General features: G+C 37.6%; 15 protein-coding genes and 2 pseudogenes across 19 annotated transcripts; 7 read left to right on the top strand and 10 right to left on the bottom strand.

The window, feature by feature from the left end:
- Positions 1-7,722: 7,722 nt before the first annotated feature.
- LOC103959668 lies at positions 7,723-11,394 on the bottom strand. The gene is made up of 2 exons (XM_048578827.1): positions 10,055-11,394; positions 7,723-9,262 (listed from the first exon to the last, which is right to left on the bottom strand). Exons 1-2 carry the CDS (start codon positions 10,763-10,765, stop codon positions 7,922-7,924), a joined length of 2,052 nt encoding a protein of 683 aa, XP_048434784.1. The 5' UTR covers positions 10,766-11,394; the 3' UTR covers positions 7,723-7,921.
- A 3,253-nt stretch (positions 11,395-14,647) lies between these two features.
- On the top strand, positions 14,648-17,005 carry LOC103960930 (prohibitin-3, mitochondrial). Of its 2 annotated transcripts, none has more exons than XM_009373430.3 (2): positions 14,648-15,554; positions 16,768-17,005. In XM_009373430.3, the coding sequence occupies exon 1, from the start codon at positions 14,715-14,717 to the stop codon at positions 15,549-15,551; it is 837 nt and encodes a 278-aa protein (XP_009371705.1). In that variant the 5' UTR covers positions 14,648-14,714; the 3' UTR covers positions 15,552-15,554; positions 16,768-17,005. The 2 variants fall into 2 exon arrangements, with proteins under 2 accessions (XP_009371705.1, XP_009371702.1); XM_009373427.3 differs by having other exon boundaries at positions 16,775-17,005.
- A 449-nt stretch (positions 17,006-17,454) lies between these two features.
- On the bottom strand, positions 17,455-20,116 carry LOC103960932 (annotated as a pseudogene).
- A 138-nt stretch (positions 20,117-20,254) lies between these two features.
- On the bottom strand, positions 20,255-22,605 carry LOC103960931 (trihelix transcription factor GT-4). The gene is made up of 5 exons (XM_009373431.3): positions 21,923-22,605; positions 21,722-21,760; positions 21,477-21,611; positions 20,718-20,945; positions 20,255-20,605 (listed from the first exon to the last, which is right to left on the bottom strand). Exons 1-5 carry the CDS (start codon positions 22,557-22,559, stop codon positions 20,394-20,396), a joined length of 1,251 nt encoding a protein of 416 aa, XP_009371706.1. The 5' UTR covers positions 22,560-22,605; the 3' UTR covers positions 20,255-20,393.
- A 595-nt stretch (positions 22,606-23,200) lies between these two features.
- LOC103959671 (cytosolic Fe-S cluster assembly factor NBP35) lies at positions 23,201-25,596 on the bottom strand. Its single transcript, XM_009372025.3, has 3 exons — positions 25,438-25,596; positions 25,240-25,341; positions 23,201-24,286 (listed from the first exon to the last, which is right to left on the bottom strand). Exons 1-3 carry the CDS (start codon positions 25,472-25,474, stop codon positions 23,355-23,357), a joined length of 1,071 nt encoding a protein of 356 aa, XP_009370300.2. The 5' UTR covers positions 25,475-25,596; the 3' UTR covers positions 23,201-23,354.
- A 1,899-nt stretch (positions 25,597-27,495) lies between these two features.
- On the bottom strand, positions 27,496-30,515 carry LOC103960934 (annotated as a pseudogene).
- Positions 30,516-35,522: 5,007 nt separating this feature from the next.
- LOC103960937 (F-box protein SKIP14) lies at positions 35,523-39,013 on the bottom strand. The gene is made up of 2 exons (XM_009373435.3): positions 37,562-39,013; positions 35,523-36,934 (listed from the first exon to the last, which is right to left on the bottom strand). The coding sequence occupies exons 1-2, from the start codon at positions 38,501-38,503 to the stop codon at positions 36,380-36,382; spliced, it is 1,497 nt and encodes a 498-aa protein (XP_009371710.2). The 5' UTR covers positions 38,504-39,013; the 3' UTR covers positions 35,523-36,379.
- A 3,130-nt stretch (positions 39,014-42,143) lies between these two features.
- On the bottom strand, positions 42,144-43,052 carry LOC103960935 (glucose-6-phosphate 1-dehydrogenase, cytoplasmic isoform-like). Its single transcript, XM_009373432.3, has 3 exons — positions 42,892-43,052; positions 42,724-42,769; positions 42,144-42,616 (listed from the first exon to the last, which is right to left on the bottom strand). The coding sequence occupies exons 1-3, from the start codon at positions 43,020-43,022 to the stop codon at positions 42,449-42,451; spliced, it is 345 nt and encodes a 114-aa protein (XP_009371707.2). The 5' UTR covers positions 43,023-43,052; the 3' UTR covers positions 42,144-42,448.
- A 5,380-nt stretch (positions 43,053-48,432) lies between these two features.
- Positions 48,433-53,198, bottom strand: LOC103960936 (glucose-6-phosphate 1-dehydrogenase 6, cytoplasmic). Its single transcript, XM_048578828.1, has 16 exons — positions 53,019-53,198; positions 52,365-52,563; positions 52,076-52,161; positions 51,845-51,911; positions 51,567-51,753; positions 51,236-51,393; positions 51,071-51,139; positions 50,865-50,923; positions 50,634-50,670; positions 50,448-50,519; positions 50,143-50,290; positions 49,883-49,978; positions 49,576-49,646; positions 49,185-49,300; positions 49,016-49,061; positions 48,433-48,908 (listed from the first exon to the last, which is right to left on the bottom strand). Exons 2-16 carry the CDS (start codon positions 52,533-52,535, stop codon positions 48,741-48,743), a joined length of 1,551 nt encoding a protein of 516 aa, XP_048434785.1. The 5' UTR covers positions 52,536-52,563; positions 53,019-53,198; the 3' UTR covers positions 48,433-48,740.
- A 1,758-nt stretch (positions 53,199-54,956) lies between these two features.
- LOC103960939 (DNA repair protein RAD5A) lies at positions 54,957-61,033 on the top strand. Its single transcript, XM_009373437.3, has 20 exons — positions 54,957-55,798; positions 55,891-56,024; positions 56,177-56,312; positions 56,440-56,493; positions 56,566-56,712; positions 56,795-56,946; positions 57,017-57,101; positions 57,199-57,468; positions 57,587-57,733; positions 57,858-58,013; positions 58,281-58,348; positions 58,436-58,558; positions 58,647-58,746; positions 58,843-58,955; positions 59,179-59,457; positions 59,599-59,799; positions 59,965-60,058; positions 60,176-60,247; positions 60,385-60,483; positions 60,602-61,033. Exons 1-20 carry the CDS (start codon positions 54,974-54,976, stop codon positions 60,722-60,724), a joined length of 3,378 nt encoding a protein of 1,125 aa, XP_009371712.2. The 5' UTR covers positions 54,957-54,973; the 3' UTR covers positions 60,725-61,033.
- LOC103960938 (plant UBX domain-containing protein 1-like) lies at positions 60,986-63,429 on the bottom strand. 2 transcript variants are annotated; one of them, XM_018650828.2, is made up of 7 exons: positions 63,245-63,429; positions 62,452-62,533; positions 62,263-62,331; positions 61,982-62,049; positions 61,669-61,798; positions 61,489-61,593; positions 60,986-61,400 (listed from the first exon to the last, which is right to left on the bottom strand). In XM_018650828.2, exons 1-7 carry the CDS (start codon positions 63,326-63,328, stop codon positions 61,198-61,200), a joined length of 741 nt encoding a protein of 246 aa, XP_018506344.2. In that variant the 5' UTR covers positions 63,329-63,429; the 3' UTR covers positions 60,986-61,197. The 2 variants fall into 2 exon arrangements, with proteins under 2 accessions (XP_018506344.2, XP_009371711.2); XM_009373436.3 differs by having other exon boundaries at positions 62,434-62,533; positions 63,245-63,427.
- Positions 63,430-66,230: 2,801 nt separating this feature from the next.
- On the top strand, positions 66,231-71,980 carry LOC103960940 (AUGMIN subunit 6). The gene is made up of 13 exons (XM_009373439.3): positions 66,231-66,546; positions 66,715-66,771; positions 66,872-66,966; positions 67,384-67,534; positions 67,914-68,039; positions 68,166-68,322; positions 68,486-68,546; positions 68,622-68,904; positions 68,993-69,118; positions 69,649-69,810; positions 69,921-70,167; positions 70,313-70,783; positions 71,329-71,980. The coding sequence occupies exons 1-13, from the start codon at positions 66,331-66,333 to the stop codon at positions 71,367-71,369; spliced, it is 2,193 nt and encodes a 730-aa protein (XP_009371714.2). The 5' UTR covers positions 66,231-66,330; the 3' UTR covers positions 71,370-71,980.
- A 2,043-nt stretch (positions 71,981-74,023) lies between these two features.
- Positions 74,024-77,348, top strand: LOC103959678 (serine/threonine protein phosphatase 2A 57 kDa regulatory subunit B' theta isoform). The gene is made up of 3 exons (XM_048578829.1): positions 74,024-74,219; positions 74,743-76,221; positions 76,872-77,348. The coding sequence occupies exons 2-3, from the start codon at positions 75,037-75,039 to the stop codon at positions 77,229-77,231; spliced, it is 1,545 nt and encodes a 514-aa protein (XP_048434786.1). The 5' UTR covers positions 74,024-74,219; positions 74,743-75,036; the 3' UTR covers positions 77,232-77,348.
- Positions 77,349-80,397: 3,049 nt separating this feature from the next.
- Positions 80,398-83,072, top strand: LOC103960943 (probable carboxylesterase 11). The gene is made up of 2 exons (XM_009373444.3): positions 80,398-81,301; positions 82,137-83,072. The coding sequence occupies exons 1-2, from the start codon at positions 80,406-80,408 to the stop codon at positions 82,672-82,674; spliced, it is 1,434 nt and encodes a 477-aa protein (XP_009371719.1). The 5' UTR covers positions 80,398-80,405; the 3' UTR covers positions 82,675-83,072.
- Positions 83,073-84,018: 946 nt separating this feature from the next.
- On the top strand, positions 84,019-91,181 carry LOC103960942. Of its 3 annotated transcripts, none has more exons than XM_009373443.3 (19): positions 84,019-84,179; positions 84,347-84,712; positions 84,860-85,108; positions 85,601-85,791; positions 85,877-86,048; positions 86,285-86,422; positions 86,498-86,687; positions 86,859-87,001; positions 87,406-87,582; positions 87,666-87,776; positions 88,087-88,206; positions 88,317-88,473; positions 88,659-88,822; positions 88,989-89,075; positions 89,163-89,491; positions 89,627-89,693; positions 89,791-89,930; positions 90,076-90,349; positions 90,471-91,181. In XM_009373443.3, the coding sequence occupies exons 2-19, from the start codon at positions 84,416-84,418 to the stop codon at positions 90,801-90,803; spliced, it is 3,339 nt and encodes a 1,112-aa protein (XP_009371718.2). In that variant the 5' UTR covers positions 84,019-84,179; positions 84,347-84,415; the 3' UTR covers positions 90,804-91,181. The 3 variants fall into 3 exon arrangements, with proteins under 3 accessions (XP_009371718.2, XP_018506346.2, XP_048434787.1); XM_018650830.2 differs by having other exon boundaries at positions 90,100-90,349; XM_048578830.1 differs by lacking the exons at positions 84,019-84,179; positions 84,347-84,712; positions 84,860-85,108 and adding an exon at positions 85,208-85,232.
- Positions 91,182-93,230: 2,049 nt separating this feature from the next.
- Positions 93,231-95,406, bottom strand: LOC103960996 (E3 ubiquitin-protein ligase ORTHRUS 1-like). The gene is made up of 6 exons (XM_018650831.2): positions 94,945-95,406; positions 94,653-94,738; positions 94,389-94,543; positions 94,223-94,272; positions 93,990-94,064; positions 93,231-93,885 (listed from the first exon to the last, which is right to left on the bottom strand). The coding sequence occupies exons 1-6, from the start codon at positions 95,217-95,219 to the stop codon at positions 93,354-93,356; spliced, it is 1,173 nt and encodes a 390-aa protein (XP_018506347.2). The 5' UTR covers positions 95,220-95,406; the 3' UTR covers positions 93,231-93,353.
- A 4,368-nt stretch (positions 95,407-99,774) lies between these two features.
- LOC103960944 (myb-related protein 315) lies at positions 99,775-101,564 on the top strand. Its single transcript, XM_009373445.2, has 3 exons — positions 99,775-100,434; positions 100,549-100,678; positions 100,829-101,564. The coding sequence occupies exons 1-3, from the start codon at positions 100,302-100,304 to the stop codon at positions 101,421-101,423; spliced, it is 858 nt and encodes a 285-aa protein (XP_009371720.2). The 5' UTR covers positions 99,775-100,301; the 3' UTR covers positions 101,424-101,564.
- Positions 101,565-107,201: the final 5,637 nt, after the last annotated feature.

The raw sequence follows: 107,201 nt of genomic DNA on the forward strand, positions 1-107,201 counted from the left end.
CATATGACTATAACACAAGAACCACTTTGACATTTAACCTTTTTTTTAAATGTTACCATAGACAACGAAATATGTATATAACTTTAAGGATGTCAAGGGGTTCAAACCAATTTTGTGTTTTAAACCACAAAGTCTATTTCGCTCTATCATAATTATCATGGAAAATGACAATGAGATAGATTTATTAAAAAACAAGAAGAGTACAATTTGTCAAGGAAACATAAAGCCTAACCTTGACCGTAATATATAGCAACCATAACAAACAAAGTCTTCAATAACCAATACAAGATAAAAATAATGCCAACAAAAGATAACCTATCAAAAGTAATAGTGTGGAAGCTCTACATAATCACGATGATAATAAAGGAAAATGAAATCATGAGGAGAATCCCACTAAATAAGACTAATAAGTGTAACTTCTTTTTTCGTCATCGATAAAATTATCCTCGTACCATCGAAGTTTTATAAATAAATAAAAAATATTAGGGTTAGGAGCAAAAGTTGACATTGCCAGCAAACCACATGCATGCATTGATATCCCTAGCTAGATTCACATAGCAGACAACTTAAGCAATTTGGAGCGCTACTAGCGGTGAGCTTGCCAAGTTGTGTCGCTGCCCATAATATTGATTTGACTTATCTGTCTGTCGGCTTCTTGGCCATTTGATTCTTCATATGAAGACTTTTATTTTCTTTTCTGTATCTGTTTAAATTCCATCTTTATTATTCTCTAAATTATAGTTTATATTATATCAATTATTAATTGGCCTTTTACATATTATGGTCTCATTAATTTATAATTCGAGACCACGACATGGCCTGCCCTTAATACGAAATTGGAATGATAGAGTTGTTTTGCCTAAATTCCCTTCATTGCTTGAGAGTGATACGATTATATACTCTTCTTTTGTCCACAAAAAACTCATGTCAATAGTTAATTAGATTTGAGAGTTGAGACATTGTACTATGATGACGTGCATTTACAACTGATACACAAATCAAGATACAAAGTATTTTATTAATGTGACTTAGTTCGGTTGATTAACATAATGTATCCGTCTTTAATTTGAACCCAATTTTTTTGAGAAACATGTTTATATATACTTACATTATAGAGACTCACACCTGATGGCCACACGAAATATGATAATGTACATTTATAATTAATAAGCAAATCAAGATCCAGAGCATTTGACAAATGCAAGTTAAATCAGTTGGCTGGAGTAGTTTACTTGTTTCTTACCGAGATTCAAATTACTAAATTGTAAGAGTTGTGTAAAATTTTGTATTAGCAAATACAAAGATATAAAGTAGTTCTTAGAAAAATAAAATAAAATAAAATAAAAAAGAGTCAACTACGTAATTGGTCCCTAAACTTTTATGATAGTTTTGATTTCGTCCCAGAATTAAAAAAGCAGTTTAATTTTCATCCTTCAATTTAAAAAAAAAAAAAAATGTAGAGACTTGGTCTTTCCATAATGGGGATGAATTTTCTGTTATTTTACATGTTTGGATACGAGTGATCCCTAAATAACAGATGCAGGTTAGCAGCATGGAGTTCAAATTTTTTACACCAATTTTGTGTGTGACCTTTCTATTTAATGGACTCTTTATCATGTAGTGGGTTTCTGTGTATGTATAAAAGGTTTTGCTACTAGAAAAAGGCATAATGGTAATTTGTGGTGATTGTTAGGGCATTGGGTAAGGAGACGGCAGGGCGGTGCTGGAACAATCATATCGTGATTGAAGAAATAAAATCAATACAAACATTCATGAATGAATCGAGTAGAAGTGGATAATGCCAAATGTAGATTCGCTCGAGTATCTGCAAAACGTGCTTAGAAAGTTAAAAAGTGTGAGACCGATCTATACGTTTCAGATGACATGTGCATGGAGATTCGATGAGTGTCCCAGACATAGGGAGAGGATCCGATCCGATCTATTTGGTGGAGATTCTAGTAATTCTCGTATTCTAACCATTCGTAATAAATCGGTCAATTTTCGTTAAATGTTATTTGTGTTTGCTTTTAAATTAAAAAAAAGTCAAATAATTTCTAACCGTACAATGCACAATGAATAGCTAAGATGTGAGGATTGTTAAGATCTCGACAAAATGAATCCAGATGAAGTCCAATCCCCCAAATATAAAGATTTTATTATAACATGCGATAGAATAATGAATGGTTGAATATGTGGTACATGATCTAATATATAAGGATCCAGCCAACAAAAATCTTCAATCCCCCAAATCAAGAGAATGACTTATCTACACTTTTGATAAATCATCCTAACATTTCCGACCAATACAGCGATATCACGTGTTTTAACTTTTCATCGGACTTACCTACTTTGCATTTACTCCACGACTCATAATAACATCCCAGACTAATAATGTGATATCTTACATAACATCATTTAATTCGTCCATTATCGCAGTGGGATATTAATGGTGTAGAAAAAATCTTTCTCCATAACCATATATAGTGCTTTAGCTATTCACCTGGCATACCTACACTGCTTTTACTTTCAAGACTCATAATAACATCCCAGACCAATAATGTGATATTTTACATATCATCGTTTTATTCGTCTGTTATTGTAGTGGGATATTAAAGGTGTAGAAAATATCTCTCTCCATAACGATATAAAGTGGCATTACATAGTGTCTACTTTTTGTTAGTCATCATTGATCAACCACATTTTAATTTGCTAGGTTTCAACTTTCAAACACAGATTACACCGCACTTATATCTATTTTATCCTTAAGCTACCCAAATTTGATTTCTCAAGTGACACAATGATAATATTGACCTTAAAATTTTGCTCCTCCTTTTCGATATAATTTGACTTCTTCAGGAGAATCTAACTGTGTATTTATTTTCTTTATAAGATGAACCGGAAATGATATTGTCATAAGCAACAATTATTTCTAAAGTATTACACGTATAATATATAGTTTTTTTTTTTTTTTTTTGGTAAATTACATGTATACGATTGGGGAGAATCATATGTTAATGTAAGACATTATACACTTTATTTTACGTTTTCAAAAATTTATTTTAAACATATCGTAATTTTAGCTCATTGACGTGTATTCCTCTGATATGTTCACGAACCTATATATATGTGCTTACTGCTTGCTATGAAAACACCATTTTCTTTAAGCATTTTAGTTTATAATAAAAGAATTGTAAAGAATTCGACGGTGGCTCACTCATTCAATTTTTATAAAATAATAAGCAATATGGTCAATGATTCAGTGGGTTTTACAGTTCCTAAGGTTGCGTTCATGAATCTTGCTTTCCTGGTTCTTCCTCCCACTCCCAAGTTGTGGGCGTGGTGGGACTTACACTCTTGATTTTTTTTTTTTTTTGGGTCAGGAACAATCTTTGCAAGTCAAGCTAGTTGGCTGCTAGGAAAGGAACCAGATCCCCTCCTGAGCTTAGTAGGCTGAGCCTTCTGTGCAAATCACACGAGCCGTTGAAATTTGATTCAAATGCTGCAATTATTATATCTTTTTAGAGGGCCCTCTATTTCTAGCTATTAGATCAAATTTCAACGGTCTGAATGATTTACTCAGGAGGCTCAGCCTCCTAAACTCAGGAATTTTTACATCGGATGCTGACATCCCATGACTGGAAGTGCATTTTGAGGAAGAGCAAAAACCATGAAACGTATACATACTGAAGTCGATATTTCGTACGTAGTCCACTTAGTGTACCAAAACAATGATAATCGAAGCTACATCGGGTTTTATTCAACTCTATCCAAAAAAATTATAGGAAATCTGTATAAATCTAATGAACATTAAGATCAACCGACGAATGATACTTGTATGTATAATTGTACATGGCTGTCAAAGACTCAAAGGGCAGGAAGCAGCAGGTACAAATTAATTCTTCCAAGTTGGAGTTATCTGCAACTAGCAGTAGCAACTGCTAGGGAAAACTGTGTGTCCATGTATACTTAATGTCCTTATATAAGTAGGAAATCGTCAATGGCGACTTGAAGTTATGGAAGCTTGTGCTTGCTGGATTCAAACCCAATGACTAGACTCCAACTAAGCAATATCCATAATTAAATTTGACTTGGCAAAATTTGTATTTTTGGATGCCTAAATTACCCCTAGTAACACTTACTTTGAGTCTCTCACTTATTATCTACATTTGTTTTACATTATTTCATTCAATTAAATGTCTTCAAATACCTTATGGGGATTTGGAAAAAAATTTAAATGTCATGATTCCTATTCATTTAATAACAAAAATTTACATGATACCAATGTTCCTTGTATAGTTGTTTTCACATGATGCTAACAGGTAAATTAGTATATCCTACAAATAAAAAAAAAGTTATTTTATTCAAAATTATCAATATTTTAAATATAACATAGTTCAATTATTTTGCACAACATATATATATAATAACAATATAAGTACCTAGTAAATTATGTAATGATACATACAAAATAATTTACTTAAAAAATAAATAAATATTTTTTAATCAAAATTAATTAAATACCAATATTTTGCAAAAAAAAAATAGATATATAAAACAATTTACCTACAAATAAAAGAATGTCGATTGATTGCACACTCTATATAATAATATCAAAATATGGCTAGTATATATGTAATATCACATGAAAAATAATTTACCTACAAAATAAATGTTTTTAGCCAATTGATTCAAAATTAATTTATTACATATTATTTTACATAAAAATATAGATAAATTATTTGTACGCATATATATATACATATATATAATTTTAATAAAGAGTGCCTAATACATACATGCAAAATAAGTTACCTACAATGATTGTCAAAATAATAAAAAAAATGAAGTTTTAACGAACAGCCCACGGTACTGTTCACTTTAACGAAAAACCACATTTTTACACTAAAAAGTCAATCCTGGTACTATTCATTTTACCCTTTATTTTGTCCTTATCATTAAAACTCAAAGATTTCAAGCCATTTTCATTAGTTTTCCTATAAAATAAATTAAACATATGATGGTAAGAGAAGTATAAAGTAGATAATTTTATAACGGTAATACTACGAAGACTAAATTTATAGATTAAATTTTGAAAACTAAAGGACATAGAAGTTGATGATTGATTTATTACTTAAACGTTGATAAACGTGCTTATTCTTATTAGTGCCACATCATTTAGTTTGCAAATTTAGTCTCCCTAGCATTACCCATATTATAATAATAAGGCACTTATGGTGTGTTTACCAAACCGGAATGGAGGTAGAAGAAAGGGAATTGACTTCCTCTCCAAGTGATTCCGGCGTTTACCAAATTTTGGGAATGAAAAAATTAGTGGGCTCCACCCAAAATCAGTAATCGGATTCCTAATATCCCCAAAATCCAAATACTGACTTGAAGGTGGTAATTAAATTCCGGAAGAAAGCCAGCATCTGTAATCAAACTTTTCTACCAAAATTGCCCTACCCCTCCCATTTGCCTCCCACGATTCAACCACCCAAAGCACACACCCATCCCATGCACCCTTAACCAACACAGACCACCACACCACCTCCCAGACTACCAAGACCTATCACCCACTGGCGAAGCTACAGAGGGACAAGGAGGGGCGGTAGCCCCTCAGCTCGTCTGAAATTGCCATTGAAAGTTCGGATTCCGCCCCTCAAATCTTTCGAACTGCAGGAAACTGGGTATGCTGCTGCGTTTATAGAAGGTTTGATGCTTAGATGGAGAGAATGAGAAATAGTTAAAGATATAGAGAGACAGAGAAAGAGCTAGAGAGAGCAAGACAGTGTTGAACGGACGGGGAGAACGAAGTGAAAGGGATTGAAAAAAATAGAAAAAAAATATGATGATGGTATCAGCCAACCAATATATTCCAATATTTTCCAACGGGAATGGTTATATATATATATGTGTGTGTGTGTGTGTGTGTGTGTGTGAAATTGTATTAAAAACTTATGAATTTTTGTCACATCCTCGCCCGAGTCCTCATCACATTTCGGGCTCGATCCCATCATAACACGATATTGTCTGCTTTGGATCTTGACCAGACCCTCACAATTTTGTTTTTGGGAACTCACACGAGAACTTCCCAGCGGGTCACCCATCATGGGATTGCTCTCGCGCGAACTCGCTTAACTTCGGAGTTCCAATGGAACTCGAAGCCAGTGAGCTCCCAAAAGGCCTCGTGCTAGGTAGAGATGAGAATATACATATAAGGCTTACATGATCCATTCAACTGGACGATGTGGGATGTTACAGTTTTTCTATTATTTAGATTAAGGGTATTTTAGTAATCATATTAATTTTCATTCCGATTCAGGTGAACTGATAAACAACTTATATGAATTTCGTTTCATTTTTACTCTGCTTCCAGAACATTTAAGTAAACAACTTTAACAGGAATCCGATTCTAATTCCTCCTCAATCCAATTCCTCTATTTTGATTACAGTTACATAAACACGCCATTATTTTCCACAATTATGGTGGATAATTAAATTCATTAACATAATTAGAATGTTGTGGCACAATTGTAAATAATTTGAAAATAATAGGTATTTATTTGTTTACATTGCAATCTAATTCAAATTTAAATTTTATTTGAATGTTTAAAATGAGATGAATTTTTATCAAACAAATAAGTATTGCATGGACTTATACCTAAAGAATCCGAATAAATATCCCACTAAATCACGTTGTCTGGTGTGACTTATTAGGCATTGGGCTGATACGGATTGAGTGGCTCTGAGTGTAGGTTGACTAGTTTGTGTATCTGCTGTTTTTTATTCATGTATTTTGTGGCTTGTGGACTTGGAAAATCATTTTTCCTTCTTCGTCTGGCCAAGTGTCCGTGCTTTGTTCGTATAACTTTTTGTCTGGATCAGAGACTGGGCTGTCTGCATGAAAGAAATAAAGGAAAGAAACCTAGTAGGAATAGGAGTAGGACCAGAGGTTGACAAGGCCGTACGCAGTACCAGAAGTCAGAGCAAGAAAACCAAAGGGAGCTTCTATTCGGCCCCGTCTGCCACACAATAATATCCTTCTTATTGAAGGACTCCTACTTGGTGGACCGGAACCAAATATTCATCTTAAATTTCATTAATATGTTGGGTGTTGAAAGATAAAAATGAGTGACTGAAATTTTCAAATAAATCGATAGTGGTTACAAATCTAAGCGGCCTTTACTACTGCATTGGGCTGGTTTCTTAATAATGACATTGACAAGCTAATGATCTGTTACAAAATTTACTTCTCGAAAACATGAGTAAATGAGATCAACTCGAAAGAGCAGACCAGCAGTGTCCAGCTTGTGAGAAACCATTGACACATTCCATGTTGAATTCAGTTGTTTCAACAGTTTCGTAATAAATCGTACATCTTTTGAATTTATGAAATCATATACCATTGCTTATTGATCTTTCTTCCTCTCGTTCAAGGAGTGCATAAGAACCTATAATTATGCCAGTATCCTCATTAGGTATAGGAGGTGAATGAGGAACATAATCTGATGTTCCCATGATTAGAGTACCACACTATTATTTTTTTCCGATAAAGGCGATATTGGGACTGAGAGAATCGAATTAGGGATCTTTGATGTGCGTAGTGGATGGACGTTTCTAACCAAGTAAGCTACAAACTCTTGCACAATATAACATTATTATTTTTTATACAATCGTTAACTGCAGCAAGATGTTTATCACAGATGACTTGAAACCTATTGAATTGATGCAAAACAATTTTTTAACTAGTTTTTTTCTTTCTTTCATTTATTCAAGTTAAAACAACAAAGCATGCTAGAAAGTAAAAGAAAGTAAAAGTCAAAAAAAAAAAAAAAAGAAACAGATACAAGCTATTGAACTTAGGGATCTTCTTCTATGTTAGTGAGTTTGCAAGGACCAAACTCTTCACATAAAAGTCAAATCAAGCAACTGAAATAACAGGAGGTTGCTTGAAACGTTGCCTGTGAACTGGGGTTTTCACAGACAATCCTGATGCACCAAAACAGAAATAATGGCTCCTCAACCTTCTACGAACCGAGCCTTGTTTTGCCAAATTCGGTGTTTCGTCATCAGCTACTTCATTCGACCAAGATGGTCCTGCAATGTCGGTTTCCATGCAAACGCTTTTCTGTTTATCCAGAGAAGTAGGCGAAGAAATTGAAGATGATTTTGAAAATGAACTAGACCGAGAACGACCTGGCACAGTTATGTGCGGAATTGCCTGCATTACGCCGTGCCTTATGCCGCAAGCAAACCTCTTTTTCGCTGATGGACTTGACTGGTTGCTCCTCACGGAAAGTGTTCGTTTGTTGCTGGGAACTGATGAGACTGAGGGCTTTGAAAATCTCTGTCGAAGTGGGGTTGGAGCTGCATCATCTGGGCTTTTGTTGCATATCTTGATAGAATCTACCGATCCCAAATCAACCGATTTCTTGAACCTTTCGTGCTTTTTCGCTTTCATTTGTGGCCAGCCTATGACACGTTTTAGTTGTGCTGCTGCATTATTTACAGAACCAGGTTTTTTACTAGAGAATGAGCTGCCGTTATTCTCAGCGGTTGGATCATACGGACTGATAAGTTCGGGTGCAGGCGAATTGGCTCCTATGCTACGGCGATCAGCAGTAGCATCTGATACATTTTCAATGCCAGTATACAAGAAGATTTCCGTGTCAGAGATTCTAAATGATGTTCCGGGACTACCTCCATCGCCTTGCATCTTCAAGCGCGAAGCAATCACTTTTCTTGCATTGTAATCCTCACAACCAAATATTCCCCCAGCTGAAAGCAGCTGCCTGATTAGTATATCAGATGATGCTGAACGAGGCCATTGTCTAAGGTAATCAAGCGCTGTCATGCCATCCATGTCGCGCGTATTCACATCAATTGATTGTGCAATCATCAGAAGTTGGACTAGATCGGAATGCACATCCCCAATGATTGCCGTGTGAAGGGCAGTCCGTCCTTCATTGTTTTTCGCATTGATGATGTGTTCGATATTGAAAGCTTTCTCGCTCACCAGTTGCTTCAGAAGCTGAATTTGTCTGTCCAGTCTTCGGAAGGCAGGACTTTGGAAGCCGGATATAGCCTTGTGGAGAAACGTTTCTCCAGAGTTGTTTCGTGCAATAATGGATGACGGGGATGCAGATATAAGCGCTTCGGCTGCGGCAAGTTGGCCCCTTGAAGCTGCAACATGCAATGCTGTGTTGCCCTGGCGGTCAGTGGAGTTTATGATATCAAAGGATGCCACAAGGTACTTCACTACCTGCATGAAAGAAAAGATTAGTTGATTCAGGGAAATAGGGGAGGTGATAAACATTGAAAACAAAGAAAAAGTAAGGTAAGTCTAATTAACTTATAAAAAGGAAAATTAACAAGGAAAAATCTAAAAAATGTGGAATTACAAATGGATTTCCTTTTTTTTTAAGTAAATCCATAACAAGAGTGTATTAAACTGTGGAACAATGATATGAATCAGTCATCTAGCATTAGTCTGGCTACGGAGCAGACTTTCAGACTAGTTGATAGGATAATGATTTTGTGTTGATATCATTGCCGCCAACAAAATGTACCAATATGTTACCATGCATTTTTGACAATATCGATGCAGATCCGTTATAAAGGAATTTATGCATCTAACAAACATGTAACAAGAATGCCTTAAGAATTTAGGTTAAGAATTTTATAAAGTTGTTTTTCCTATAAGCAAAATGGTTATCAAAACATAGACCAATGCACATCCGTTCTGCACAGCGAATTTATGCATCCAACATCTATGGTAACAAGAATGCTTTGAGAATTTTTTTTTTTTAGTTGTCTCATTAAAACAACCAAAAATGAAATGATTATTATACTGACCTTGATCATCTTTTCTTTACCCTAAATTTTTATTATTCTGTGTCATCATCCTCACCAACGATTGTTACCAGGAACCACTTGACTAATTAAGCTGACACGTGCTTGTAAAAGTGCAGGAAAAGAAAGCAAATTTGGAAAGGAAAAAAAAATTGAATCTTTGCAAAAGCACTTTTAAGAAAAGTGGGAAGCAGCTTCTCACCTCTACCCTTCCTTTCCCAGCCGCTGCATGGAGCACAGTTGATCCTTGAATATCCCTATAAGCCAAAACATCCTCACAATCCGAAAGAAGGTCCTTCAAAATACTCAAATTTCCGCCTCTCGCCGCTGCATGAACCGCTCTGTTAACCATTTCCCGTTTATAAACACTTGGAATCTCCCCAATGTGCTCCTCCAGCTCTCCGCGGCTCCCCGTCATAAACCTCGGCGAAACCGCAAAGTCAAAAAGCAGCCTGAAAACCTCAACATTCTTGCTCCTAGCAGCAGCATAGAAAATATCAGTCACCCCATATTCTCCTTCCCCGAAAACAAGCAGAGGGTTTCTCTCGAGAAGTTCTTGGACAAAACCAAGCTCCCCGGCGGAGGCGGCGGTGTACATAAGCCAACCGCCGTATCCAGCCCTTATGAGAGAGTTTGTTTTTTCTTTCTTGGACTCGCATTCGTGGAAGAGCTTCCGCGCAACGCGCGAACGACACCTGGCTACATCATCATACTGTGCTTCGTCGTCCCACACTGTCTCGAGGCGGCGGATGCGGCGGAGAGATGTGAGCTTGATGAGGTGGTTGCCGTCTATGCGGAGGAGCTCTCGAACCAAGTCGTAGTGGCCGTTAGCGGCTGCGTAGTCGATCGGAGACGCGTACCACCATTGGTCTCCGGTGCTCTCCCACCGCAGAGGAAAATATGTGGGAGGCATTTTCTAGTTTTGGGAAGATAATAGAAACTACAGAGCAACAATATTATCTAGAAAAACTTTGATTTGTTGGCAGAAGTAATGCAACTAACAACAAAAAAATGAGTGAGAGTTCAGGAAACCAAGAAGAGGAAGATGAAGAAAAGGAGGATTTAAAGCAGTTGATCAACTACCAGCTAGAACAGAAGAAGCACATCAACTAATAGCACGGAGAAATTAAATAAGGATGAATAACTTTTTTAAGGGCAGATGGGAAGTCTAGAGGGATGAGAGAAATAATTAATAATATCAAGTAGGAGATAAGGGATGGGAAACAACAATCATGGCTTACACATATGGAATTATGGGAGACAGAAAAAGGAAGAGTCCCTTTCTTGGATGAATTAAAGTTGTAGAGAAAAATAATGTAACAGGTGATTAATATATGAGAAATATGCACATTTTTTTTTTTTTACCAAAAAAAATATATGAGAAATATGCACATAGTTTTTTAACTGAAAATAAAAATTTTGAGGTGAAATGAGATTACTTTTGTACTGAGAAAGTTGGAGATAATGATGTGTGATGTATAGAAAGAGATTAAATTTACTGATATTGGTTGAAGTAATGATAGAGGTGAGGACCAGTGGGTTGAAAGGTTTTTACTCAGCACCGAGCAGGAAGATGGTCGGAATGATCATAAAAAAGCTGAACAATACAGAACGCAGTGTGCTTTTAGAATTGGAGCTTTTGAGAGAGTTTATGACACAACAAGGATGCTCATGGTCCTTCATTTATGATTTATATTTTTGTTTTGACCATTTGACAACTTTTCAGTTTTCGTAAAAAGGATTACCAACAAGTTTGTTTTAGGGTTTTAAAACGAGAACAAAAAAAAACTAAAAAATAATGACGAAATAATTGTCAGACAAGTCTTTAATTTTGATTAATTAGCTAATTAATTAAGCAAACTTTATTAAGCCAGCAGCGGTGAGAGTGGTGACACTTTACCTGACTAATCCACCTTCTTGTCCCAGTCAACTACACAATCAAAGATGAGACTGATTAGGCCAACTTATCTCCCATCACCAATGCTTTATCAACATTCAACATAATAATATATGATGAAGCTGAAAGTGAAAGATGCATGGAGATCTCACGAATAATAGTCGAATATTATTATTAAATGACAAGATAATTAATCAGGGAACGAAAATATCAAAATATATTTAGGAACTAATCAACTTGAAAAAGAAATTGAATTTTCCAGAAATTTACTATTGGGATGGACGGGGTGTGGCTGGCTACTCATTCACAAATCCAACGTCTAGAATAAGTGCTGACCATAAAATGGTTCACCTTTTTCAGCCGTCCATAAAGTTCGGTGGAATGCCAATGTTGCAGATTACTTGCAATATTAAGACCATTAAACCAGCCAACCATGCATGATATATGCAGGTTTTGTTAACCGATTTAATTCGAGAGTTTGCAGACGTTAGATAGTCACGTTAGTTATAATATGTGTGTCTTTATTATGCACTCAAATTCGAATTTTTTTCGCTTTCGTACTGAGAGTCAAGTAGAGTAGAATTATTGTTTGCACACAAAAAGGAAAATCATGCGAGTTTGATGAACTCTGTGTGTGTGTATATATATATATATCAGCAGAAAGGGATGCGTATATAATAATATATGCGCACATCATACATGCTTAATTACCACGTGAGTTTCTTGAAGTTTACTCACATATCATCGTAATTACTACTAAAGCACGCGGACATGCTAAAAATAGATGTTGTAGATCCTTAGTTGTGATTGTTCATCATTCCAAGAGATGCTAAAGTATATCACAAGTAAGATTGGCTGAGCTCTGTTGACTGTTTGCTTGAAGAGAAACTAATACAACATGAATGTCGCTAGTCGTTACAATCATATTTCAAGTTAATCAAACATTATTATATATTATTATTATTTTGCATAATAATATATCATTAACTTGAGATACATTACAATAAATGTTGCAAGAAAGTTCTTCTTGTTAAGTTGGCTATGTAGAACCCCCAAGTACTGCGCACTGAGTCTTACTGGAACACACAACACATCTCTAGCTAAAAGAAAAGCAGATTAAGATGGCACGGCCATGTGGGAGGGAAGGCAACTTTTTAACTTTTGGAGGAGTTCAACATTCAAAAAGTATATATCATAGATAGGGGGTGGGTAAAGGTAACGAGTTTACTCACCTTTTAACAACAACAATGCATGTTTGCATGTGACATGTCATATCAGTTCCCTTTCAACTTTTTTCATCATCTCTCCAGGCTTCGTTCTTGGCTTTGATACTTTCTGTGCTTTGTTCTGCATCCAATCCACTCCACCAGTAGTCTTTTTCTTTGCTTCAAAATAAGAGCCATGAAATCCTAAATCTTCACATGGGATATATTGCAGAAAGAAAAGCCTATGATAATTGGATGGTCTCCATTTTAACACAACAGCGACCTAATGGTCAGCAGCTGCAAGCAGCTCGCCCCAATAATACTGTAGTAGTGGCAGTCTCTAACTCTTCTTAAGGCACTGTCGCGCTCACTATCGATATCACTATCACTAACGTAGATTCATATGCTCTAGCTAGAAAGCGTACAAACTCATAGAGGACCACCATAAGCATATACATGTATACTTAAACATAAGCATAGACATGTATACATACATACACACACACACACACACACACACACACGCATACTATTTCATTTTTCAAGCAATATCCAAGTTTTGCTTATGATCGCACCTATTTTGAGTTTGATAAGTGAAATCCCATTTATAGTCTATAGAGTACTTGAAAAAAAAAATTGAGATTTCATCACAAAATTAATTGTCAACATGGGAAAGAATCGAACTTCTTATAAAGACTTGCAAGATTGAGTAAACTTCCAATGTTTGACGTTTCTTTACATACCTTCACGACAACAAATGTTCCATCCAAGTTGACCTAAGAACAAAGGGAAAAAAAAAAGAAGGAAAAAGCATGAACACATTTGTAAAGAAAAATAATTTTCACACGCACTCCGATATCATGAAGAGATTTTTTAACGTGTTCGGAACACGGAGAAGCACCACATATTATTATACAATTGAAGGAATTTCCTTTCTTGAATCACTAAGTATGAGATTGTAAGATCGAATGTCGCCCACCCCACCATTGTTAAGATGGGTGGTAAGACCTAATTAAGGACGACGGCAGTAGGACATGAGATGAGATGGTGCTTTGCTTTCCACCACCACCACCTGGTCCACCACCAACAATTATGATCTATAAACTATAAAATTAACAATCTTCTCAAAAGTATATGGACCCTGCAATGATTCAATCAAATATCCTTTATATTAAAGTGTATATCTTCTGCAAATCTGCATATTAACATGTAATTAACTCAAGGATAACATAAGCATTTCATTCTACCTTCATATATCGTTTCATTTCATTTTAAGAAGTGATTTTTCTTTGATTTATTCAATTTGAAGTTAAAAAAAATAATGCAAAAAAGAGAAAGATGTGTGCAAAAGTCACTTCTCGTCTCTAAAGACTGTGAACCAACAATGGATACCCTTGCATATATCCAATATTCTTAAATTGAACTCCATTAAATTAAGTTTTTCCTTTTCCTGTGTATAGGAAGCTATTATCGACATTCCCATGCAAAAAGTGCAGAGAATTTTGAAGGGCTAAGCAGATAAAAGATAATCTCTTTTCATAGGCCCAATAATATTAAGAAAGTTGGGCCCAAAATGAATCTACTGATGAGTTGATGGATTTAGGCCCGTTATCCAAACAACAATAAAAGCCCAGGCCCATTTCGTAGTTTTCCTCTCGCCCAAGTAGTTAGGGTTTTATGACAAAAATCAGATAAACCCTACACCCCTCACTCCGCAAAAACCCATTTCCTTTCTCTCGAATCTTCTCATCGTCACCAGGATGGGAAGCAACCAAGCTGCCGTATCCTTCCTCACCAACCTCGCGCGCGCCGCCATCGGCCTCGGCGCCGGCGCCACAATCCTCAACTCCGCGCTCTACACTGTCGACGGCGGCCAGCGCGCCGTCCTGTTCGACCGTTTCCGCGGAGTCATCGACGACACCATCGGCGAAGGCACCCACTTCCTGATCCCATGGCTCCAGAAGCCCTACATCTTCGACATCCGCACCCGGCCCCACACCTTCTCCTCCGTCTCCGGCACTAAGGATCTCCAGATGGTCAATCTCACCCTCCGTGTCCTCTCGCGCCCCGAGGTCGCTCGCCTCCCTCAAATCTTCAAAACCTTAGGGCTCGAATACGACGAGAAGGTCCTCCCCTCCATCGGCAACGAGGTTCTGAAGGCCGTGGTGGCGCAATTCAACGCCGATCAGCTTCTCACCGAGCGTCCCCACGTGTCGGCGCTGGTGCGCGAGAGCTTGATTCGCCGCGCCAGGGATTTCAACATTGTTCTGGATGACGTGGCGATCACGCACTTGTCGTACGGGCTGGAGTTCTCGCGCGCCGTGGAGGCAAAGCAGGTGGCTCAGCAAGAAGCGGAGCGTTCCAAATTTGTGGTGGCCAAGACTGAGCAGGAGAGGCGGGCTGCGATTATCCGGGCACAGGGTGAGAGCGAGGCTGCGAAGCTCATCTCTGATGCGACTGCGTCGGCGGGTATGGGACTGATCGAGCTCAGGAGGATCGAGGCATCCAGAGAGGTTGCTAACACGCTTGCCAGGTCGCCCAATGTGTCTTACCTGCCTGGTGGGAAGAACATACTCTTCGGTCTCAACCCTCGTTGATTGGTAATTTTTCGTTTCGCTTCTTCTTTTGTGTTTGAATTGCTTCCTGTTTTACTGTTACATTGATTTGGTAATTCATTCTGCATCTGTATGGGATCGTCTGTAATCAATGTATATTTTCGAAAGCACAAGTAAACCATTTTAGAATTGAGACAGTGCCGTGTATGAGTAGTGATTAAACCGAATGACTATTCGAAAAGAGTAGTGCTCACTAGCATTCTAAGAGTTTAGGTTTTCGGCACCAAGACAGGTAATTCATCAAGTTTTCTAGGTTATATGCTCAAGGGACTCAGGTTTATCATTTTGCTAAGTCTGGGCAGTCCCTGGGGTTTGAATGATCGGGTTATGGTTCTTCTTGAATGATAGCATGTTAGCCACAGAGGGGGAAGCTGCACTGTTGTATGCTTCTTACCATAATCTACACAAGATGCATGATAGTTTTGTGCTCTGTTATACCGCATTTCACCGGCAACCGTCCACTAAAAGTAGCATGCCAACTCAGTTGAACTTTGACCGTCTACATTCATTTTATTGTGGTTCTCTTACATTTTTCCATCAGAACCTTCTTGATTACTGTAGACCAATGTGGGGCAACTCGAAGATCAATTTTACTTAAAATTGTCTTAAATCTAGGCATGGATGATCTTAACCTTGATGTACACATGATTGCAATTAGATGCGTTGTCCTCTATAGTTATTCGTTTGCACTGAGGTTATATATATATGATATACTTAGTTTCTTTTCTCTACTTCATACCTAGCAGTGCAGTGCACGGTAGATGTGATAGATTATATAATGTGATGAATTGCTTGCTACTACAGATCTTTTTATCGACAGATATACATTGTATTAATCGTGAATTCCTTCATGTGACGGTAGTTGAGCTCCACATTGCCAATGTATGTTTAGGTGTATCTTGTGAACCTAAGTTTAAGATAGAATGAGGAGAATTTAGTGAAATTTTTTTAAGCTACAGATCTTGATTATATATATTGAGGATATTGGAAAGCTAACATTACTTTTAATATACAACAGAACTAAACATGTGTGTGTACTCTTTTAACTTGGGTTTTGAACAAAAGTCCGAAAATTCAATTATTTGGTTTTATCCTACATACACGAGAAATATGAATGAGGTTTATTTTATGTTTCTTTCCACCTCTTATGTACCATGATACATTAGTCGTCGTAGATTGTGAACTTTTTCTGGTGCAATTTGTAGGGTTCCAATTGTGGCATAACAAGAAGACCGGATCGTGAATACAGCGAACTTCTGAGTGGTTTGTTTCTACAGTATTTTTTGTTTTTACTTGGGAAGACGTACTATCTGGAACTTCTTCAGAATGAAAATCGGTGTTTAGGAACGTTCCATGGATGTTGCGTTGATAATGCAGTTCTGACTGAATTCGCTATGCGATAGTAGTCGAATATAAATGGAGCACTTTTGTTAATATGTTGATGGATCATGTGTTTACTGAATTTTGCACCTATTTCAACGGTTTTTTCTTGTATGGCTTCGCATGTTGCTGTTGCATATTCTTGTGCCTATGCTTGGCAATGTTTGGGGCGTGACACATCGGAAGCGAGATGAAAGACCGTTGAGGTTCATTGTGCCTTTGCTTGTTGGATGTTACTCGATCTTCAAGTGACTCAATCTTGAGTTGAAAGCCTTTTGATTTTGTGTCTCTTTCACTTCCAATCTTCTGCTTTGGAAAATGCTCGAAGACTTACAAATGCTTTAGTTAGAAGATGTGGCATTGCGGAGGGTCAGGGCAAAAGAGGTAGAGGAAGACATAAATATTGCGTAAAATTGGATACAGTGGCATTCTAAGATTCATACAGTTGATCTTATTTAGTTAGATAAGGCTTCTTCTTGTTGTTATCGTGGTCGGTTAATCACAATCAAGAAAATCTTCGTAAAGAGATGCTATTAATTGTTTTGTTTTGAATAACCAACCCCAAAACTAAAGCTAAAGCTTCTTAACACTCTTGGAACCAGTCCCCTGCAAAACTTGATCACCCTCGAAGATGATCGATTATTCCGAAAAACAAGCTTAAGCTGCCCTGCCTCGTAATTAATCCCGAGAAATGGTCTGAGTCGTCTATTTAACCGAGGCAATGTGACGGATCAAGTCAATTACTCGCGAGCTGCAACAAAGCCATTCCGCATTTTTCAGTACAGATCAACACAAGATGACATTTTAGAGCGCAAATAACAGCTTCTCTTCGGAATTCTTAATTCATAACGAAGTAGATTGTGAGGAAATTACCTGTAACCCCACTCGTTGTCATACCAAGACACAAGCTTCACAAAGTTGTCGTTCAAAGCAATTCCAGCCTTGGCATCGAAAATGCTCGACCTGTTCCATAATTTCCAAATACATATCATCAACCCACAAAACACAGAGCAGCAACTGAGAACGAAACTGTCGAAAATTCTCACCGGTGATCGCCGACAAAGTCCGTCGACACCACATCTTCGTCGGTGTATCCGAGGATTCCCTTCATGCTGCCCTCTGATTCTTTCCTACAATTTAATCACATATAACATTAGACTTTCGAGGAAAACACAACGGCGCCCAGAAATATAGCATCAGTTCAAAGTCGTAGCGAAGAGGAGAATGCTTGTGAGGCTTACTTGATGGCATTTTTGATCTCGTCGTAAGTGGCCTTCTTCTCGAGTCTTACCGTGAGATCAACCACCGAAACATCCACCGTGGGAAAGCGGAATGCCATTCCCGTCAACTTCCCGTTCAATGCGGGCAGCACTTTCCCCACGGCCTACACAAAAATCAAACACCGCAACGAATGCAAAGCATGGTTTAAGCAGAAAAATCTGTCAAACTATCATACAATGTATCATCGTCCAATCAATACCTTGGCAGCTCCAGTACTGCTGGGAATGATGTTGGTAGCAGCAGCTCTGCCACCTCTCCAGTCTTTCATCGAGGGTCCGTCAACAGTCTTTTGAGTGGCTGCATTCCGTTCGCTGCTGACTGGTCATAAGACCCTCCACAATACCAAACTTGTCATGAATAACCTGTTAATTGAATCAACATGAGAAACGCTTATGCTAGAAGTGCTTTTATTAGCAACACGTTAAAGTTATTAGAAGTCTAACTGCTTCTTGAAGAAGCATATAGCAGACGCTTCTTCAATCAACCCTCGTATGACCCAAAACCACTCCTGGCTTGTTTCTATCGAAAGTAATCAGAAGCGCTATTGGTTGTCATAAAACGCCTTTCACCCTTTCAAAATCATTCCCAAAAGTGTCCCTAAGAAATTGAGACTAGGTACCTTTGCCAATGGGGCAAGACGGTAGTGCAACTGGCATTGGAGACAATGTCAAGATCTGGCTTGTACTCCTTCTCATTGACACCCACAACAAACACTGGGGCGTCCTTACTTGGGGCAGAAATGATAACCTTCTTTGCACCACCCTTTAAATGCAGAGAGGCTTTTTCCTTATCGGTGAAAACTCCGGTGGACTCGACCACATATTCCGCTCCGGCCTCCCCCCACGGGATCTGTTCAGGGTCCCTAGTCACAATATGCAACCCCAATCATTGGAAATTTCGCTCTACTAACTAAGCTAGCTTAATTAGCACTAATTGATGATTAATTAAAAGTAAATCATACCTAGAAGCAAAGACTTTGACTGGCTCATATCATCCTTAACCTTAAGCTCGTGGTGCTTCCATTGCCCGTGAACAGTGTCGTACTTAAACATGTAGCTCTGCATCCATGGATTTTTCGAATTATTTCGTTGGTGTTTCACTCAAATTTTACGTTTAAACAAAACACGTCATGAAATTACAATTAACGTGCTCATAATCTCATCTTATCGCTGTGCTTTCATGTACAAACACATACATTAGTGTTGGTGTAAAATGCAGGATACATCATTATACGTACCATGTATTCGATGTTGATGAAAGGATCGTTGACAGCGACAAGCTCAATGTCGTCTCTCTGCAGAGCAACCCTGGCCACCAAGCGGCCAATCCTTCCGAATCCTTCATCACATAGAAAACAAACAACAACAATAATTTCTTCGTTTAGGATTCATTATCATAGAGATCGACGGAAAAACAAAGTGCCGGTTGTCGGCTATATAACGCCTTCCCTCTCCTTTTCCCGGGCTTGGAACCGGCAACTTAAGGTAAACTTACAGAGACGGAGTTCTACAATATATAGAAAGCAATGCAAAATTAAATACAGCAACATACCATTGATGCCAATCTTGATCTTGAACATGATGATGAGCAATTTGTTTTGGTTAAAACGTAAAGAGAGTGAGAGTGGAAGGACATGTAATTTTGACAAGGGAGTGAGAGTATGAGAGCTACTTATAGGCTTCAATTCTCAAATGCTATTTGTCCACGTCGGAAATTTGTGCTGACATGGATGTCATTGACCGTTGAGGTGGCGGCGTCGCCGTTCTTTTCAGGAAAGATGAACGGAGTTGAATTGGTAAAAACGAAAAATAGAACTAGTAAATGTTGGGTTGTTTTCTTAAGCAGTTCCGTTACAGAAGAGTACTGACTGCAGTAACCACTTGAAGACGGAAGCAGTTACGATGAGGCTGCGTAACGCAGTCTCTCCCTTCCTGAAGCAGATTAAAAACTCGTGTTTCGGAGTTTTGGAGACGGGAAAGAAGCGGGTTTCCTTGACACGAATCACCGGCAGGCAATCGAAGAAGTACTTAACTGGTACAAAGGATTCATTCAGGTGACATAACAGGGCTACACACAACTGGAACATTCCTTTGAATGTACAGATTACATCTTTACAATGTTAACAAAACTACGAGCCGAACGAAAAGCTAAATACAAAACTTTTCAGTCCACCAGAAGTCGCACCCCCTGGTACATTGCACCAGAATGAAGATCATCTAAAGTATCAACGCGTCTGTAACCACTTAACTCTCTCAAACCCATCAAGCCTCGGCGTGCAAGAAAATCACGAAAATCATCCTCAGTGTACAACGTTATTTCTTCAGTTCGAACTATGCGGTCAGAGTCATCGTAGAGGCAAAGTTTAATTGTAATTCCTGCCACAAGAAACATAAGGCGACTTACTAATTACCATGGATCCCGGAAACCAAATTTAAGTTCCATAAGATTAAAAAAAAAAAAACATGTATGCTTATGATTCTAGGATACCTTCGTCAAGGTGGAGAGTGTAATTTCCCAAAGGCATATCCCTATCAAGACTTCGAACAACCTGATCTTCATCCTCCAACCAAAATGCCCGCTTAGTTCTTATTCTGAACGCAGACTTGATCGCCTCCTTAATTGCTTCACCGGTCCCATCAATTCCAATCCTTCTGGTGTATTCCCCCAATTTAACAGTTATAATCCTTCCACAGTAAGAAGAGTGGTCCTCCCCTCCTGCAATTTAAACATTGCATAAAATTTACAAATATACCCATCAGTTAGCTCATGTTCAGTCTCGCTTAATCCACAGATATTTCTGAGCCTCAACGAAGGAGATTTGCAATACTTTGACAGGCGAGGTAAACCTTACAGGGGAAGTGCCGTGAAAGTGCTTGACAGTGAGACAGAGAGAGAAAGAACTCAAACAATGAGATGAAAAGCAGAATGAACACGATAAGCAAATCCATACTCATAAAACTGAAGCTCGTTTTGCTGTTGGTATTTCCCAACTAAAATCAGAATACATCCTATGCTAGAAGGATCCTAAATCAATGCAATGTAGCATGATTGTGAGGTCGTAAAAATCGCATTTCTTGACGAAGGCTGTTTAATATAGACGAAAGGTGGTGGCTTTGCATTACAGGTCTCGAAAACAGGTTCCTCACAGCCGATCTAAGTACTGTTCCCAACATGCATTACCAATATTCTTTCAAATTCGAAGGGAAAATTTTGGCAACCCAATTGTATCGTCGAAAGAAAGCTCACCATTTTCAGGACCCTCCCTCCAGTTCCAAGGAGGAACCCCATTGACTGCAACCGCATCCGCGGCAGTAATAGCAAGCGGGTCACCACCGTCGTGATCCAGCTGCCTCTCCAAATTGAGCGCCGATCGGTCATTAGCTACAAACAAACAGATATCAACAAGCATTCTTTTCACAAATCACATTCAAATTGCAAAACTGCAAACTGCAAAACACACATGCAAAGCAAAAGGAGTGTAATGTTGTTACCTTCCATAGGCCCAAATGGAATAGTTGAATCCTCAAGACCTGTAATTTTTTTTCCAAATTCAAATAGAAATAATCAAATTTACAAAAATGGGTAGGCATAATTCTCAAAGTTATTAGCAGAGAAGTAAAATTAACAACAATTCGAAAGGGACGAATTGGGAATTTCGGATTTTATCAGTCCCAGCTCACGAAATGTCTCACCTTTATCAGAAAATCGAACGAAAGAATCTAACTTGGGAGGAGTGGCAACGGCGGCAGCGGCAGCAGAAACAGAATTGTGGTTGCTGTTGGCAGTGGCGGAGTTGGAATTGGTGGTGCGATCTCTGAGCAAGTCCTGGAGGTCCTCGTAATAAGACATCTTAGCAGAACGAGCACCGACTTTAACTTGGTGGCGAGCCTTCTTGAACTCCTTGAGCAAGTTCCGCCACTTGTCCGTACACATGGTGGGCGATCGGTCGAAGCCCTTTTCCCTCATCCGCGCCGAGATCTGGTCCCACAGGTGCCTGTTGGACTTTGACGTGTTGAAAAGCCCGTCTACCTCTCTCCTAAACCCTATCAGGCTCCGGGTCTCCTCCTGGACCCACGTCTCCGCCCGTTTCTTCGGCCCGGCGGCACCGCCTGGACCGCCTCCTGCTCTGCTGCTCACAGCCGCACACAATTCCTGCTCCTCCCCCTCGCCACCGCTGCTCTGCTGCTGCTCTCGTTCGTTTTGGTTTTGGTGGTGAGGTGGCGCTCTCCCATTCACCGCCGCCACCTCCATCATCATCTCTGTCTCCGTTTCTTCAAGTCCTCCTCCCTTGTATAAGTCAACGGCGCGGGGCTTCTCCGAGTGGTACATGTCGGATTGCTACTGGCTGGGGTTTGAGGGTGTAGGGGAGTGGATTGGCATGCGGGTGTAGCGGATAATACGGAGCGGAGGAGGAAGATGGGACAAAGGACAAAGAGGAGGGAATCGGATGCGGGAAGGCGCGGTCGTGTGAGCGAGCTTAGGAGACGAGCTATATTTAATATGGAGATGATCTCAGCCGTTGGATTTTTTTTTATATCTTATCCAAAGTGCTTGCCGCATTGCGCCTTTGTCTTGAAGTGAACCCTTTTTTTTTTTTTTTTTTTTAATCACGGCGTAATTGGAGTTGGATCAATATGAACTTGCTCGAACTCTATTCGGGTAACTCAATTAAATCCGTATTATTCTATACGATTCCGATGGTTGAAATACGTTATCAAGTCAACTTTAGCATAGAAAGATTGAACTCACTTTGGTTGGGTTGGGTTCATATTTTTCTAACTTGACAAAACCCTAACCCAAACCAAAATTCCCCCACCCGCCAGGTTGCACCCGTACCCTCCAATTATATCACAAGTCAATCATGTAATGTTATGCGTTTTTAGCTTTCTTGAATGACAGTACATAGCTTGCTCAAAATACGAATCAAAATTTCCTCCTATCTGCCAACCTTAATGTCCATATACACTCGATAATATGTAAACTATACGCGTTTTAATCAGAAAATTATATTTCATGTCACATTGTATATGATTCATTAAAAGCAAAACTACAAATCATCAAAATGTTGGGGAAAAACAAGAACAAAATCTCGACCTATGAAGATACTTGGTGTAGCCGATTCACCTATGCATCGTTGTCGACCAACATTGCAGTTATTCCCTGATTTTTCATCATTTTATCAACGATTTTCTTCAGTGCAGGTGCACTCACCCCACATTTCTGATCAACAAAACAAGATCTACCTTCTTCGGCCGCCTTACAAAGCTGCGGGTCCAACGGTACCTTCCCCAGAAAGGGTACCCCCATTTCCCCGCACATTCTTTCAGCTCCACCGCGACTGCTATCAAACACTTCAGTAAAAGCTACTATGTTTGAAAATTCTGGCGATATCTCTTTCAGCTGCTCCCTAGCCCATTCTGTGACGTCGACTTGCTCACCAGTCTCTGTCATCCTCAAAAATTTGAAATCCATCAATGGCTGGGACAAACCACTCATGTTTTCAACAACCCCAAGGACATGAACTCCAACTTTCTTGCAGAAACTTACTTCTTTCCGAACATCAATCATGGAGACCTGTTGTGGAGTGGTGACTATGATTGCACCATCTATTGAGCCAGCATCAAGGTATTGGACAATTGAAATATGCTCGTCCGAGGTTCCAGGAGGAGCATCCACTATCAGGAAATCAAGCTCGCCCCAATAAACATCCTTCAAGAATTGCTTGATGAGCGCATTTTTGCGCGGCCCCCTCCAAATAACAGCGTCATCAGGATCCGGAAGCATAAACCCAATTGACATGACCCCGAGGTTTTGCTCAACATAGACAGGAGACCAGCCAAGGTTGCTCTGGTGGATTTCTTGGCCTTCTAGGCCGAGCATCTTTGGGATGCTCGGGCCACAAATATCGATATCAAGAAGTCCCACCTGGAAGTCCATAGCTGCTAGTGCAAATGCAAGTTGGGCAGAGAATGTGCTCTTGCCAACTCCACCTTTTCCTGATAAAACCAGTATCTTATGCTTTACAGTGGCCATCCTTTCAGCAATTGCAACCACGTCTGTACCAAAATAATATACAAATCATCAAGACAATAAAGCACATCATTCTTGATTCATAAAAGATACAATCTTGTAAAGAGGAAAACGAACTCACAGAGTCACACAAACGATGAAAATCAAAGACGGGTTAGTGATACAGTATACACAGGCATCCATTGGATGCCTTGCAATGATTACCTAATAAAACTTTGAAATAAAGGTCGCAAGCCAGCTACTGAAAAATTAAACGTAAAGGTTCATCGTTTGATCAAACATTGAGTTCTAACATATAATTCACTTAACACACATCTGCTCGAATATTTGCGCAAAAAAATTCACAATAACAAGGGAAGACTAATTACCACAGCTTGGAAAACCAGGGTTTCGAAAGAAATCTTATAGTGTGTATATTTTGTATATTACACCCTCTGCCCAACAACGCCGCCACCAAAGATATAATAAGGTATAAGCCAAATAACTACTTAAGTCAGTTTGGGGGCAGAACATTAAGAAGTAATTTCGGTACAAAAAAATTCTTCTAATCCATAGCTCAAAAGAATTGCCAGACATCAAGTCTACAAATATATTTTAGAACATAAATAGCTCGAAACATAGAGATCAAGCGCAACAAACAACAACAAAGTTTTATCCCACTACGTGGGGTTGGTTGTATGAATCCTAGAACATCACTGCGCTCGATTTTGTGCCAAGTCTTTCATTAGCTCCAAGGACTACATGTCTAAACTATTGTATTATTCAGGCTAAATTATTCATGATCATGATAAAAAATTTCATGAAATTAACATAAACCATCCGCTTTGGCTTGTTCTTCAAAATTATACTCATAGTTAAAACAAAAACAAAGAATTTACAGTAATCGCAGGCTGAAATTAACTTAAAAAACAGTTGAAAGCTGCAGATAAAGGAAGAACAAAAAGCACAGAGCTTTAGGAGCAAGAGAGAGAAAGGAAACCTGGGTCGGGGCCCTTGGGTGCAGTAGCACAAATCTGCTGGTTCGGGCATCCTTCGCAGGCGTCGGATTTTCCAGCCGATTCGGACTGCGGACCCGGGCAATCTAAAACCAGTAGTATCCCACAAAAATTAAACCATAAGAATCACGACGAACAAAAAATTAATGAAAAGCTCCGGAGAATTAAGAAAAAGGGCTTACGTTCGTTGGCGTCTTCGGGAATTTCACCGTTCTCCATGGCTGACGATTTTCCGACGGACTTGGGTTTTGCTTTGTTCACGTAAGTGCAGTCTTGAGGGAGAAGAGAGAAATGACAGAGTTCAACCGGGTTTAGGTCAAGTAAAATATCAATTTTTTTTTTTTTAACAAATGATATTATCTACACGCTTAACCTAACAACAGTAAGGTCATCTCTAACCGAAGGGTCTAGAGGGCCGAAAATAGTCCGAAAATCGTCTCCAACCAAGGGCGAGGCCAATGGACGGTGGAATGTGAGAGGGGCCAACAGAATCGGAGAGGGCTGGAGGGCAGAAAAAATGGAAATCCAGTCAGTAACTGACATGATTGATTTGAATTTTTTTTTTTTACAGTTTTATTATTATTTTTTATTTACGAAAATTTTCCTGTAATTTCTATTTTTCATTTTTTTTAATTCTATTTTTTTCCTATAACTTTTATTTTACAAAATTTGTAGTTTTTAACAACATTTAACAAATTATTAAAAACATTTCTAGTTTTGCATATTTGTTAAAAAAACATTTAACAACATGAAACTTAAACATATTTAAGTTGTAGTTTTTAAATAATAAATTATGTTTGACTCTATGACCCTCGATTGGAAACGGTTTTTTGTGATAGGGCTAAAACGAGCCCTCTGGCCCTTGGCCCTCGGTTGTAGATGGAGGCAAATATGGCCCTGTACAATTCATTAAAATATTAATATCTTGGATGGCCAGAAGGCTAAAACGATCCTTCTGGCCAGCCATCGGTTGGAGATGGCCTAAGATAGCAATAATATGGTTCAAATTCACCTTTGGCGAAAATTGAACTTAAAACCTCTCATTACAAGTGAAAAAAAAAATATTACTTGACCGTAGTACTAAATGTCAGCAAAACATCAATTTCAATTGCCGAACACGGAGTCGGTTTAGGAAAAAAACGAACCCTAACCCACAGTTGTTCTAGAATATTCTTAATGTATCAGTAACATAATCACGTCACGTATAATTTCATTTAAATTATAACCTATTTATTTTTTATTAATAATTTGAAGAAATGAGACACGTCAACATGTTCCATGTGAACGCTTACATCAAGTGAAAAGTGCAAAAATGTTTCCACTTTTGTTCCCGAATTGTAGAAATTCATGTCAAACACCGACCCCATCGTGATATTCAAACTAACGACACAACATAGAAAAGTTAAAACACATAATATCAAATCATTGGTCGTAATGTCACGTGCCAAAATTACAAGTTGTAGTTTTAAAAATAATATTAATAATCGGGACAGTCTATCATTTCGGAGGTCATAAAGATTCATAGAGGCATTTGAGCCTCCCTTACCATCGTGTGATTTATCAGCACCAGGAGTTGAACCCAAAACGTGTCCTATGAAATACAGGGTTATGCAGTAACAGATCTAGTAATGGAAATTTAGTAACAGAAATCAAGCACTTGAAAATGTGCATAGCAGCAATTCTCAAGAGGATGAAATGAGAAGAAATCACATTAGCAACATAGAAATAAGATAAACACTGCATCTAATATTATCTTCCCAAAGAGGAAGAGAAAAACAGCAAATCTGTAGCTTTCAACTGAATTAGTACTGCACATTCCACCAACCATGGCACAAACATCCTTCGAAATCATCCAACTGTAACATCCTACCGGCAGCGGTGGTGGCACGGGCAGTAGTATTTCACAACTCCGTCCAGCTCTGCCATGACTTTCTGCTTGTCCCTGTACGGCTGCTGCTCTTCGTCTGCACCCATAAAACTTCTCAACTTTGACTATGGTATCTGCTTCGACTAACAATTGACAGCTACTAACACCCGGTGCTTCAACTTTCCGACATCTTTTCTTCATCACCCTTTGGTAAGTCTCCAGGACAGGAACCAAACATAGAATGAGCTAAAACATGTTCAAAATAAACTTCTTGATCTCTTATGTGTCCCCTCCTGTTTCTTTTCCAATCAACCATTCTTGTGTAACCTCCTCTCCTCCTCACAGTTCTAATCTTCACTCTCTTTTGTTCCCCTTTTTTCTTTTTTTTTTTTTTAATTTTCAATTTCGTTTCCCGGGAGATTATCTCTAGCTTCACAAGCTGCAGCTTCCTCATGGTAATACAAATCCTTACTGCCCCAACCAAGCATGCACTAAACAACTTCTGCCCACTTTTGAACACCCGAACCTTGTACATTCGAATCCACAACCAACAGCAAATGAATATTTGATGTCTTTCTCTTAGCCAAAAAGCCAAAATTGATACCTGTTCTCCTGACAGAATATGGCGCACTTGGGAGCGCCCTTTTCTCCATGCTTCTCTTAACAGTTAAGTAGACTCTCCAAACAATGCAAGCAAAGCAAGTCTAGACAAAATGTCTCCTCATAATCAGAGTCTTTAAGGCAGCACCCGCAACTAATACAGCGAGCTATGCAGAGCGTGCAAGCCCTACATGTCCGATCAGCAGGTTGTTTCCCTTGGCAACTCTTTGCAGGGCAATCATAAACTAAACTATGTCTCTGGCACCTGGGGCATGCTTCGATGTTGATGGGACAATCATCATCACAAGAGCCATACAACAACCCACCTTTAAAAAACTGAGGTTTCGGGGCTCTAAGCTGAATGTGGTTATCTGCACCAAGCAAGAATTTCTACTCTTCGAACTGCTTGTCAGTTATACCAGAGAGACCAGCAATTCTTAATTGCTTTATTCCAGGGTGTCCTTATGTTTAACAAGATGCACTCAACACTGATTTTAAGTCATCCGGGAACACTTAACTGCACAGGCAAAAAAGTGTATGTATACAAGTTTAATGCATTTGAAAGAACATAAACTACATAAAAATAAGGCATAACACACTCCTGTAAATTTCACACATTTAAAATGATAAATACAAGATGCAAAATATCGGTAAACAGCAGTACCAGGTTTACAAAATAAAAATTAGCTAAATGATCAAAAAACAAAAACTACAACAAAACACTAATCATGTTCAGCATCAAGAGCTCGTAAATTGTCAAATCTATTGATATTCGTATAACATCCAACTATTAAGACCCCAAAAAACCATTACAGAGATGATCTAGTCTTCAACCTACTTGCTATAAACGACAGAAGAGTTCAATTTCAACAGTGTTGTAGGCTACAATCACATCATAAAGTTATATAGCCCTTATGTCTGATAACTTAAGGTGAACGAGAAGTTATAGTAAGAGACACACAAGGAACGTTTTCACAGAAATCAAATAGGGAATGCAACTTCAGAACAGTTTATTCCAAGGGAAAGCAGCATAAAAGCATCTTTTTTAAAATGTCACAGAACAATAGAGAGGTATCCTGTTATACAAAATCATAATCAGAAACACAAGCAGGAATGTCGAAAATACAAAAGTTCAAATACTCACCTTTGTCAACCTCGGGTTGCTGTCAAACACACCCTGCAGCCCACTGTCAGTGATCCTTACGCAATGCACTAGACCCAAGGTTTGAAGTGTGCCTTGAGCCCTGCTAGTTAATTTTACTAGAACATAATCGAAGATGCGCTCATTCAACGGCCAATCGATGATAATATTCCTCCATAGAAGAGGGTCACTTCTAACTGCATTACGAAAAGACTTGCAAACCCTTTCAACTGAAAGAAGGTCCTTAACACCAAGAAAAACGCAGTGCATAAAACATAGCATCATGCGGAACACTCGCCTCAATAGTCAATATCAGGACCCATGATGCTACAACCCTGTATTTCCTTAGTTCCAACCTGCAGCTGCTTAACTCCATCAAAAACATCTAAGTCCCCCACATAGCTAAAACTCAGAAACTCCTCCACATTGTCATCCAATACAAAACCTCCATCACTGATCCCGAACCCATCAAAGCTATCATATGGGATTGATACTCCATCAAATTTCAGGTCACAAACTTCCGGCTGATACCACACAGCGCTATTCCAAACCCAATTCAGACTGGTAAACAATCCGCCATCAACCACCTTTGCCTATCCTTCATCCCACCCAGAACTACAAGATTCATCATCCGGTTCAAAACCTTGAAACCAACCAGCGATCGCCGTAAACGTAGACCTAATCTCCATTCCAAAGGGATCGACGGGCAATCGATCCACAATATCATCAGCAGAACGGTCACAAAAGCCACCCAATTCACTCTTACAATGGATATTCTTCAAATCCAAATTGGAACTCCAAGAACTTGACGGATCATCACAAATACCATCCAAATCCTTTTCCTTGAATTGATCCATCACATACCCATCAGGGTACTTAACAGAAGAACACAAACTATGCTCCGATGACATATACGCCGGCAAGATTGAGCCACGAGAGAGATTCAAAGCCATTCCTCGCAGCTAAGAGATAGAATATATACAGAAATTCATTCCAAGAAACCTGGTTCTCCTAACACAAGGCAAAAATTCCATAGATAGAAGGCAAAAAAAAAAAAAAAAACAGAAAGGAATCAAAAAGCATCTGAATTTCTGGATTATATGAAAAACCCAACTTCCTAATAGGCCGATTCTCAAACAAAAAGCAAAAAGTTCACAAATTTTATACGATTTAGGAGTACCAAACAAGCTGAATTCAGAGAAACCCTAGTGGAAATTGGGAATTAGGAATTCAGAGAAGCAAAATCCTAATGTGGGTAGTAGATAAAAGAAAAGATTGAAACGGGTACGGAGATTAAAAGGAGAAAGATTGAAATTTACCGAATCTGATGCGGAAGAGGAAAAGCAGTCTGACCCAGCGATGCAAGCAACCGACCGACCAATCACCCAACTCAAAGAGGAAAGAGGTAGAGAGGGAAAGTTAGAGAGAGAGGACGAAAACCAAAGAAGAGGAGGAGGAGGAGGAGGAGGAGGAGGAGGAGAGGGAGGGAGGTAACTAGGTAAGAGAAATTGGAAGGTGAGGGGCAGAGAGGGAGATAACAACAGAACGTGCGTGACAGAGAGTAAAAGCGGGGAAGGTTGGGAAAAAGACGCGCGGAGGGGGAGAGAGCGAGACAGTGGCGGCCGACAGGTCTACCACCTGGAATCGTGATTTGTTTTGGACCAATGTATCAAAATATATCATCATTATTTGAACATGACAGCTTGAAAAAAGTGTAACATGCGTAGTACAATTAAAAGTTAAAAGTAATTTTTATTTATACATTTTTGTTCATCTTATCATCCGTAAGTACATCCATATCTAACGCTCTTCTTCTATATTTGAAACTACTCCTACTTTTGGTCATGCACAAGTATAAATAAGATTAAAAAATAACGAGTACAAATAATATCTCAAATCTAAACCGTGGTAGAAGTTACTTAAGAAAGCTCATCATTTTGTTCGTTGGGTTCTGTTGCGAAACGTCGGATGATCATATTCAAATAGTCTTTCAATTTGCCAAATGTATGAATAATTGATGCAACTGCATCTTCATACAACGTTTTAAGGTATTCGCATACGTACTCAGCCACAACCTTCACAAACCAAACAACCCAAAAGAATCCGGCGACTAGCCCTAAACTTGGCACAAGGATCACCACTTCTAAAATCAATGAAAGAGTTCCAAGGTGGAGGCTAATCTTATTGATGAATGATTCTGCCAAATCCGAATTATGGCGAGCTTGCACGTGGAGTATTCTAGAGCAAATTAGTGATCCAATATAAGCAATTAGAGCAATGATTACGGACACCATAGCCGGGTAGTTTGTGTTGAACAGAGACTCATTTCTGGCTCTCTGCTTCAGTTGGAGGAAACCGCCTAGCATGTTGATGAGGGAACATATATATTTATGCACCTTTGTAGAACGTTCTTCACTTGTGCTGTTATATATATAGTTAATGAGAAAATTAAATGGAATTGCATTAATGAATCATCTACAATACATTTTGTAATCTCAACTAATAAGAAAATGCTAGGGAGACCATATTTTTGTATCACATTTGTGTACTAATATGACGTGGCAAGTGATGTGTACATACCACGTCAGTTAATGAATTTATCTCATTGGATGTTGGTTGTACACATCACATGCGAATATATCTGTAAATTAATCAAGTCAATATATGATCTGAAATCAACTAATTGAGAACGTATGATAGATCCATAAATTAATCAAGTTATATCATCTAAAATCAACTAATTAATAACGTATGATATATTATAAATTAATCAAGCCAATGTATCATCTGAAATCAACTAATTAAGTAGGTAAGTTGTAACAGGGTACCTAGCAGGCTGTTATTTTCTTTAATGTTTATTAATAACGAATATATCTAGTCATTCGACGCTCTTAATTTGTCAAAAAACTGCCTAGAGTTATCAAGAGCTGAGTTGTATAGATTAATTGCTAATTAATCAGTTCTTTTTTGTCTTCCCATCATTTTCCCCACGTAAAAGGCCAAAAAAAAAGGAAGTATACACTTACCCTTCCAGTTCCGAATGTGGAGGGACGCTAACAGGAAGCTCTGCGACACGATCCATGTACGAATATATGAAACTTCTGTACAAAGGAGCACAAAAACAAAATTCAAATCAAAGACACGTCACACATTCACAGACACACACACACAACACACACACAGACGCAAGGGCTCTGTTTTCTCTTTTTGAAAGACGAGCTCTGTATATATAGGGATATAGAAAGTAGGACCACTTCTTCGAAACAGCATTATTCTTCTTTTAAAAACAATATTTAAAAAGGCAACGACTGGAGTGGGAGAGTGGCAAAAGGATTCCTTAACCTCCTTTCTCATTCAAAAATGTGCATAGATTTGCACGGTGTGAATTATAGGAATCAAACTTTAGGTAGATAAAAAGTGCTTCATTAATAGTGCCGCACGACAAGAATTTGATACAAGCGCTTTATTATTTCGTTGATTGATCACCTTATTAATCATGTCTTGGATTAAAACATATGATAATTCGATGTGTCTCTATTTTAACACGATAGTGAATCTTTTTAAACGCGTGTGTGTGTTGAGCTGCATGCAGCAGCTCGCCCCAATAATATTGATTTCACTATCACAAACTCAAAATATTGATTCATGAGGACCACCAAAAAATCAATAAAGCATTGCAAACTCATGAGGAGCACCAAAATATCGATTCAAAATATTGATTCATTAAAATCAGTGCTCTGTCTAGAAAGCGTTGTGAACTCGTGAGGACCATCAAACCAGCGATGTCCAAGTTCTACTTATGAACGCACCTTTTTTGAGTTTGACAGGTGAAATCTAAACAATCTTATGTGCCGTTGCAAGGTTAAAGCATATGATAATTCGATGGTCTCTATTTCGACACAACAGTGAATCTTTTTAAATGCGTGTGTGTGTTGAGCTGCATGTAACAGCTCACCCAATTATTGCAGCGCTCACTATCACCTTATTAACCATGTATGGGGCTATAAAAACAAAGGTTAAAGCATATGATAATTCGATGGTCTCCATTTTGACACAACAACAAATCTTTTTAAATGCGTGTGAGTGTTGATAATTCGATGGTCTCCATTTTGACACAACAGCGAATCTTTTTAAATGCGTGTGTGTGTTGATAATTCGATTTATGGTCTCCATTTTGACACAACAACGAATCTTTTTAAATGCGTGTGTGTTGAGCTGCATGCAGCAGCTCGCCCAATTATCGCAGCGCTCACTATCACCTTATTAATCATGTCTTGGGCTATAATCACAAAGGTTAAAGCATATGATAATTCGATGGTCTCCATTTTGACACAACAACAAATCTTTTTAAATACGTGTGTGTGTTGAGTTGCATGCAGCAGCTCGCCCAATTATTGCAGTGCTCACTATCACCTTATTAATCATGTCTTGGGCTATTACTTTTGTGATTATAACATCCCACACCCACATAAGAATGTTTAAGTAGAAAGCGTACAAACTCAGAGGGGACCACCAAATAATTTCACACCTATTTTGAGTTTGACAAGGTAATTGGATCCTCTCCTGAGCAAGAGATCACGATCCTCCTGACTCACTAACACGGGCCATTGGATTTTGATCTAACGGCTACAAACAGGAGGCCCATCTAAAAGTTACAATAATTGTAGCCGTTGGATCAAAATCCAACGGCCCATGTTACTGGGTCAAGAGGATCCTCATCTCCTGCTCAGGAGAGGATCCAATTCCTTTGACAAGTACCAAATCCAAGTTCTACTTATGATCGCACCTATTTTTAGTTTGACAAGTGAAATCTACATTTATAGTCTATAAAGTGCTTGAAAAAATAAAAAAATTGAAGTTTCATCATAAAACTAATTGTCAACATAGGAAAGAATCAAACTTCTTATAAGGACTTGCAAGATTGAGCAAACTTCCAATGTGTGACGTTTCTTTACATACCTTCACGACAACAAATGTCCCTCCAAGTTGACCTAAGAACAAAGGAAAAAGCATGAACACATTTGTAATTTCGCATGCACTCCGATATCATAGAGAGATTTTTTAACGTGCTCGGAACACGGCAGAGCATCACATATTATTATACAATTGGAGGAAATTTTTTTTTTAAAGTATTCCAACAATATTGACACGTGATATTCCACCTCAGTGCTCCGTTCCCACTAAAAATTCTTTCAATATCATAGGCTTTCTAATTAATAAAACACTGTTATTTTTATGTTGATTTTTCTTTAATTTATTAAATTTAAATGTCATAAATAAACAAAAAGAAAAGAGAAAAAGTGTGGACCCTGCAATGATTCAATATCCTTTATATTAAAGTGTATATCTTCTGCAAATACATAAGCATTTCATGCTACCTTCATATGTCACTTCCATTCAGAAAGGAACCGAATTACAATATCTTAATTTTTTTCTTCTTAAGAAAAGCCATGGTCATGCATCTACACAAACAGCAAAAATTAGGAAAAACAACTTAATTAATTAGGGTTTTAATTGATGACAAACAACTTACATAGAACACTGAGATTTTCTTACCTTTGAATCACTGTGATAGGAGTTTCACTTCTTTCTCTCATCCACAAGTCAGTCTTTTTTTTTTTCATTCTGAGAAGTGATTTTCCTTTTATTTATTCAATTTCAAATTAAAAAAATGCAAAAAAGAAGAAAAGATGTGTGCGAAAATCATTTATCGTCTTTGCGAAGACTGTGAACCAACAACGAATGCCCTTGCATATATCCAATATTCTTAAATCGAACTCGGTTAAATTAGGTTTTTCCTTTCCATGTGTATAGGCAGCTATTATCGGCACTCCCATACAAAAAGTGCAGGAAATTTTGGAGTGCTAAGCAGATAAAAGACAATCTCCAATAATATTAAGAATGTTGGGCCCCAAATAAATCTATTGATGAGTTGATGGGTTTAGGCCCGTTATCCAAACAACAATAAAAGCCCAGGCCCATTTCGTAGTTTTCCTCTCGCCCAAGTAGTTAGGGTTTTATGACAAAAATCACATAAACCCTACACCCCTCATTTCCCTTCTCTCGAATCTTCTCATCGTCACCAGGATGGGAAGCAACCAAGCTAAAGCCAGTAGTATCCCACAAAAATTAAACCATAAGAATCACGACGAACAAAAAATTAATGAAAAGCTCCGGAGAATTAATGAAAGGTTCATTTAAATTATAACATATATTTGTTTTTTATTAATAATTCGGAGAAATGAGACACATCAACCTGTTCCATGCGAAAGTTTACATCAAGCAGAAAGTGCAAAAATTTCTCCATTTTTGTTCCCGAATTGTAGAAATTCATGTCAAACACCGACCCCATTGTGACATTCGAACTAAAAACACAATGTCAAGTGAAAAGTTAAAACACATATTTTCCAAAAAAAAAAAAAAAAACAAAAAAAAGTTAAAACACATAACCTTAAGTATTGATCGTAATGTCACATGCCAAAATTACAGGTCGTAGTTTTAAAAATAATAATAATAATCAATTGGAGACTTTGTCATGACAGTCCATCCTTCCAAATGTCAGAAAGATTTACAAAAGCGTTTGAACCTTCCCTGTCCATTGTGTAATTTATTAGCGCTAAGAGTTGAACCCAAAACGTATCGTGTGAAATACAGAAGTATGCAATAACAGATCTAGTAATGGAAATTTAGCAACAGAAATCAAGCACTTGAAAATGTGCATAGCAGCAATTCTCAAAAGGATAAAATGAGAAGAAATCACATTAGCAACATAGAAATAAGATCAACACTGCGTCTGTATTATCTTCCCAAAGAGGAAGAGAAAAAAGTACTTCTGTAGCTTTCAACTGAATTAGTACTGCGCATTCCACCAACCGTGGCACAAACATCCTTCGCAATCATCCAACTGTAGCATCCTACCGGCAGAGGTGGTGGCACGGGTAGTAGCATTTCATAACTCCGTCCAGCTCTGCCGTGACTTTCTGCTTCTCCCTGTACGGCTGCTGCTCTTCATCTTCACCCATAAAACTTAACACCAACTTTGACTATGGTATCTGCTTCGACTAACAATCGACAGCTACTAACACCCGCTGCTTCAACTTTCCGACATCTTTTCTTCATCGCCCTTGGGTAAGTCTCCAGGACAGGAACCAAACACAGAACGAGCTAAAACACGTTCAAAATAAACTTCTGGATCTTTTATATGTTATCTCCTGTTTCTTTATCAATCAACCTTTCGTGTGTAACCTCCTCTCCTCCTCACAGTTTAATCTTCACTCTCTTCTTTTTCTTTCCCTTTTCTTTCTCTTTTTTTCTAATTTTTTTTTTTTTTGAAATTTCAATTTCGTTTCCCAGGAGATTATCTCTAGCTTTACAAGCTGCAGCTTCCTCATGGTAATACAAATCCTTACTGCCCCAACAAAGCATGCACTAAACAGCTTCTGCCCACTTTTGAACACCCGAACCTCGTAGATTCGGATCCACAACCAACAGCAAATGAATACCTGATGTCTTTCTCTTAGCCAAAAAGGCAAAATTGATACCTGTTCTCCTGACAGAATATGGCGCACTTGGGAGCGCCCTTTTCTCCATGCTTCTCTTGACAGTTAAGTAGACTCTCCAAACAATGCAAGCAAAGCAAGTCTAGACAAAATGTCTCCTCATAATCGCAGTCTTTAAGGCAGCACCCGCAACTAATACAGCGAGCTATGCAGAGCGTGCAAGCCCTACATGTCTGATCAGCAGGTTGTTTCCCTTGGCAACTCCTTGCTGGGCAATCATAAACTAAACTAAGTCTCTGGCACCTGGGGCATGCTTCGATGTCGATGGGACAATCATCATCACAAGAGCCATACAACAACCCACCTTTAAAAAACCGAGGTTTCGGGGCTCTAAGCTGAATGTGGTTATCTGCACCAAGCAAGAATTTCAACTCTTCGAACTGCTTGTCAGTTATACCAGAGAGACCAGCAATTCTTAACTGCTTTATTCCAGGGTTGCCTGCAGACTTCAAGGTCCTTATGTTTAACAAGATGCACTCAACACTGATTTTAAGACATCCGGGAACACTTAACTGCACAGGCAAAAAAGTGTATGTATATAAGTTTAATGCATTTGAAAGAACATAAACTACATAAAAATAGGCATAACACACTCCTCTAAATTTCACACATTTAAAATGATAAATACAAGATGCAAAATATCGGTAAACAGCAGTACCAGGTTCACAAAATAAAAATTAGCCGGAATTTCAGCTAAATGATCAAAAAACAAAAACTACAACAAAACACTAATCATGTTCAGCATCAAGAGCTGCGTAAATTGTCAAATCTATTGATATTCATATAACATCCAACTATTAAGACCCTAAAAAACCATTACAGGGATGATATAGTCTTCAACCTACTTGCTATAAACGAATAAGAGTTCAATTTCAACAGGGTTGTAAGCTACAATCACTTCATAAAGTTCAATTTCAATAACTTACAGCAAACGAGAAGTTATAGTAAGAGACACACAACAAATGTTTTCACAGAAATCAAATAGGGAATGTAACTTCAGAACAGTTTATTCTAAGGGAAAGCAACATAAAAGCATTTTTTTTAAATGTCACAGAACAATAGAGAGGTATCCTGTTATACAATATCATAATCAGAAACACAAGCAGGAATGTCGAAAATACAAAAGTTCAAATACTCACCTTTGTCAACCTCGGGTTGCTGTCAAACACACCCTGCAGCCCACTGTCAGTGATCCTTACGCAATGCACTAGACCCAAGGTTTGAAGTGTGCCTTGAGCCCTGGTAGTTAATTTTACTAGAACATCATCGGTGATGCGCTCATTCAATGGCCAATCGATGATAATACTCCTCCATAGAAGAGGGTCACTTCTAACTGCATTACGAAAAGACTTGCAAACCCTTTCAACCGAAAGAAGGTCCTTAACACCAAGAAAACGCAGTGCATAAAACATAGCATCATGCGGAGCACTCGCCTCACTATCAGGACACATGATGCTACAACCCTGTATTTCCTTAGTTCCAACCTGCAGTTGCTTAGCTCCATCAAAAACATCTAAGTCCCCCATATAGCTAAAACTCAGAAACTCCTCCACATTGTCATCCAATACAAAACCTGCATCACTGATCCCGAACCCATCAAAGCTATCATATGGGATTGATACTCCATCAAATTTCAGGTCACAAACTTCCGGCTGATACCACACAGCGCTATTCCAAACCCAATTCAGACCGGTAAACAATCCGCCATCAACCACCTTTGCCTTTGCTTCATCCCACCCAGAAATACAAGATTCATCATCCGGTTCAAAACCTTGCAACCAACCAGCGATCGCCGTAAACGTAGACCTAATCTCCATTCCAAAGGGATCGACAGGCAATTGATCCACAATATCATCAGCAGAACGGTCACAAAAGCCACCCAATTCACTCTTACAATGGGTATTCTTCAAATCCAAATTGGAACTCCAAGAACTTGACGGATCATCGCAAATACCATCCAAATCCTTTTCCTTGAATTGATCCATCACATACCCATCAGGGTACTTAACAGAAGAACACAAACTATGCTCCGAGGACGGATAAGCCGGCAAGATTGAGCCACGAGAGAGATTCAAAACCATCCTTTGCAGCTAAGAGATAGAATATATACAGAAATTTATACCAAGAAACCTGGTTCTTCTTTAACACGAGGCAAAAATTTCATAGATAGGAGGCCAAAAAAAAACAGAAAGGAAGCAAAAAGCACCTGAATTTCTGGATTATGTGAAAAACCCAACTTCCTAATAGGCCGATTCTCAAACAAAAAGCAAAAATTTCACAAATTTTATACGACTTAGGAGCACCAATCAAGCTGAATTCAGAGAAACCCTAGTGGAAATTGGGAATTAGGAATTCAGAGAAGCAAAATCCTAATGTGGGTAGTAGATAAAAGAAAAGATTGAAACGGATACGGAGACTAGGAAAAAGATTGAAATTTACCGAATCTGATGCGGAAGAGGAAAAACAGTCTGACCCAGCGATGCAAGCAACCGACCCACCAATCACCCAACTCAATGAGGAAAGAGGTAGAGAGAAAAAGTTAGAGAGAGAGAGAGAGAGAGAGAGAGAAGGAAAACCAAAGAGGAGGAGGAGAAGGAGAGGGAGAGAGGTAACAGAATTTGGAAGGTGAGGGTCAGAGAGGGAGATAACAACAGAGCGTGCGTGCCAAAATTAGGGGAGCGGTGAAGGTTGGGAAAAAGACGCGTGGAGGGAGAGAGAGAGTGGCGGGTGACAAGACTACCACCTGGAATCCTTTGACCTTCACCAACGCCAAGAACGATAAAATTTTCATTGTGATCGGAATATGAACGGTACATCACATGTTTTTATATAAGTAATGAAAATTTTTATTTTTTAAGTTATTAACTTTTTAACACATATATCACATCATTTGTATAATGACACATAATATACTATCTCGTGTTCCGATCATATTGAAAAATCTCTCGCCAAGCGACCTTCCCTCTCTTTTAGCCAAAAATGGTCAAAATTGACATAACATTTTACTCTCATTTTTGAGATTCGAAATCGTTAAAAATGTTTTTTAAGTTTGTCCATCATTTATTATTTTCATAAAAAATTTACTTAAATAAAAACTAATATGACAAAATATTCTCAATTTCATAAACAATAGCGAGGCCCCAAAGAGATTTGTAGATGCCGAAATGAAGAATGGTATCTTATAAAGGAAAATTAACAAAAAATTCAAAAAAACTTTAGTTTTAATGAAAAATGACAAATAAAGGTTTAGTAAATAGTGCCAGAAAAAAGGTAAAAATGTGATTTTTCGTTAAAAGTGAACAGTACCGGAAGTATTTCGTTAAAACTCCCTTCTTATAATCCATATCAAAAATTTTGAAAACAAGATACAAATCTAAATTTAAATCTAAAGGTATTTAAATTTAAATAAGGAAGTTTTAACGAAAAGCACACGGTACTGTTCACTTTAACGAAAAATCACATTTTTACACTAAAAAGTCAATCATGGTACTATTCACTTTACCATTTATTTTGTCCTTAATTATTAAAACTCAAAGTTTTCAAACACTTTTCATTAGTTTTCTTTTTAAATAAAGTAACATAGGGAGAAAAAAAAAGTAGAAAAGAATAAAAAAAAATTTACAACCGGTACTTTGATAGCGATTCTATTCATTTATGGTTGCTCGAATGCTAGCGACTACTTAGCAAATAAGTCGCTATATTTATATCAACTATTTCTACAAAAAGTCGCTAAATTTATAGCGACTAATTTTCAGATAAGTCGCTACAAATATAGCGACTTATTTCCCACAAAGTCGCTAGCTTTATAGCGACTTATTTTCATATCAGTCGCTAGAAATATAGCAACCAATTTCCCACTAAGTCGCTCGCACTATAGCGACTCTATTATAATTCATATTTATGTTAATTTTTCAGTTTTTTTTTTTATATTTTTATATTTGTTAATTTTTCTTTTATTTCTCTTACCATAATAACAAACTATCATAATTATTTGACCAAAAAACTATCATATTCATGTTTTTCAAAATATGTTTTTTCTGTACAAAATCTATTATAATTCATATTAAAACACTTGAAAATCAACGATTTAAAATCTAAATTTAAAGCTATTATTTTATTTTTCAAGTTTAAAAATCAATAAAAATGATTCTGAGACCTAATAAATGGTAGGATCACGTCCAAAGGCCTTGCAAGATCTTAACTCCAACGCAAAATATTTCCTAAAGCTAAAAAACACAAAAACTGTGAGTTACCCACAATTTTCTAATCGATTTTCAGAACTTTTACAATAAGCTAAAGTTGGAGTCATTCTACTCGCACCACATGTTTTCTAAAATTAATTTAGGAAATTTCCAATATTTTGAACACCTACAAATCTCTTTGGGGGCTCCACTATTAGCTTTCATTATTTTTTTTTTCTATTTTCAACTTTAAAAATTAATGAAAAATATCTTTGGGACCTAATAAAGGAAAAATTACATCCAAAGGTCTTGCAAAATTTTCGTTAATTCTCACACAAGATATTTCCTAAAACTAAAAATTTCAATTTTTCCCAAAAACTGTGAGTTACCCATGTTTTCCAATCGATTTTAATAACTTTTACAAGATTCATTATAAGCCAAAATTTGAGTCCATTTAGACGCACCACGTGTTTTATAAAATTAATTTAGGACATCCCAAAGATTTTTCAACACCTACAAATCTCTTTGATGGCCTTGCTATTAGTTTATACTATTTTTCTAACTCAGAGTAACAACGAAAATTTTTCCTAGCATGACCAAAATGATTGATGGTGCATAAACTCAGAGACTACTTCTATCAATTTAAAATTTAAATGACCAAAGTAAGGAGTTATACCGACAAGGGGCCCTCTACCACAGTGGTGGAGAGGAGTTTGCCCTTACATTATGGCGGGGGGTTCGAACCATGTCGGCTCCCTAATCTAACATCTAATTTAACAAATCTATCGTTTCATGAGAAAAAAAGTAAGGAGTTATATTAATCTCAAAATCCGTGTTGGCCCCTTTTTAACATGGATTGAGGGTTTCAAATTCCTTATTACAACCTTTTAGGGGTTTTATTAAATTCTATGAAATTTTTTGTTGGTATATTTGAACGTGCCTTTAAAATGATTAAAATTATTTTAATATAATAAAATACAAAGCAAAGCGTTTATGACGACATTTTGACCAAATTTTTTTTTTTTGACTTTCTGGAGAGGTCTATGAGCAAAATGCAACTCTTACTATCTATTTGTACTATCATTTGCACCACATCACTAATAGAGATGAGACCCAAATGCGTTGGCGGACCCTACCTCTATTAGGGAGATGGTACAAATAGATGGTAAACGTAGCGTTACTCAACTATGAGTGTTTTCAACGGAGTACAATTTTCTCTCATCTTATTCCTATCCTGTTCCCTCTCCTCCTCTCACACTTTGCTTTTTATCTTATTATCTCTATAAAAAATCAATATAAAATGTTAATGTAACTTAATCGTGACCATTCAAGTATGAGATGAGAGAGAAAAATAGATTAGAAAGGGAGATAATCCTCCACCGTTTTCAACAAGTGTTTTTGAAAAATGTACTTTCAAATGTTTCACGATGTGCTTGTAATAAAAGCATTTTTAAGTAGAAGTGATTTCTAAAGAAACATTCTCAAACGAGCTCAAATTTTCTTTCTGTTATTAAGGAAACCGTAACAAAGAAAAATATTAGGACCAGCAATCAACTCTTTTATTTATCTATGCATCCGAGATTCTGCATTCGAGTTTAGAGTTTCTCCCCTCCCAACATTTGTTCATGTTTTAATAGGAACAAAACACTCTTCAACAAGTCCATTTCGTGTGACCCCTATCGACACACCCTCGTAAAAACGCCGGCGTTTAGGTCTTTTGAAGACACATATCATACTGCACTCTTATTCTGGTTGCATAGCTTAGAAAAGCTGACAATGTAAAAACAACAGTTTTCCGGCACACTGCAGAAGGGCACGCCTGGGCTGGTTAGAAAGACGAGCATTCTACAAGGTAGGAGGGATCCATATGTAGCCATGTGTTTGTACGTAACCAACTTTTTCCAGCAGTGCATCTGCTTCTGCAGAACCCCGACTGCCTGGTTGGTATGGAAGCGGCTTTACTTCACCATTGTCAATCCTGTGCAGAAGAGGGGTGAAGATTTCCCACGCCGCCTGATCATTTATTGACACAATGAATCAGTCAGTTGAGAAAATGGCAGCATGCCAAGAAAATAAGTGTAAGATGTTGTAATCGGAAAAGAAAAAGTGTATGATATTACCTTCAACTCGTCTCTTCGCACAAAATGTTGTTGATCGCCTCTTATTCTGTCAAAACAAATACCAATTGTCATGATTGTTATCTTATGGCATTGTCCTTCAAGTTGAGAGGAAGAATTAGACGTTCATAAGCATAAAAGATTCTGAAAATAGAAAGGTGGGTGCCTTACGTGTCAAGAATTAGACGTTCATAAGCCTCCGGGATAGTTACCCCTTGATAACGTTGCCCGTATGACAAGTCTAATTCACTTTGGACAGTTGACATCTCAAGTCCAGGCTGCTTCACCTGCATAACAGACATTGAGCTGGTAAGTGAACATGCTCAACACGACGGACTCTCCTAGCGCTTCTCTGCTTAATGAATGTGACACATAAAGTGTGGGTTCCTATTTACTTGGAGAGAGGTAACAGAATTTGGAAGGTGAGGGTCAGAGAGGGAGATAACAACAGAGCGTGCGTGCCAAAATTAGGGGAGCGGGGAAGGTTGGGAAAAAGACGCGTGGAGGGAGAGAGAGAGAGTGGCGGGTGACAAGACTACCACCTGGAATCCTTTGACCTTCACCAACGCCAAGAACGATAAAATTTTTATTGTGATCGGAATATGAATGGTATATCACATATTTTTATATAAGTAATGAAAATTTTTATTTTTTAAGTTATTAACTTTTTAAGACACATATCACATTATTTGTATAATGACACATGATATACTATCTCGTGTTCCGATCATATTGAAAAATCTCTCGCCAAGCGACCTTCCCTCTCTTTTAGCCAAAAATGGTCAAAATTGACATAACATTTTACTCTCATTTTTGAGATTCGAAATCCTTAAAAATGTTTTTTAAATTTGTCCATCATCTATCATTTTCATCAAAAATTTACCTAAATAAGAACTAATATGACAAAATATTCTCAATTTCATAAACAATAGCGAGGCCTGACACACCCCGAACGAGATCAGGGCGTGCTGGCCGTCACGTGGAAGTGACGTAGCCATGTGCACAGTGCGGAAGCTAATAAAGTAGTAACGTAAAAGTACGAATAAATAAAAACTAGCATACATCAGGTAGAAGTAATAAGTGCTAGCGAAGTGAGGCACAAGTTCAGAGCAGAAAGCCTAAAGCAGTCCAAACTAAAATGACGCTACAACAGTACACCCGAAGGTGGCCCTACGCTGGTGATCGTTTGTCAGAAATGCCGGGAAAGCCCTCTGGGAAACCACCAAACCAACTGAACAGCTAGAACCTGGAGGGGCGCAAATCAAAAGCGTGAGTGGGCAAAAACAAAGCTTTTCGAAAACCATTTCAAAGACAAGATTCTAACCCCTCGCCGTAAAACCTGTATACTTCCCAGAAAATAAACATATGTATATAAATATAGATATGCCAATCATGCTTAAGAATATGCCATGTCAGAACCTCAGAATGAAATGCAAGTGCTCAGGTATAAATCATATCAATAACATATAATCTGGCAGCCGGAGTCACCTAACGTGACCTGTACGGCTGCATCTAGAGCTCAGATCTCAATCACAATAACTGAACCTGTCCACAAGTCGGAACCACCTATAGTGGTCTGTACGACAGGCCTGGGTGTAATACGTATAAACGCTCTAGTGCTACGATCACGTGAAGGCTGTGTGAATAATCGCGGGTCACCTACGAGTCGGAACCACCTAAGGTGGTCTGTACGACAGGACTGTGCACCTAACTTGGATCCAAGCTGAGCGTGTGGTGCGGGAGGTGAACAACACGTGAAGGACTGTGCCCTACTCTGGGTGGGAGCACTAACACCGGGGGTGCAGGTTATGAGCTCTCTAAGCATCTCGAATCACTACTGAATATAAACGTGAATAACACTTACCTGGCACTTATCTGTGCGTCCACAGCACCAAATATGCATATGTATAAAAATATATACGCCCAATAATGCAACTAATGATGGATAATTGACGATAATATAATGCATGGCATATAACTAATAAACATTTAAATCGATTTCTGGGAAAATATAAGTATATAGGTATATACGGAAAACCAAAAGCCCACTCACTAGTAAGTGGAAGGGTCGTAACCCCCCTGCCTCGAGTGACCACGCTCGTCCTCGGGATATGTCTCACCTATATGCGAAAAAACTATAAAAACGTTAATTTTAAAGTACATAACCAAACTTTAGAAATAACTTCTCATACATTGCCAAATGGGGTGTATGAATACACCAACGTGATCTACTCAACCTCACGAACATCCCCAAATTTTTAAAATAATTTTTCACCGCCGCACGCGCCCCCACGCGCCGGCCACGCACAAGCACGTGCCTGGCACGCTGACGGCGTCAACTGACGCCGTAGGGAATATTTCGTCAGTTTTGACAGATTCCGTCAATGGCGTCAGGAATATTCCGTCAGACTTGACGGAATATTCCGTCTTCTTCCCCGGCGAGCCTCCGGCGCCGGAAAATCGCGAAAACTTTAAACTTCGATATCTCCTTCGTTTTTCATCCAATTTTCATAATTTTGGTACCAAAATGAAGCCTAGGACTAGAGGAACACATTCATACAACTTTCAAGGGTTAAAAACCACGAAATCTCACCTGCAAAATCGATCCAACTCCGGCCAACTTCGAAACCAACGATCCCGACGTCCAATTCCTTCAAACGAACTACTCCGAGCCTCCTTGGGACCTCACCAAGCTATCTACAAGCTTAAAATTTCCTAAAACGTGAGAAATCACGTGTGTATGAATAGTACCTCAAATCGGACATTGTTGAATCGACGTGAAAACGATGGAGTTCTTACCTGGAAATGGTATGGTTGGACTCGTACGAGCCTCACAAGCTCGAATATGTGCTTTGTTCCTTCGATCTATGGGTGTTTTGATGGTTTTGGGTGTGTGTCCGTACGTATATGGTGAATGGGAAGGGAAATGGGCTCGGGACAGAGACAGGGAAAGGGACAGAAAGGTGTACAGGTGTGGGAGTGTGTGTGTGGTTCCAAACATGCCAACACAACACAAAAACAACCAATAAACGTAATGAAATCAAACTAGGGGCAAAATAGTCTTTTCACGCGTACGTTTTTGATATTTTGGGGACGGGTTGTCACAAGGCCCCAAAGAGATTTGTAGATGCCGAAATGAAGAATGGTATCTTATAAAGGAAAATTAACAAAAAATTCAAAAAAACGTTAGTTTTAATGAAAAATGACAAATAAAAGTTTAGTAAATAGTGCCAGAAAAAAGGTAAAAATGTGATTTTTCGTTAAAAGTAAACAGTACCGGAAGCATTTCGTTAAAACTCCCTTCTTATAATCCATATCAAAAAATTTGAAAACAAGATACAAATCTAAATTTAAATCTAAAGGTATTTAAATTTAAATAAGGGAGTTTTAACGAAAAACACACGGTATTGTTCACTTTAACGAAAAACCACATTTTTACACTAAAAAGTCAGTTATGGTACTATTCACTTTAACATTTATTTTGTCCTTAATTATTAAAATTCAAAATTTTCAAACCCTTTTCATTAGTTTTCTTTTAAATAAAGTAACATAGGGAGAAAAAAAAAATCAATGAAAAAAAAAAAAAAGTAGAAAAGAATAAAAAAAAATATATACGACCGGTACTTTGATAGCGATTCTCTTCATTCATGGTTGCTAGAATTCTAGCGACTAATCGGCAAATAAGTCGCTATATTTAGATCAACTACTTGTGAAAAAAGTCGCTAGAAAAATAGCGACTAATTTCCCAGTAATTCGCTATGTTTATAGCGACTAATTTTCATATAAGTCGCTAGAAATATAGCAACTAATTTCCTATCAAGTCGCTAGCTTTATAGCGACTCTATTATAATTCATATTTATGTTAATTTTTCAGTTTTTTTTATATTTTTATATTTGTTAATTTTTCTTTTATTTCTCTTACCATAATAACAAACTATCATAATCATTTGACCAAAAAACTATCATATTCATGTTTTTCAAAATATGTTTTTTCTGTAGAAAATCTATTATAATTCATATTTAAACACTTGAAATCAACGATTTAAAATCTAAATTTAAAGCTATTCTTTTATTTTTCAAGTTTAAAAATCAATAAAAATGATTCTGAGACCTAATAAATGGTAGGATCACGTCCAAAGGCCTTGCAAGATCTTAACTCCAACGCAAAATATTCCTAAAGCTAAAAAACACAAAAACTGTGAGTTACCCACAATTTTCTAATCGATTTTCAGAACTTTTACAATAAGCTAAAGTTGGAGTCATTCTACTCGCACCACATGTTTTCTAAAATTAATTTAGGAAATTTCCAATATTTTGAACACCTACAAATCTCTTTGGGGGCTCCACTATTAGCTTTCATTATTTTTTTTCTATTTTCAACTTTAAAAATTAATGAAAAATATCTTTGGGACCTAATAAAGGAAAAATTACATCCAAAGGTCTTGCAAAATTTTCGTTAATTCTCACACAAGATATTTCCTAAAACTAAAAATTTCAATTTTTCCCAAAAACTGTGAGTTACCCATGTTTTCCAATCGATTTTAATAACTTTTACAAGATTCATTATAAGCCAAAATTTGAGTCCATTTAGACGCACCACGTGTTTTATAAAATTAATTTAGGACATCCCAAAGATTTTTCAACACCTACAAATCTCTTTGATGGCCTTGCTATTAGTTTATACTATTTTTCTAACTCAGAGTAACAATGAAAAATTTTCCTAGCATGACCAAAATGATTGATGGTGCATAAACTCAGTGACTACTTCTATCGATTTAAAATTTGAATGACCAAAGTAAGGAGTTATACCAACAAGGGGCCATCTACCACAATGGTGGAGAGGAGTTTGCCCTTACATTATGGCGGGGGTTCGAACCATGTCGGCTCCCTAATCTAACATCTAATTTAACAAATCTATCGTTTCATGAGAAAAAAAGTAAGGAAATATATTAATCTCAAAATCCGTTTTGGCCCCATAAGAAAAAAAGTAAGGAGTTATATTAATCTCAAAATCCGTGTTGGCCCCTTTTTAACATGGATTGAGGGTTTCAAATTCCTTGTTACAACCTTTTAGGGGTTTTATTAAATTCTATGAAATTTTTTGTTGGTATATTTGAACGTGCCTTTAATATGATTAAAATTATTTTAATATAATAAAATACAAAGCGTTTATGACGACATATTGACCAAAAAAAAAATTGACTTTATGGAGAGGTATATGAGCAAAATGCAACTCTTACTATCTATTTGTACTATCATTTGTACCACAGCACTAATAGACATGAGACTCACATGAGTTGGCGGACCCTACCTCTATTAGGGAGATGGTGCAAATAGATGGTAAACGTAGCGTTACTCAACTATGAGTGTTTTCAACGGAGTACAATTTTCTCTCATCTTATTCCTATCCCGTTCCCTCTCCTCCTCTCAGACTTTGCTTTTTATCTTATTATCTCTATAAAAAATCAATATAAGATGTTGATGTAACTTAATCGTGACCATTCAAGTATGAGATGAGAGAAAGAAATAGATTAGAAAGGGAGATAATCCTCCACCGTTTTCAACAAGTGTTTTTGAAAAATGTACTTTCAAATGTTTCACGATGTGCTTGTAATAAAAGCATTTTTAAGTAGAAGTGATTTCTAAAGAAACATTCTCAAACGAGCTCAAATTTTCTCTCTGTTATTAAGGAAACCGTAACAAAGAAAAATATTTGGACCAGCAATCAACTCTTTTATTTATCTATGCATCCGAGATTCTGCATTCGGGTTTAGAGTTTCTCCCCTCCCAACATTTGTTCATGTTTCAATAGGAACAAAACACTCTTCAACAAGTCCATTTCGTGTGACCCCTATCGACACACCCTCGTAAAAACGCCGGCGTTTAGGTTTTTTGAATACACATATCATACTGCACTCTTATTCTGGTTGCATAGCTTAGAAAAGCTGACAATGTAAAAACAACAGTTTTCCGGCACACTGCAGAAGGGCACGCCTGGGCTGGTTAGAAAGACGAGCATTCTACAAGGTAGGAGGGATCCATATGTAGCCATGTGTTTGTACGTAACCAACTTTTTCCAGCAGTGCATCTGCTTCTGCAGGACCCCGACTGCCTGGTTGGTATGGAAGCGGCTTTACCTCACCATTGTCAATCCTGTGCAGAAGAGGGGTGAAGATTTCCCACGCCGCCTGATCATTTATTGACACAATGAATCAGTCAATTGGGAAAATGGCAGCATGCCAAGAAAATAAGTGTAAGATGTTGTAACCGGAAAAGAAAAAGTGTATGATATTACCTTCAACTCGTCTCTTCGCACAAAATGTTGTTGATCGCCTCTTATTCTGTCAAAACAAATACCAATTGTCATGATTGATTATCTTATGGCGTTGTCCTTCAAGTTGAGAGGAAGAATTAGACGTTCATAAGCATAAAAGATTCTGAAAATAGAAAGGTAGGTGCCTTACGTGTCAAGAATTAGACGTTCATAAGCCTCCGGGATAGTTACCCCTTGATAACGTTGCCCGTATGACAAGTCTAATTCACTTTGGACAGTTGACATCTCAAGTCCAGGCTGCTTCACCTGCATAACAGACATTGAGCTGGTAAATGAACATGCTCAATGCGACGGACTCTCCTAGCGCTTCTCTGCTTAATGAATGTGACACAAAAAGCGTGGGTTCCTATTTACTTGGATTGAGGACCTTACAAAGTATTCTAACCATTTGCTAAAGTGAATTGGTAATTTGACAAGAAACTAAAGTACTATATGAAAGCTTTGCCAGATGATAATGCAAATGAAATCTGAAGATATCAGCTCAAACATACTGTCATTGGACTTGACAGTGAACACATTACCGTAAGTTTCATGTACATGGCCTCTGAAGGCTGCAAGCGTATTACAAACTCATTCCTCCCTTGCTTCTTACCTAAAAAAGAATGAGATAACGGTGAACAAAATATGGAATATAAAAACAACCAACAAGAAGATAGCAAATTAAAACACATTGAGACAATGAGCCAACGTGCTTATCAACTATCATTATCTTTTAGAGGAATGATTCATAGCAGGAAACCCTTCAGAATTAGCAATAACATGATATACAATTCATGGAGCAATATGTTGAAATTAAGCCCTTCAGAATTATAAAGGTCCGTGACTTACATTTGAATATGTCACCAGGAACATCCTTAAATTGAACTCTTATTTCTGCCTTTCTTGAATTCAATGCTTTCCCGGCCTTTAGTATAAAAGGAACACCTGAAGGAAATCACATTGATGGTAAGTTCAGTGCATAATATAAATTCATATAAAAAGCAAACCATTATATTTTAGTTGAACCTCCAAGACAATAGTACTTCCCAAATGCGAGGTGCAAAAATTAGTTCAAATAAAATGTAAATGAATTGTGAAAGTTACCGTACCTTCCCATCTTTCATTGTGGATTCGCAGAATCACGGTTGAAAAGGTTGGAGTGTTTGAGTGGTCAGGAACAGTTGGATCGTCTGTGTAGCCATCATATTGTCCAAGAACAACTTCATCATCCTTAATTGGCATCACTGATTGAAGAACCTAAATTTACATCCATTATTCATCAACTGATACAAAAAGGCATTCTGGAACTAAGAGAACATATAATGAAAGAACATTCCTTTGGGGATCAAATTGGTTTTTTCCTTTGGATAACTATAGAGACTGTATCATCATAATGAATCGGGGATGCACGCACCTTTACTTTCTCATCCCGTATGTGCTCAGGTTTTAGGGAAATAGGTTTTTCCATGGCAACCAAGCATAGAACCTGCAAAATAACGTGATTGAATAAATCAGGTGAAAGTTTTAATGCCTTTATCCCGGTATGAAGGTTCACCGGGAGGGAAGGTAAGAAGAAAATTCTGATGCATAAAGGTCTCACCTGCAAGAGATGATTTTGAATAATATCGCGGATAATTCTGCCCAAAAAAGAAAATTGATTAATCAATGCATCCAATTATATTCCCAGATACAAATAGCAACATATGATCTCAAAACAATGTAGTTAATAAAATAATTCCCTACAGACAGCAGTGAATATGGATCCTATTAACAAAAAATACAAAGTACTAGTTAAAGAACAAATTGGGGCAATAGAACTGGGGAAGCATACCCATATTCATCAAAGTATCCACCTCGACCTTCAGTTCCAAAATCCTCCCTAAACACAATCTGCCAAATAAACATAATTAAAAGAGAAAAGACGGGGATGAAATTTACTGCATGTTAAACGTCTTGGAGTACCATGTGTACTGTATATTGTCAATGTCATACTGACATTCAATCATCAGTACTGACAACTGAGGCAAGGATTCTCACCTGTACATTCTCAATGTTGTCTCGGTTCCAAAGGGGCAAAAAGAATCGATTTGCAAAACGAAGTACTAACTGCAAATTTACATACAAATAAAAATATAAGCATATTTCATTAATATTAATAACCAGAAACGTCTAAGCAATTATATGCAGACATTATAATATTACCAGATTCTGCACCAACTCCTTCCCCAAATAGTGATCGATACGGTAAATTTGTGATTCCTCGAACAACTCCCCGATCTGGTTACTGAGTTGTTCTGCAGAGTCCAAATCCTTGCCAAAAGGCTTCTCAACAACAATACGAGTCCATCCACCAAGATCAGCTGATATGATCATAATCAGACAATTGTAAATATTAATATCGACCTGTCATTTAACTTCACTCTGGAACCATTTAATGCCAACATGTATGACTGCTTAGAAAGAATAGCTAATTGAAATTATCCGGGTTGATATAGCGTTGGTGAAAAACTAAATAGTATTGGGAAAAGCTTACATCTATTCATGCAATAATGCCTGATCATCCTGCAGACAGAGGGGTATACTGATGGAGGAAGTGCAAGATAAAAGAGCCTGCGGGATGATCCTTCCACACTATTCTTTGAGATTTCATTATCTGAAATTTCCTTATCAAGCAGGCGAAATCCTTCCTCACCATCGTAAGAACCACTTACGTATTTGATCTACAAAAGAAAATTATTATGCAATTCAATATCTTTACAGAATGATATTATATGAATGGAGCTGTACAAAAATGTTGCTTAAGGCACTGACCAGTTGCAAAAAATTGGTTACATCCTCCACATCCTTGGGCGAAGCTCCTTTGTCACTGACAAGATACCTGCAGAGCAGTCCAGAAAAGATGAGGAAAAGAATTGAACCTAGCATTAGTTTAAGTGAGCTAAACGAAATGTACAGTTATGAATTGTTGTAGGAAACTTAACCATTTCCACTCGTACGAATGAAAATGGAATTGCGAAAAAGATCAAAGAAAAGAAAGCTCACCCATGTATGCGGTTTCTTAGCTCATCATCAGAAATCTTAGTCCTTGCATATCCAAAAATGTGAACTTCTTCTGGTAGCAGAAATCCCTAGACAACAACACACCCAATAGTAACGTCACACTCGCATTGCATTGTTCCACAGCATACTCTACCGACTTTTTTTCCATCAAATTTTAAGTGCAAGTACACTTGGATACAGTAACCAGAAAGAGTATTGGAAGTGTTGCGATTCACATAAGTTCACGATGGATCATATTTAAGCATGCAACTACAAAAAACATAATATATACCTGCCGATAAAGGTTGAAGAGTGCCGGAAAAGTCTTCTTCTTGGCAAGATCACCAGAAGCGCCAAGCACGATAATCGAGAGAGACCCATTTTCAAGCACATTATCAATGTCTCTAACGGGTTCAACTCGGAAGCTGTCTCTTTTCTCAATGTGCCATGATCCCGATCCCATTTCTCAAGCTGTATAAGCAGCTCAAAAGTTATTTCTCAAAAACTAAAATAAAAAAAGCTTAAATCTTTTAGTTCGATTGGATCAATGGCAGCTTGAAGCATAAGTCAATGAGGCAAATCACTGTTCCGGAATCAAAACGAGATTCGCATATATTCGCAATAATACAGCATTTGAATATTAAGCACATTCCACTGGAGCGACTAATCTCCACTAACTGCGATTAACTGTAATTAATTAAGAAAAATTATCCATTTTTTCGGCCCCCAAAATATTAATTTAAAAAACTATATCTAAAAATTCACATTTCAAACAACGAGCTTGTAAGAACCGAATTGCATGCTAGAAAATGAAGCTGAAAAATCAAAAACAAAATATTAAAATTTGAAGGGAAAAAAATTTGATCTGAGCTATCGGAAAGCGATCAAATTTACTTAAGCGCTTACAAATTCAGCAAATTAAGTAAGAAAATAAGAGATTACGAACCTGGTTATTGAGCAAAGGCGGATCGAATTCGCAGAAATTGAGATTTTGAGATGCAGTGAGAGAGAGAGAGAGAGGGAGAGAGCGAGAGCGAGAGAGTGGGAACACTGGGAAGTAGGAGGGAGTCAGAAGTGGGTGTTGAATAGCAAGTGGAAAGTGACGGAGGAGGAGGTTGGTGGTTGGTAGCGTTTCGTTTTTAAATGATTTCTTTCTTCTGCTTCTCTCTTTCTCTGTTTAGTAACTTTAATGAAAAGTTTTCGTTACTATTTATTTTAACGAAAAATTAAATTTTTACATTAAAAAGTTAATTTTAATATTATTCACTTTATCTTATATTTTATCTTTATTGTTAAAACTCAAAGTTTTTAAGTCTTTTTTATTAGTTTTCTATTTTTATTTCATTCTACGTCACCTCACTTTCTATATTCGGAATGAGGATCATATCCACCGTATATCGTGCAATTTTTTGTTAGGTATTGTTTGTGTGTAATTGTAAATATTTTTTTTTTTAATTAAGTTCTGACGGTACAATTGATGATGAACAAATAAGATGTAAGAATCTTTATAATCCTCACGAATTGGATCCGAATGGGAGCCAAATCCCTATCTCTGCATGTTTCTATTTTTGTCGTTGTGCCTTAATAAATTATGGGGCGGTAAGTAACACACAGATGTTTAGGCAAATATAAATGAGAAATTGCGAGGATGTTTAAAAAAAGTCAAGAAATTGTTATTTTTGTTAACATCTGAAAAATAAGGATTGATAAGAAAGGAAATGAAATGCAAACTTTACTTTATATCAGCAAGATATAAGAAAATCAATAATTTCGACAATATTTATCGATTTCGCTACAAAAATTTGCCATTCCTCGTTGCAGATTTTGAATTGAACATCTTTTGATAAATTTTGCTCTAATTTTGACTACATTTGGATGAGCTGAGTTGATCTGCCCACCTAATTGCAAATTTTCATCAAAAGCAACCGATATCAATTTATCTATTATTATTTCTATAAATTTACATATAGATATTTTATGTGACATCCCACATCGCCCAAGGGTGATCCTTAAGTGGGCCTGGGAAGTGGTCCCCTCCGGGCCGGGATGTGACATTTGGTATCAGAGCCTAACCCTGGTCGTGGTGTGCCGACGAGGACGTTGGGCCCCTAAGGAGGGTGGATTGTGACATCCCACATCGCCCAGGGGTGATCCTTAAATGTATATTCCCATCCCTACCTAATACGAGGCCTTTTGGGAGCTTACTGGCTTCGGGTTCCGTAGGAACTCCGAAGTTAAGCGAGTAGCGCGCGAGAGCACTCCCAGGATGGGTGACCCATCGGGAAGTTCTCGTGTGAGTTCCCAGAAACAAAATCGTGATGGCGTGGTCGGGGCCCAAAGCGGACAATATCGTGATATGGTGGTGGAATGGGCCCGGGAAGTGATCTCGCCCGGGCCGGGATGTGACATTTTAAGCACTGATTATGATAGAAGAAACAGATGAGTTACTCAATACATTAGGATTATTAGTGATGAAAAATAAAACAAATCGAATAAGTGAGATTAAAATTTGAGACCTTGAAGTATTTGTATTGTACCTTTGTATCTCCTTACAAAGAATACTATTTTTCAGTTTCTCAAAACGATTGTTACATCGATCATGCATATTATAGCACATAAATTAATAATCTTCTTATTAAAAAAAATGATATAACTTAAACTTTGTAAAATAGTGACGATGATTTTTTTTAATCGTATGATAAAACAATGATTCGAATTATCCAATTACATATGAAGAACTCTAGAGGCAAAAAAGGGCATGAATCATAAGAAAGTGTCAAGTGACTGATTAAGTACCCGTTTGAAAATATTTTTAAAATGATTAAAAGCGTTAAATATAAGAAATGATGGACAGATGACGTGTTACGTGCGTATCAAAGAAGCCTCCGTCCCACAATTCATATGTTTACCGCCCCCGCCATTTCTCCACTCTTCTCCACACTGTCACTCGCGCCTTTTTCTTTCAGACACAATTGCTCAAACCAAATCTCCGCTATCTTTCGCCAGGGCCGCGCATCTTATCCCCGCCGTTTCTCTGAATTCCGACCTATCTCCGCCTCTAATTTCGCCACCAGCGCCGCCTGGGGTCGTCACTCTCCGTCGAACTTCCAATTTTGCACGCGTGGAATTAGGGTTAGGGTTTTTGAATTTTTTTCGAAATTCTCCGCGATGGGGAAAAACAAGGTTACGGACGAACTGCTGTCCACCGTCCGATCAATCGTCGACTCGGGATACTCCGACATGGACATTATCAGAGCCCTCCACATGGCCAACAACGACGTCACCGCCGCAATCAACATAATCTTTGACACGCCCAGTTTCAAATTGAAGGAAAGACCACCGGCTTCTCGGAAGAATCCCCAAATTTTGAGCTCCGAGGTCGTAAATTTGAAGCAAAATGGGGGTCAGAAAAGTAATTGCACTTTGGGTACCGAAGGAAATGGGAGTAGTTGCCCCAGTAATTCAGGGGACGACGTGGTTGAAGAAGTCGCGGTTGCACGGAGCGAGAGCTCGGCTGGGAGCGAGTGGTGGTTTGTGGGCAGCAGTGAAGTTTCGGGGTTATCAACGTGTAAAGGTAGGAGGCTTAGCCCTGGAGACGAAGTGGAATTTACTTTTCCAACAAAGAGCAGTTCAACATCTCCATCACCCGGCAAGGTTTTTGGGAGGGGACGGCAGGCAGCTGCTTGTTCGGAGATTGTGAGGTTTTCAACGAAAGATTCAGGAGAGGTATTCCTTTTTGAGAATTAGAAATGTGGTTTAATTGGTTGGTTATTTGGATTTTGAATTATTGTGTTTGGATCAATGGTTTTTTTTGGTAGATTGGTAGAATTCCGAAGGAATGGGCTCGGTGTTTATTGCCACTTGTGAGGGATAAGAAGGTTAGAATTGAGGGGCATTGCAAATCTGCTCCTGATGTGTTGAGCATTATGGACACCATTCTTTTGTCAATAAGGTATACTCTTCGGGAAGACCAATACTTTCGATAATTTGTTAATGACAGTTCTGAAGTATAGTTTGCATGATTTTGTATTGATTAAGTAATGCATATGGTTGATAAATTTGTTTCTTGGTTCTTGTTTTTTGTTTTTTAATGGGGCGGTTCAGTGTGTATATCAATAGTTCAATGTTCCTTAAGCAAAACAAGACCTCACTTAAGGCAGCCAATAATTCCACTGACGAAACAGTGGTTCACCCTCTTCCAACATTGTTCCGGTTGCTAGGACTGACTCCTTTCAAGAAGGTGATCAATTTTTGTAAATGACATATGGACACTTTTTTATGGAAGTTAAGTATTTGGCCTTGCTTTCAACTTGTTTCTTTTGGTTCAGAGGTGGTGATGTTGTTGTTCCTTTATTTGTTTTTAATAGGCAGAATTTACTCCGAGTGACTTGTACACGAGAAAGCGCCCTTTGGACCCAAAGGTATTGAAATGGTAATGCTTTTTCCTCCAATTACTTTCTCGGGATTTCAGTGGGTAATTTTTGCCTGAACAGGATAGCTTTGGACTTTGTGCCCCAGTATTACGTGCCAATAAGCCTAAAATCCCTGGTCAAAATGGAGATGAAGTTGAAAATGAGGAGTCTATTTCAGATGCTGATCTTGAAAACATTGTTGGTATTGGTGACAGCTCTGAGCTAGAGGTATTAGACGCTGATCTTGTACATATATGGAGCTTGCTCCTGCATGTACCTGAAAATTCACCAAGGAAGTATTTTATTTCAGGAAATGGATCCCCCAGGTACACTTCAGTGTGAACTTCGGCCGTACCAAAAGCAGGCTCTTCATTGGATGATCCAACTGGAAAAGGGACACTGCATGGATGAGGGAGCAATGACTCTTCACCCTTGTTGGGAGGCATATCGTCTTGCAGACAAGTACGCTGGTTTGTTAATCTTGTATTATCCTACTTTATGATTTGATATTCATAGGGCCCTTTGCATATAGGAGGGACCGTGTTATCTATTTGAATGCATTTTCTGGTGATGCAACAACAGAATTTCCAAGCACACTTCAAATGGCCAGAGGAGGAGTAAGTCTTAAGTTGGCTCCACCCTTGATTATATACATTTTTTTCAAACATTTTTATCAAGTTTGTTGATTGTGTTGCCTTTACTATGCATTTGAAGATTCTGGCTGATGCTATGGGCTTGGGGAAGACCATTATGACGATATCGCTCCTTCTTACTCATTCAGGACATGGATTATCAGTTAGTTACCCTACAAGCCAGTCTTCCAGTGAAGATATTGAAGTCCCCGACATTGCAGACCACTCATCAGACCTACCAAAGAAGGTCCCAAAATTTTCAGGATTTGATAAGTTGTTGAAGCAAAAAAACACGGTTGAGGATGGTGGTTGTTTGATTATATGTCCTATGACTCTTCTAGGCCAGTGGAAGGTAGATATTGTCATTTTGAAGAACATTTTTGTAGTTCTACTTACTTGCACGAATACCAGTGCACAGTGATAAATCTTCTATATTCAAGAGTTATCTAAATATTTGTCTGTATTGTCAGGCAGAGATCGAAACTCATGCTAAACCTGGGTCTCTATCGGTATATGTTCATTATGGACAAAGTAGACCGAAGGATGCAAAATTTTTAGTTCAAAGTGATGTCGTAATCACTACATATGGAGTGTTAGCCTCTGAATATTCTGCTGAGGTATCCAAACAACTCCTACCTGTATATCATGCAGATTTTTGAGTATCGCACATCTCAACAGAAAATGAATTTCTGCATCTTTTCTTTTCTTTTTAACTTTACCCCACTTTCTCCTTCCATCTAGAATCCAAAGGAAAATGGGGGACTTTACTCGGTTAGTTGGTTTAGAGTGGTTCTTGATGAGGCGCATACCATAAAATCCTCAAAAAGCCAAATTTCCATTGCTGCTGCTGCTTTAGTTGCTGGTCGGCGATGGTGTCTTACTGGCACACCCATACAGGTAAAGTACTTTTGCAGAAATTTGTTTAAAGAGGAGGCCATAAATATTTTATGTTTCTAACTTTAAGCAAAGGGAGAATCTCTCCAAACATTCCCAATATTCTTGTTTGGAGGTCATTTAGTTCCTTGATAGACTTGTAAAACCCTGATCCTTGAATCCATTTTATCTGTATTGGGATGAATGTTTTATTCTTATAAGATTTGGAGAATTTATTAATTTTAAGAGGTTAATTTTGTGTTATATATCCTGACATTTTTTTCCCCATAGAACAACCTGGAGGACGTTTACAGTCTTCTCCGGTTTTTGAGGGTAGAACCTTGGGGAAACTGGGCATGGTATGTTCTACTTTACGGTCTTGTCCGGTCTTTTTTTTCACCTTTCACAGTAATATGTTTCTGAGTTTACTCTCTTTTTTAATTCAGGTGGAATAAACTCATACAAAAACCTTTTGAGGAGGGTGATGAGAGAGGATTAAAGTTGGTTCAGTCTATCTTAAAGCCAATCATGTTAAGGAGAACAAAGTTTAGCACAGACCGTGAAGGCAGGTGAGTTACTAGCTCAGGACGCATCATTCTTTTCAGTTTTTTTCTTTTCCTTTCTATTTTGGCTCTTAAGGTTTACTGTTTGTTCCAGGCCAATTTTAGTTCTTCCTCCAGCTGATATTCAGGTGATTTACTGTGAACTCACAGAAGCTGAAAAAGACTTCTACGAGGCCCTCTTTAAAAGATCAAAGGTATATATTCTGATTTACCTGATTGCATTTTGTGTATTGTATTGGTTTGTTGTATCTTTGGTGCATTATAATTAATAATTCTCTCTTTATTTTCAGGTGAAGTTTGATCAATTTGTTGAGCAAGGACGGGTTCTTCATAATTATGCATCCATATTGGAGTTGCTTTTACGCCTTCGCCAGTGTTGTGATCATCCATTTCTTGTGATGAGGTGTGTGTTTTTAACCCCTCTTTTCTCCAGATGTAGCCTTAGGAGCTTTATGATGCATATATGATGACTTGTGCTTGGAATAGGCAATCATTCTTTCTATGCCTTTATAATTGTTTTTCCTTCTGGACTTGCTAGATAATATTTTAAATTTATAAAAATGTATACTGGAAAATGTCTCTTTAAGTTTTTACAACTTAGCTTTAAGTTTGTTTGATTTGTTCAGCCGAGGTGATACACAAGACTTTTCTGATCTGGATAAGCTAGCTAGACGTTTCCTTAAAGGAAAACAGAATTCTGTGGAAGGGGAAGCCAAAGATCTGCCTTCACGTGCTTATGTTCAAGAAGTTGTAGAAGAAATACGTAAGGGGGAACAGGGAGAGTGTCCAATATGTCTTGAAGCCTTTGAAGATGCAGTGTTAACACCTTGTGCTCACCGCTTATGCCGTGAATGTCTCTTGGCAAGTTGGCGGAACTCAAGTTCTGGTCTCTGTCCTGTTTGTAGGTATTTAAGTAATGCTTTATGTTTCAAATAGGATTTTTATTTTTATTTAGTTTATGGGCAAAGGTTCAATTTCTGTTCTTGAAGTTCTTGTAGTGAATTTTCCTATTATGTTCTTAAGGTTTAACGGTTTGTTTTTTGCAGGAAGACCATCAGTAAGCAAGATCTTATTACAGCACCCACTGAGAGTCGGTTTCAGGTTGATGTTGAGAAAAACTGGGTGGAATCATCCAAAGTTGTCATTCTTTTGCGTGAACTTGAATCTCTTCGCTCATCAGGCACAAAAAGCATTGTCTTCAGCCAGTGGACGGCTTTTCTGGACCTCTTGCAGGTCCCTCTTTCTAGGTAAAAATTACCATATGAATAAAATATTTAAAGAAAGTGCCTATGGTGTAATGAAGCAAGAAACATAACTGTACTCTTTTGATCACCTGCTGTTTGTGAGTTATAGTATCTTGGTACTTTTTTGCTCGAGAGTTATGATTAATTTCTTTTCCATTTTTTGACCAGGAGTAACATTCCATTTCTTCGCCTTGATGGGACTCTGAATCAACAGCAGCGTGAGAAAGTGTTAAAACAGTTTTCAGAAGATAGTGACATCCAGGTTGTGACTCCTGACACATCGTCATATTCTATCTCGTGCTGTTTTTGAACGAGGGATGTGGTTTTCATTCTACTTGACAGTTTAGGTGTAACCATTGGAGCTTGGTTGTTGCATCAGGTGTTGCTAATGTCACTGAAGGCTGGAGGAGTTGGAATAAATCTGACAGCAGCATCAAATGCTTTTGTCTTGGTATGCACAGATTTGAGATTTTTAAGATAAAATTGTGATTCGGTGTCGTTTTTTTTTTTTTAATATATAATAGCAGAAAGCTTTAAGTTTATGGTAAATTTGGTTGGTTTTTTGAGTCACACGAATCATGTTTGCAGGATCCATGGTGGAATCCAGCAGTCGAGGAACAAGCTGTCATGCGTATTCATCGCATTGGACAAACAAAAAGGGTGATGATCAAGCGGTTTATTGTGAAGGTACTCGTTATTTTGTACTGGAGACTAATGAGTGTCTTCCAAAGGCATCATCACCAATGAATGTAACAGTTTTCCCCCCTGATTGGTCTAGTAATTCTCGGATGTGATTGGATGGCAGGGAACGGTTGAGGAACGAATGGAAGCAGTGCAAGCACGTAAACAGCGACTGATTTCCGGAGCCTTGACGGACCAAGAAGTTCGAACGGCTCGCATAGAGGAACTAAAGATGCTTTTTACTTGAAAGCATCTGATAAAATTATCAACAGGTTCATTTATGTCACTTATTAGAATTGGTTTGAGCATCAAGAGCTTGTACAGCGGTGTCTAAACCGAGAAAGTTGAGATCCTTGTTCTGAGGTTGCAGGACTTCAAGGAAGATCGGTTGAGGATATTTGTATTGTATTTAAGCTTACAAGGTTGAGGCAATACGGGGTTGTTATTTGTGGTATCCATTTTCCATCCGGCGCGGGTTTGCTCACCGGAAGGATTTGGCACATCCAAATGTAATTTTGGTATTGTTACATCCAAACATGATGCTAAAATTCATACATTGTTTTGTTCTAGAAAACACAAATTATTGAAACTCCTAACAAGCATCCGAGGGCAAGTTGCGAGAACCAGCACAATCTTAGAGATAACAAGTTGTGCGTGAAGATTCACAGAACATATGACGATTAACAGGGTGAACCTGCGAAGTTACTAACGCGATTCATGTCACATTTTCAGCCACTTCGGCTTAGCAGGTTTCTTCCCCTCGGGCTTCTTCTCTTGGACAACAGGGGGTGGTGCCTCCGATGTGGTTTCTGGTGCAGACTGAACAGGCGGCTCTACATGCTTCTTGATGAGTTCCAAACCTTTCAAAGACATGACCTCTTCCTGAAGAAAGGGACCTGACACCGCATCTGCAGCATCATCCGCTGGACACGAAATAGGAATACTTAATCACTTAGCATCAAACGTTGTTACTTACAATCCAAAGAAACGTATCATAGAAAATGTGCCAACCTTTCGGTGTGTCATATGAAAAGTACACAATTGCACCGGGAACAAATCCAGCAGTGTGAAAATCCTGTGACGTGTCTTTTATCTGCTTCTTCGGAGGAGTGGTATCTGCACAAGTAACTGTTAGACTCTACTCTGAAATCAAAATTGGAAAACGCAATATTTTGACTCGTATTTGCATACATATATAGAATGGTAATTCTGGTCGAGCAACCACTTTGACGAGGAGATCAACCAAGCTCTGAACTGTTTCTGATGGATTAAAAGTGGCCTCCAATGTGTGATTATCAGGAAATCGAACCCTAATCACCGTCTGCATACATGAGCACAAGAACTTAATAAATGGGCAAAAGCAACCATACGACTAATTAAAATCAAACCCTGATCACGGTCTCTATCTGATGATAATGGAAGGAGATGATCATATACAAATAACAACTACAACCAATCACTACAACAAGGAAAAGAAAGTCAGAAAAAGGGCCATAGCAACCACCTTTGTTATCCTTGACCTGCGGGCAGCCTTCTCTGCCTCTCTTAACTTTCGTGTTTTAAGAGTCTTATCTGTTTATATTGCATCAACAAAATATAGTCAGTATAAATACAATGTGTACAAATACATGCGTGCATGTTTTTTAGTTTGTGCGAATACAAGACGTGCTTCCCATTCATATATACTTGCTATAAGATTTACAAGCAGATTATGTAGCTTAAAAAGCATGCAAAAGGTTTTATATTTCCCCTACAATTACAGATGATACAGTTTCTGTCAATTACCTTCTTTTTTTGCATTCAAAACCCGATAATAATCTTCTGCAGTGAACTCATAGAAATCCTCTGTCTCCTCTGCAAAACAAAAAAAATGACACAAAGTAAAATTCTATCAGGCGTCTAAATGCACTTGCTTTGGAAAAAAATATGGGGCATATTAGTTGAATTGCTTCATGCCAGTATTAGACTCTTCACTTTGTGAAGAAGAAGATGCTGATGTTGTTTCAAAAACGTGGATTTCTCTCCCGACCTTTTCTTTTGCTGCTGTGAGCTTGGCCTGAATTCACCCCAACAAATTAAAAAAGGAAAAAGTATATGTGATATAAGATATAGCAGGAACAATCTAATCTGGAATACAGAATTATCTCAATTCGAAAAGCGGTATTTCATATCCTCATCCACGACAAGAATAGCAATATTTTGCACCAACCTATTACTACAACATGTAATTTGGATATCGTAGTTACAATGCTACTAAACAACGAAGTCATCGAAAACACGAAGTAGAACCACGCAAAAAAACTTGCACGCAAAACAGTAAAACTGTTCTTAGAATCCAAAACTGCAAAATCTTCCACATTTTTGCTGCACATAAACTCAAGTTATCCTTTTTCAAGAAACTCAATCTCTTGATAAGAAGTAATTATTCACACAAAACTGCAAAATCTTCCACATTTTTGCTCCACATAAACTCAAGTTATCCTTTTTCAAGAAATTCAATCTCTTGATAAGAAGTAATTATTCCCACAATTAGATAAGTTCTTAAAGATTATGCAAAAACCTGTAAATCTTTATCTAATTGTGGCACCAACCCACAACTTCGAAGCAGCCAACAATCACTAATCAGCAATTTAAACCCAAAAAAAATCGATAACACAGAAAACCCAGATCGACCCAGCAGCAAGAACAAATACCCAGAAACTGAAATCAAGAAAATACGAATGCGAGTGAGTGAAAGTTTGGGACTTTTTGGGTTAAAAAAAAAAACCTGAGCTTCTTCGGCCTCCATGGGATCAATGCTTCTGAACTTCCTTCTTTTCAAGGGTGTGTGAGAAGAAGCATCAACAATCATCAGCGACACTCCGAGAAATCCCACACCAACAGAAAATGAATCAGAGGGATCCGATTAAGTTATACGATTCTATTCTTTTATTTGTATAAGGGATTCGCCGTTCGCTGCGTGAGTCGTATTTTATACGTATGGCATACTCTAATAGTCTTCATTTTTGTTTATAGTTATAAGTCAGATGTTTTAGGTTCGACTATCATAAATTTGAATTATATTATTATGGTTAACCTATTATAAGGTTTAGCCTACTCCCTCACCCGCTTAGCGTATAATTTTATTTGTTCAAAAACAAAAACAAAAAAACTTAGGAAAGAAAAAAAATGAGGCATTAGTAAACTTGCCAGTAAATTGAATTTTGACCCGAACTCAATTTAAATTCAATTAATTAATAGGAAGTCGATCGTAATTTTCAATCTAACTATTCGAATAAGATCGAAATTTGATAATTTGATTATAAACGAATTCGAATAATAATCAAGGCTGATTCGATTCGATCATCCAATCTAACTTAATATAACATATTATATTATTTGATAATTTTGCACATGTGAAAGTTTTCCAAATTTTTACTGCAGTAATTTTGAATTTACAATGCAACATTTTGTGGGCAAAACCCCCACATTGATATTGGGCTACAATTTGGGTGCCAACTGATTTGCATGTGGACTTCAAAGAAGAAACTAAAAAAGGGAGACCACATAGGCTGTAGCTTGTGGATTGGACCAAAAAAACAAAAGGCTGTGGCCCCCTGTGGAGATAAAATGCATTTTGGAACAAATGCAGACGTAATCATATTGGTTATAATAGATTCGCTTTTTTTATGCACCATGATATAGATTGAAACTCAAACTTCTTAGTCATTAGTGCTACAATTTAATAATATTCGTTATTAAAAGTATTCTTCTTTATTTATAAGTCAAAAGTTTCAGGTCTAACTCCATTGAAAACAAATTTGATCCCTCGATTTCACATCAAATTATGTTAGTGTTTGGCATAGTTTGAATTCCCTTCTCCTCTTTTTTTTTTTTGTTATGCATAAAAAAATATTATTATTAAGGGGAGTGGAAATGTTCCAAAATATTACAATAATTTTAGAGAAAGGAAGTTTTGAATCCATAAAATATGGGTGGAAACCCAAAACCCTATCCACTCTAATTTAGAGAAGAGAGAGTTTCGAATATAAAACACGTTCCCTATCCCCTAAGATATTGGACTACATACTGAATTCCCCACTCCTAATATCCTATATCAAAATAATACAAAGTTTCAACCACGAGATGGTGGCCCAGTGGTAAATGACGGATTGCGAGACTTCCTTCAGACTAAAAACTAGAGGTCTTAGGTTCAAAATCCGTTGCTGGTGTGGATGCCAGACTTGTGGCTAGGAGGAGGCTGAAATGACTCTGTGAGTCTTCCCAATCCTTGAAACTTAAAAAGGTAAATAACCGTGATTTATTACCAATTATCCCTCTTTTTAAAGAAAGAAAAAAATAAAAAGGCTCTTGAAAATTGCTTTTATACAAAGCCAATTTGCCTTTGCTGGTGGGCTTTGGGATGAATGTGATAAAGATTGTATTTTAGCCGCACAAGCATGTTCAAATTTGGGTGGCCTGCTTTAGGCATCATCATTTTGCTGGATAAAGCAAAAAGATTTCTAATCAACTATCTAATCAACTAAAACTTTGGAATTGAATCACTATTCACTACACTTTGAAAGAGGGAGGCAGATTGTCTACCCTCCTGTTTAAATGCCCTTCTTATCTCCTCTTATTTGTGCAGTCACGTTTAAACCACGTCAACATTTTATATTGATATTGTTTTTTGTCTTATTATCTCTATAAAAAAAAATATATATAAAATGTTAACATGACTTAACCGTGACCGCACAAAATAGGAGGGGATAAGAAAGACATCCAAACAGGAGGGAAGACAATCTGCCTTCTTAAAAGAGAGGGATGCCTTGGGGAATGCGGACACAGATGATTCATAGCTGCTGTTAGCTCGTGTCTTAAGGTGTTGGGTCAAGTTTCACAACAAGTGCAATCCTTATGTTTAGTTGTCATCATTAAATTTGAAACTCTAGATAGACTCTCGTTAGAAAAGTATTCTAAAATAATTAATATAAAATGGCTGCATCCGCCCCACCCCCAAACAGTCTATTGCTCACCAAACCTACTCTTTTCTTATATAAACCTTTATGTTTACTCATTCATTTGTCTCCAATGAAGCTATCACTTATTTAGTGGTTAGCTGGCACCCAAGCTAAGCAAAATTACAAATCTAAGTCACTCCAAAGGATCACATAGTGTGGTTCAGTGTTATTAACTAGAGATGGCCCTCAAACTGGCCAAAAAACGTCTAAACATACTTATCCAAATTTTACTACGCGATTTGGTTCGATTTCTGCCGCTAGAAAGCCAAAAAGAAATTGTATATCTCGTTATATGATAGTCAATCAACTCAATGTACATTTTGACTTCATTGAACACAAAACTAAACTATATGGACAAGTTAAAAGGCAACATGAGTTAATTCTCACAAAGCGCTATAAATTAAATTTAAGACGTAAGGTGTGAACATAAATCTACAATTCAGCTTAACCACTGAACCACACACAGATGGTCCACTGGACCACCGTAAAACAGATCCTCACCAAACCACAAGACGTGACGACACCTAACGCTTTCGGAGCTGGCCGGCAATACTATATCATTAGCCCACGTCAGCACCTTTCAAATTCTTCAAAACGGCATCAAATAAAGCACAAATACCCTCCAACAAAAATATTAAAAAATAAAAAAAAATTGAATTTTTAAACGCAGGTCCCTCCACATTTCCCTATTTTCAAAATAACCCCAACTTATTCAAAATCTGATAACTCCCTCAGGGACCTGCATTTCAAGAAAACCCAAAAAATACCCCAAAAATATTGAACCGGATTCAGAACGGAGCAGAAGAGCGAGAAACAGGGGAGAGAGAGAGGGAGAGGGAGAGGGAGGTTGGTGATGACAATGGACAGAGAGAAGGAGAGAGAGATAGAGCTAGAGAGTGCAATGTACACTAACTGTTTGCTGTTAGGGTTGGATCCGGCGATTATCGGGCTCGGAGGCTCCAATGCCACTCCTCGGGTCGGGTTCTTCCGCCACTCCAACCCTAAATTGGGCGAACAGCTCCTCTACTTCATCCTCTCTTCTCTCAGAGGCCCAATTCAATCCGCCAAGGTAGTACAATCTCTCGATTTAGTTTCCTTCGTCTATATTTACACTATGTGTGTGTGTGTGTGTGTGTGTGTATGTTTGAATTTCACTTCTGTGTATGTGTATGTGTTTGAATCTTTGTTACACTATCTTCTGCTATGGATCACGTTCCTGACGATTTGAGATCTTCAGGATTTCGATAAGGTCTGGCCAATCTTCGATTCCGCGCAATCGCGGGATTTTAGAAAGGTAAATTCAAGGATTCCACTTTCCTTGTTGCTTCTGGTTTGATATTCTTTTAAAGTTTGAAAATTTGGATGAAATGGGATGACTTGTTGTTGGTGATCAGGTTGTGCAAGGGATAATTAGCGAGCTCGAATCGCAAGGGGCGCTTCCGAGGAGCAATTCGAGGGTTTCATCACTCGCTACATGTTGCGGACCCAGGTCGGTTGATGATGCTACTCCTGCCATGGTTTTTATGAGTTTTTTACATTTGTTTATGTGCATTTCTGAGGTGGAGTTGGGCTTGCTTGGCGAGAAAATTGACAGAAACCCGAAATTCACATTTACTAACAGTTTGCTTCTTAATTTGACTGAGGTTCGTAGTTTTGATGGGCGCACTTGGCCAGCCATTTTGCATTAGAGTGAGAAATAATTATGAAATGAATGCAAGGAACATGTAGTTATATGTGACAATGAACTTGTTTCCCCCCAAATCAACCATTTGATGATATAGGAATTAATGCTTTCTCTTCAAATGTTGTGGTGGTTCTTCTTAGTTAAAATGACCATGTCTTACTTCTGCGCAACAATTTTATGGGTTTGGGTCCTTAATTCATAAGCTTCATTTTTTGATTGCAGGTTTGTGGAACTTCTGTGGCAACTTTCTTTGCATGCTTTGCGAGAGGTTCATAGGCGAACATTTGCAGCTGATGTAGCTTCTAACCCACTTCCTGCATCACTGACTGATGTAGCTTTTTCACACGCAGCCACTTTACTTCCTGTCACAAAGGTAGGCTTGAACTACATGTATAATGTTGAAGCATGCATAATTTAAATTTCCGATGACAACTTGAAATTGTTGTTCCCAAATTATTGATATGCCTAGCTATGGGTATGTTCATGTTGGTTTTGCATCTTAGTATAGCATGGAAGTGTTTCACAAACATAAAAAGTCGTTCTCTTTCTGTATAACTCTTAAATGAGTTTTCAGTGTTGAATGCACATCTCCATTTTTCTGTGGAGTTTTCAGGGTTGAATGCACATCTGCATTTTTCTCTTTCTGTAAAACTCTTAATTGAGTTTTCAGGGTTAAATGCATGTGTGCATTTTTCTGTAGAGTTTTCGTCTTTGACATGCTTATTCAGTAGCAATTATTTGATCTTAAACAGGCTAGAATAGCACTTGAACGAAGAAGATTTCTTAAGAATGCGGAAACAGCAGTACAGAGACAGGCCATGTGGTCGAATTTGGCTCATGAAATGACTGCAGAGTTTCGTGGTCTTTGTGCTGAAGAGGTATAAGGGTAACAAGTCACATTCCGAAGATTAACTTATTTTGGTAGAAGCTTATTTGAAAAATCTTGCAATTCATCTACTACGATACAATTTGTATTCTTATGTTTGTCTTTGCATGAATCTCAGGCTTATTTACAGCAAGAACTGGAAAAATTACATGACCTTAGGAACAAAGTGAAGTTGGAAGGGGAACACTGGGATGACCTTGTTTCTAGTTCAAGTCAGAATTCCCATTTAGTATCAAAAGCTACTCGTTTGTGGGAGTCAATATTAGCCCGTAAAAGTGAGTACAAACTTTCGTGGTCCTATATAAATTTCTTAGGTTTCTACGTATTATCAAATAATGTCATGTGATCGCACCTTATATGTTTATGTAGTAGCTATTTAATATCTGATTAGATATGTACCCAGTTTGATGAACTCATTTAAATCTCCATTATGTATAGGTCAACATGAAGTTCTTGCTTCAGGGCCTATTGAGGATTTAATAGCTCACAGGGAGCATAGGTAATCTACCATTAAATATCATTTTAACATCACTTGAAACCCTTCACCTACTTACATTTATTCAATGCTTTCTAGGTACCGCATCTCTGGATCGTCTTTGCTTGCAGCTATGGATCAGAGTTCTCAGGTTCCTTACGGAGATGTCTTATCTGTCCAGTCTGGTGACTTTACTCCAACACATGTGGATGGCAAGGAACAAAATGATGGAGCAGATTCATCCCATTCACAAGTAAACGATGAAGCACTTCATCGAGCAGATGAAAGAAGTGGAAGAGTCCACCCAACCGTTGACGTGGCAGAAATTATCAGGCGTTGGACGCATGCTTTGCAGCGTATTCATAAACAATCGCTGCACATGGTATGCTACATTGTATATGTTCATGCGGATGTTGAATACCAGTTTAGAAAAACGTAGTGAATGGGTGTTATTCAATCTTAATTTGTAGGCAAAGGTTAACGAGGGAGAGGGTCCAGAAATTTTAAGAAGTGCACATGATGGCAGTTCAAGTGGTCATACAGAATCTTTAGCTGCAACTCTTGCTGAACATCAGCAACACTTGGTTAGCTTTCAGGTAATGCTTACGCTTTAGCTAAAAGTACTGGTTATTGGTTATTACATATGAAGTTATAAGATGAAGGAACCGATATGTAAGGTATCCCCAATGTGACTGTATTTGGTGGTCAATGCAACCAAGCTTAAACTTTAAATGATATTATGCATTCGAGTCTTGAAATCTGGCAATAATTATTTGTTTTTCTGATAGTGGAGTCAGCTTATATAGTTTGAATTATTGGAATTTGCATTAGAATCAACTGGTTGTTATTTTCTTCAAATGCTTTTTGTGCCGTCCCTTAATATATGTGTTATTTGAGTTGTCTATTGTTTACAAGGATCCATTAGTACTTTGATATTTTCCTTCATGAAGTATTTCAAGTTGAGCTTCCGTTGGTAGGAAGTTGTTGTAACATGTGGAAGTGCATATTTATTTGTCCATATGCCTTTCTTTAGTCCCCTTCATCCCTTGTGCATAATTTATTTGTCACGACTCATGACTATGATTACCTGATGCTATGCTGAGATTCCAATTCATAATTTCTGTAGGTTCTCATTAACCAACTGAAGGAAGTTGCTCCGGCAATACAAAAGTCAATATCAGAATGTACAGATAAAGTAGATAGCATTTCATCTAGTCTGCCTCCGATGATCAAACATCCTGGTCAATCAACTTCACCTATTCAAGCACAGAGTAGTGGAAGGACATTGGTAATTTTGAACCTATTTCTTGCAAACCTTATACCTACTAAATGTCTAGACTTGAATTATCACAGTGTAGAATTGATTTAACTTGTCTTTGTTCCTGTTGGAAAATTCAGGAAAGTAACACTGATGATGTGGCTGAGGTGACTTCAAAATTGTCTACCTTTCAGCTCGAAAAGGTGTCATCCAGTCCTGCTTTAAAGCTACCACAGTTGTTTAACTTGACTCCTAATTCTTCTGGGAAAGGTGGAAATATGCATAAGCGCCCTACTTCAGTTGCTCAATCAAACCAAGAGAACTTTCCTGAAAGGAAGTCTGTGGAGCAGCCTCTTTCAAGTAATTACATAGATAATCTACAACAAGGTCAGTTATCTGTGCCTGGCTCCTCCAGTTCTCATTGTGTTATAAGCGTGTCCGCTTGCTTAAGGCATTTCATTTTATATGCGGATTATTGGTGGTTGAACAGCTTTGTGTGGATGATTGTGATTTTTAGTTTCATGTTATGCAGATAGTCACAATTATTATGTTCAGAATCTAAAGAGATCTGTTAGAGAAGCTGCTTTGTCATGGAATTCCTTAAGTTCCAAATCATCACAAGGCAGCCATTCTGATGAAAGCTCTGAGCATTTCTTTTTACCTCTTTCACCATCTGGGGTTTCTCGTCTAGGCCAAGAATCTAAAGGGGCTTCATTAAGGAGTAAAAGGTTTCCATCTCAGACGGAGGCTTCCTTTCATGAAAATTGCGCTCCTGATGGTAATGTGGGGAGCAAGTACGCCGAATTATCTGAAGTATTGAATGGTTTAGATTCACTTGATGATTATGACCAAGTAAATGGGTTTCTTTCGGCTGCTGGTTCAAACTGTGCTGTTTCAGACACACAGAGATCATTTTATGACTTTGAAGAAGCTCAGGAGCAGGTTTTCTCACCTCCTTTGCTAATGGACTCATCACTATTAGCAGATTATGAGGACTTACTTGGTATGTTTTTCTGGTCACCAACTAGTTCTGTTATATTGGCTTTTATATGTAGACGTTGCTATCAGTAAATGAATTAATTTTATTATTGAATGCTTTCATCATTCAAAGTATATGGTCATCTGCACTGGTTCAGGCACTAGGTTTTGTACTTTATATCGTTAAACCTTGGGGATAGCCATTATAGCCTTGAGGTCAACCACCACATGACCTATATCATGCACGCAAGATTGGCTTTATCACAACTAACACACACGCACGTCTTTAGTTTCCTGTGAGAACATCCTTCACTAATTTTAAATTGTAAGTCAATATGAAGTTGTCGAAAATTAATCATTTGTATGATTGAATCTTAGCTGGCTCCATCTGTTGCCAAATTTTTTTATTAGAGAGATCAAAATATATTTACATTTGTGTACCAGTGCGATTAATATATTTATGCTACCTAGTCGAGCTATAGTTTTCTAGCTTCGTTTACACTACAATTCTTTATTTTTTTCCTGTCATATTTTCTTCCCGCTGAGAATTTGTTCGACTCTTTTTTGCAGCACCACTTTCAGAAACTGAAACAGCCTTAATGGAGCACTGAAACTGAATTTAAAGCAACCTGTCCTATTGGTCGAAGAGCTATTTGGTCACTGCGATGGTTTTGTTTCCACTTTCCCAAATTACTGTTGACAACTTGACATGCCTCTATCATTTCTTTGATGTTTTGTACATTTCCCCCCGTCCAACTCAGCGCAGTTCGTTTGTTTGGAAGAAACCAATTTTCCTAGCAGTGCCGTTGTACATGCTTGACAATGGCTCGGAACCAAGACGATTGTAAGCTACAATGTGGCGCCTTATGCGCGTTCCTGGGGTGATTTTGTCCATGGATGATTAGAAAACTACAACGTGGCGCCTTATGCGCGTGTACTTAGCCTTACCCTGTGCAGCGATCTTCGAGTTTCATGCTTCGGTTAACTGACAAGATTGATTGTTGGTCTGATTTTTTTAATGTCTATGATTAATCTGACCTCAATGTAAGTTGCTGATACGGCATAGATGTGAGAAATTGTTGTTGGAACAATAGGGATTTTACCTTCTTCTATTTTTTTAACGTTAATATTCTTTTAGTAGGGTAATTATTTCTTTTGAAATGATGGAATTGTGAGTAAATGTCGTTGTTTAATCAAGTAAATGATGAATGATTGCACAAAAGTTAAGTTTTCTGTCCTTTCCTTGGCCTTTTTATACGAGTTTGGACTCTCTGAAATCTTACTGTTCAAAGTCTAAAGATTAGGTAATCCGGGTTCTTGGTTTGTATGAAGGAGAGATCATAATTATTTGTTTGTGTGATGTAAGGCGGCATAATGAGTTTTAATGACCGTCAAATTTAATGAGTGCTTCAGATTATTTGATCCTTGGACTTTGGACAATTCGGCTCTCATTCCCTCCTATACGTGTCATTTCGCTTTTTATTTGTGGAGGAAAATGGTTGCCCACTTTACTGGGTGCAAGGCAAGTCCTAAGTCCGGTCGAGACAAGGCGTCTTGCGGAAGAAAAGGAAAAAGGAGCTTCACATATGAATTATGATAACTAATGAGTTCTTTTGCTGGCAGCCGTAGACGTAGTTACATTGATAAACTTTTTTTATATGCTTGAGTTTGAATTTCATTTTCATAGTTTAGATTAGTTTAAAATTGAATATTATATGATGAAAAATTATATGGAATATTTACTTACTCAGAAATGAGCAAAGTAATGCATAGGAAAAACAGAAATACAAATACAATCAACTACTCTCACTAATCATTCAAAATCTGAATTTAGAAATTTAGAAATATGAATGGTAGATTGTAATGTGGAAGTGGAGAAATTTTTTACTCCGTAACTGTATGTATATAACTATACGCAGAGTAAATCATGAAGTAAATTAACTCTAATATACGTGTTAGCAGAGTAAATCATAAAGCAAATTAAGTCCAATATATGTGTTTTTACTAACATGTCCTTAATCGTACAACATCATTTTTCTCAAAAAAAAATCCAAGAATTCAATAAATAAACTATAATTTGCTAAAAATAAACAATTCTATCGAAATTTCTCGTTTTATATTTGATCCCAATGCCAGCCCATGAAAGAGGAACAAAAGAGCCTCGACCCGGGCGCTCTGTTAAAGTGTACACTGCACAGTGACACATCTCATTCTGCTTTGCCAAATGCAAGTACTAAATTACCATTCCAACCTTTCACTTTCCTCCCCAACGGCTCTTTCCAACCGAAAGTTGCGGTGGATTTAGAAGGCTATTTTAGTCAAATAGGACCTCTCGACTCTCGTCATCTGGAGTGAATCAAAGAGAGAGAGAGAAAGCAAGGATGAACAGTTTTTGAGGTTTAAAATTGAAATTCCCCATCAAAGTTAAAACAAATTAATAAATTAATAAATAGTAATACTAACTTTTCAAAGAAAAACTAATGAAAAAGATTTGAAAACTTTGAGTTTTAACGATAAGGACAAAATAAAGGTAAAATGAATAGTACTATGATTGACTTTTTAGTGTAAAAATATGATTTTTCGTCAAAATGAACAGTACCGTGGACTTTTTGTTAAAACTCTCATTTTTCAATGAATTTTTTTGTTTGTTTTGCCAATCAATCCGTAATATTATTAATATAAAGATTCAACTTGGAAAGGGATCTCTCCGGATCCCTTCCATTTACTTCATCAAGTTCGAAGATCTGAAGTATTGACATTTGATTTATCGGTTACAATAGGGGTCTACTTTAAAAATTATAATAACTTTAGCCGTTTGATCAAATTTCAATGATCCGGATCCTTGAACTTAATAAATTAGGTGAAAGAAATCTGGAAAGAATCCCTTTCCATTCAACTTAAAAAGAAGTGCAAACTATTGACTATCTGATATACTTTTTTTTGTTTGGATTTGATATCGCAGCATAATGTAAGTTAAATACAGAGTTATAAATGAGACTATGCAATGGTTAAGATGGTTTGAACATATAGACAAAAGATTAACATATACTCCAATTAAAAGATGAGATTGTATGACGCAAGCTCAATACAAAATGGGTAGAAAAAGAATTTAGAAAACGTGAAAATCTGACAAAAGATTTAAGGTATTTGTAGCTAACAAAAAACAAGACACATTTGCTCTAAAAAATTAAAACAGCGCACCGAATCAAGTAAAATGACGTTCTAAGCACGGTTATTGTTCTGTTGTACTCAAACCATATTATTATTTATTATTATCATTATAATAATAATTGCAATTTTCATCTGAAAATTAGAAGTAAAAATCATCCAACAAAAACAACTGCTTACAGCCGCCAAGGATTGCTGTTCTTCAACACCCCTCCCACCCACTTTTTTTTCTCTATTTCTCTCCATCTCCGAAAAAGCAAGACAAGAACCAATAGCTCCGACCTTCTCTCTCTGTAAGTATCTCCGAACAATTCATCATTTTCTCCAAAAATTGACCTTTATTGCATGTTTTTCCAGCTCTGCAATAACTTTCCACTTTCTGGCTTTCAAATTTGTGCATCTTAATCTCTGTCGGAGAATGCCGAATGGGTTTTTCAGATCATGTCCGGATCTTGTTCTGTCATGATCCAGCTGAATTTCTTGTCAATTTTGGCGAAAAGGGGCAATTTTTCAGTATTTTTTTCCTTTTCATTTTTTTATGTGGGTTTTTGCATAAGTCAAACTATCTAATCTTAGAACACGAATTCGATTGTTTTGAGGTTATCTACATCTGGGTTTCCTGATATAGGTTATGATTCTGGCTAAAAAGTCAAGGTTTTACTGTTACCTAAGAAAAGTTTGAATTTTGGCTCTGGCTGATGGATCAGAGATTAGAAGTTTAGCAAAGATGTTGTTTTTGCATTGCTTAGTTAATTAACGATTGGAAATTTCTAGGATTCTGTTTAATTTTCGCTCCGAATCGATTTTTATATGCAGCTGTGTTCTCGTTTGTGGGGGGGTTTGATACTTCTGCTGCAGATTTCCCCAATTGGGTTCGAGCGTTTGTTTTTAATTTGGGCGAAGTCACTGTCTTTACCAAGGAAAGACATGAGAAGTTTATAGGATCGGGTTCTTTCTTCGTTGTGCCGGATTTTGGGTTTATGTTTCTGTGGTTTTCTGGCCTGATTGGAATTGTCTTTCCGCTATCATCGATGCTGTGTTTGCTCTAGTAGTTTGATAATATTGTGCTGTGAAGTGCACAAAGAAGAGGTTTCCTTTGTCGATTGAGTTATGATCAAACAGATACTTAATAGGCTCCCGAGGAAGCCCAAGTCATCCGAGCATCGTGAGGGAGGGTCCTCTAACACTAATTCAAATGCTTCCGCCAGTTCAAGAGGCAACTCTATATCAAGTAACAAGTATGCGAGCTCGAGTACTACTTTTTCGAGCGCTACTTCTACTCCAAACTTTGGAGTAAATGTGAATTCGAAGCTTAACGGGAACTCATTGGCTTCTCCATATGAGGCATTGCCTAGTTTCAAAGATGTCCCGAATGCAGAGAAGCAAAATTTGTTGATAAAAAAGTTGAACTTGTGTTGTGTTGTCTTTGACTTCAGTGACCCAACGAAGAACATCAAGGAAAAGGAGATCAAGCGACAGACATTGGTAGAGCTTGTGGATTACATTGCTTCTGCTAATGGGAAATTCCCAGAAATTGTCGTGCAAGAAATCGTAAAGATGGTGTGCATAAATTTATTTAGAACACTCAGTTCTCCTCCCCTTGAAAACAAAGCATTAGAGGCCTTTGATGTAGAAGAGGAAGAGCCCTCGATGGACCCAGCATGGCCGCACTTGCAAGTTGTGTATGAATTCTTCCTGAGGTTTGTGGCATCACCTGAGACGGATGCAAAGTTGGCTAAGAGGTACATAGATCACTCTTTTGTTCTCAGGTTGTTAGGTCTTTTCGATTCAGAGGACCACAGAGAGAGGGATTACTTGAAAACGGTTCTGCACCGCATCTATGGGAAATTTATGGTGCACCGCCCGTTCATAAGGAAAGCAATCAACAACATCTTCTATAATTTTATTTTTGAAACTGAAAAGCATAATGGGATTGCGGAGCTGTTAGAGATTTTGGGAAGTATAATAAACGGTTTTGCTCTGCCGCTGAAAGAAGAGCACAAGCTCTTTCTTGTTCGAGTGCTTATTCCACTTCACAAACCAAAATGCATACCCTTGTACCACCAGCAGTTATCATACTGTATTACTCAATTTGTGGAGAAAGACGGCAAACTTGCTGATACAATAATTCGTGGTTTACTAAAATATTGGCCTATTACAAATAGTTCTAAGGAGGTCATGTTCTTGGGTGAACTGGAAGAAGTTTTAGAGGCAACTCAGCCTGCAGAGTTTCAGCGCTGTATGGTACCGCTGTTTCGCCAGATTGGTCGTTGCTTGAGCAGTTCACATTTTCAGGTTATTCACCCCTTTCATCTGTTTTCTACTTTCTAGTTTCCTCTCTTTTGTGGAGTCCTGTTTTAATCTTTGTTATCTAAGTCGTAGTGATGGGAAATAGCGGTATGTCATTGAGTTATATGAACTTGTGGGTGGTCAATTACCGAGCCTTATAGAATGCTTGCGTTGTTTATGTCCTTTGTTGAAGCATCTCAAATTTATGCATACAATGTTCTTTAATGCCATCTGGAAATTGTTGTACGATGGAGAGAGTATATTTTGATGTACTTTATCGGTACATATCTTCGTAAAGATGCAACTGAGGAATTTCAAAATTTAAAACCCTTACATCGTAAATTGCTGGTTTGAGTTATTTTCTTGCAGTATTTTAATCTGTTCGGGAGTTCTATATAGTTTTCAGAATTAAATATTGAAACCCGTAGAAAAAATGAATTGGTTAATTAGTATTGCCTCCTACTTCAGTAGGAAATTTCTGGTCATAGCTAAGTCATTTATTAACGATCTACAGCTTTCCTAATATTCGAAGAAAAAGTGTATTTTAATTTTCAAATGAATGGAAACAAACAGAAATAGATATTTTCCTTGTAGAGATACAGTTTATGCTCTAAGTTCTCTCGCTCTCATATATCTTGTCGGCGCTTAATTTGCAGGTGGCAGAGAGAGCACTGTTCTTATGGAATAATGATCACATTGCGAACCTAATCAAACAGAATCGCCATGTCTTACTGCCAATCATATTCCCTTCATTGGAGAAAAATGCAAGAAACCACTGGAACCAGGCAGTACAGAGCCTGACACTAAATGTCCGTAAGATTTTCTCCGATATTGACCCTGAGCTTTTTGAGGAATGTTTGCTCAACTTCCAGGAAGATGAAGCACAAGCGAGTGTAAAAAGTTTGAAACGTCAAAACACCTGGAAACGTTTGGAAGAGATTGCGGCAAAGAATGCTACAAGCAATGAAGCCGTGCTTGTTTCCCCCAGAGGAGCCTCCGGCAAAACTTCTGGCTAGCAAGTTTGAGATTCCCCGTGATGTGATTACAGTGAGTTCGATGTTCAAATTATTTTGCAGATGATAAACTGACATTGCTGTATAAGTTTGATCAGTCTTCTTGTTGGCTCCTCCCCTACGTGCAAAAATTTGGGTTGTCCGGTGATCAAGTCACAGAGAACACGAACGGCTGCTCAATCTGGAAACGATTAGCCCCCTTTTGGTTGGCTGTATATATCGGATTGGGTGTGGAAGAATAACAACGGGGGTGTTGCTGCCATCACACAAGCATGGTCTCGGCGGGTGTGGTGAGTACAAAGCTGATCCTTCGTCGTCGGGGTTCTAAAGGTAACAAAAAGGCTTGAAATTGACATATCAGTTACATATTTTTGGATTTGGTTTAATAGACATGCTCTCCTCAATCTTTTCAATTACTTGTATTGTATGTATCATCCTTAATTCATCACCATCAGACTTTGTTGCTTTTGTGAAATGTATAATCCCGCACCACGTAAATTCCGGAGTTCGTCCAGGTCTATGAGAGAAATGTACTTGCACCTGGAATGTTGCGGTGACAGTGCATGATTGGTTTGAAAAAACCGTCATCCTGACATCTCGGGGGCGGGAATTTTCGTCATGTGGCCAACTTGTTTGCAGCTACTTTGAACAATAGTTCATGTTTGATTCCAATTGTTAATGGTTTATCTGTTGCTGACGAGGACATACTAATTGGTCCAACCATACACTTGGAAACAAATTGACTAACGGAAACGACAGAATAATCGTATTATCATATTCATATGCAGGATTCGTTTGGAACCGCTTTTAAATTGACAGAAGGTACCTAATCTTTTGAACTCAAAAACTCATTGAATTTCGGGAAAATTAATGAAAAGAACTTGAAAACTTTGAATTTTAATCAAAATAACAAAAGGGTGTTGTAAGTGAATAGTATCATGAGTAACTTTTTATAGTAAAAATATTATTTTCGTTAAAAGTGAACAGTATCAGAAGTTTTTTTTGTTAAAACTACCTTAAATTTACCCTTCAAATGACGCACAGAAAAAGGGAAGAAGAGTAGATTATGAAATGTGAGAGAGACACCGTCCTTATCTCTTCTTTTTCATGGTCCAACCATGATTATCCATTTGTTTACTTGTGAATATTTTCTCTTTACCAATCATGGACTGAATCAAACTTTGAATCTCTTCCGATATTAGAAGTGGAAAGCAATAAAAAATGTATTAGAGGAGTTGTTATTAGCACTCTGAAATATTTATTTCAAGGGATTGCATAAACGGCTTTTTTAGTCATGCATTAAAGAGGAGGATGGGATGATTATTTTGGAGTACTAATGCCAAATCATGTTTTTATATATAGTGCACTACTCATAAGTTGTAGCACTCAGTCACCATTAAATTTAATATATTAAGGGCTTGTTTGAAAGTGTCTTTGAAATAGCTGAAGACGATTTTGATGAAAGTATGTTTGGGTTTTGAAAGCACTTGAAGTGCTTCCTACAAGAAGTATAAGGATTTAAGTGTTTTTTCAGAAATCACTTATATTTTTACAAAAAGTTGGTTTCAAAAGCATTATCATCAAAAGCGTTTTCATTTGAAAACACTTCCAAACGAGTTCGCCAGACAAAAAATAAATAAAGATAGATTTTTAATGATCTTAATTCTTCCAGTGACTTCATTAAACTCATTTATTTTACTTTAAGTTATTAAAAAAATTTGGTTTAACCAGCAAAATTATTAAATAAATGCTAATTGACAAATAAACTGCTTTAAAAAAAATAAAGGAAAATTAATGAAAAAGGCTTGAAAATTTTAAGTTTTTAATGATAAAGACAAAGTAAAGGGTAAAGTGAATAGTAACATGATTGACTTTTTAGTGTCAAAATATAATTTTTCGTTAAAGTGAACAGTACTATGAATTTTTCATTAAAAGTCTCTTAAAACAAATCATAAGTGTGATTGGCTTGGTTAATGCAGAACTGTACAAATATTAATGTGAACAATTAATTTTATAATTAATTAAGGTGAATTATTAACCATTAAAGTACAATTCTTTTGTTAATTAATTAATTTTTAATACGTGATTAAGAATTTGGTTTCATGTTTGTATCAGTCCCCTTCCCGAAGCAGACCCGCCGCCCGCCCACAATCCGCTGCTTAATTACCTGCATGCAACCCTATTTTACCAATCCTACACCTTCATCACCTGTTACCAAATTAGGCACAAAGATCGGATCGGACTTAAAATGGTTTTAAATCCAATTTAAATAATATCCGAATTTAGATTGGAAGCGTAGATGAAAAACAGACGATAATTGCTCTTGCTAATTAATATTTTTTTTTTCTGTTTTCAGGCAAGTAAATTAGAATTAAAAAATCTTCTTTCAAAAAATAAATTGGAAAACACAAAGATTTAGAAAATAAAAAACGTTTTTTTAACTAAAATGGTTCGTGAGATTGTCATTACTTACATAAGATTTAAAATCGGTATAACTAATGCTTGAAATTATCCACTATCAATTATTTTGATTATTGTAGAAAAAAATATCCGTTAAATTAAAGAAACCACAAATTCAAAGAAAGAGGTTCAGTTGCAATCTTCAATTTAACAGAAATTTTTCATAAAATAAACGAATAATTGAAGTTGGGCAGACTCGGAGACTGGTCAATCGATTTATATCAACAAGGGGACTTTTTTGGTATTTCCAAATGCTTCACCAAATTGGGGCTCTCACTTTTTATATATATAGATAATCAAAATGAGACGTTATCGACCTTATAAATCATTTTGGATAAAAAGCAATAAAAAATGAAAAAATTTGAACAAGCCAAAACAAACAGCGTAAAGTTGCATGTGTGCCCCGCCCTCACGCACCTGCCTCTCTCGCTCCTCTCTCTCTCTCTTTCTCTCCCCTTTCTCTCTCTCACGCCATTGAAGCCATCAGAATTCAGATTTCAAGCTCTCTCTCTCTCAGATTACAAAAACCCTAATCCCATGTGAATCCGATTTTCACAGGGAGATTAATAAACCCTGAATCTCAATCCTTAATCCACCATGAATTTACACTGACAACCCAGAAATCCCATCCCCCCCATTTCTCATTTTTCCAGTCTCTGCAAATCTCCCAATTTGTAGAGAGAGAAAGAGAGAGGAGAGAGAGAGAGAGAGAGAGAAATGCCAAGCGTAGCTGTGAAGCTCTACAGCGTGTTCTTCAAGTTCCTCTTGAAGCACCGTTTGCAGAACCGGATCCAAACCCAACCCGACGAGTTCAACCCGTTTGGCGTCACCTCCCGACCCGAAGAAACCATCGCAGCCCCCAATCCGATATTCGACGACGGCGTCGCCACCAAGGACATCCATATCGACCCCATCACTTCTCTCTCGATCCGAATCTTCCTCCCCGAGTCCGCCCTCACCCCACCCGAACCCGCTCCCAAGCCTAGGGTTAACAATTTACCGAAGCGATCCGATCTCAATAGAGAGCCCAACCGGGACGACCCGACCCGCCAGAGCCTTAACAATTTACCGGCCACCCCTTCTCGACGCAACAGCTATGGCAATCCGGCGGTATCAAATTTGGCGAAAAGCGAGCAGAGGAGGAACAGTTACGGGTGTAGCAATGACATGGAGGGATTGAACTTGATGGCGAACGCCGGCGTGGGAGTGTACAGAGGCTACTCGCCGGCCAGTTCGACCAGGCCAGGTCGAAAATTGCCGGTCATGTTGCAGTTTCACGGCGGCGGTTGGGTCAGTGGGAGCAACGACTCGGTGGCCAATGATATATTCTGTCGGCGGATCGCGAAGCTGTGTGACGTCGTCGTTTTGGCGGTTGGTTATCGGCTTGCCCCGGAGAATCGGTACCCTGCGGCGTTTGAGGACGGGTTGAAGGTATTGAATTGGCTTGGGAAGCAGGCCAATTTGGCTGAGTGTAGTAAGTCCATGGGAAGTGGAAGGGGAGCTCTCGGGGGCGTTACGGAGTTTAAGAAGACCGATTCTCATCGGCATATCGTGGACTCTTTCGGGGCGTCGATGGTTGAGCCCTGGTTAGCTGCCCATGGAGATCCAACAAGGTTATAATCTTGTTTTAATCACTTTGAACTTGCATTTCTAACCTAGTGTGTTATGATTGATGATGATATATGAGTTTACAGTTTCTTAGTTCAGTTTGTAGGTATTGATGTATTGTGGTTTGCATAAAAGTTGTCGGCATTTCTTTGGATTTTATCGTTCCTTGTAGCTGGATTTTGTTACTTGTTTGATTGCCAATCGGTTTCACGATGGAGATATTGTTAGCCAAATCTTGGGACCAGTTTTCCCAACTTAAAATACTTGTCTAGGCTGGTTGCTGGTGGCAATGCTTTAGCTTTTGAGTTCGTTTCCATCCCATGAGAACGACGATTAATGTCAATTGAGTCAGAACGACGATTAATGTCAATTGAGTCAGAACGACGATTAATGACAATTGAGTCATATGTATGAATAGATAAATAGGTTGGTCAATTGCGCTTATTTCAACTTAGAAGGGCAATGTATGACCTCATTATCTTACTGATTCCCCTTCACAAAAGAAACCGTCTTCCTTTCATGTTCCCTTAGTTTAAATGAATAAGTTGGTAAGTTTTCGAAGATTTACTCTGTTGTCTTTACGTCAGTCAGCATTCTGCATTTTGCATTTCATTTTTTTATGACATGTCCAGTTGATTAGTGGTTGCACTGTTTTGTTTCCGTTATGTCTAAACTGAATAGCTGCTTGCTTACCTTAGAAATAGAGTGTAACTTAGTTCGCTGCATTTTCTTATTCCGTAAATATAGTTTCTTCTGTTTGTTTTTGTTTTCCTCTTGTGGAAAATACTCTTGAAGAAAGCTACATGGGAAATTTCTAACTTGTTCTGATATCACAAACAGATGTGTTCTCCTCGGTGTGAGCTGTGGTGCGAACATTGCAGACTATGTGGCCCGGAAAGCTGTAGAGGCGGGCAAGCTTTTGGACCCTGTGAAGGTGGTTGCTCGGGTTCTGATGTATCCGTTCTTCATTGGAAGTGTTCCCACCCATTCTGAGATAAAACTGGCAAACTCCTATTTCTATGACAAGGCAATGTGCATACTAGCATGGAAACTATTTTTACCCGAGGACGAGTATAGCTTGGATCACCCAGCTGCCAATCCCCTAATCCCAGATAGGGGCCCGCCTTTAAAACTCATGCCTCCGACCCTTACGGTGGTGGCAGAACATGATTGGATGAGAGACCGCGCCATTGCTTACTCAGAGGAACTTCGGAAGGTAAACGTTGATGCACCGGTGCTGGAATATAAAGATGCAGTTCATGAATTTGCAACCCTTGATATGCTTCTCAAGACACCTCAGGCCCAGGCTTGTGCAGAGGACATTGCCATCTGGGTCAAGAAATACATCTCGCTTCGAGGTCACGAGTTCTCATATTAGGTAGGAGAAACAAACACCCCAAGAGATGTTGCCACACAGCACAACCATCTCCGCCCATCTCCGCTTGTGTATTCTGTTAGAAACTGACCAGAGAAAACCGGTTTTGCTGTCATTACCTGGAATCATACGACATTGTTTAGGTGGTTTCTTCCTCGTTCTCTCGGGTTGTTTCAGTTTCGAAATCGTTTCCTGTGACTGTCGTGTTGTGTCCTTGTAAGATAGAGAAGTTGCCAGAGAGTAGATATTAGATGAGCCTGTGAAATGTTTACCCTCGTTTTGTAGCAAGAAGCGCCGCATTCGGACGCGTTCTTGCGCCATTTTTTCCCTGTGCATTATGATGTACTGTTTCTCATGAATAGAGTACTCAGTTCAATTAAATACTCCCTAATTTTGCTTTATGTATTTTGGGATGGTTAATTTGAACACGATTTATTTGACCCTGACGGGAGTGCATGATGACTTTTCGGGAGCGCCAACAACTTGTTTTTTACTTTTTTTTTTTGTTGGCGATTATGGTAATGAAACAGACAAATGGGCACATTGCCCTGAAAAATTCCGTTTCAAATACTTGGTGTCACGGAATCACTTGTTAACCTATGTTCTCTATACTTGGGAGCCACGCCACGTCTTTGATGTTGGTAAAATACCATTAGCCACTTGGGATCAAGGTCAAAAGGATGTTTTTTCTTTTCTTTTTTTTTTTTTTGGAAAAATTATGTAGCATTAAAATGCTTGGAGGCTAGATTGATTTGAATTATTATTTTATTGTGGTTCTGTAAATTCAGATCATTTAATACTCGTAACATTAATGCTACGTAGCATTGAAGTGGAACTTTTTTTTTTGATATAATGTAATGAGGGACGAATCAAACTTGGTTCATATGCAAGCATGAATACTTTTAGTTAATTGAGTTACAATGTATTTATGTTTTCACAAAGATTTAATTGAGAAATAAATTTACTTATAGAAATAAATTTACTTACATGAAAATGCTATTGTGATGATATTCCAATGGAATTGCATGAATTCTCTTTAATTGGGCCACGGCCGAGAGTCAAATTATATTTTGGGTGGTGCTATTCACACATTCATTTTCACCTTTTATATTCTTCTTAATTTCGGTCCATTAAATTGAATAAATTGAAGAAGATCAATAGACGAATTAACAATGATGTGTAAGAGACAAAAATGGTGCGTAAATAACACTACTTTATATTTTTCAATTGTGATTTACTTGCCTTCAAATAATATACTTTGATAATACTTTTACCGAATTACCTTTTCTCCCAAAAATCCGACTTTTCCACCCGAATCCGACCCGTAAAAGCAGTTGCTCTGTCTCTCTCTGTTGGTTTCTATTTTGGGTGTTGGATGCTACTGCTCTCTCTCAAATCAGAATTCCGAGCTCGGAGCTCCACCAGTCCAAATCTCCATTGCATCTCCGATCCGGCAAGCCATCGCCGTCGCTCCTTCAGCTCCTCCTCCCAGACCCGTCGCCTCACTCGTAAGCATTTTCCAATCCACTTTCTTCTTTCCCTCTCTGTTTTTAGCTAAATGTCTGTAACGGATCTCTCTCTTTTTTATAATTATTAAGGAAATTTCGCTTCAATTTAATGCCATCGTCTTGTGATTAATTTCCTAATTAATGTGTTGGTGAATTTTTTTTACAAGGAAATTAATCATCGAATTGTGCATGAATGCGGGGATTAATTAATCGAGCTGCAATTTCCCGCTTTCACGATGCAACTGCAAGCATTTAAAGCCAAATCCAGAGTAGCACTGCTCGTCGCCTTCGTCTTGTGTGTTGGTTTCGCGGGTTTATATGATTTGTTGAAGCCCGTCTCCAATGGCTGCATCATGACGTACATGTATCCCACCTATATTCCCATCCCTACCACAACTCCCGTTTCTCCTGCGAAATACAGCTTGTATTTGTACCACGAAGGATGGAAGCAGATTGATTTCGAGGAGCATCTCAAGAAGCTGAGCGGCATTCCCGTTCTTTTTGTTCCGGGAAATGGCGGTAGCTACAAGCAGGTGAGGAAATGGGAGCTGGGTTTTGTTGGGTTTTCGTTGAAATGCTCGTTTTTGTGTTTTTAGTGATGATTCTTTATCGGAATGCTTGTGTCTTATGACAGTGGAATCTTGCTTTTTGTGTTTGTTTTGCATTTTTCGGTTTTGCAGGTTCGATCACTTGCAGCAGAATCTGATAGGGCATACCAAGCGGGGCCCCTAGAGCGTACATACTATCAGGAAGCTTACTTAACTCCCGAAGAGGGAGGGGAGGAGATTGATGTGACTTCCTTTAAGTTGCCCAACCAGTATGATTCCAGGTTGGACTGGTTCACGGTGGATCTTGAAGGGGAACATTCTGCTATGGATAGTGCTATTCTTGAAGAACATGCTGAATTTGTTGTCAACTCCATTCACAGGGTCCATCTCGAACTCTCATTAATTTTTTCCAATTGCATACGAAGATGAAACTTTTATCTATTTGTTTGATGGGCCTCAGGTATCCCACCTCCTAGGGGACGAAGGTGAAACTTTTTGATGCATGGTAAACATGTCTTTGGGGGATCATATTACATTTTCTTAATATTGCATTATGAGGAAGTTTTATGGAGTAAATGACACAGAAATACTACATGCACTTCTTTATGTTCAACAGAATGTGTTCTGCAATGTAAATACCTATATTGGAATTTCACGTTTCAAATAGTCCGAATGGTTGTTTTCATTCTTGACATGATCCAGTCCCATCCAAATTATGTGGGGTCACAGAAACTGTCAACAATAATTAATGCTCTGGTAAAGAAAGACCTTACAACACATAACCATCCTGTCAATAATTTAGGCATGTAGTTTTTTCACTTTTCTAACATTGTTTTAGTTTATAAGATGTTCAACCTAGAACCTTGTGTGCAGATTTTGGATCAATACAAGGAATCTTATGAGGCTAGACAAAGAGAAGGTGCTGCAACCTCTGGGAGTTCCCCAAAAAGTGTGATATTGGTTGGTCACTCAATGGGTGGTTTTGTTGCTAGAGCTGCAGTTATCCATCACCGTTTGAGGAAATCAGCAGTTGAAACAATTGTTACTCTCTCCAGCCCCCACCAGTGAGTTTTTGGCTCCTATGATAGCTCTCATTGTCAAAGTGAATGCGTTAATTAGTGTTTGATGAAATGTATCTATTTCATTCAGATACCCTCCTGTGGCATTGCAGCCTTCCTTGGGCCACTACTTTGAACGAGTTAATGATGAATGGAGAAAGGGATATGAGGTCCAAACGACTAGAGCAGGACATCACGTGTCTGGTTCTGTTCTCTCCCATGTTGTTGTTATATCCATTTCTGGTAGTTATAATGATTATCAGGTAATTACATTTTTCTTATTTTCCTGTGGTATATGATTCTTGGGGAGAGACTGCAAGGGTGTTATAATATATATATATATATATTTTTTTTTGTGTCACCGTAGGGTTGTTCATAACTTAAGTTGTACATAGACATCGGTGTATAAAATTATAAATATGTTGTGTTTGCGATACTATAAATTCTTGCTATGTGCCTTAATTCTGTGAGTGCTGTTACTCTTGTTTTTTGTCTTTAGGTAAGGTCCAAGTCAGAATCACTTGATGGAATTGTGCCTCCCACTCACGGTTTTGTGATCAGTAGTACGGGCATGAGAAATGTGTGGTTGTCAATGGAACATCAAGCTATTTTATGGTGTAATCAATTAGTTATCCAAGTAAGTGGGAGTAACTTCTTGAACCCAGAATTAATCATCATAAAAGCAGTTCTGAATACATATGTTCTTATCTAGGTAGCGCACACTCTCCTTAGTTTGGTAGACTCTGGAACAGGCCAGCCCTTTTCTAACACTCGAATAAGAATGGCGATATTCTCAAAAATGCTTCGTAGTGGGATACCACAGAGCTTCAATTGGAGGATGCAATCTTACTTCTCTCAGAAATCAATACATGTTCCTACTAGAGACATAAAAGATAAAACTGGTACTGTATTGTCACATCGTTTGTTTTGACAGGGTCCATTGTATTGCTCTGTATAGTGTGCTAAAGTTTTGGATGTTTTTTTTATTAGCTGTTTTAGCAACGTTTGACACTTGAAGAGAGAAAGTAGTCATGAAGTTATATCATTGAATTACATGTGTAACATGATTGCAGAATCGCTGTACACTTCCGCTGCATGTCCTAGCAATGTTCATTGGAATGATGATGGCCTTGAGAGGGACCTATACATTCAGACGACCACTGTCACTGTTTTAGCTATGGATGGTCGAAGACGGTGGTTAGACATACAAAAACTGGTTAGCACCAGCAAATTTTCCATCTACTCAATACCGAACTCATTATAAACTTAATTTCAAGCTTATTGCTGAGTTAGCTACTTTGTCCTGATTGTTCTTGATCTCCTTTTTTCTCAGCCCCCTCTTTTACTTTTTTCATCAACCTTGTTTCCAAGCTAGGTTCTTAAATTGTTGTCATGTAAACAACATGATCTGGAGATTAGTTGTTGTATATCTTGTGCACTGTGTTTGCATGAATATGACTGGGGCAAAATACTTTTGAAGCATTACAAAATGATATTGGACCTTGATATATTCTTTTCCTTTCCATTTGTTCTTTTCACGCTGATAGAACTTGTTAATTTTCTTTTATTTTTTGAATTTCCAATATCTGATAGTGCTCAGACTTTAACCAATATGTGCAGGGGTCAAATGGAAGAAGCCACTTCATGTTTGTGACAAACCTTGCTCCATGTTCTGGGGTTAGACTTCATCTGTGGCCGGAAAAAAGAAACTCAACTTCAAAATTGCCTCTTTGTATAAGAATCCTCGAAGTGACATCGAGGATGGTGCGCATTCCATCAGGACCAGCACCAACACAGGTATTGAGTGTTGCATTCGTGTCCATGTTTTAATGGGATAATTGTTGCATGCTCTTATTTGTGGATATGCTCTATCTTTTTAGATTGAACCTGGAGGCCAAACAGAGCAAGCTCCTCCTTCTGCTATATTTCGCTTGGGACCTGAGGACATGCGTGGTTTCAGATTCCTGACCATATCAGTTGCACCTCGTCCGGTATTGTTTCCCCTCAATGTTTCTTTTTTTATTTAAAAGATATATATATATATATATATATATATATATATATATATATATATATTGATGGTTGGTTCGCTTGTTATGTTCTTGTAGTAGGCCTTGCCTAGTTGAACTGGCTGTCATCTCCCCTTGTCTTTCTCTTCAGTCCTTTTCACGGTTTTTTAAATAAAAAAGTTTTGACCTAGTTGGTTTGGCTTATATTGAATAATACTTCCACTCTCTCATAAAATGTGATATTTCAAGTGGTTTGATTTTTGTATATGAGTGGTGACAATCTATTGATCAGACTATTTCAGGCAGACCTCCACCAGCAGTTTCCATGGCTGTTGGGCAGTTTTTTAATCCAGAGGAAGGGGAACGAGAGTTCTCCCCTTGGTCTATGCCGCTATCTAGTTATTCTTATAAGGTTAATATCTCTATGATGCTGCTTTATTCTGGAATATTGAAAATTGATGAAAATTAAAATTTAATTCGAATGGTTTGATATTGACTGTGCATGACTTGGTTTCAATGCAGGACATGTCTTTGAAGGAGAATCATCCTCTTGCTCTGAATCTGTCATTTACCACGAGCTTGGGTCTTCTGCCTGTCATATTCTCTTTGAAGACTGCAGGTTGTGGGATAAAGAATTCTGGACTTCCAGATGAACAGGCTGGAGATGAAGATAATAGCAGTAAGGATTTATATAAACAGTAGTTTTTCAATTAATGTTTTTGGGTTCTATTTGTTATCATGGATTAATGTAAAACATTATTGATGAAAAAAATATTTGTAATATGTTTATATTCTTGCACAATATTGAACCTACTGTTCTTTTCTCTTCTTTTTGGCTAAGCTGGTTCTTTCTTGGTATAACAGAGTTGTGCAAGCTTCGCTGTTTCCCCCCTATAGCATTTGCTTGGGATGACACGTCAGGTCTCCACATATTCCCGAATATGTACAATGAAAAAATTGTTGTTGATTCTTCACCAGCACTATGGGGTTCATCTAAAAGTTCTGAGAAAACCTCTGTTATGTTGCTGGTAATAAGTCATCTAAATTTTCATATTATTATAATATGATATTGGCACAAGAAATTTGTAACTTACAGATTCTTTTCAGGTCAAAAATATGGGATTCTAATTATTTATTCCAATCATTCGTTAAATTCGATGGTGTTTATGTTTGTGTATGTATGCTTCTTTTCAGGTAGATCCACATTGTTCATATAGAAGTTCCATGACTCTTTCTGTCACTGCAGTTGCGAGTAGGTTCTTGCTTTTATATAATTCACAGGTAATGATTCTCAACTCTCTCTCATTTTTTAACACTTCTTAATAAAGAAAGAGGCATGCTTCTGAGTTTATTGATGCTCTCTTGCAGATTGCTGGTTTCTCCCTTGTTGTTATCTTTTTTGCATTAATGCAGCAAATATGTACGTGGGATCTTGACCAGCACATACCTTCGATTCTTACGGCTGTGGAATTTAATTTGAGAATCCCACTGCCATTTCTCTACCTTGCCATTGCCCCGATCTTGCTTTCTTTTTTCCTATCCTTTTTGACTTCACAACCCTTTCCTTCATTTGCTAGCTTCACCATAGTCTCATTGACTTGTTATTTACTTGCTAATGGCTTCGTAATTGTTCTTATTTTGATATCCCAACTCATCTTCTATGCGGCCGCTGTTGTACATATTTTCATCAATACAAGGTCAGCAGGCTTTCTCTGACCACTCTTTATTTTCTTTCCATGACTTGAAAATCAATTAGCTTGAGTATTCTCAGCCAGTGCATATGCGCATGTTCACTGGTTTTGTGCTGAATAACAAGAATTAGTCTCTTGCAGGTTTCAATTGGGGGAAAAAAGTGTTCACCGATTTATTAATCTTTCCTCCGCTTTCTTTTCATTGAAGGTATACTTTATCCTGTGGTATAATGTAATCGTTACAAGCTCATGTTTCTTTAGGCAAGTTTGCTCATTCACTTTCACATGGTTTTTTTCATGAACAGGTGGTAAGGGTTTTAAGAACCAATCCGGTATTCGTTACAGCACTTGTTGCAATTACTCTGGTGTGCTTGGTTCATGCAGCATTCGGTCTATTTATAATCTTGTTATTTGATGCTTTGAGCTGTCACAGTGCACTTTGCAGGTATGTCCTCACTTTTTTTCTGGACTTTTATTGTCATCGTTGCTTACGTATTGATAATAATACGTAAAGCTTCTTGTCTCATATTACATTCAGGGTATGTGTGATAAAAAAAGATCCTAAGAGTTGCTTTATGTCTGTGTAACAGTTTTTTGAGCACTTCATTTCGCAGCCATACACGAAGGCATGAATTATTTGATGGTAAAAAGGAAGGCAATGACCGCTCCTGTCAACTTCCATCCAAAAGTGATGGTATATCAAACCAGAATATTCATTCTGAAGATTGCTGCTCCAACAGTCCAGTCTCTTCGAAAAGTTTTGGTGAAACACAGTTAGAGTTATTCCATCATCGGCATGGGCTGTTTATTTTGCATCTTGCTGCAGCACTCATGTTTGTCCCGTCACTTGTCGCCTGGTTTCAGGTACAGTAGTCCAACTATTGATATGTTTAGATTTCAAACCTTCTGCCTAGTTCTCCGCCTTTTTTATTCCCGTTGTGTAAGTGAGCTGGCTTTTCACAAAACGACATTTTTCTGGCTGCAGAGAATAGGGATGGGTCATAGCTTCCCGTGGCTCTTGGATTCATTTCTTTGCACCGGTGTGATCCTTCATGGAATCTTCACCGCAAAGCCCGAGTCCAGTTCCTTCTTGGTTTCTTTCCCTGGCTTCCGAAACTGTGAAGTGAGTCTGAATTTTCTGTACCTGCTAGCTGGATACTATTCCTATATCTCTTCCCTGGCCTTGGCTCCATACAGAGCATTTTATGGTATGGCTGCTATAGGCTTCACTTGCTGTGCTTTGACGTTCTTACAAAGACGGAACAGAGAAAAGGGAGAGCCCCATTTTGTTAGCCGAAAGCACTCTCACAGGCACTAACTTCGCCAGCAACACGCATTTACTGAGCGGCCAAATCTCCGGTAAGGTTCCTTGTACAAATACTGGTTACGAGTACATTCTACAGTTTTGAAATCAGAATCGTCACACGCACAAGCGACCCCGTACGTTGGTGTAACACGTAATACAGAGCGAAGATTTTGCAGCGTGACAATTGTAAGAGTTGCCTCCTTTTTCCGTCGGGGCAGTTTTCTTCTTCTTTTTCTCCTTGCACAATTGAGTGGTATGAAGCTCCTGTTCTGATGTGGAAGATTAAGTAGTTTGCCTTACTGTTTCATTGACTCGACCTGTGTATGGTGTTACTAATGGAAAACAGAAATTGGGAAATGGACATTCAAATTTGTTGTTGTGTTTGATTAATTTAGTTCGCAATTTGTGTTGGAATTTATGTGGTCTCAATATTTTGGAGGAAAAGGAGAGTGAACGGTCAATTTAGTTTCTAAATTATCATCTGAATAAAAATTAGGTTCTTAAACCTTTTTTTTTGGGTAAAATAAGTCTCAAAATTTGTTCAAAATTGTTAATTTCATCACTACTGTTATATTTAAAGTTATTCTATCCAATTTTTTGTTAACTTAAGTCACGTAACACATTTTAAAGGGTAACCGTCATTTTCTCGTCTATAAGTCCATAATGCTGTACATTGGTTGTGAATCTAATTTACTCTTCAAAGTTGACTTCGTACACTCTTATTTTTGAAAAAATGAGTCCTTAAATCTCATAAAAAAAATTACTAATCTAAGTGTATCACGTGACTTAAATTGATGAAAAATTAAATAGAATAACTTCGAATCTAACATTAAAAGTGTAACTGACAGGTTTTAATTAGTTTAAGAACTAATTTTTCTTAAAAAAATAGTTTAGAAATCTAATTTTCACTCGAGCGATAAATCGGCACATTACTCTCAAAATTAAGCACCAACCAACCAACCAACCAACAAACCAGTGAGCTCTTTTCATGGTTGGACACCAAAAAATAGGAAGAGGAAGAAGGGTTTTCCTTTACATTCTACTGGCATAAGTGTTTCATTTGGACTTTTCCAGGTGGAACATGCAGCCTGGGATTCAAGATCCTCGCTATTTCCTCTTGGAGCTTCTGCGCAGAGGTCTCTCTCCTGACTGTCCTCCTTCAACGCTTGCTTCCGTTTGTATCTTCTGTTGTCAAACCATACCTTAACCGCTTCAAATAATGCTAGCGATGAGTGTCGCGTCATCTTTCGTCGCTAACATCACTGAAGCGGTTAAGGTAGCATGGTTCAACAACAAGGTGAAGACGGAAGCCTTGAAGGACAATCAAAAGATAAACCTCTAGGGAGAGTTTATGTCGCATACAGCCAAGCAGTTGTTCATTTTGCCTTGCTTTTTTACGTACTCCAACATTGCCGTCCAGTCCACTGAAGCTCAGCCACTTTCCCGAAAGTCCAGTGAGGCACACATGGCGTATGATCTCATGTGGAAGCAAAGCATCAGCCAGAATCTTCCTCTTGCAGGCTTTCGCCTCCTCCAAATACTTTTCAACCACGCCGACTCTATATCCTCTTCCTCCTCTCAGTGGTTGCCAACCGGAGACCTTATCCAAGGGAACCAATACCTCATTCGTGAGCCGGTTTGGGACTATGTCAGCAACTCAGTGTAATCAGCCTCCATAACACCTGGTATTTGGCTTGTGGGAAAAACTTCCACGCAATGCTCGTGGTATTCTGCCATGTAGAATGCTTCTCTATAGGCTTTTCCATTACTACAGGATTTTCCAGTCATTCTTCTGTTTTGTAGGAGGTTCCAGTTGAGCTGCAGAGTGGTCAGGGGATTGTGTGACCAGGCCAGCGGGAGCAGTCGCTTCAAATATCTGCAGGAAGTCTCCACATCCGCCAAGGGGCTGTTTCCGTCTAGTTTAACCACCTTGAAATAAACTGTCATCGTCTTGGCTGTTCTGTCTGCAGCCTGTTGAAATTGGCATCAGCAAGAGTTGCGTAATCACAACCCGCCATCACAGTCATTCTTATAGCGAGCTGTGAAATGCAACTCTTGAATTGGATTTTGTTTGCTGCTTTGGAAACTTGCAGGTTTTTCATTCCAGTTGTAGATCAAGATAATTAAGTAGCAGTCACTTTGTTCTTCTTATTTAGTTAAGAATTAATTAATTGTGTGGATTTGATACATTAATATTAATTAATCGCTCGTTGTTGGATCTTTTACTTGTTCTCCAAGACTTGTAATGTCTCTGTATGTTTATCGGTTGAACATTACTTGTTCCCCAAGACTTCCAACATCTTTTCCAATCAGTTCAATGGATTCTAAGTTTCATAAGCACTGGAACAAAATGTTTTCTGCTCTCCTTCTGTTGAAGCCGTTGTCAGATTTTTCGCTTCTGAAATGCAGACAACTTTGTAGTAATAAGAAAATACTTGCAAAAGGCACCTTGTATGTTACTTTATGAAAACATTGTTCAACCAAATAAGGGAGAAAAAAGCTAGACTACCAGTCAGTAGTGTCACCAGAAATGGAAATTTCGAAACCGAAAGAGAAGCTAGACTACAACATATGTCGGGTAAGACGATGGTTAGTAGCTCTAGATGCCATGGCTCTCAAGTTTTCTCTTGCCGAAGAAATCAAAGAACTACTGGATTGATCAGGGATTCCCCTAAAAGCCTCAATAAACTCCTCCCTCTGCAATCTTAGAGCTAATGCAGCATCCTCATCCTGGCTTGGGATCCTTCTACTACTCATCCTCACATTCATCTCTCTTCTTGATGCCCTTAAAAACCGAATGCTTCTATCAGCAGTTTGTTCTTGGTTTCGATGCTCAGCTTCAACCTCTTCATCTTGGCTTAGTATTACCCGTCTTCTCCTCATGGTCATTTCTCCGCTGCTGCTTGTGCTTGATGCCCCCGATGCCCTTCTACTTAAAGCATTCCTTGCGTTATATACCGCCTTTCCAGGGCTTTGACGATCAGTTTCTCTGCCATTTGAGGCTCCAACAGCTTTCCTTGCTTCAACTTCTTGTGGAAACAAAAGCTGTATTGTGTTCCACAGAACCGTGTTGACGGTGCAGGATCTACTATTGCTGCAAATATCAAGCAAGATAGAGATAAATCCAAAGGCGCATTGCAGCATTGAGCATTAGCTGATTAATTAACCAATTATCTTGGAACTATGTCAGAAACATACCTGATTAGCTGCCTGCACTTGGGGCACCTCTTCCCACATTTATCAGCAGCAGACCGCAAGCACTTCTTACAGAAACTACAATCAAACAGTTGTACAAATCAGGACAAATTTATCGGTTATTCGAAGTCAAGCGGCATATGATTCAATCATTCAAGCTGTCATTTGGATCATCGAATGGCAATAAGATCGATAAACACAAATTTTAAGCTATGCTTTGTTGGTTTTGAAATTACCTGTGACCACAGGGAGTAGTACTTGGTTCAAAGCAAATATCCAAGCAGATCTGCCAAGAACATCAAACACGCTACGTTAGAAAACAAAATTCAAAGAAGCACACTCGACTTTGAGTACATCAAAGTTCTAATTGCTAACCAGGCATGCAGATTAGAAGGTTCTTACAGCGCAAGAAAGTTCTTCCCTGAGCTTATCCAAGCAAGGAAGATTCGTACTTGGCGGGCAAGAACCACCCGAGCTCTCAGCCATTTTATCTTCTCTTGTTTCCTTATCTTTATTCGCAACAACTTCCAATTCCACTTTCTTCTCTTTCCCACTCTCTGCACATCAAAAATATTACCCACAAGTTTTCATACAAAATTTCAGAAAAAAAGGTGCCGGCTTTCTGTAACCCAAGTACCCAATAGATCAAATGGAGAAAATCAGTACCGTCTTTCGCAGTTTCTTCGGCATCATCAAGATCAAGGACAGCTACAGGGATTGAGATCGGGCTCCTTCTCGGTGCTCTGCGCTTTCTAAAACACAAATCACATTCAAAATTAATCTTGTGCAAAAAAATCAAGAAACCCTAATGACCCAAATCCAATTTCAAAATTAAATCTTGTGCACAAATCCAAAGATTTAAAATCCAAATCCAAACCCAAAACCAAATTGTTTAATCCAAGCGGGCCCGAATAAGATAATTTTCAAGAAGAATTGAATAACCAATATTATTTGATACCTTCTTGATGAATTGGTGGGTGGGGTCTTGGAGTCCAAGACAGAGTGTTTCTTGTGTTTAAAATCTCTCTCCGGCGTATCGTCGACCACCAGGCTTGCGACTAGAAGGCTCTCTTCGTCCCAACCGGCCATGGCGGCGACGGATTTGAATCTAGGGCTGAATACAATCGCATTGCCGCTGGTGCCACAGATTTCGACTTCAACTAGGTCTGATTCTCTTTGCTGGTTTTTCGGGTTTATTGGACTCTGTTTTGGCTCTTCTTCCTTCCTCGCCATTTTTGGTTGTGCCTTTGGGTGGACCGAAGGGGAAGGGAAGAATCGAATTCCAGGAAAGAAAGAGGCTAACGAGTAAGGGATTTTGGTCCTTTTGCTAACGGTCAAATGTTTTGAATCTGGTGTTTGGTTTTGAATTTCCAACGGCTACAGATCCGGGTTTGAAAATTGTGCATGAATTTTTGATGCGAGACTCGTTATTAATTTTCGTGTTATAATATGATTCGACAATATAGTTGATAGGTTATGGGCTTGGGGTATATAATTAACATCTATTTCAATATGTTATGATGCAATTTTTTTTTTTTTTGGGTGTTTGTTTGTTTGTTTAGGTTATAAGAATTTCATTAATAAAAAAAGTGCATAATGTCATCCATTAGGAGTATAATTTCATGATTACAAACATAGCAGAAAGACAATAAAAAATTTACCTTACATAATTTATACAATTCTGATTGAATTATTCAATCAGGATTGTATAAATTATCAAAAGATTTTGACGAAGGATACCGCATATTTCTTAGACCTTCAACGGAGGAAATGAATTTCAATATAGGTGTTACAAATGACAAAGGCTTTTTAGCTATCCAGCCTTCACCCATATACCTGGAATTCAATGCAAAAGAGGAACAGTCTTCCTTCATTTTTGGCCTGCTTGAGATTCGCTGATCATCTCATCCCCTGTGTATATTATGACACTTAATGTATTTGGTTGTGTTTTAAACATCACGTAAAATCTTACTGACCAAAGAAAAAAAAAAAAAAAAAAGTGAGGGTATATATTTTGTCCACGTATGCACGTGTGACGTGTCCATGTCGTTTTTAATCAGTGTTAACTTTGTCAAAAAAGGTGGCACATACCTAATGGGACAAATCACTATTATATGTTTTGATTATCATTACCTTACCCTTTGGCAAATACTTTAGCAAAACAGATGCGACATTGTGTTTTTTTGTTTAGGTCGTGATAAGACATTGTCTTTATGCATGCAATTTGGGAAGGCCAACTTGACCCATTCTTGACAGTACGGCCCAACCTAAAGTTGATATAATCTTAGAGGGGCTAGACCAATTGGAAACCCAACTATTTTGAAGACTGTTAATCACAGTAAAAGCTCGTTTGAGAATTGCTTTTAAATTACAGAAAGTGCTTTTAGAGATAATATTTTTGAAATCAATTTTTAGTAACACTGCAATTTAATTCTAGAAAATAACTTGAAGTGCTTTATGTAGGAAGTACATAACTGGTATTTCTTGTAGGGACCTAGTGCTTCTAAAACCCAAAGTATTTTTCCTAAACTAGTTTTCAATCATTTAAAAGTACTTCCAAACGAGTTCTAAGAAGCCCCACTTGAGTGATGTTCGAATTGAATTGGTTTAGAAACTAGACTTTGGGTTGTAGTTTGAGCTTGATTGGCAATGATTACAAACAGTATTACTACTTTAAGAGAAATAAGAAGAACAAAAAAAGTCTATCCATCAGGGCATTCCACCACTTCCAATCTTGATTGACATTCTTATGTATTGAAATGATAAGGACAAGTACGTTAGTTATCGTGGTCATTAAGCATTCGATGACCAATGATCTAGATTTTAAATAGACGGCTACTTGCTATTCATACTTTTAAAATGCAAAAAACATGAACGATCAATCTATACATGCGTACGTGACTGATGCTAGTAATTCTCTCTCGTTAAAGATCTAGTATTTGACTATGATCAAAATGGCAAGACTTGAAGGTTCTTTTTTAACTAGTGATAAGGACGCTAGTTGTACCCAAACAAGATGCTAAATTCTCAAGAAACAAGTGATCAGTTAACTCATCAATTATACATTGACGTAGTTGTCTTCGAGATTTTTTGTCTGCAGGTGTGCACTTCTTCTGTAGAAAAGCATCACCTTAGAGCTTGGCTTTCTTCTTATAATTCAAAGATACCTTTTTGGTTTTTCCCAACATTAATTCCATTGGATACATTGGTCATTTCTTAATATGGTTTTTTACTTGCTAATTAATTAAAACTTGTTTTCATATTTTTGTCAGCATCAAAAGCTCATAAATCAGCCAACTTGAACTACTTGGCAAGTGCTAGTGACCACTCAACGATACGTTTTTTTATCAGAATTTTTGCTACAAATAAGGCACAAATATTATTTTCTGGCAGCTAGGGTTGCTATTGATGATGCCCTCCAACTGGACGTCAGTTTTGTCACCATGCTACTGGATGTTTGTTCTTGACTTCTTTCACCTACAATGATGTCGTGGACTGCGATTGGTCCATCCAAACCTCTATTTAAATTTCATCATATTAGAAAAACAAGAAGATATATACGAGAGTATAGGGTTGTATCGCGATTCTCAGTCGTTGACTCGTTGTCATATGGTGAGAAAGATAAAAAACACGAACACATACAACGTAGTGATATAAATTTATAGAGATTCTCGATTGACTCAAAAGGATCTATATATACTATTAGTATAAGGCTATATAGAGATTCTTGTTCGACTCAACCCTAAACTGGTGATAAAATAAATTTTCTCGACGGTAGTGAGCTAAAACAAGTGCGCGGTGAGTGTAGTAGCCCCCTCGGGCATGTTTCCTTGTATAACCAAGTGAAGAGCTAATGAGAGCCGGAATGGAATGTAAAATCGGATCCAAAGGTCTTTACTATTGAAAAGTACTTCGAATTGTTAATTCATTGCCCAAATTGAAATAGTTACTGTGTATAGAATACTTTTATTTTAAAATTAAAATAAAAGTACAAAAGCATAGACATGAATACAACTATTGTCCAAAGCCATGTGCCATTTGGGGAAGTTCAAAGTTGCATGCACCTCTCAAGGCCTTGGCATGGAAACATTATAAACATGTCGTGCAGCTGTGTACCTGCAGCATTCAAATAAAGTTTGCGAATTTAGGGCTTTTCCCCCCTTCTTTTTCCTTTTTCTTTGTATATTTTTTCCAATTTTTTTTAACTAAAGCCCTATTATTATTTGTTAATTAGATGTAATATAATATTTGACAATCGCGAATAGTCATCCTTAGAGCACCAAGATAATGTTTTCCACGCCTCAGACGTCGGTCCCGCCGCCCCAAAATGTTTGTGTTTCTGATTACTCTGCATCTCCAGAAAGATCATGGGGAATATTTCTGTGCATGAACCCAGTTTAAGGACCATATATATGATTGCTTATTTGGTTAATAATATTATTCAATAATCATCTTCTTAAAAATTGTCAACTGGCAGTGGAATTAATCCATATTTAATTCAGCAGCGTTGTTGCAATTTCATGCTTTTGCATGTACATGGAGTCCATCTTCTGAATTCCATCAAAGTCAAGAGAGATTTTTTAGTGTGATTGAAATATGAGTATATACGCTAAATAATATTATACAATTAAATGGAGGGACATTTGAAAAAATAAAAATAAAAAATTTCTCCACGTGTATAATAACATACGGTGTATTGCTCCATGTTTGGACACATTGAAAAATCTCTCCGAAGTCTATGTCTTTCTTCAAATTCGTCCAAAACCAGACTTCTAACTTGTCAAATACGTTGGAACACATATTTCTTTCTTATAATAGCTCATTGTTTAGGAAGTTTAAAAGATTTTGCACCTAAAATCAGCACAAGAAAAGTATATGTGTGTTAAGCCAATTCGTAAAATATAATTGTGTCTGTACATAAAAGTAGTTTAGAATATCACGAAAAAAGGAAAAAGGAGAAAACAAAATGTGTATGAGCAGGTTAGCACATCATATTGGTAGGCTCTGTACTCAAATTATCGATCAGACATAAGTGACCTCGCTGTCTAGGAATTATGGAGATTGTTGGTTACCCCATTGTGTTTTTTTCAAATCTTTTTATTGTTTGCTCAAAACGTCTTCATGGACATGCTTATATATAATTAGCTAGCATCAATGCTTTCTGAAAAGAAAAAAAAAAAAGGGTAAAAAAGAAAGGAAAAAAACAAAGGTATCATTGCTCACAAACTCATCAGTGAATTTGCAGCATGCAAAGCATATATTGTAGATATAGACTCACTGGCTTGCGACCATGCATGATTTTGCTTGCTAAACAATGCTAATTTGTGCATGTATTGATAAATTTCAAATCACGGTTTGACATTATACAAAAGTTTATATCTCATTAAAATAACAAAAAAAAAAAAAAAAAAAGTTTATGCACACATGTGAAACCCTAACTTTTGTCTGCAAAAAAGAATGAAGACGAAAAAATTTTCGGGCTAATTGAGTAATGCAATTGAGTTTACTTTCATTTTTACCAAAACTGATAATAAAAAAAAATTGTGAAAGGGGAAGTGGAAATGTTAATAATGTGAGTTAGAATCGTATCTTCTAAATATGAGATGAGAGATTTGAATAAGAAACTCTTTGCTCTTTTATCGCTTATGTACTTTTTTTAGTTAAATTAATAGATATTTGACTGATCAGAACTTAACCATTTCATGTCATGTAGCCAACTTTAATTGATTCATGTTTGGAAGTATTATACTTTGATTCAATGGTGAAAGCATCTTTGTCTCCCTCTCCCCTCCCTCTTTCTCTCTCTAGACTTCGTATAAACAAAAGAGTTGCCTACAACGACAAAAGTGGCCAGCCTTCAAGCAATAAGGAAACTTTCAATCTGACTATTTTTTTTGGCTTCACGATTAAAGCCAATGAGAGAGAGACTTAGGTTGTTAAAATTAAAAAATAATTATTTGAATTCAATGAAGGCGACCCACGTCTGTTTTTTTTTTTCCCCTTTTAATTTTCTCACAAAGGGCTTTGTTCATGGGGTGGTGCCATTTTTATATCTAGTTAGACTGAAATGCTTATTTCCAATTCAATCATTTATCTCCCCTCTCAAACAACAACGTTCTGATTTTTTAATGACTGAATGAACTGGCAAGGCATCTTTGCTTGGATTATAAGGCTCCCTTTTTAAGCTAGCCATCCCACTTTATTGTCCACTTAGGAATTCAGGCTTTCTCACTTTTGCGGCTCGGCTGAGTTTTGTTTGGTTTTGTTTTTGTTTCGAGGAACCTCGATTGTACTAGGGAAATTGAGTTTGCGACAATGGGAAGACAACCTTGTTGTGACAAGGTCGGACTGAAACGAGGACCATGGACTATCGAGGAAGATCACAAGCTCATGAATTTTATTCTCAACAATGGCATCCATTGCTGGAGAATGGTACCTAAACTTGCAGGTATATATATACTACTATTTAATTTGCATTTCGATCACGATCTTGTAGATTTCCATTCCCTCCATCCCTTGCTTCGTCTCGATCCTCATCAGATAATTTTGTATGGTGATCTAGGGTTGCTGAGATGTGGCAAAAGCTGTAGGTTAAGATGGATCAATTATCTAAGGCCAGACCTTAAGCGAGGTGCTTTTACTGAAGCTGAAGAGAATGAAATGATTCAACTCCATTCATGTCTTGGTAACAGGTACACAATTTGCCTACTTTTAATCCTCCATTTCCTTCTCTGAAATAAGTGTGATTAGTAGTGAGCCGTTGGTCTCTGAAATCTTGATATTAATGTCATGGCATGTGTACTAACTGATAGAGATGGTGTTTTTAATATTTTTGTGTGCAGGTGGTCTAAGATTGCTTCACATTTTCCTGGTCGGACGGATAACGAAATCAAGAACCACTGGAATACCAGAATCAAGAAGAGGTTAAAGCACCTTGGCGTAGACCCTTTGACCCACAAACCAATTGAGGAAAAAGAAAGCACTGAAGAAAATAAAGAGACAATTACTCTACACACAAACATTACTTCTTCATCGTCGGAAGAAGGACTACACGAGTCACAAAGCAATGGCTTGGAGGCTAAGCTACTGCAGGATAGTTATGGAAATGAAGGGTTTCCAGAATCAGATGAGAAATTGCAGAATGAGGTTCAGTTAGCCCCGTTGGATGACACGAACGATATCTTGAAAAATTATGAAGTTTTTTGTGGTAGCTTGGATTTGGGAACATTGATGTTGAACCAAGGAATTACCAACACCAGCAGCATGTCTAATTCGTATAGTACTTCTTCGTTTTCGATCGAAGATTCTAACAACGCTTCGATTTCAATAGGGGAATCCAGGCAGGAAAATTGTCGGCAACATTGGGTTGACACAGTCGATTCCATGCTGTCATGGGATGGTTTCAATAATCTCGAGCAAGACCTTTTTTTCTTTTGATCAAAACCGCCATTGATGAACATTATTTCCCATCACTCAAGCTACAAAATTGTCGCAACATTTAAATCCGATGATGTGATGATTTTGATTGAGAGTATTGCATTAATCAAATATGAAATTTCTAATTGTCTTGTGTGCTCAATGACTGTTAATTTCATGTGTTTATCATTAATAATTTCGACCGATATTGTAATCTAAACTATATGTAGAGGGTTTGTACCTGGGTGCTGCCGTCTTAGCCAACTTTACTACGTCTATATCTGTTTATTTTAATGACGGAAGGAGTAATATGTGGGAAAAATTAACCTTGCAATTGCTTATTGTTTAGGTCGTGCTAAGCACCGAGGATTAAGTGCATTAGCTCTCAAGCTCTTATAGTGTATGTATAGAGAGTGAAAGTTGTTATTAGCACTCGAAAAAAAATCATTATACACTTTAAATATTTACAATAGAAATAATAAAATGCATTTGAAAAAGTACAAAATAACATTTTTAAAGTGCAATAACAACTTCATTTCATATATAAGACTTTGATGCGTGTTATTTTTTTACTTAGTGTATGAGCGTAGAAGGATACCAAAGTAAGCCTTGTGGAACAATGTTCTAGAATCCACCAGATTTTGGGAAAAAACCAAAGGTTTATTTGAATACGTCTTGAATAATGGTGATTAAAATAGCAGTCATAAGGCTTAAATAGACTTAACTCGATCCTTGGAAAATTCAGGGGAGTTTTAAGGAATGTGAAAGAAGTAAATCGGATGTAAAACAGACTTTAAAATGTAGTTTTCGAAGTCTAAACGACTTCGGATGGATTTAATCCATCATATTTCCCAACAACGCAGTGAGTTTAAACTTGGATGCCGTGCTCTTTTTGAGAAGCATTATGTACCTAAACGGAGCTTGAACACTAAATCTATAACTTTCTATTATGTCTTTTTGTCTTCCTTCGGTCCATTTCATCTTCAATTCACTCGGTCATGTGTTCTCCATCACTTAATTACGTGCGTGCATTGTGCGAGCAAAGTGCGCAATGAGTCGACATGGAATCTTACGGTCTCCTCCCAACGAAAAAGGATAATCATCTGAAGCCATTGCCGAAGCTATTCAGTAATATTCGTCCTGGAAAAATACAGGACGGGATGCATATATTATAATTCAGTGTATGTTCAATGCAAATTAATGTATACTAATCTTTATTTTTAATTAGTATAATAAATTAAGGAAGTTGGATAGAATACCGGTTGGCATTAGTTCATCAGCTGACCCTATTACTTAGCATAAGAGTTCGTTTGAAAGTGTTTTGAAAATAGCTAAAAGTGTTTTTAGTTAATTTTTTTTGGAACTAATCCTTAGTAAAAATGCAAATAAATCCTGAAAAAGCATTTTAAATTCTTTTGAAATCCAAAATATTTTCTCTAAAAGCACTTTCAGTCATATAAAAGCCATAGATTGGCATGTATTAAGTTGGTTGTTAGGGGGTTCTTGTTTCGATAATAAGATGGTCCACGTATGTTTGTCGTTCGTGTCATGATTCCACACATATATTTCATCAAGTCTTAGCCAAAACGACAAAGGTCTTATATTTTATTAAGTCACTAGCATCATCATCTTCAATTCTCAATATAAATACAACCAAATTGACAAAATAAATAAATAAATATTTCTTTGCACCAAAATTTATAAGTATATAAGCAAAACCAGACCATAGATATATTGGTGTATGGGACCTAATATATTAGTATAAGGGAAATGCTAGGAAGACCAACAATGTAGATCAAGTTTTGTAAATTATACAACGTGATTGTTGATAATTGAATTATTACTTAAGTGTTGATTAACGTACTTACTTCTTATTGACACATCATATAATTTGTAAATTTAGTCTAAAATATCAGTCTTGAGGAGGCTGGCTGATCGGTTTCTTTATACTTGTTTTTGGCCTAGGTTTGTTTTGTTTCGTTTCTATTTTTCTAGCCAGTTGGTTCCAATTTTCATACTTAAGTAGCTATTTACATTTTAAAAGAATCGGAGTAACAATTGGAAAACTAAGTTTGTAACTAGATGTTTGGCACTTCTACGATTCCTTTTTGTTTTTCTTCTTTATAATTTTCCACTTTGTATGATACCTTGACTCAAACGAAAGTTACAGGCTACTGATTCTAACACCTTTTTAAAATACGCACTAATGAGTAGAATCGTAATGCATAGCTCAGAGTTGATGTCACAGGGTTCGGCAATAAATATTCAGTATGGAATGCATATGCTCAAAATTCAATAATAAGTAATAAATTTGGAGTGCATATGCCTAAAAGAGAAAGCATATTTTTATTTTTAGTTTTCTCTCCCTCAATCCTTAGAATAAACTTGAGATTCTGAGCTCCTGAGTTCAAATCCTACCGTCCAATTGTAATCCATGACTTGTAAAAAAAAAAGGAAAACTAATGAAAAATGTCTGAAAACTTTGAGTTTTAACGATAATGACAAACTAAAGGGTAAAGTGAATAGTACCAGGATTGACTTTTTAGTGTAAAAATGTAGTTTTTCGTTAAAATGAACAATACCAGAACTTTTTCGGTAAAGTTCAAAAAAAAAAAAAAAAAAAAAAAATCCTCATGGATAGACCAAAAGGCCTACAAATGATCAGAGCCCAATAAGCCCGTTAGGCCCGGTCAGAGAGAAAAGCCCAGGCAGCAATTCAGAGTCCCAAGTCACTAATACAATATCGTTAGTAAAAATGCAAGTAAATTTCAGCCAAAAAGTCGACAAAGGTATTATATTTTATTAAGTCACTAGCATCATCATCTTCAAGTCTCAATATAAATACAACCAAATTGACAAAATAAATAAATAAATATGTCCTTGCACCAAAATTTAGTAAGTATATAAGCAAAACCAGACCATAGATATATTGGTGTATGGGACCTAATATATTGGCATAAAGGTAATGCTAGGAAGACCAATCATGTAGATCAAGTTTTGTAAATTATACGACATGGTTGTTGATGATTGAATTATTACTTAAGTGTTGATTAACACACTTACTTCTTACTGGCACATCACATAATTTGCAAATTTAATCTAAAATGTCGGTCTCAAGGAGGCTGGCTGATCAGTTTCTTTATACTTGTTTTTGGCCTAAGTTTGTTTTGTTTCGTTTCTATTTTTCTAGCCAGGTGGTTCCAATTTTCATACTTAAGTAGCTGTTTATATTTTAAAAGAATTAGAGTAACAATTGGAAAACTAAGTTTGAAACTAGATGTTTGGCACTTCAAGATTCCTTTTTGTTTTTCTTATTTATAATTTTCTACTTTGTATGATACCTTGACTCAAACGAAAGTTACAGGCTACTAATTCTAACACATTTTTAAAATACACACTAATGGGTACAAAAAAAGAACCGTAACGTATAGCTCAGAGTTGATGTCACAGGATTCGACAACCGATATTCAGTATGGAATGCATATGCTCAAAATTCAATAATGAATACTAAATTTGGAGTGCATATGCCTAAAAGAGAATGCATATTTTTATTTTTAGTTTTCTCTCCGTCAATCCTTATAATAAACTCGAGATTCCGAGCTCCTGAATTCGAATCCTACCGTCCAATTGTATTCCGTGGCTTGTAGAAAGAAAAAGAAAGCAAAAAAAAAGAGAACTTTAACGAAAAGCTCTCGGTACTGTTCACTTTAACGAAAAATCATATTTTTACACTAAAAAGTCAATCATGATATTATTCACTTTACTCTTTATTTTGTCTTTATCGTTAAAACTCAAAGTTTTCAAGCATTTTTCATTAGTTTTCCTAAAAAAAAAATTCCTCATGGATAGACCAAAAGCCCACAAATGATCAGAGCCCAATAAGCCCGGTTAGAGAGAAAAGGCCAGACAACATTCAGAGTCCCAAGTCACTAATACAAGATCGTGTAAGACTCTCACTACATAGCAATTTGGCATGCCACGATGAGAATAAATGCATGAGCAATGCTAGGTAGATCAAAATTGTAAACTATATGATGTGCCACGAACAGAAAATAAGTACGTTAATCAACACTTAATAATCCAATCATCAACCACCAAGTTATATGATTTACAAAATTTAATCTAAATAATTGATCTCTCTAGCATTACCCTAAACGCGTTCCACCTAAGTTATTCCTTTTTGTTTGTGGGAGCTCCATATGGTTTACTGACCATTCGTCATCAATTGAATGCGTTTTCACTATCTTGCTAGCTCTCAAACTATCTTTCACATGTTATTCAAAATTTTCTCTGCGCCAACACATTGATATCATAACTTAGCTGGTGTGAGTTCGAAAGATCTAATCTTGTGTGTCCACTCATCTGTCAATTGATGAAGGAGATATCAGGGCGGCATCACGTCGGAATCATGTCTACGGAACCTGTAGGAAACTACGGGGTATGCTACTTTTAAGCTCTGAATTTAACGACGGTTACAAATTGTATATCGGAAGTGTTATGCGACCGTGACTGTGGAATGGTTGGGTGGATGTTTCAGGATTGTTTTCGATGACTTGCATAACACGTTAATTTGTGGGATTACTTGCATCATTTGGGAAGTAACAAGTTCAGGCTAATGAGAGATTATGTCAAAGGGGTGGACTATCCACATACCTCTTTTTACTTCTCACACACATTTTGTCTATTTCTGTTTTTTGATATTCTTTAGTTCAGTCGAATCGACGACTGCAAATTAAGAGGATGTGCATGAAGAAAAAAGGGTGTGTGAAAAGCACACCCCTATGTCAAAACGCTCAATAAGTATGGGTTCAGGCGCAATCCACCTACAAGAAAATGATTTAGGCTTTTGCTCCATTGCTCTTGAGAGAATTGGATACCAAACTAGGGGTAGTTTCGGTTCCAACCGGTTTGGTTTTTTGCCGAAACCAAAAACCAATCCATTTCATTTTACACCACTTCTCTCTCTCTCTCTCTCTTAATGCTAAAAGTTGCTGCAGCGTTCCACACCTCCCCCCGCTCTCTCTCTCTCTCTCTCCCTTTTGCAACTTTCAGAGATGACTTGTGGATGAAGAAATTTTTCATTGTGTTAGGAAAATGACCCGTTACACTTGTCAAAGTGGTTGGAATTTTTTTATTTTTTTTAGAAATACAATGTGGGCCATTTCAATTAGTGGAGCAGCTCACTTAAGGTCCGATTTGGGCCTTTTCAAGCTCAACTTAAATGTCATTTTCAACAAGGTCCAACTCAGTAACAATAATTAAATGAACTCTACATTTGACAATCTACTGTACTGGAGAAAAGTAATCAAGTTTTTGCTCATTTATGCAGGTTTGAATAGAAAGAAAGAAACAATTCGTTGTCTTTTCCTTTTAATAATCTCCTCTTCGTTGTATTACCATTTGATTTATTTTTCCAATTAGAAAGAGAAATAAGTATTATTTATTAAGAAAAATATTATTTTACGTGTCACCAATCATCTGATTTAATTCACAAATGAAGGTGTAAAAATCATAACTCTAGTCTCCAAGGCAACCAAGCTATTTTGTTCACTTCGTTCTTGTTGGATCTTCAAGCGGGTAGGTAGATTGGTTCTACAATACCTTTAGTTCCTATTAGGAAAGCAGGGGAGGTATTTTGCTTGTGCATGAAGTAGGCTGATTCAATGCAAACGGTGTTAGTTAAAATTCAAGTGTCCTGCCCGATACAACCTAGCATTGGCATAGAGACGAGATTAAACACTAAAAAAAATACGTATAGTTGACGTATGCTCATTATTTAACGAAAATATGGATAATCGA

This window comes from the organism of the source record quoted next, unplaced genomic scaffold (genome assembly GCF_019419815.1).
Source record: "Pyrus x bretschneideri cultivar Hongxiangsu unplaced genomic scaffold, Pyrus_bretschneideri_v1 Contig13, whole genome shotgun sequence".
NCBI lineage: Eukaryota > Viridiplantae > Streptophyta > Magnoliopsida > Rosales > Rosaceae > Pyrus > Pyrus x bretschneideri.

What these genes read in the sequence shown, in the direction of transcription:
- LOC103960930 (XM_009373430.3), top strand. Translation starts at nt 14,715, where the DNA reads ATGGGAAGCAACCAAGCTGCCGTATCCTTCCTCACCAACCTCGCGCGC.
- LOC103960996 (XM_018650831.2), bottom strand. Translation starts at nt 95,219, where the DNA reads ATGGCGAGGAAGGAAGAAGAGCCAAAACAGAGTCCAATAAACCCGAAA. An exon ending in CCCACCAATTCATCAAGAAG is followed by an intron (nt 94,739 to 94,944) that starts GTATCAAATAAT and finishes TTTGTGTTTTAG; the next exon opens with AAAGCGCAGAGCACCGAGAA. An exon ending in GGGAAGAACTTTCTTGCGCT is followed by an intron (nt 94,273 to 94,388) that starts GTAAGAACCTTC and finishes TGTTCTTGGCAG; the next exon opens with ATCTGCTTGGATATTTGCTT.
- LOC103959678 (XM_048578829.1), top strand. Translation starts at nt 75,037, where the DNA reads ATGATCAAACAGATACTTAATAGGCTCCCGAGGAAGCCCAAGTCATCC. An exon ending in TGAGCAGTTCACATTTTCAG is followed by an intron (nt 76,222 to 76,871) that starts GTTATTCACCCC and finishes CTTAATTTGCAG; the next exon opens with GTGGCAGAGAGAGCACTGTT.
- LOC103959671 (XM_009372025.3), bottom strand. Translation starts at nt 25,474, where the DNA reads ATGGAGAACGGTGAAATTCCCGAAGACGCCAACGAAC. An exon ending in TCCCGAAGACGCCAACGAAC is followed by an intron (nt 25,342 to 25,437) that starts GTAAGCCCTTTT and finishes TACTGGTTTTAG; the next exon opens with ATTGCCCGGGTCCGCAGTCC. An exon ending in ACCCAAGGGCCCCGACCCAG is followed by an intron (nt 24,287 to 25,239) that starts GTTTCCTTTCTC and finishes ATTTTGGTACAG; the next exon opens with ACGTGGTTGCAATTGCTGAA.
- LOC103960940 (XM_009373439.3), top strand. Translation starts at nt 66,331, where the DNA reads ATGACAATGGACAGAGAGAAGGAGAGAGAGATAGAGCTAGAGAGTGCA. An exon ending in ATAGCTCACAGGGAGCATAG is followed by an intron (nt 68,547 to 68,621) that starts GTAATCTACCAT and finishes AATGCTTTCTAG; the next exon opens with GTACCGCATCTCTGGATCGT. An exon ending in ATAAACAATCGCTGCACATG is followed by an intron (nt 68,905 to 68,992) that starts GTATGCTACATT and finishes CTTAATTTGTAG; the next exon opens with GCAAAGGTTAACGAGGGAGA.
- LOC103960939 (XM_009373437.3), top strand. Translation starts at nt 54,974, where the DNA reads ATGTTTACCGCCCCCGCCATTTCTCCACTCTTCTCCACACTGTCACTC. An exon ending in TTCAAATGGCCAGAGGAGGA is followed by an intron (nt 57,102 to 57,198) that starts GTAAGTCTTAAG and finishes ATGCATTTGAAG; the next exon opens with ATTCTGGCTGATGCTATGGG. An exon ending in CAGAAGATAGTGACATCCAG is followed by an intron (nt 60,059 to 60,175) that starts GTTGTGACTCCT and finishes TTGTTGCATCAG; the next exon opens with GTGTTGCTAATGTCACTGAA.
- LOC103959668 (XM_048578827.1), bottom strand. Translation starts at nt 10,765, where the DNA reads ATGCCTCCCACATATTTTCCTCTGCGGTGGGAGAGCACCGGAGACCAA. An exon ending in CTGGGAAAGGAAGGGTAGAG is followed by an intron (nt 9,263 to 10,054) that starts GTGAGAAGCTGC and finishes TCTTTCATGCAG; the next exon opens with GTAGTGAAGTACCTTGTGGC.
- LOC103960943 (XM_009373444.3), top strand. Translation starts at nt 80,406, where the DNA reads ATGCCAAGCGTAGCTGTGAAGCTCTACAGCGTGTTCTTCAAGTTCCTC. An exon ending in GCCCATGGAGATCCAACAAG is followed by an intron (nt 81,302 to 82,136) that starts GTTATAATCTTG and finishes TATCACAAACAG; the next exon opens with ATGTGTTCTCCTCGGTGTGA.
- LOC103960935 (XM_009373432.3), bottom strand. Translation starts at nt 43,022, where the DNA reads ATGTCTGTTATGCAGGTGAAGCAGCCTGGACTTGAGATGTCAACTGTC. An exon ending in GAACGTCTAATTCTTGACAC is followed by an intron (nt 42,770 to 42,891) that starts GTAAGGCACCCA and finishes TTGTTTTGACAG; the next exon opens with AATAAGAGGCGATCAACAAC. An exon ending in TGCGAAGAGACGAGTTGAAG is followed by an intron (nt 42,617 to 42,723) that starts GTAATATCATAC and finishes ATAAATGATCAG; the next exon opens with GCGGCGTGGGAAATCTTCAC.
- LOC103960931 (XM_009373431.3), bottom strand. Translation starts at nt 22,559, where the DNA reads ATGTACCACTCGGAGAAGCCCCGCGCCGTTGACTTATACAAGGGAGGA. An exon ending in CGTTCGATTTTCTGATAAAG is followed by an intron (nt 21,761 to 21,922) that starts GTGAGACATTTC and finishes AAAAAATTACAG; the next exon opens with GTCTTGAGGATTCAACTATT. An exon ending in TCCATTTGGGCCTATGGAAG is followed by an intron (nt 21,612 to 21,721) that starts GTAACAACATTA and finishes GTTTGTTTGTAG; the next exon opens with CTAATGACCGATCGGCGCTC.
- LOC103960936 (XM_048578828.1), bottom strand. Translation starts at nt 52,535, where the DNA reads ATGGGATCGGGATCATGGCACATTGAGAAAAGAGACAGCTTCCGAGTT. An exon ending in CTAAGAAACCGCATACATGG is followed by an intron (nt 51,912 to 52,075) that starts GTGAGCTTTCTT and finishes ACTGCTCTGCAG; the next exon opens with GTATCTTGTCAGTGACAAAG. An exon ending in TGCGAAGAGACGAGTTGAAG is followed by an intron (nt 48,909 to 49,015) that starts GTAATATCATAC and finishes ATAAATGATCAG; the next exon opens with GCGGCGTGGGAAATCTTCAC.
- LOC103960938 (XM_009373436.3), bottom strand. Translation starts at nt 63,328, where the DNA reads ATGATTGTTGATGCTTCTTCTCACACACCCTTGAAAAGAAGGAAGTTC. An exon ending in AAGTGAAGAGTCTAATACTG is followed by an intron (nt 62,332 to 62,433) that starts GCATGAAGCAAT and finishes TTTGTTTTGCAG; the next exon opens with AGGAGACAGAGGATTTCTAT. An exon ending in AGAATTACCATTCTATATAT is followed by an intron (nt 61,594 to 61,668) that starts GTATGCAAATAC and finishes TTACTTGTGCAG; the next exon opens with ATACCACTCCTCCGAAGAAG.
- LOC103960942 (XM_009373443.3), top strand. Translation starts at nt 84,416, where the DNA reads ATGCAACTGCAAGCATTTAAAGCCAAATCCAGAGTAGCACTGCTCGTC. An exon ending in ATGGCGGTAGCTACAAGCAG is followed by an intron (nt 84,713 to 84,859) that starts GTGAGGAAATGG and finishes TCGGTTTTGCAG; the next exon opens with GTTCGATCACTTGCAGCAGA. An exon ending in TGGAGATGAAGATAATAGCA is followed by an intron (nt 88,474 to 88,658) that starts GTAAGGATTTAT and finishes TTGGTATAACAG; the next exon opens with AGTTGTGCAAGCTTCGCTGT.
- LOC103960937 (XM_009373435.3), bottom strand. Translation starts at nt 38,503, where the DNA reads ATGGTTTTGAATCTCTCTCGTGGCTCAATCTTGCCGGCTTATCCGTCC. An exon ending in GCAACCCGAGGTTGACAAAG is followed by an intron (nt 36,935 to 37,561) that starts GTGAGTATTTGA and finishes TTGCCTGTGCAG; the next exon opens with TTAAGTGTTCCCGGATGTCT.
- LOC103960944 (XM_009373445.2), top strand. Translation starts at nt 100,302, where the DNA reads ATGGGAAGACAACCTTGTTGTGACAAGGTCGGACTGAAACGAGGACCA. An exon ending in AATGGTACCTAAACTTGCAG is followed by an intron (nt 100,435 to 100,548) that starts GTATATATATAC and finishes ATGGTGATCTAG; the next exon opens with GGTTGCTGAGATGTGGCAAA. An exon ending in CATTCATGTCTTGGTAACAG is followed by an intron (nt 100,679 to 100,828) that starts GTACACAATTTG and finishes TTTTGTGTGCAG; the next exon opens with GTGGTCTAAGATTGCTTCAC.